A 144,179-nucleotide genomic window follows, 5' to 3' on the forward strand; every position below is an offset into this window, starting at 1 on the left:
TAGCCTGGATTCTGGGGACAGAGGTAGCTCTGCCGTGACCCGGAGGAGGGACACAGGAGCTGAGTGCTGAAGGCAGAGGCGTGGCTGGAGTGGCCGGCAAGGCCATGCAGAGACAGGGCCCTGCACACACACAGCCTGGGGCCCGAGGCCCCACAGTTAACAGCTGTCTCCTCTTTCCTTTAAAAAGCCACGGGGAGCTTCTTAACAGGAGGCCCTGAGGAGTCTGCTCTTTTTTTTTTTTTAATGTTTTATTTATTTCTGAGAGAGAGAGAGGCAGCGTGAGCAGGGGAGGGTCAGAGAGAGAGGGAGACACAGAATCAGAAGCAGGTTCCAAGCTCTGAGCTGTCAGCACAGAGCCTGATGCGGGGCTCGAACCCACCAACTGTGAGATGATTATGACTTGAGCTGAAGTCGGACGCTCAACTGACTGAGCCACCCAGGCGCCCCAGGAGTCTGCTCTTAAAGTGCACGCAGGAGGTTTATAAAAGCACAAGACTCTGAGAGCGAGGTCTGGAAGATGCATGTCTGGAGGACAGGGACAGTCTCAGGTCCATTTGCTCGGAATGTGCTGAGCAAGGGCTGTGGCGTTCCCTGCACTGTGCCAGGCACTGGGGACATAAACCCAACTAGCTTCTTTCCTGCAGTGTCCATTTCCGTGGGGAAGAAGGGTGGTAAACAGAAACGTAAGGTAGAGTGCTTAAAAGGTGCTATGGAGAAGACAGCAGGGGAGGGAATGGCGGGTAGGGGTGTTGTTTAGAAGCCTCACTCAGAAGGTGGAGGACATGGTAGGGAACAGTGTTCCAGCGGCAGCGGGAACAGCCAGGGTGAAGACGCTCACACGGGAGCATTCCTGGAGGGCAAGAGGAGCAGCCGGGAGGCCCGAGGGAACCGAGGGAGTCAGGGGGACCAGGTCAGGTGGGGCCTGAGGGCCCCAGTAAGGACTTTGGACTTGGCCTGAATGAGCTGGGGGCCCCTCAGGGTTCTGAGCCCGGGGTTGGGGGGATGCTCAGGGAACGGGTGTCTGCCCCGGTTTGGCGCAGTTCCTTCTAGCCCCAGGGAAGGCTGTGGGGAACGGGGGGGGGGCGGGAGCAGGGAGACCACCTGCAGACAAGCGGAACCCCCACTGTGACTGTCCAGCTTCGGGGTGTGGAGCGCACCAGAATCTGAGGGAGGAGCCCGGATGTGCGGGGAGTGGGGAGGGCCGTGGTGGTTCATGGGCGGAAGGCGTTGCTGACTGGATGGGGGAAGGCGAAGGGTGCGTAGGGCTGGGGACACGAGGAGCTTGGCGTTGGCGTGGCGGACCCGTGCTCTGCAGGCCCGGTCCCTGGTGTTCGCTTTTGTCCCTGGGCCCCGGGCAGGTCGCCGTGGCCTGCGAGGAGGGCCGGGTGCTGACGGGCTGCAGCACCCTCCCGCACCCCAGGGGACCTACAAGGTGGACAGCACCCTTGTGGTGAGGAGCCAGGAGTCGGTGCAGGAGGCCGGGCTGGTGAGGAAGCCGGTACTTTGGGGGGGTGGGCAGGCGCCCCAGTGACCTCCTTGTCCAGGCCTGTACACGGGGAAGGGGTCGGGGCCCGGAGCTGTGGTCCCAGGCCTCGGCTGAGCTTTGAGACGGTTTCTCCTTCCCCCTCCCTCCTCAGCCTGGGCCCCAGGGGGCACCTCTATTTTCCTGGGTGGGGGGAACGTGGGCTCCCTGCCCAGGAGAACACGACCCCCCACCCCCAGCCTGAATTGCCTTGTGCTGAAAGGAAGGCTGCGTGAGGAGGTCACAGGTGCTGACCGGCCACTATTTATGCTGTGCTCAGCTTCCTGCCCCGCCCCCACCCCGGACGCCAACACAGGTGGGCAGAAGGAGCCCGAGGGCTCCATGAAGGAGGCAATCATCCTCCCACAGGTGTGCAGGGGGGCACGTGAGGGCTGGAGGGGGCAGAGAGTGTGAAGCAGGGAGATGGCTTCTCCCCTGCCGGCTTCGGAGACGCCTTAGGCTCCCTGATGAACAGAGGATCAGTTTCCCACTAGGCACTGACAGGGTGACGCTTCCCTAGGTCTGGCCACTCTTTCCTAATGGCAAGGAGCTTCTCCACTCACAGTCTCACACGGTTTCTGAACAGCCCCGGGACAAAGGCAGGGTCTGTTCTACCCATTGGATAGATGAGGACGTTGAGGCCACAATGAGCCCATGGGTCAGGCTGCCAGGATACCTTGTTTCAGGTCCTCACTTCTTCGGGAGAGGGTTCTCTACCAGTTTGGTCATCTCATGGGCACCCCCAATCCCACCATTCGGGCTCACCTGGAGACTGCTTCTGTTGACAGTAGACCCAGGTCTCATACCCACCACTGGCAACAGTGCCAGAGACCCGGCCAGAGGCGGGAGACGGTCCCAGGTGTTTGGTGTTTGAGGGGCCACCTGGCCTTTGCTTCTCCCAGGAGCCCCTCTTCCTGCCCGGGGTGGTGGTGGCTGTGCACCCAGCGGGGCCTGGAGGAGGCACCCCCCACAGCGCTGGCTTTGCGGTTTGCAGAGGTGGCTGCGGGGCCCACGCCCCACCTCACCCAGCCCTCTCTCATACCCTGCATGGGCCACACAGCCACCCACACTTCAGGGAGGAAGAAACTGGAGACGGGGGGCGGGGGCTGGATGCTTGCACAGCCAGGAAGTGAGGTGGGGGCCAGACATAAACCAGATCTGGCTGTAAAGCCAGGCCTCTCTTTACTGCACAGGTTGGGCACCCCATCTTTATAGTAACCTTGTGGGGATCCCAAGCACACAGAGAGCTGGTGAATGGTGCCAGCAGGTTCTCCTTGATGNAGCCGTTCCCTCTACTGCCTTTTTACACCAAGCTTTTCTAGACCTCTGTTTCTGTTTTATAACTTGGAAGATATTTATTCTGGGGTTTATGGCATTTTTATTATATGGTGACTTTTGAAATAAAAACAGCTTTGTCATGACTCTTGTCTGAGTTTGACTTTCCAGGTGATGCCTTTAAAATCTGTGGAATGATGGAGCTGGCTATGAGCACATATGCCTGTCATAGAATAAAATCTGTGTCTTCCCAGAGTCCCCTAGGCAGTCGCCCCGCCCCACCCTTGGTAACTGGTACCTCTGTGGCATTCTCCATGCTCTCCCCTCCACGTCCACTGCCACGTGCTGGCTCCCTGTCTCCGCAGTTCCAGGCACAGAGTGTTTATGGAATAAGAGGAATGCCTGGTGCTTCCGTAACGAGCCCGTACTATGTCCGTGATCACTTTTCACGACTGGAAATCATGAACCGTCTCAGAACCTTCTAGTTTGCCAAGTATAGCGACCTCCCTCAACATGAGGCCTCCTAGCCTCTGTGAGGTTGGTAGGCGCAGCTGGCTTAAGCAAGGCCTGCCTCTAAGCAGCCCATATCATAGATGATGGGGAATCATCCTCCCAGACTGTATTTACTGACCATTTTGCACCACGGAAAGTGTTCGATACTGCCAGACGTGAAGAGCCTGCACCCAGGAAGGAATGGTGTCTCTCTCTCCCATGGGGACCTCGCCCTACCATCCAGAGTGGGGGGGGGGCCTCCCCGCCTTCGCCCGAGGGGGCGCGGAGCCAGGGGGCCGTTCGGTAGACCTCCACGCGGTGGCCGCTCCAGGACCGAGAAGAGGGCATCTCGGGTCTTGTGTGTGTTGGCAGGTGACCGGTGATCCCTGTGTGTGGGAAGGAAGGGGTGTGCCCACAGAAGGGCAAGGGGTAGAGCAGCGAACATCCCGGGGCGGGAGGGGGCCATGTGTGCACACACAGGACATCAGGAGTGAGGCAGAGACACCCGGGGTCTGGCAAGAAGCCCACCTTGACCAGGGTCGTGACTTATGCTGGGACCGCTTGGGGGACCTAAAAGCTACAGGGAGACATCTGTAGGCCATCGGCCTGGTTGGCAAATGAATCCTAAAACGATCAGGTTATCCAGAGGAAAGAACCGCAAAAGGCTCAGGAGACCCATTGCCCCTCATCATTAAAGGGGGGCCTTCTTCACATCATCAGCGTAAAGTCCCCCATGCAACCCCAGGCCACAGAACCAGGGCCACCCCCTCCCCACACTATGCGGAAAAAGGTTGGCCAGACTCCAACTCTACATTTTTGAAAAATTTATTTTATACCCTTAGAAGCTAAGAACTCTGCCACACTTGAACCAGATTTAGGATTCAGATTCTTCCCTAAGTTTATCTACTTCCTTTTGAAATTTTATAAACAAGATTTTGTACACAAGAGGTAGCAGAGGAAAATTCCAGTCTGCTTGTTCCAAGCTCAGAAGGTAACTGCACACACCTCAGTGTCAGCAGAGGGAGGGCGGGGGGCGGGGGGGCGGAGTCCGAGGACGGGATGCTCTGGGTCCTACAATTTCTTCTAGGTGCCAGTGACCACGTGAGGACTCCTGGAGAGGTCGCGGGCGAGACGCCTGCGGGGCTGCTCGCGGCTGTCCTTCCGGGGCGTCTCCAAGGGGTGCGGCGGGCACACTTCGGGGGGCCTCCCAAAGGGGAGCTTCTTGAGAACGCTCAGCATCGAGCCAGTTGTGCCATTCCTATTCGATGTGCAGACCATTTTGAAAGATTTATAAAAACATCTTCGTCCAAAAAATTGGCAGTAAAAATGACAACTCTTCCAAGGTAAGCCTGTCGTAATTGTCACTTTGTTGTACGTTAAAAAAAAAAAAGTCATCAGCAGGTTTGCAGACTGTAGCCGTTGGAAATCGAGTGGTTCCTGGCAAAGAGGAAGGGTGCTCACTGCAGCAATGACGCGGACAAACTGAGTGGTGTGTGGGACACACAACGGTGACGGCGATCCTGACGAAGCCTTCCGGTGAGGACAGCAGGTCCTGGGGGTGGCGGGGGTGTTGTTTCCATAGGAAATAAGGGACTAGAAGTGGCAATTTCACTCCTGAATTTGGGCTCCTGAGAGTGCAGTGGCCAGCGATGATATCCCAACACACATCATCACTGGCATTTCAAGGTCACGTCCTACACAGTCGTCGTGTGCAGATGGGGGCGGACAGAAGGCTTGAGGGAGGGTTCGGGAAGACAGTGGGACAGGGAGGCATGCGTATTCTCAGAATCGATTTCAAAACATCACATCTGAAGCCCCAAGGACAGCAAAGCCACAGAAAATCTGCCAACTGCTTCTGGCCCACTCTCTGAGGGCGCAGTTCTTCTCTTAACGCGGCCTCCGTCTGCGCAGCGCCCTTGACCATGGTCACCGTGAGGCTGCGGTGGGCTGTAGACACGGGTACCGACTGCAGCCGGGCCACACAGGCCCCTCAGCGTTCAGCAGCGAAGGGGCCAGGCGCTGAGGTGCATGGCAGCAAAGAGCCATCCTGTGCATGTCCATACAACTTGAAAGCCACCAAAAAGGCACTTTGGGGCTGGCCATGCCTCTTGGACTTGGCAAATCTAACCCGCAGGGGCGACCTGGCACTTCCTAAGCTTCCCTAGTTCTGTGCGTGGGGAGGTGAAAACAAGGCAGAGCACGTCGCTGAAGGTAAAACGTAACTCAAGGTATAAAACGCACAAAATCTATGAAGTATGTTGGCATATCCCCTCCTCCCCTCTGGGATCCAAATCTGAAAGGAGTGAATGGGGCTGCACTTGGGAAACACCAACGAAATGTTGTTCCATGACTTTATGGTCATTTCTGGGAAGGGAAATCTCATCTCTCTCTTCTCAGTGTCCATTAGTCATGTCGCAGAGAAACAAAACCTCAAATTCCTGCTCCGCATTAAAATTACTGCAGTGTTTTCTCAACTCAGACATTTAACTTCACATACAACTGGTGCCAGAGGGTTTCAGCAACTATGTTTTAAGCAAAAGCCAATGATTGCAGATCACATGATTTAAGACTGCAGTTTATTCAATATGTCTCCAAGCATTAGAAAGATGCTTTTGTAAAGTCAAACTCAGTAAGATTATAACTTAAAGTGCTTTTTATTTCGTGGTTTTCAAAATTTGGGGAAAAATTCCACAACCTCTTTCGTGATTGATATCAAAGAATGCACCCTGTACTTCTGAAGAACCCATTTTTTTAAATTGCTCTTTGCACCCTCAATTGTATCAGAAAAATACCTTAAAGAGCATAATTCATTTCCCAATTTTTGATCCTGGTAATATTTCATCACGGTCCAGCTTCACGCCCAGGGCTCTGATCCTGACCCGTCTGAGACTCTATACAAACAGGGAGACATATTAAATACAAAGGTCTGTGTAAACGGAGTTCTTCAACTACTATTTTACAGTGGAAAGAATCCTATCACCTACCTTTACATCATTTTCAATCTGATATTCCTATTCAATGTTACTGCAAGATTAAAAATTTGCCCCCGCATAGCTAAAGGCAGCTTGCTTTTTTTTTTTAAATATAAAATCCAAAGGGACTTGTCTTGTAGCACAAAGAGAACGCAATGGCCTGACCCTCACTCGCTCCTGTGTGTTTGTGGAACGAGAATGTCTGCCACCGGCTTGATTTCCCAGAATTTCCACAGGACCATGAACCCACATTTGGACTGTGCCCCAGGAAAGCTGGTCCGGAGGAAGGCCTCCTCCCACTGCCAAACAGCTCCCGAACCTTCTCCAGGGGCCAAGGGTGCCTTCTTTAAAAACACGTGCTCCTCTGGGATCACGGCAGGCTCTCCCAGTCCGAGCTTTGGGCTCGTCTAAGGGGCTCAAGGGTGAGAATCTGATTTCGGAAGGGCGATGAGCACCCCATCCTGGAGCTGGGACTCCTCACCGCGCGCCACGCATGGTGTGCCTCTAGGGGTCGACATCATCGAGGTCGCTTCTCAACTCGCCAATCATCATGGGTGACTCTGACCCCTTTGAAAAAGAGAAGGAAGTTAGAGCCAAGTTTCTCCATGCTGATGAAATTATTCATGTTCTGTAGTTTAAACGGGTCTGCATTTAACGACTTCTGTGTTTACCAAAGGGTAATAAAAACCAAACTGCAACACCCTGTGCTTGACGGTTCCTGATTGTGCAAAACTCAATGCTATGCTCTCATGTGGTCACCGGCCACCCAGTGCTGGCCTCAGGTCACCGTGTTCCTATACAACACGGCAGACCACGCTTGGGGAAGCCACGTGAGCCCCTCTGTGCCCAGGCCTGCGACGCACTGCCTGCCGGACAGCAAGAAGGTTCCGGCTCCTTCCTGAACCCTGCCTCTGTCACCTGCGATGCGGCCTTTGGCCCACAGGTGAACAGAGTTCTGAATGTCTGCTGTGTCCTGGGACGGTGGGGGCGGGGCAGGGAGCAGGCAGGGAGTCTCTGCAAAGTGAGTGGGGGAGGCCCCAGGCAAAAGGAAAAAGGGGATCAGATCAACTCCAAGAAACACAGGCCTCCAGAACTCAGAAGAGGGGAGAGAGGTAGGCAGGGGCCAAGTCAGGCAGGGTTGTGCTGAGGATTCTGGCTTTTATCCTAACAGCAATGGAGAGCCATCGAGGGAAGCAAGAGCGAGGTAGGGACACTCTCAGAGACCGAGGACACTCAGGTCCTTATGAGGACGGAACAGACACACGGAGAGGTTCAAGAGGGCAGCCTTGCAGGATCGGTGGGCAGACTGCAGCGTGCAAGGGATTGTCCGGGAAGACACCGGGACACAGGGCGCTGCTTGTGATAAGGACGCCAAGGATGCCAGCCCTGGGCGCAAGTGTCAGGCATGTCGGCTGCCAGGGGTCCTTGAGGGAAGGAGCTGGATGGCCCCGTCTGGCACCCAGGAGAATCATGGCCGCGGAGACAGAGAGAGGACAGGTGGAGGGGTTGGGGGAAAGCCAGGGGGGCGAGGCGCCGTGCCAGCCCCGGGGCGGGCGGGCGGGCAGCCGGCGAGGTCCCATGCTGCGGAGGGCTGCACTGCGGCCAGGCCTGACAGGGGAGGCCACCCGTCACCCTGCCTGCTGAGCCAGCCAAGGGGTCAGCCTGGAAAGTCCCAGGAGGAGCGAGAGAAGAAACCAGGTTCTGACGGTTCTGGGAGAAGGGGTGAGGGGGAAGAGGGAAGAAGACGGCTGTTTTTAAAGCACAGGTGAGATGAGAACAGAGTGTGTGGGAGCACTGCGGGAGGGACGTGCAGCGGAGGGGGTCCCAGTGGCTGTGGGACCACGTGTGGGTCGCACGCTCCTGGGGCCTGTAAGCCCCGCGGCCGCTCCTACAGCGTTCGTCCTCTGTGCAAGCAGAGCAGGTGATGAGGTCGACTGCTGGGTCACACCTTGTCACCCTGCTGAGCCTCCGCGTCCCTTCTGTGAGGTCAGGGTAATAGGGACCTCACCAGGTTGTCGCGAGGACGCGGAAGACTAAAACACATGGCACGCACGACATCAACAAGCTTCGCTGAGTGAGGCCTCTGTGCCCAGCGCTGCGATGGGACCAGGGAGGGGACCCCAGGGAGGGGACCGCCCTTGCACAGGGTCATACAGGCTGCGAGAGGCCACAACGCCATCAGCACCTTCCCACCGGCTTCACTGGGGAGTGCGCCAGAAATATTTCTTTCCTTTTCCTACCACAGCAATTGGTACTGAAAGTGTTTTGTTTTTTTTTTTAAAGTAAACTTATAATTACTCTGACTGCCTTGACAAGTAGGTGTTTCGATGGCCCTTCCTTTCAAGGGTCTGTGNTGCGGTGAGCCAGCTGGGACGAAGGCGGCTGCGGCCCGGCTGCATGAGGGGCCACCCTGGAGGCGGTCACCCCACCAGTGGGCCTGCGGTCCTGTCCCCTGCAACGCTGTTCCGCCCTGGGATCAGCAGGTGTGGGGGTAGGGGCTCCTTTGTTCTCGAGTATGGAAATTCTTTCTGGAAAGCCTCAGAGCGGAGCTGCCCTTTCCCAGGGGCCGTGGGCCGCGGCCGTACCTGCTGTAAATGCCGCTCCCCGTTCTCGTTTGCGGGGCTGCTCTCCGAGCCGTTGCTGCTCCCGGACTGCTCCTTCTCGTTCAGCAGGGCCGTGGCGTAGGCCAGCGTGTCCTGTGACAGATGTCAGCGCGAGAGTGGGGTCAGGGTGTGCGGCGCCGCGACACGGGGCCGTGCGCTTGGCCTCCAGGCACTGCCCCCGCAGCAGCTGCCAGGACCCGCCCCTGCGGCACCGAATCCGCCAGTGCATGACAAGCTGTGTCTTCACGGAAACTCACTCCTGTCCTTGCTCACTCCCAGCCGCGCCTCTCATCTCGCTGAGGCTGCGGTGTCTGACACGCTGAAAACCCGGCCTATGGGTTCCAGGCCACACAAAGCCACACCTCACCTGAGCTGAAATCGTCCGCTGGAAGGTTTTTCCAGTTGATGTTTCGTTAGACACGTTACTCTGTGGTGTCCAATAATGTTCTGACATCTGAGACGGAAAGTCAAAGATGACGTGAGACACAGATAAACCCACGATGGTCCGCCATGTCCCCCATGAGACATGTGAATATAAACCTCAGCAGAGCACACAGACCACCCCAATCTAACACACCAGGAGGCGCTTTCTCGGAGGGTCTCATGTCCACTCGCAAGAGCTCAGGGAGGCACTATGTGTCACAGAATCACCCCTGCTCTCCGACCCGTACAGTTAAGATGCCGTATTAAGTAAGACATGAACTTCATGTGTAATGACAGGTACCGGCTGTACTGGAAAACGTTTGGAGTTTGGCCGTAACTCTAAGGCCAGTCTCCCCATAAAGAGGTTTCTCTTGGTAAGATGCGCTGTTACTGATTCCTATGTGATAGCCAGGAAAGTTCAAAGGGCAATTACCTTCTTCTGTAGCCACTGGACAGCCCAGCTCCAGTGGTGCGAGTTCTCCTTGAAGTACTCCTTAGCGGCAGGACACCTGGTGATTGGGGAACGGTATCAGCCAAGGGCTTCCTTTCAGGTATACTTGTTTAATCCCCTTTGATTCTGAGACACAAACGCTACTTTCACTAACGTTCCGTTGTCATTATATTCAGGTTTTTACTTGCTTTTGATTCGGATACATTCATGTGTTTAAACTTCAAAAGGCAAAAGAAGGTAAACACATAGCGAAAGGTCTCTGATCTATGACTAGTTCATCTACTCTGTTCTATAAAATTCAAAGACGGAAACTAAAAAACGAACAAAAAATGCCACAACACACTGTACATTTAATTATAGAAATGATTCTTTAAAGAATCAAAACTAGTCTTTACATTTTTGTGATGTGAATGATATTCTGGGAAAAACAACTTAAAGTATGGTCTAGAGGCTCCCCCCCACCTGCAGTTTTATTTGTCCATTTAGAAAGCTGCCCTTCACATTTGAAGACTGTACTGACGGCGATCCTGTGGGTATGGCTTGGAGGTTCTGTGAGGGCCACGGGAGCGTGTATGAAGACACTGCTATCTGGACGAGGTACCTGCCGGCATCAGACATACATGTGGCCCCAGCACTATCCGGAAATGCCGCTTAGGCAAATACCTATTACATCATGCTGCCAGTAGCAAGCCTAACTAACGAACCCACACCTGTGATGGGGTGACCTCTCTCCACAAGGCCATATGGCCAGGAAAATGCACGTTCACCCATTATTTCACCAGAGCTCTCATTTAATCTGTGCAGGACACGCAAATGCAGCATGAAACCGGGAGATTTCTCATCCTTATTCAGGTATAAATCCAAGGACGGCAGTGCCCATGCTTAAGAATCAATAAACATCTGGAGCACAATAAATGAAGACCCAGCGGCGGCGGTATAGTGTGCTCAGTAACCCTGGTTATCATACAGTCACTCTGGCTTTCTGTTGGCCCACGTCCCACATGGGGAGCTGAAGCAGCACACCCCTAAGGTCCCTTCTACCACTGACAACCTTGGTTTTCCAGGTGTCTATCGACTGCTATGTGGACAAAACGTGGCAGAGCTGCACGATAGAGTATTACTGGGCCTTAAAAAAGGAAGGGGACTCTGGCACAGGCTGCAACATGGACAGACCTTAGCACAGCACACTACGTGCAGTCAGCCAGTCACAACGAGGGCCGACACTGCAGGACCCCCCTACACAAGGCACCCAGAGTGGTCAGATTCAGAGAGAAAGCAGAATGGGGGCTGCTGGGGGGAGAACGGAGGTTACTGCTTAGTTGGTACGGAGTTTCTGTTCGGGAAGATTACAAAGTTCTGGAGATGAGTGGTAGCAACGGCTACATGACAGTGTGAACCCACTTAATGCCACGGATTTGTACACCTAAAGATGGTTAAAATGATACATTTTATTTTGTGTGTATCCTACCACAACTAAACAATAAGAGAAAAGACACTTTGCCGCGAAGCCCATCGGCCTGGCTCAAGCCCTAGTCTGGATGCAGGCACACCACCTAATCACCCATGACACGGGGCTAGCAGTATCTCACCTCACGGAGTTGTAATGAGAGTAAGGCCAAGCACTCGGCACTGTGCCTGGGTTCCTAAGTGTAAACACCTAGAATATGCTTCTGTCTCTTGAGAGGCTGTTTTGAAAGAGGGGATCTAGAACCTGACGGAGACGGCAGTGACCTTACATCACTGCAAGCTAGCTCACGCCAAAGTGCAGGGACTCTTGTTAACATCCCCAAATCTGCCCTGATTCCTGCCTTCCCTGCATGAGGCCTGCTGGTTCAGCTTTTTCTTGGATTCCAGAAGATGTGCTGCTCTTCTGACATCCCCTCACCTCCCCTCGAGAGCATGTGAGTCGGTTTCGGAACGATCCCGGCAAGCATGCCGAGTCAGGCTCTCTAGGGACTAAAGCGAGGGAGCGGTTTTTTCTGGCCACATACAACTTGTCACTGAAAACACCGTCTCCTCCCTGCATTTTGAGTCGATACTTACTTTTGAGCAAGAGTTACAAGAAATTTGACACACTGGTAGCAGCGACTGCTGTCCACATGGTTACTGTGGTGCATCAGAGCTGTGGGGAGAGAACAGGAAATTGTGACACGGAAGCAGGGCACTGAAGGTGGGTCCCCACACCACCACCTTTTGTTCTGACCATTTGCAGCCCAATGGTCTGATCAGCAGACGGGGAGTGGACTATCAGCTTGGGGTGCGACTCAACAGGACTCCCCATCCACTGATGGGCAGAGACACCACTTTAAAGAGTATTGAAGAAACCTATGTGGCGGTGCAGGGGTGACTTTTAGAAGAGGCAGAAGGAACTAAATCTCATACTGATGACTCACTTACAGATCTCCAAGCTTTGCTACACGGCAGGCTCCTGACAGAAGAGTGGTTACAAGCCTTTCATTTGATACATAGAAATATATGTCAGTTCGGTTCCATGTGCACCTCCCCCTCTGCACCTCGGGGACGCAAACGCAAGTAGCACTTGGTCCCTGCTCTTGAGGAGCGCATGGCCTGGCAGTTCCGGAGAGCCCGGGTGCCGCTCGGTGGCCCTGAACATCACAGCTACACAACGTTTTAGCTTACATTTCTCTTCTGCAACAAAAGGCCTTAAATTTCTTGCTACAGAGCAAAATCTAAGAGGACTCAGATTCACTGGAAATACAGGTGGATGGTGGATATTGAAGAGGACTAGTTTTAACCACACTTTTTCTAAGAAACAGCTCATTAAAGCCACTTGAGCCTTCTGAAAGAACTCTTATGAGTGGGTTAAGAGACCTGGGTGCATCCACACCACAGGTAAAAAACACTATTTCATGAGCAGACAACACCCTGAGCTGCAGGTTGTAGTTTCTCCCTCCCAGATGGCTGCAGAGTGGCATGAAAGACTTCTGGCATCAGAGAGTAGCCTTCAGCTTGTTGAGAAAAGTCACAGCATCCCTGACTGATCTGACTGGAGAACAGGACCCAAAGCTGCACCTTGCTGACTAAGGAGGGAGGCGGTGCCGGGTGATGGGATGCTCTGGCCTCATGTCTGCTGACGGGACGCAGAGCCCACGGCCCCACCAGGCTTCTCCGGGGCCGTGGCTGGCCCGTGGTGCCGGGGCAGACCCATTGGGGAGGGGGCCAGCCGCAACAACAGGCGCTCTGCCGCCCAGCTGCACACATTTCTCAGCAAGGCCAGGCTACTTACCTAATAATCCATTTTCCGTCTCAAACACGAATTTGACTCGCTCCACCTGTATGGGATCTTCGATGACCTGTGACCGGAAGGAGACAAAGGCCAGTAAAGGAAAGAGGGTACTTGTGCCATGGCATCACTGGTGACTTTTAAAAAGAATTCTGTTCATGAGGTTAATTTAGTTCCTAACTTAACAAAACCCAATACAAACAATGTGCCACTGACATGTATTGACAGTTCTTCAGTTTTACTTTATTTATTTAGGTACAATCTACTCCCCCTGTGGGGCTCAAACTCATGAGACCTCAAGGCACATGCTCTCCTGAATGAGTCAGCCAGGCGCCCCTTAAATTCTAAACAAAAGCTGAAAAACATCAGTAAGAGCTGCAGATCCATTCACCTCCTATGTGTTCTCACCAACCGCATGCACAGCTGTCTGCAGTAACTGAGTGGGCTGAGGGCGCGTACTGCAGGTCGCAGGGACAAGAGGCTTAGTGTCAGAACTGCTTACCAAAACCACGCGAAGCTTTGCTATGCTACAGGCCCTCCACGCTGCATGGAGGTTTAGGCCGAGCACACAGGGCCGGGTGTGTGTCCCGCTCGTGCCCGCACTGAATTACGCGCAGGGCAGTGAGCTAGGTGGCTTGTTCCTGAGCAGACCGACAGTATACTGCCCTACTCCTGAGAGGCGATGCTCTGCATGTTGTAACAGTGCTAGGGCTAAAAGGGAGGGAGAGGAGCAGAGACAGGCTTTTTATAAACGGCGTCCACATGTCTTTCCGTCGTGAGTAATGCTTCCTTGGTGGCCGCCCTGTGCGAGGCCTATGTGAAGTCTTAGGGACCTAGCGGGACCCTGGACTCCGTCTGCTCAGTGGGTGCGGGGCTAGCTAGGCTCCCGCCGGCTCACACCAGCCACCAAGGTCTACGGGCTCCTGCTCCTTGCCGCCTCCCCACCTCTCTGCAGCGCGGACCTTGTTATTTCACACTTGGGGGGCTGCCACCCATGCCCGTGCGGTCCTCTGGTTCCAACCCTGCTTCCTTCTTCAGGCAGTCCTTCCAAACGAGGGTCAGGGGGGCCTTTGTAAGCTCTGTCAGGTCACATCGCTCCTGTTAAAGCCTTCCCATGGCGCCAACGGTGACGGCAGGGGTGGCAAAGTGAAATGTCTACATGGCCACGACAACAGGAAACGGCCCAAGTGGGCTAGAAACGGCAGTAAGGAGCAGTGAGGACGGCGGGGCACTGGACAGCACGTGCCTCCTCAGAGCGGGGCGGGCTGCTAACTGCTCTAGGTGACTGACGCACGCAGAGAATGGGGCCAGAGGGCCACACGACCTGGCTTCTCAAGACAGGCCAGAACCCAGGGATGATGAGACAAAACAGCTGTGGGTCAAATGCAATAGGTGTCCAGGCAGAACCTGGCCACCAGCGTGCAAGCACGGGCCGACGGGACAAAGCCCACACACACCGGTTCCCGCAGCCTTTCATGATTCGGTCTGGGCTTTCCCGGCCCCCTGCCCTACTCCGTTCCCTGCGCTCCTGCTGATGCCACTTTCTTACAGTCCCCGCAAACAACCTCTGGTGGAGAGTGCGGGCTCTGGGCCGGTCGCTTGGCTCAAATCCTGACTCTGTCCCTTCCATTCAAGGGTGGCCTTGGGCAAATCTCTCCATGTCACTAAGCTGCAGTGTCTCCTAATAATGTACTTCACTGCTTAGAGCTCAGTTCTCCCCTGCATCCGGAATTGGAATGCATCCTACAGTGGATTATGTTCCAGTGGCTCGTAAGCAGGAGTTTCAGTAGCATGTGGACAATCAACGGGGTCTCAGACGTGAATGAACTGCAGAGCAGCAATTTACCTGACGGTTTTCCTGAGGTTTGAAGGAGACAGTATCTGTGCTTGGCACAGCCCCCCGCCCACCACTTCCATGCTCTCTGCACTGTCAACTAGGCGGGCTCCCCCACTCCACTGTGAGTTCCCACGAGGTAGTTTTCTTACCACTCACCTGCCAGTCAGTAATGACAAAAACATGACTGCCGTAAAGAGGACTCACTAAGTGCAGACCGAACGAGTCAAAACGATACAAGGACATGCGACTTCTGTTTACAAACACATGCGGACTAGAACCTTTTTGTTTTTTAATTTTTAGAAAAAGAGTGTGAGTAGAGGAGCAGGGCAGACAGAAAGAGAGAGAGAGAGAGAGAGAGAAGAAAAGGGAGAGCAGATTCCAGTTCAACAGAGCCTGACACGGGGCTCAATCTCAGAACTGTGGAGATCAGGACCTGAGCTGAAATCAAGAGTTGGGTGTACAATCGACAGAGCCACCCAGGTGCCCTGACTAGTGACCCTGACAAACACCACAGGAGAGCCTGAATGTTTTTCACTTACCAGTATCTCATGGAGGAGCTGGAACGTATTCTTTAACTCATGGGGTGGAGCTGTTTCTAGTTGGTTCTGAAATATTTTTTAAAAGCACAAAAATTCCAGTGAGTCTTCAGTGGAAAGCTCATCAGAGTGGCAAGCAACAGGCCTGGACGCAAGCTCTATCTATTCCACCCCTACCTGCTTGGCGCTGGGTAAGCTGTTCTCCTGGGCTAAGTGTGGGACTAAAGCAGTCTCTATGGACTGTACCACTCAAGACTGGGATACTTCGCTATGAAACAAGGAAGGAGAGAGGAAGAAAGGCAGAAAGGAGAAGAGACTTTTCAGTGAACAGGCCCAAATTCTGTTTCTATTTCATATACACGTCCTTTTGTGTTTTCCAGAACATATGCTCTGGGGTAAGGACAGCTTATGAAATAGAAACCTCACCAAGACACACTAAGTGAAGGGATCAAGGTTCCTAAAACTCACACCCTGCGGGGCACCTTGCCAGCCTCGTGCATGTGGACTGTGGGGAAGGACACTGGGTTACAACACTGCCCTTCCAGGTGCCAGGTCTGGAGCTAAGGAAGGGCTCCGCGTGTCACGCCTCGCTGAAATTTCACTCTGTTAAGTCCAGTCATACTTCCCTCCTACTTAACGGAGGAGGAAACTGCCTGAGGTCGCATAATCAGTAAAGAGTAAGAAGAGGAATTCAATCACCTCTGCTACAGGTCTCCACAGAAAAGGCTCAGGGCAAACACATTTGAGTACGAGACCGAGCACATAATGCACTGATCACCTGCTACTTTTTAACATTACAGGTGTCACCATTACTGCAAGAAGGTAAAAAGGGGGGCGAGGCAGAGATTCTGTGCGCAGAAACCAATATATATGGTAAAAATTCAAAGAAAGAGGCCTCAAAGGACACGGAGAAGGTGACAGGACTGCTCCCTGGAGTGGGGTGGAGAGAGGACGAGGCTGCTTGGACTCTGGCCTTATCTACAGGTTTTGATTTTTCACAAAGAAAATGCAGGCATGCAATATCCAGACAATTAAAAAATTAAAGATTAAAAACTAATAAAAATATGTGCTGGGTTAAAGGTTTTTCTAGTAACACCTAGAAAGGCAGTAAACAATACGGCTAAGAGCACAGCCCTGGAGTCAGACTGCGACGTTCAAATTCCCACTGTCCCACTTATTAGCTATGGGACACCGGGCAAGTTACTTACTCTGTGCCTCAGTTTCCTCAACTGTAAAATGGTAGTAATAGTAGTATTTATATCATAGGACCACTTGAGAATTAAATATGTAATTTTATAATATGCCTGGGACAGCGTTTGGTGCCCAGTTCAGTGCAACATACGTAAGAGTAATTACAATATTGATCAGAGCTTCCTAATGTATTATGTCACTATTTCAGAAGGTAAGAAAAACCTGCTTTTGATTTTTAAAATGTTGCCTGATGAAAAGGACCTGAAATTGGAACCCATCTTACACAATAATGGTCATCACAGCCTATGATTAACTATGAAGTATATTCTAAGTCCTTAACAACTGAGCCCAATGGAAACGCGCATCACTAGGAAGGGAATGGCTCAGGAAACGAAGGCACATGAGAGGATGAATATCCTCAAAGGTAACTTCATGAGATGGGAAAATACTTACTATGTCAAGTGAAAAAAACCACAAAATCCTAAAGACAGTAAAATTCCAATTATGGTAAAAAAAAAAAAATAGGCACAGAAAAGGGAAACCTAAGAGAATGTTCGTGGTGATTATCAATGAATGGGAAGACTCTGAGTTCTTTTTATTCTTTCTTTTGAAGAAAATGAGCCTAGAGTATTTAATGCTTAGAAGAAGTAACTAAGGTTATTAGAAGCAGCGCATGTGCTGGGAGCAAAGGCCCCTCTCCCTGCAGGTTGGGCGGCAGCCGCCAGCTCTGGCCGGGCCTTACGGGGGCCCTACCTTAACAAGGTGCAGCATGGTGAAGGAGAAGTGCTCGTTACAGAAGCAGCAGTATACCACCATCTCGATGAGCGCCAGGAGCGAGCCCGTCAGCTCTCGCAAAGCAAACATCACCTGGCGGGAGGGTATAAAAGGAGTACACTTTCTTAGGGCCCAGTTAACTGTCGAGATGTTGTTTCTGACTTTAGCTGAAAGGTACTCAGGGTTAAGATCTTCAACATCACCTCGAAATAGGCCTTCTTAACTGCGAGAGGCCTAAGTCCGTCTGAAAAAACATCTGCAAATGTGCGCCTTTCCCCGCCGGGAGTCATGTTCACCAGATTTTCAAACACAAAGGCCCCAAATGCATCGCCACCCCCAGCACTAAATTCGAAGAGTCACTGACAGATCCATAAATTAAACAGCGTTAAGCTGAGAAACAAGAGATACAGGGCACAGCACTGCTGACGTGACTAAACCACCAGGGTGGTGTACGGCTCACAGGTTTATGCATGTACGTCAAGTTTTGGAAGAGGGACCAGCAGACTAAATTCTCAGGCGTAGGCAGCCCTGGGTGGAAGGGGAAGGACGTGGGCTGCAGATGGGCCACACTGCGCGTGACGAGATGGGGGGCTGTGAGTAACCCACTTCCCCACTCCTGAGGTGTACCCAGAATGTGAGCTCCGGAGCTGGATGGAGTATGCCAGGACCAGAGACACACACAGAAGACTGGGGACAAAATCCCCCACTAATAACTGAGTAACTGATTGCTGAGAAGCACTGTTCCCGTTCTCCTGACACCTGGAGGGGACATTAGCTGGGCTGTACCCGGGGGGCCAATCCTCGCTTCTAGGAAGGACTGATAAAAATTCTCTTCAGCAGAGCATGTCTTTCTGACATAAACCCATGAAGAAACATTAATCTGAAAGAATCAACGTGCAAAATATCACAAAGGGTGTCTCTCCACAAACAGAAAATAATGAAAATAAAAAGAAAATGGTTCCAGAAGATCAAGTACTTACCTCTAACAGGTAAGGCTTCCCTTCAGATAAGAACAACAAGGCTTCTACTTCCTCATGGAGGGGCAGCAGCGGGCTGGACGGGGCGATGCTAATCGGTGGCCGTTGTTTAAATACACCAGGAGCTTTAGGGGACCAAGAAAAGCAAACCCACTTCACTTGATGTTATTTCATGAGACCATCTACGAGGTGAAGCGGTTCTCCTGAGGTTCACACGGGTGGCTGCTCGGTGCTTACTGCCTGCTCCCTCAGTCTAGCGGGGAAGCCGGGCGTGCAGACAGGAGAAAGAAAATGTTTACCTATTTCTCACAGTGTGTGCCCAAGTTGCCAGGGTGACTACTTAGATCTCCAGACTCCTAGCGATCCCACCCGAGACAATCTTTCAAAGAAGTAAAAATATAAATAGACGAAACAAAATGCTCAAATGCCTCTTGATGAGACACTGGACAAGACCCTTGTGGCTCAAACGAGTGCCCTCAAGTAACAGCCCACGCCACCTATGCTAAGCAGAACTGACCCGCCTGGAAGGGGTGAGTTGCCCCAGGCGCTAGAAAATAAGGACTCACGCTCTGATGTCCTTTTACAAACCTGTTTGAGCTCACAAATTAGGCAGGCTTGTCTTTTCAGGTGCATGAGTCAGAGGAAAGGAAACAAATCACCCTGCAACCATCTGAGGACTCCCCGGTGGTCCTCCAGGGAGTCAGGAAGCATTTCCAGATTGGAGAGATGCCCAGGGACTTCTACCAGATCTCCCCAGTCAGATGACAGGGATGCCGACTACACCTGCTGCCAGTCACAGGCTCGCGCTCACATACCCTCCCCGCACCCCTTCCCAGCGAGGCTCGCGCAAGCGCCAAGGGCCTGTCTGTGCTCTGGTTCTCCTTCCATGGAAGGGGCGAAGGGGCCCGGCCCTCCCAGGCTTGCTGAGGGGGTCACACACACCCCCAGAGCACACAGCACAGCACACAGAAAACACCGAATACTTCTCAGCTGTCCTGTTGTGTTACTATCGTCACTGCTGTTGGTGCCGTCCTGACAAGGTCTGGGAACAGTATGAAAAGGTGGTGCACACACAGGTTAGGGTACCGGATAAACACAGAGTGACCGGTGTCTCAGCTGCACTAAATGCGGACTGAGCTACTGGTTCCGGGGGACAGAACGGGAAGTACCAGCTACCTCTTATATCCAAACACACGTCCATGACATAACTTACATCTGATTCCTCTTCAGTTTTACAAAGTACTTTTAACATTTTATCTCATTAATCCTCATTACACCTGGGGAGCTATGCTTTTTATATTTCCACTTTGTATCGAGGACTGAAAATGTCGGGTGGCTTGGTCAAGTTCACACAGCTAGGAGACTCCAACCCACACTTGGCTATTTTCCCTACGAGATTAACTGTGCCAATTATGGTAATGGATACAATGAATGAATTCTGAATTGGCCTCTAACCCTAGAGTATTTTTTTAAAATACTTGTACACCCCTCCCCGCCAAATAAATGACTGACTTTCTCTTGTGACAAACTACTAAAGTGAAATTTAACATGCATTAAAACAAACAAAAAAATGAAGTATTCCTCAAATATCAAATAGCCAAACGAGAATAATATTCACTTAATTGCTAAGATTATTAGTCTCTGTGCATTACTGACAAATTCACTCTCTTCTTTCTTCTGCCGCATTAAAGATATACTAAAGCTCACCAACGTTCCTTTGGGAAGAGACATCTGAATGTAAAACAAGTAATGCCACTGTATTGTGAAGATTCCCAAATTCTCGTGCTTGTGCCGAACTCCACCGACGTATCTGGCGACAGTGAAAATAGACTGAGCATTAGTGTTCTGGTTAGAAATACTATGATAAAGAAGGGAAAGGATAGGCTGGTTCATGATATTTTGAGCCACAGTTCTTTCTTAGTGTCTGGTAGAAGAGATCAAAGTATAAGAAAAGTTGTGGGTTTTAAGCTAGCCTAAGAGTTTTTCTTGCTTATTGACCTACTGTGTTCTGAAACAGTTCCATTTATGTACTGAAGTCAGGTGCAGAACGCTGCTCACGTGCTGGTGATTTTCCTCTCTCTCTCAGGACGATGGGGAAAACCCGGGAGGCCGGAGAGCGGGAGCCTGGCCCTCTACTGCCAGTCACTGGGCTTGGTGGACGCCGGCAAGCTCTTTATCATGACAGCGCCTGACCTCTTTGTGGAATGGCAGAGATAACATACCTGCCCACTACGTGGTTGCGAGGACCAAATGAAACATTACAAGTGGAAATGTTCTCCTGGAGGGGCGGTGAGGATGGGGAGGGGGACGGACTAAATAGACAAGGGGCATTAAGGAAGACACCTGTGGGGAGGAGCACTGGGGATTATACACGGGGGACGAATTACTGGACTCTACTCCTGAAAGCATTATGTGCTAACTAACTGGGGTGTAAATTAAGAAAAAAAAATACGGAAATTAAAACCAGGAAACAAAACGTTTCCAATGTTGTATGTGCTCCATAAGGCAAAACAATATGAATTACATAGCACTAGGAACAAAATTGAATCTTATTTAAATTACAGTCAGGATCAATCAATCACCGGTGTCGATGGAGTCTGCTAGCAAAGTACAAGACCCTGTAAATTCCAGCCCGCGGATCCCGCTAAGGCGGCAGCGTTTGTTTGTACTGCTGGAGAGGGCAATGGGTGGCACAGCAGGAGGCAGATGAGGCGGGGCCCACATGTCTGTGTCCTCACGGAGAAGGACGCGTGCCTGTGCGACGCGCCACACAGCAGGGAAGGCAGAGCGGGGTCGGAACCCTGGAACCCTGGCTCCACAGTGCGTTAGCTGCGACCTCACGTGATTCACTGAGCTTCTCTGAGCTCTGATTCTTGCTTGACAGTGGGAGGAAAATGCTTATTTTACTGACCTGTAGCAGAGGTGTGGTGTGTAAAGTAAGCAGTGTGCTGGCACGGAACAGACACTCCTTAAACAGTGTCTATCACCAGTGCACACTCACCCTGTTCAGCTAAGTCCATCAAACAGAGAAATACAGTAATGGGAAAAACACACCAATACAGACACCCCACACAGGAGAGTCCTCTTTCTTAAATGTTTTTTTAATGTTTATTCATTTTTGAGAGACAGGTTGTGAGTGGGGGAGGGGCAGAGGGGGGGAGACACAAAATCTGAAACAGGCTTCAGGCTCTGAGCTGTCAGCACAGAGCCCAACGTGGGGCTCGAACTCATGAACCGTGAGATCATGACCCAGGCCAGAGTCAGACACTTAACCCGACTGAGCCCCTCAGGCGCCCTAGGGGAGTCTTCTTTTGCTATATTCAGCCCGATTTATCACAGCTTCCCTTTCATTGTCTGTGAGCATTATACCCACAGTATCACTCAGTGCATCACCGTTCAACTTCCCATTTGAACTTGGCCCTCGTGACCAGCACCACACTTACAACTCCCACTGGAATGGCCTTGCTCACAGTCCTGGGGGCAAGCGGAAGTCCCAATGCCACTATTTCCTAAAGGCCCCCGAGCCCCCTGCCCCCCGAGCCCATATCTCCTCCTAGCACACTTGTGACTGATACTCTACTTAGTCATGTCCAGGAGTTATCATCAGGCTAAGTTCTGAGGAGGCCGTAAAACAATGGAACTCCAAAGAATGTTAAAGGTTATGTAGTACTAGTATCTGACTCTTACGAAATGAAATATATTCATCACCTACAAAGAGAGACAACGTGGCGACAAAACCACAGCCATCGCACTGGGCCCTCAAGTAGATGGCGTTACCTGATTGTTTTGCCGGTTGGCCCCGAGGAGAAAGCTGGTCATGTGTCGCAGAGCTGAATGCCTCAGAAGAAGATCCCCAGCCCGAATACCTTGCTGTCACAAGATACCGAGAATGACAAGTTATAGGTCTATCCAGATAGAAATTTATATTAAAAACACAGTTAAATGAGAAGTTTTAAGGGGTCAATTTTGTTTGTTTTTGTTTTGCTTTTTACCATTTATTTTTGAGAAAGAAAGAGACAGATGCGAGCAGGGGAGGGGCAAAGAGAGACAGAGACACAGAATCTGAGGCAGGCTCCAGGCTCTGAGCTGTCAGCAATGAGTATGACATGGGGCTCGAACTCACAAACCGTGAGATCGTGACCTGAGCCGAGGTCCAACGCTTAACCAACTGAGCCACCCAGGCACCCCCAGGGTTCAGTAAGTTTTTGAATGCTATGATTTGCACACAGAAAGTACTGGTTAAAAATGTAGTTTAAAAGACTCTTGGGTTTCGACAACCTCATGCTGCTTCACCATGGCTGCCAGACGTGCAAGGAGGCTCTAGTCTTCAACCAAACTCCCCTACTATCAATGAGTAACTGTATCTACCTGTATCAGAATTCAGGCAAGTAACAGAATCCACAAATAAAGATTTTTAAGAAGAAACATTCGTAAAACCTTATCTTTGGATCCAATATTGACCAGTTTAAGGTTTTCCCATGTATAAAAAATTCCTTTAGACTAGAAATCTGCTATATAAAGAAAAGTTATTAGGAAAAAAAAAATCACTTACCTTTTGTACAAAAGTGTTGAACAGGAAAAAGTACTGAGCACAGTTTTTACAGTTTTCTGGGACATCCTTATCCAACAGAGCAAGTAGTACCTCCAGTAACTGATGAAGGCTTTTTAACTGGTTGAGGAAAGACGAAATCACGTAAAGAAAAAGAATATAAGCCAGACATTTGTAATGGGGTTAATCTGAAGGAAATCACCGCAAGAACAAAAGGAATGTCTGATTGATACATTCCAGTCTCAGATTCAGATGGATATATGCTTTGAGCAAAAACAGATCATCACTTTTTATCCTCCAGGGAAGGATTGGTACTGTAGAAACAATGAAGAGGAAAGCCTAGTCCTGTTCTCTAGGCTTCAGATTCAAGGGCGGGACTCATTGGCCTAATGGTCACATTTGTTACAGGGCCAATTTCTCTCTGTCTCTTAAAAAAAAAAGTGGGGGGAGCTTAGAGGAAACATCTCTGAATCCCCCCCTCCACTATGCTACTTCTTCACATAATCACAGATGCAAAGAATAAAAAACACAGACACAGGCATAGGGGCCGGAAATCAAGCCAATGGAGCAAAATGGGGAGCAACAGCCTGACAGAATGACAACGGTGATACCAACTCAACTGTGAACTTACTTGAAAGCCCGCGGACGCCTCATGGAAAGCTTTGAAAAACATTTTATTTGTTTAGAAACCATTTTGGTTATCACATCGCTTCTTCTTTCCCTCCCACCCCAACTGTTTTTGGACAAGTCCCTAGAAATTCATCTGTGACTGGAGAATTAAGACCAGCTTACTACGTCTGTTAGCTCATCTCCCCTCAAGACCGGTGCTCACGGGCTTCTGAAGTAGTCCCGCCCGGCCTGTCGCACTCGTCGTAAATACAGCAGAACCTACCATCCACATAGCACTTTGTTTTCAAAGTACTTTACGATACGAGGTGGGTGGCCGAGGCACCATTTCCATCATGGGGGGCGGAAAACAGATATAAAATAGGTCAGCTGGATGGCAAACCGACCTCACGGAGGCAATGGCTTCCATGCTTATGCCCTCCACCACTGCCTTCCCTTCCTACCACCTGCAGTCCTGCCTCTAGGGGCTGGTGGACTACTTACTAGGCCATGGCCTGACCCCATCTGGAGGGAGACTGCATGAATTCTGCTCTGGTCCTCTGTTTGGGTCGGTACACGGGAGGAAGGAGGACAGCAAGAAGGACAGATGTTAAGTATCTGAGAAAAGCCCCACGGGGGTACTTCAAGAGCAGTGGTATCCAAACTGTCCGTGGCGGCTCCCAATGACTGATTTTATCTATTCTGCATCCAGGTAAGGTGAGAAAAACGGTCCTGCTGTTTAAACTGACTGAAAACCAGTGCCTTAGAGTAGACCTTAGCTTCCCTGCAATTCCTGGAATTGAGCTATGGTCTTCTTCTAGATCCTCCCTAAAGGGCCTATTTGACCTTCTTGTTCACTCTTGCTGAGCAAAGCTCCTTAGGTTGCCTGGTCTAATGGTGAACTCTGGGTCAGGCAATGTTGAAGGAACTAAATGCCTGGGTACCAAGTACTGTACCTGGATTAGCATCTTTCTTCAAGGACTTGTGGGGTGCCTGGGTGGCTCAGTCGGTTAAGCGTCCGACTTTGGCATGGGTCATGATCTCATGGTTTGTGGGTTCGAGCTCCACGTTGGGCTCTGTGCTGACAGTGAGGAGCCTGTTTGGGTTTCTCTCTCTCCCCCTGTCTCTCTGCCCCTTCCCCACTTGCGCTCTCTCTCTCTCAAAATAAATAAACTTAAAACAATTTTTTATAATAAAAAAAAAACACGAAAGGACTTGCTCAAGGTGGAAGAGTAAAGCCAACGTCTGAATCTGAAGCAGCAACTCCTAAAATCTGCATTCCGTTCACTGAGACACACTGCCTCCAGCCAATGTCTACAAGGAGCCAATCAGATCTGAAACCAACATTTTTCAAAGTTTTCCATGTAGTGTCAGCTGTTTGAAATAGCAAACTTGAGAAGAAGGGCTCTATTTGCTAGGGCTTAATAACAGACTGAATAATAATCAGACTTACAGTATATGTCATTTATTTCCCTAAAACTTAAAATTTAGGGGGATATTTGAAATTTGAGGATAGTCATAAATACCCCGGTTTGTTTTAGCATGTGTGGAACTGTAAACCCGAAAATATGTGGCAGAAAAGAGAATCAGGAAGAAGAAATCCAGGAGAACAGGAACAAAGGTTAGGAGCAATGGAGGCTCCACTGAAGAAGCCAACCTGGCTGCTGCTCGGTCCTGGATGGGCGGAACAGTTTGGCCTGGCTGCCAGCCACAGGTTTGGATCGTGGAAACAGCGTGTTAGGGAAGAGACAAAGCCAAATGCAGCTCAGGATGTCTGTGTGCCTAGACTAGAGTCTCTGGACTCGGGTTAGTCTCAGCTCAGCGCAACTGAACACACAGTCTTGGGAGAAGACTCTGAGAAAGGAGCGCTCTAGAGAGAAAAGCCTGAAGCAGACCAGAGAAGACCCAAATCCTGAGGCTGTCCTGACTTCTGGGGTGCAAGGAGGTGAGGACAGCACACCTTCTACCCTGGCATTTATCAGAATGGCAGTCTGCGGGAGCTGCATTCTCTGCAAGAGCCGCATTCTCCGCAGCAGAATTACCAGACTCCAACCCTGGGCGCTCTCTCTCGCCATGGGCAATGTAAGACACTTGGTAAAAACAGAACATAGACGTCACATTTAAGAAACGAGACCGACCTTATCCTGATAAAACAAGGCACTGTCTAGGGTTTTCTCCAGAACGGTGGCCACGGCAACGCGTACTTCTCGCACACTGCACTCCAGCAAGAAAATCCTAGAACATACAGGGAAAAGGTGCGTGCTGAGAAGGCAGAAGAACTCCTGTAACCCAACCTTCCCAACACCAGGCCCACCGACTGTCCAAGAAACAAAATCTCTCCAAGCTCTTGGGTCAAGGCTCCCGAGAGCTTTGGGACACCATCTCAGGCTGCTGTGCAGGGGAAGAAGGCCAAACAGGAAAAGCAGACCCCTGGGCGCTGAAGGTAGGATTTCCCCCCTCTTCCCCACTTCTCCTGAAACGAGTATTTGTAATAAATGTTACAGCATAATGAGATACATGGACATAAAGAAATATGAAAGCAAAAGACCTAAAATTTTATAAATTCTGTCGGCTCCAGAATTCTCCCAGGGGTACCCCTTGAATTTCTCAGAGTAAGACACCGAAGTTCAGAATCAACACGGCCCCTTCTACTCCACCTGTGCACCACGATTTCTATCTTTTTCCTCCCCCCTCCTCCCCTCCCCTCCTCTCCTCTTCCCAAGCCTTGTTACCTAACTCCCCAAACCAGAGGTGGGGCTTCCCTTCCTTTCTCCTTTGTGACAGGGACGACGGTGATGACCGCCTCCATGGTCTCCGCACTGCTGGGGTGCATCAGCTACCGCAGAGCCCTGCAAGCGCATGATCTAATTCAATCCCTTCCATGCGCAGAGTGGGGGTGCAGCAGCCTCAGAGGCAGAGGTGGCGTGGGCAGGGGCCCTGCTCTTGGGGCTAAGGAGGGCGGGATGCCGGACAGCGTGCTTCTCCGGCCACGCTTTGTGCTCTGCTTCAAACACTCGCTTCCGTGGGACAACCCCTTCTGTAATCGGCAGAGTGGAAACCCATCTATCTTTTCTAATACTTCTTTTTTTTTTTTTTTTTTTTTTTTTTTTTTTTTTTAGGAGGGACAGTAATAACATATGTTTGTATACTGGCTNAGACTCTGAAATAGGCTCCAGGCTCTGAACTGGCTGTCAGCACAGAGCCCGACGCGGGGCTCGAACCCACGAACCGCGAGATCATGACCTAAGTGAAAGTCAGACGCTTAACCCCTCAGGCGCCCCTCTTTTCTAATACTTCTTAACAGGAAGTCTGCATGATTCCATAGGGAAGGTTTAAATACAGCCCAATGCCGACGACCATGCCCTCCAGGTGACAGCAGAAGGCCGCTCTGGTTCCTGTGTGAGTGCAGCATTGGCACTTCCTTCCTCCCCTTTCAGGGGTACATGGAGAACCCTGCCTTCTCCCCAGAGGGAGACCAGAGTGGAGCTTTCCGAGCTCACTCTGCTGCTCATCCCCGGAATTGCTGAGCTATGAGCTAGCTAATTAGCACCAGACTGAAAAGGCTGTATTCAAAATGCATGGAGACTTTAAGAGGCAGCCACAAGGTGACAAGTGGGCCTGTAACATTCAGCTCCAGAGGCTTCATCAGAATCGGGTACGAGTCTTCTGGAAAGCCCGTCCCCAGGGGCCGCTCCACATTTCCTATCACAGACGCCGGGAGGCACTATGAGAACGCGGACAAATCCGCAACGTGGGGACTTCTATGGGGCAAATGGCCAGGGTGCCCCTCAAAAAAGTGGCAGGACTAAAAGGGAGGTGGTGGGGAAAGGAGCAATTGTAGATTAAGAGTCCTGACAGACAGGGGCGCCTGGGTGGCTTAGTCGGTTAAGCGTCCGGCTTTCACTTGGGTCATGNAGAATGAACTTTTTTGAGATGCCTGGGTAAATCTGAATATGGACTGGATTTAGGATGACATAAGAGAAGTACGTTAGAGTGGTCATGGTAAAGTGCTTACTTTTTTAAAAAAACTACCTTTTAGAAAAATTTATAGTGAAATTACACGATGTCTGAGACTTACTTTAAAATACTTGAGGAAAAAAAGCAGGCCTGTGAGAGAGAGGTGGGCAACAGGGTGGGCACAGTGCTGGGAACCGGGCCCGGAAAGTGGTACAGAGCAGGGCTCTCATTCTGGCTACTCTATGTTTAAATGCTTCCACAGCAAATACTTTTTTAAAGATGTAAAATACTCTTTCTTCATTTAGCAGTTTTGAGGTTAATTTTTGATACAGATCAATTTCCAAGCAGTGCTTAGTACAACTTCAGATTTTTATAATTATGGTTACATTTAACCATTGCCAAAAAAAAAAAAAAAAAAAAAAAAAAAACACACAACTACCAAGGCCACTTTCCGCTTGNAAAGGCACTACACTGAATAGTTCTGACCTAAGAGCAGCAGCGCCTTCACACAGACAGCTATTTTAGTGTAACAATGGTAACCTACGTGATCTTAAAAACAGAATTATAAAATTATAAAATCAGCAACCGACAGTGACAAATTGACAGTGATAAAGAGACAAAAATATAATAAACTCTCTCAGGAAGAATTCAGGTTAGGTAATTCATTGGGGTTCTTAACCAGGAGGAGCACTAAGAAACCAAACATACTCCCAGAGTCACCAAGTTCTTCTGGAAATATCTCAAAGCAAGCCTGGTTGGATATAAGGGAACACACTAAAATATTTGCCATGTTCCTTCCAAATACACGATGATTCTAGGACAGTTAACTTGTTACTATTGGGAAGAGGCTTGGAGTTGCACTGGAAAAACGGGGAAAGCTTATCTCAAGGCAAACCCCAAAGGGCCAGGCACATACGAATGGTTACTTGCTCTATTTGTGTGTTACGTGCACGTGTGCACACATGTACGCACACACCCACAAACATCGGAGTGCTTACTACGTTCCAGGCTCTGTGTACAGCAGGGAACCAAACAGGCTTAGCTTCTGCCCTCAAGAAGCCAGAGTTTAGTGAGGAGACAGGCAAAACAGCAGAGCAGACCAACTGTGCAGACTGGCTTTAGACAGGCTCATCAGGATGGGATGGCTTCTCTGACATCTGAAGGATAAGATGCAGGACTGGATGGGGGAATGTTCCAGATAGAAGCAATAAAGGTGCAAGGGTCTTTAGGCAGGAAGAGAAAGCTTAGCGTGTTGAAGGAATCAATAAGCCAGTGTGAGGAAACTGAAACAAGACCGTTTTCAAGGCTTTGTGGGTTACGTAAAGGCTGTGGATTTTATGAATCTGACAGGAACCCACCAAAGAATTTTCAAGCAGAGAAGTAATGTAGATCCATTTTATTAAAAAAAAACAAAAAAAACCCCACGTCTGTTGCTGTTTGATGTAGATTAGAGAAAGAAGTAGAGATATCAAGTAAGCAAATGAGTGCCTGGAGCTCAGACCTAGAGATGAAAAGAATATGGGCTCAAGAGTCTCAATCAGCTAACAAGCCACCAGACTATAAGCTCCCTATGAAAGGGGCTTGTATTTCCAAATTCTCTGTTGTCTGTTTGAGAGATATCACAGCATATCTGCATGCTGACAGAAGTACTCTGTAGAAAATTCTAGAAGGTAAAGATGCAGGAATGAGAGCTGATAAAGGGTTTGCTCATGGAGAGATTCATTTTGAGACGAGAAGGCCACGTCCCCCAGAGTGCCAGGAGGAAAGGTGAGAACAGGCTCTGATGTGCTGGGGACAGAGGCCTGCTCATCTGTGACTCGTATTTTCTCAGTGAATTCCAAGGCAAAGTCCTTAGCTGGAGGTGGGGTGTGCTAGCCTGGCAGGCGTGAAGGGTGAGGAGATGAAGGGGGGGGCACTGGGGACGAAGGGCACTGAGATCACAGAGCCCCTGCATGAGTACTGCACTCCCCAAGGACAAGAGAAACGGGCCCAAGGATGGCTGGGAGTACAGTGTAAACTTCCACAGTGACTGGAGCATCTAGACTTTTCACCAGAAAAAGCAGATTATTTTTTATCCTGAGCCATGGCAAGAGGTCAGGCCATGCCTGCCTGGGAGCACGTGGCTACGTGCACACACACTCTCCTTGCGCTCATGGAATGCTTGTCGGAGTCTAGTCCAACAGAGAGGGTTTTACGAAAGAACGATTTCAGAGTGACGTGAAAAGTCTCCTCATGCTTCTAGGGAAAAAAGTTCCAAACGGACTCTGATCGGAAAAGCAATTTCAAGTAGAAATAAAAATAGTCACAAGAAATTGCAGCTCTAAATCACTGAAAGAGACACAGATTTCTTCTAATTAATTAAAAGATCTTGGCACTTACTTTATTAATTCTCGTCCTTCAGAGCTAATGAAATATTCAACAAGCCACTGACAAGCATCAAAACTTTTGGAAAGTAATGCTTCAATAGTGGCGATCCATTCTTCAGTGTCAACCCTGCAAAAGAGCAAAGGCCGAGATGTAAGGAGTCCGACCCCCATACAGCACCCTGTGGAGCATCACTCTGGTTTTAGTTACCCGATTTGTGGGGAGGTGGGAGAGAGCGTACGTTGAATACCCAATGACCGCTGACTAACATGGCTCCACGCACCCCAGAAGCCAGCGCTTTGCATTTTTTGGTGTTTGTGGTATGATCTGTCCATCCCCTGCCCTTCCCTTCCCCCTCACAAAATATGTGAAGAAGCTTAAGTCTTAGGCCTTAACTTTTATCTTTTGCACCTTCCTCAAGCGATTTTAATCGGGAAAAACGTCTGACCTGTAGCATTGTTTTGCTTAACTAACTGACACTCGTAAAACGTCTGCCTTCAGAACAGGTCACTACATCAACATTCTTATATTTCACTCACTGATACAGCCTTTAGTATCCAGCTTTACAGAAGAAAACATTTGGGCAGACAACGAGGTATCATGTCTCAACTGCCCATGACCTCACAGAACACCCCTCTACTCTCTCAAGTCCCCAAATGGTGAATACAAACAAAATGGAAACGGTCTCCAATGTACCCACAGCTCAAGCAAACCTCACAAATAAAAGTAACGAAATTCCTTAGTCCTATGCCAGACATTAAAAGGAACGTATTATTCCTTCATTTTCAATAGAAAAATAAAGATGAGTATCATTTAATTTATCTTTATTACACATGAAAATAAAGTTGCCATTTTATTTGTTTCTTCTCAACTGTTTCTTGATTGCAGAATCTGTCTGCAAACCTCCCCTTACTTGGAGAAGTGCATGGGGCCGGCAGGAGAGACCAGACTGAGAACAGCACTGGGCTTCTGACTGTAACTGCCTTCCTTACCCAGTCCCTCCCTGCTCAGGTACCTCCTCCAGTCAGTGGGCAGTGACTCCTCGCCTCCCACCCATTTACTCCCAGACAAATCTTCACCCAGCACCTATCAAGGGTCCGGCACCTTCCAGGTGCTGACGATAAAAACCAACAGTGGACCACATGCTGCACAAGTCTAGCGTGTCTCCATATGTGCTGCCCCCTGTTCAAAAACCCTCCATGATCTCCCACTGAACAAAGTCTCATCCCCTCTGTGGCACTCAGGACACTTGATGGGCTCCTCCAAAGCCCACATCTGACCTCACTTCCAGTGAGCCCTTAGGTGTCTGAGCAAAAACACTAGTCATTCACAGTTCTTCAGGCAAGTCTTATTATTAACTCAGGTTTTCCCCTTTCACTTAGATTATTCTCTGTTTGTTTTTGCCTTTCAAAATTCTCTGAGAATATCAATGTCTTTAACACCTACCCAATCCCCATATTTGGATATGATTTTGTCCACTTCCCATAGACGTACAGCATTTATGCCTTGCTTCTTCTGATTTATCCTTCCTATGAGACTAGAAATCCCTTAAAGATAGGAACCTGAACATATTTAGGTAGGTGCCTTCACAATGCTTTGAATTTATAAATTCAATTTTAATCAAATTAATCAGTGCCTTTTGCCACAACAGACTATCAAAACATATCGTTTCTTACCTGAGTTTTTTCTTTGTCCGTAGGTAAGTTTGAAAAAGGAACTGAATTGCAAGCTGTAAGCTCACCTTTGCCATGCAAGGATAATACGGATGCTTTAATTTAGTCTGAGAGAGAGTGAAAAAACAGTGTTTTTCAAAGGTGTTTTATAGATTATTACATGTAATGAATTGAATAATGACTTATAACAAGTTAAACACGAATAAGAAAACGCTAGCCAGCTTATTATAGAAAATGTTCCATTTAAATTTTTAAAAAGGTTAAGAAAAGACACCCTCTTCAGTTTTTAATGAAGCCTTCTCAAAATAGAGCTTTTAGACCATAGGATGTTAAGCAATGTCAACAAAGAAAGTTTTTCCCTTACTGGCGAATTATAATCATGGTACTCAAGAAAAAAAAGTACTTGGAAGTTCATCTTGAGTCTGAAAATGTATGATGACAGATTAGGACAAATTAATCTCCACAAAGCCCAATATTCACTGCCCTCACCTCGTGGCTATTCTTAGATATTCCTTATAAAGTTGAAAAGCACTTTAAAAAGCCAGTATGTGGAAACCCACACCCATTCACAATCTGCGTATTTATATGTTTGGAGCACTGACTGTATCTTCATATTACCCAGTAAGTGACATTAGGTGTGGGAATGTTCTGGGCATCTAATCTGAATGCTAACAGCCGAGGGTGAGGAGGAGTCACTGAACGCTTGAGCGGACAGATTTCACTCTGCTTTCTTAGTCCCTGACTAACAAGCCAACTAGTACTTACAGCATTCAGTGACGCTAAAGACAAAACAAAACTGAAATAATCACTACTGTACACATCTCTATTCTTCATAAACTTGAGGTTTTCATCTCTCACCATCTACAAAAGAAAATCAGTAATTATTTTTAAGAAACGGGAAAATATTCAGCACGTGGAAGGTATTTTTAATGATACATTAGGTAGAAAGGGTTTTATATTAGGTTAGAAAAGGTTCGCAAAAACCCTTCTCTAGAGCTTTGAAATTTTAACCAGGGAGAGAGGAAAATCTTCCTTTCAAATATAAGAAGCTGTAAGAAGGCGAATTATTATTCATCAAACCAAATTCTTTTGGGAAACTTAGGAAAGCCATTACATGAAGGACAAGTGACTTCAAACCAGGTTATTTTGGGTTGGAAGGAACAAAGAGAGCTTTCCCAAGTACAACCAACTTCACGCTTTCCTTGTTCAGATGGCTTAAATCTCTCTTAATGAAACACTCCAGAGTTTTCTTAAATTCTCTGGTTGTAGCTACTCAGCTTTTGATGACTTAGTGTATAAAGCCTGGACTGGGTAGTTGGACAGTTCTCAATTTAAATCCTGGTTCTGTGAACTGGCAGGTCATTCTCTCCTCCTCCCCCTTTTTAAAGTTTATTTTTTTATTTTGGGGAGTGCACAGTTGTGTGAGTGGGGACAGGGGAAGAGAAAGAGGAAGAGAGAGAATCCCAAGAAGACCCCATGCTGCCAGTGCAGAGCCCAACACAGGGCTCAATCTCACGAACCCGAACTGTAAGATCATGACCTGAGCCGAAATCAACAGTCAGATGCTCAACTGACTGAGCCACCCAGGTGCCTCACACTTTTCTGAGCTCAGTTTTTTCATCTGAAAAATGGGAATAAAACCCACTACTTCACAAAGGTTTTCTAGAATTAAGGATTTGTTTAAAGCATGTGGCACAGAGTAGATATTCAATAATTGACGGTCATCACTGTCATACTCCTTTTACCCAAAGATACGAACCCTCACTTACTTTCCTCTCCAGAAAGTTAGTTCCAACAGTGTTTGTTTTTCCTGGCCACTCCCTCTCACTTGTGTATCTGTGGCAACCCCAGTCACAGAGCAGGCCCGTGACAGTGCTGGCCACCTTGAGTCTGCGGCTACCTCTATGACCTGGTATGAAACACTCGTGAGACGAGGTGGGCTGCATGAGGCACTCGGTCCAACCAAGTCCATAAGGAGCCCGCCAGGAGTACTTGTGGACCTACTGGGTGGATTTTGACTTCTATCTGATTTTTCTCCCTTAGAATTTACATGGTTCTTACCTGGTATATTCGAGCAGGCATTTTCTCCACAAATAGCCCTTTTTTCTCGCCTTTTTTAACCAGCTTGGTTAGAATAGAGAGCCGGTCATTGTTAGGCCTATGGGGTCGAGGAGAGGACTGAGGTGAAATTTCCGGTGAGGATGGCGCTGACCTAAGGACAGAATCAGAAAACCGTCTGTGTAAAGTGGTTGCTGTTTTAGCAGTTACCGCAAGCTGACACACTTATGTACACAGGGTACGAGACTTAATCATAAACTGCAAACTTTTCCCCACCCAATATATTAAAAGGCAAATTCATAAACAACAAAAACTTAAAAAAAACCATGGTACTGACAAAGTGATACACTTTGGATACAAAGTGTATCCGATAAAAGCTGAGATTGGAAAAAAAAAATCTCAATTCTAGAATGAAATAATTTACATGCGTGTTCTTTAAAAAAAAATATTTTGAATATTTATTTATTTTTGAAAGTGGAGGGCAGAGAGAGAGGGGGACAGAGGATCTGAAGCAGGCTCTGTGCTGACAGCAGAGAGCCTGACACAGGATTCAAACTCACAAACCATGAGATCACGATCTGAGCCAAAGTTGGATGCTCAACTGACTGAGCCACCCAGGTGCCCCTACATGCATGTTCTAAATACAAAATAACTTCTGCCAAGGAAATAATAAACAGGTGGCCATAAGAAAAGGGGTAAAGAGATTTACTCATTTTCTTTTTAGAATTTCTCTCTTGCTTGTTTACCAAATTACCTTTAAATCCCCAACAGCATACTCATGATTACAATGATCACCTACTGAAATCACACAGCAAATTACGCGGAAGAGAAACTCACAGAGAGAGATCCTCAGCTTCCTGCCGTACCACACTGACTCGACTTTTCTTTGGTAAAACTGGGGAGTTCTGATCAGAGACCCTTTGGTAGAAGAGCATATAGGCATTCCAGTATCTTCGGCGTACATCTGTATACGGGTTTGCTTTACAACCAGACACGAAGAAAGAAGTCTTTGTAAATAAGTTTAAAAGGGTGTCTTATCTTGACAATCTGAAATAAAGGCCCACGAATCCAGCACGTGTTTACAAAAATTAAACGCAAGTGTAAGTAAAATGCGTGTCCTGTACCATCCTGCTTGGAAGGTGATTTGGAAGAGCTGGGAGGAAGGTGTACAGCAATGTGGTGAAGGGGACAGACATTCCTAGGCAAGTCTGGATTTAATCAAAAGGCAAGGAACATTTAAAAAGTTCTGTGGCACAGGATGGGATTATAATTGGCCTTGGCCATTTCTGCATAGAACAGCTCAATCTAGGTAAGTTTTGGCAACAGCACTATATTTAACCATTAAAGGTTACTATTTTACCAGATGCAGGACTACCATGGTACGGTATCAAAATCTGACACAGAGGTAGAATATTTTTTAATTTTAATTTTTAATTGAAGTATAGTTGACATACTAGCTTTAGGTATCCAACATAGTGTTTTGACAATTATATACGTTACGAAATGCTCACCAAGACAAGTGCAGTCACCATCTGTTGCCACACAGCTTTACTACGATATTATTGTCTCTGTTTCCTATGCTTACTTTCCATCCTTGTGACTTACTTATGCAGGTAGAAAATTTTAAATGCCCCTGATATATTGCAAAATCAGGTTTCAGAAATGCCAAGATGTCTACAAAATGTTTTTTCCCCAAATGGCAAATTCTGATTGGATTCTGTGATGTCCTTTTCCTCATACTTTTTTCTTTGGCNGTTTGGGCGGGGGGGGGGGGGGGGGGGGGGCTGTGGAGGGAAAGACTGCCATGCTGCATAATAAATGTGGTTACAGAAACACAGTGTGTTAGAGAGGTCTTCTCTAATTCATCGTGCCTCTCTGTAAGTGAAAAGGAAATGTGAGAGTTTGAGCAGACAACTACTTCTTCTGAAACAATTTTTAAGGTTGAAATTCTGTGTTCATTAGTTTTTCTCTGATATTCATTTCTTCCTCTTCCTCCATCACCTGCTGCTGCTGCACTGGAATTATTTTAAAAAACGTTCTGTAAGCAGCTTGAATGTTTTTACTCTGCCTACCAAGGAATTTGTGGATCTAAACAGCGGGAACAGGGGATCATACAGTGGTATGTAAAAAGAATAAAATTACATTTTTACGTAAAGAATATGACCTCCAATTTGATAGAAAACTGTAAGTTAAAAAAAAAAAAACTAATGTGAAACATCCACTTGTAAATACTTACTTTGATCATAAACTTTTGGTCTGTATTCTCCTCCAAAGCATTCATACTCCAGGGTCTCATCATTTAGGTCAAATTCTTCTATGACTGTGTCGTTAAACTTGTACCACTTTCCTTTTCCACACCCCCTGGAGCCCACAGGGAAACACATGTTATAAGATGAAAACCCAACATGCCCCTCCCCCGCCTTTGTCTCTATGTATTGTCTACAAATCGAGCAGATAACTACCATTTGAAAATATCCAAGAAAAACCCTTAAGTTTCTAAAACAACTTTTCAAACCAAAGAGATAAAAACTGTTACTAAGTTTTAAAAATCCAATATGAAATATGACGAAAGGAGCAATGTAAAAGCTTCTTTGCACTACACTCATAAGCATGGCTGATAATATAGGGCAGGGAGAGGAGAGGAGAGGCATAGGAGGGCAGAGGGAGTGGAGGAGAGATACACCAGGGCAGGGAAGTGGAGGAGGAACAGAAGAGAGGGGGAGTAGAGGAGAGACAGGAGGCCAGGGGGAGCAGGGGAAGGACATAAGAGAGCAGGGGGAGTGGAGGAGGGACAGAGGAGGGCAGGAGGAGAAGGGGAAGGACACAAGAGGGCAGGGGGAGTGGAGGAGGGACNGGCTGGCGTGAGTCCTTACCGTCGGTCTTTAATGAAGGAATAGTAGTGACCCGCATGTGCCTGCCCGCTGTGGACAATGACTCCGACAAGTTCATAGTTTTCAGTGAGGGCGACTTTTTTTCGTGGGGATCCTCCACCTCCCTGGTCCATACTTCGCCCGTTTTCACCAACTTCCGAAGACGAATCTTGGCGAGCCATTCCTGAGACTGTGTAAGGCTCCATGTTTAGCATCCAGGGAAACTATTTAAAAGCAGAAGGACCACAGTCGTGTTGATGAGTAACATACACAGCAATATCCAGTCACGTCAGACTCAAGTAAGAGGGATGTTCTCCTGGTTCTGGCCGGGCCTCCCTCCCCACGGTCCCGACACGGGGGCTGTGTGCAGATCTGCCCGTCTATGGGCAGCGCGGCTTAAGACAAGCACGCTGACGCCACAGCCTTTCACAGTGGAGATGAAAGTTAAACATGTAAAAAGTAAACAGCGGGGGGAAAAAAGTGAGGGAATGGTGGTAAGAAAGTTCAGGGGAAAAAAAAAGTTACCCTTATCTGTTCATCGTATTTAATGGAGCGTCCACTTTCCCAGTCAAATCCAAATCTCATCAGGTGAATTACCAAGACACTAGGTAAAGACTTAATGCAGGTCCTTTTCACAGTTATTCTCTAAAGAAAAGCAAAACCCAATTATCTCCAGGGAAGAAAGAAAACATCAAAGTCATACAAAGGTCATAGATTCTCACAGGCCTTTCCCGCCCACGTGAAAACAGATAATGACACAATTCAATGGAAGCAACAATAGGAGCTTAATATTGTTCTTACGTAAAACATAAAGACAAACTAAATGAGTAACAAATTAAGCTTGTTTTTCAAAAAAGGCAAGTGTAATACCTTTTCTTTACACTTTTCACAGTAATATGCGTTACTGCCCTCTAAAACTTCTCCTCTAACAAACTGGTCCAAAGAAATTTCCAAGCTCTGACAAGACGTAACTCCAAGATTGAGAGCCATGAAAGCTTCCTCCCGCTCATATCTGATTAGCAAGCCACAGAAAAAACAGAATCAATAATGAAATTTACAGATCTTGAAACTACCGCAATAGCAGAGACTGAACACAGGTCTACATTCACGGTCAGTGAAATTAACACATGCCACCCCTCATCCTTTTAAAAGTACACTGCCAAATAAAAATACCCGTTTTTGACAATCCAGAATTATAAAGTTATGAATTTCAACAAAGAAATTTTAGAAATGGAAACCAAAGAAACTTAATTCAATAAACATTTATAGGTCCACTGAGAGAGAGAGAGAGAGAGAGATCTGCAAGTCTCTCAACAAATGCAAAATTCATAACATAGTAGAAGTATTATTTAAAAAGGATGACGACTGGAGCATCCAGGTGGCTCAGTTAAGTGCCTGACTCCTGATTTCAGCTCAGGTCATGATCTCATGATTTGTGGGATCGAACCCCACACTGGGCTCTGTACTGGCAGCATGGAGCCTGGTTGGGGTTCTCTTTGTTCCTCCCCCACTCACACATGCACTCTTCTCTCTCTCTCTTTCAAAATAAACTTTAAAAAATACTGTTAGAAAATTAAAAAATAAAAACAGAAAGGACAAATATCATGTATATTATGACTGTAGTAGCCAATTAGCAATTTCCAGGTTTTCACCTGAATACTGAATCCTTTTCCTACTATAAAAATATTTCCTCCAAGTTTGATTTCTGGACCAGGATAACCCTGAGAATATGTATTTTCCTGTTTGAGGATTTGTGACTTCCTATGGAAATTCACATATTTACAAATGAAATTTCAGGTATTCTTAAAGCTTTGCCTTAAATACATGAGTAGGAAAGCTGCTTGCATGATGATTTACTTAATACTAAGCATGGTGATGCTCACGAGCCCAAATGTTATAGAACTTGGCTGAGTAAAAATATATCAGGAAACTGTTACAGGAGCTTATGGAATAAAAGTACTATTAAAACAGGTAATAGCTGAGCCTCCTGGGTGCCTCAGTCAGTTAATCATCTGACTCTTAGTTTGGGTTCAGGTCATGAGTCAAGAGTCCCCACAAGGAGATCAGTACTGACAAGCACAGAACCTACATGGGATTTTCTCTTCCTCTCTTTCTGCCCCTCCCCAGTTCTCTCTCTCTCTCTCCCCCTCAAAATAAACAAACATTAAGAAGATAACAGCTTAGACTTTCATATATTGTCATTTTAGTCAAGTAAAATATGGATGAAAATTAATGAATAAAGTACCAACAATTAAGAGAAACAAAATAAAAGTGATGGTGATCATTTTTTTGATGTCAGTGGTAACTTCACTAACCTGTGAGGACAGTCTTTACAGATCTTCTGATCAGAATAGATGCCCTGGAAAGTATTCTTAAAAATCTGGTCTCTCCCCATTTTCTGTTGGAATAAAAACTAAGAATTTTAGTTGATGCCCCTAGAATTTCTAGGTCACTCATATAGAATTTTAGCCCTAAGTTAAAGCACAGATTTCAACTTAACAGCTAAAATTAAATGAGTCATGATGGTAGTTTAAGCTGGGAACGAAAGGCAAGTCTACAACCCACTGGCCCCACTGGCTATGAGAATAGCGTGAAGAGCCGGCAAAGGAAGAGGAGAGGGGCCAGTCACAGCTGGTGACAGGAACAGCTTGTCATCTTCGTGACGGTTCCAATTGCTTCTCCCCATGCCACAAAGACCAAGTTAGAAACTACTCTCCTCAATCTTTTCTTTCTTGTGGATAAAATGCTATCAATTCCTAAGTTATTTGAAAAGGACATGCCTGACTTGTGCCTACGCAGGAGAAGAGGGACAGATACTGGCAATGACGGAGGGCACCCTAGATCCAGAAGGCAGCCACCCTTAGGAGGTTTGTCACACGTTACACTGGGTGGGGGCAGGAAGCTTGGGGTTCGAACATCACCACAGACAACTTTTTAACCTGGCCCCGCTGGCCGAGTCGGAGTGCCGCGCACAGGACCAAAAGGTCCCTGGCGAGGACAGCACTCTGGAGGCTGGGCGCCCCCAGTGCACCCCCAGGAAGAGCGGTTACTGTGGAGTACAGATTAAGAAGGACATACTTATTCATCAAGCGTTGGATGAATTAAGAAGAAGAAAAGTCCGAAATCCTGCTGATGTTCTGTTTGGATGTTCAAGCCCAGAGGAAACGAATTACCGCTGTGGTGGTACGGCTGACCAGGTTGCCGTCTGTAGGTCTCCTAGTGCCCCCCAATCCCGCCACTCTGCTCTCGTGCTACAGTCTGGGGGAGGCAGGGGAAGTGAAGCGTTCTCTACCTTGAGATACTCGTCCATCTGGTCAATAAGACTAGTGAAGAATTCATATGCATCCTGCTGCTCTCTCACATAAAGTTCTTTGTTCCACATCTTGAAAATCTATGCAGATAGGAATTAAATATACTGTTCAAGGAAAAGAAGCAAGAGTGCTTAAATGCTTCTAAAACCAAGCTCACCATTAGGACATTAGACACTTGTACTGAAGTGAGAGGAGCGTGGTTCAGCTATCTGTGCTTTTGCCTGGCTCCTGTGTAACCCAAACAAGTCTGGGAGACCATACCGGCTGGGACCTGAGGCCACAGAACGTGGAGTTTCTGTCTTAGAACTATCCAAACTACAGGGGAAATACAAGGTACTCCTCCTGTGAAACACAGTAAAGCATGTGAAACACAGTAAAGCAATGTTAAAAACGATGTTCTTTACCTCTTGCACTGCTGGAGGGAATCTAAACTGGTGCAGCTACTCTGGAGAACAGTATGGAGACTCCTCAAAAAATTAAAAATAGAGCTACCCTATAACCCAGGAATTGCACTACTAGGTATATGCCCAAAAGATCCAAAAATACAGATTCAAAGGGGCATACATATCCCAATGTTCATAGCAGCATTATTAATGATAGCCAAATTATGGCAAGAGCCCATTACATATATATGTGTGTGTGTATATATATATATATATATATATGTACATACATACACATACACCTCTTTATTACTCAGCCATCAAAAAGAATGAAATCTCACCATTTGCAAGGATGTGGATGAAGCTAGAATGTACTATGCTAAGCAAAATAAGTTAATCAGAGAAAGACAAATAGCATATAATTTCACTCTTAGGTAAAATTTAAGAGGGCCGCCTGGGTGGCTCAGTTGGTTAAGCAGCCAGCTGACTCTTAATTTTGGCTCAGGTCATGATCTCGCAGTTTGTGAGATGGAGGCTCTGCATGGAAGGTGGAGCCGACTTAAGATTCTCTCCCTCTCTCTCTCTCTGCCCCTCCCTGCTCATGTTCTCTTTTTCTCTCTCTCAAAAAAAGAAAAAAAACAAATACAATTTGAGAAACAAAACAGATGAACATACGGGAAGGGGGTGCGGAGAGGAGAGAGGGAAACAAACCACATGAGACTCTTAGAGAACAAACTGGGCGTTGATAGAGGGAGGTGGATGGGGGATATGCTAGATGGGTGATGGGTATTAAGGAGGGTACTTGGTGGGATGAGCACTGGGTGCTGAATGTAAGTGACGAGTTACTGAATTCTACTTCTGAAACCAAAATTGCACTGTATGCTCACTAGCTAAAATTTAAATTAAAGAAAAAATAGAGTAAAAAAAATTATTTAGAGCATTAATTTGAACAAATATCCAAAGAATTAAAATAAGAATCATGAGAAATATTCAAATTGTTAAGACTGGCAAATCCCTAGAAATTATAAATGACTCTTCTTAATCATTGAAATGAAATATCAATCTTACAAAGAATGGTATAGCCCGTTCTTCTATAGGTTCCTGGCAATGGGATTGGTTTGGAGTTAATAAAGATAGAAACAGTTATTACCAGATCTAAATATCTGAAGTGACTAGGTGAAATACCTTCCAGAAGTTCTCAGGTACATAATACTGCAGCTTGCTTTCCATTAGATGCCCGAAGAGAGACTGCACCTGGTAGAATACGCTGTCGTCTGGATTGTCCGTGTCATCATCTACTGAAAGTAACGACTAGAAAGAAACGCAACATACTGAGCTAGAAGTAGTTCACTGCTGCCCAGAAAACGTGGACATACACACACGTACGGCCCACTTTGCTTTTACAGTGCTATGTGTGTCTGGGTGCGGCTACAACTCTCAGTACGTTTAGCCTTCATACTTCCTAGTTGGTGGAATCCTGAACAAATAATTTCTTTGAGCCTGTTTGATTATGTAAAACTGGAATGAGGAATATCACTTATCTCTATGAGGAATACCAGTTATCTCTGAGAGAAAAACATGACAGGATACACACAGATATTCTCAACACTACGGACTGCGATATCACAAGCTTTTAGTATATGCTGACCCTTGAGCATGGGTTTGAGCCGTGTGGGTTCACTTATGCTTGGATTTTTTGATACGGTACAGTATTATAAATATATTTTCTCTTCTCTGGCTTACTCTACTGTATGAAAAGAACATGTAATACATATTGCACTGTATTACATATACATACATAGAACATACAAAATCTGTGTTAACTGCCCAATCAACAGTAAAATATTAGTAGTTAATATCAGCAGGGAGTCAAAAGTTACATGGGGAAGTTTTGCATGAGGGGGGTGGTCAGCACTTCTGACCCCTGTATGTTGTTCAAGGGTCAACTAAACTATTGTAAAACACTGACGACAGACCCTAAATTTTTCTAAAATCATAAAAACATTAGTAATTTTATGGAACAGAATTTGACAATAACTTAGTTCAAAAACCCCATGTGGTCAAGTCGAAGCTGTCAAGAAGGCAGGATACTCCCTCGCAGATGTATAAAAACATGTGACTGTGAACAAGTGTTCAGATGTACAGAGGTTTCAGAAGGGACTAAAGGATCCCTAGTCATGTCTAGATTTAGCAAACCCAAAATGCAACACATAAGCTATATTTTTGACTGCATGGCGGTGGTCAGCGTTCCTAACCCCTATATGAATATGGGACTGTTTCTGGGCACTGTACTTTTTACCTATCATACCAAACATGAAAGAAGAAGGCAATCACCTCAGGGAGACCAGGCTGCATATACAGCTGCTGGAAGACCGCGTTCATGTAGCACGTAGCGCCGCCGTTCCTCAGCCCCACAAACCCTGAACTGGACCTGCTATCCACGGGCGGAAGGTACTAGAAGAGGGAGGAGTACAAACAGCAGAGAGAGAATCAGTGTTATTTGTCACCAGCCCACTTCCACCATGGCTATCTGAGATGCCTGAGAGGGAAAGGAGATATACCCACAGATTTATCCACCCAGTGGGGTATGAATCATGCCAACAAAGCCTGTGTTCTCGATGTACCTCTGCAGATGCTAGTACTACTACTGCCTCAGTGTTCCTTTTCCGTTCATAAAGCACCTAACATGTTATGTTTGTCCATCTAGGAGTCATGCATTCTGTCACTTGAATATCATTCAAGAAATATTTATTAAGAACCTACTATGTGCCAGCACTGTGCCAGGGTTAACAGCTCGAGGAGCTCACAGCCTAGTAGGATACAGAGACAGAAGTCACGGAAACAGACCTGCTTACAAACTGAAGGAGCACCCCGCAAAAAGGAATAGGGTTCTATGCAGTGTTTCTTCTGGAGAATCCTGACCAGTCTGGATGGTCAAGGAAGCCTCATTATGCCTTCCTTTCCTTTCTAAGAAAGTATCATTCTTCTACCGAGCAACAGCTAATAAGCATATGATTAAATGAACAGGTAAATACTCTAGCATTTCACTTAAAGATGTTTTTTCCTAACACAGATCCCATTATAATGCTTTTCTGGTTAGAAACAATCTAGAAAAGGCCTCCTGGATAAAGCTGAACATGGCACTTCTCAAAGCAGAAAAGGATAGTGTAATGACACACGTTGAAATGCTATGTCAGCAGAATCTTGGTTCTAACGTCATGCCCAGAATCACCTGATCTGCATGCATCACGCACCTATATCCATATTATAACCCACAAAAACCTGTAGGTCTTTTAGACCTCAAGGAGTTGCTAAATAGTATATATTTTCCACTTACATTTGACATACACTTAGAGCAGAGTGATTTCTAAGATCTAATCAACACGGCAATTTATTTGGAGTCCAGAGCACAGATTTTTAAAAAGTTACAAAACAAAAACTCGTTCACAAGAGTGCTAAAAAAATAAGTATTTATAAGAGACAAATGCATTCTTCGTTATGCTGACATAATTGATGACAAGAAAAAAGTAACATTTCCATTTAAATCTATCATATAAATAACGTTAAACCAGAGCGTACGTTATAAACTAAATGTTTTGATACCAAAACAGTTTCCAATTTACATGCTGATGTTTCATTTTGCAAGTGCTATTTTCTCTCTCTAGAACACCTTCCTTCCCTGCCCAACCTGTGTGCTGCATCGGACTCAGCTCAGGTGTCTGAAGGGACAAGCCTGACTCTACGACGTCCATGGAGAAGGCAAAAGTGTCCTCCGGTTCCTGGGCTGGTGCTCGAGTGCGCCTGTGCTGCGCTCCCCTCCTGCAGTTCCCGATGTATCCTAAGCTGCCATATGGCTCCACAGCTTTGCCCATGTCCTTCCCATTGCTGGAGTCCCCTTCCAGCCAGCTTGTGAGGCACCAGAGTTCTTTTTCCAACTTCATCCTTTCTAAGACGCCTTCTGAGATACTGCCCTCTGGTGGTGAAGTGTTCCTCCATTAGTAGAGCATCCAGGACCAGACCTGTATCTTGTAATTTATCACATTATACTGAAATGATCTGCCTGTGGGTCTGCCTCTTCCACTATCCACTGACATTTTTTAAAATTTATTTTTTAATGTTTTATTTATTTCTGAGAAACAGAGAGAGACAGTGTGAGCAGGGGAGGGTCAGAGAGAGAGGGAGATACAGAATCTGAAGCAGGCTCCAGGCTCTGAGCTGGCTGTCAGCACAGAGCCCAACGTGGGGCTCGAATCCACGAACCGTGACATCATGACCTGAACCAAAGTCAGACGCTTAACAGACTGAGCCACCCAGGCGCCCCTACACTGACATTCTTGAGGGCTGGAATCCTACCCGCATTTCTGAGCTCCAAAAGTTGGACACACCTATTAGTGCATAGTAAACTCCATAAATCTTGGTTAAATTTAAATAAAGGTAGACTGTACTGTGACAGAGCCCATGTCTAAGCCTGTGTCTCCGGGGCCTGGGCCTGACACTGTGCCATGCAGTTATTCAAAACACACGCTGAAATGCTACTTCTTCTTTTTTTTTTTTTTTAATTTTTAATGTTTTACTGAAATGCTACTTCTTACTGAGAATGTTTATCAACGGACTTGAAAATGTCTTCTCTTTAAATAGCAGAAAGGGTACTGATGAGTAACAGAGTATTATGATGGTAAAAGAGTAATTTAGTAGAATATAGTTGGTTAGAGTATGTGAACAAGATAAGCAAAAAGATAACACTGACTTTCTTTGTGATTAGGATAATGCAAACATAGACTTTCAAGTTATACATTTAACTGATCACCCTAAAAAAAAGTTAGGTGTATCAAGGTCTAGGGAACTTACATCAAACTCCTTGGTGAGAGCAGGGTCCGGTTGATGATGCATAGACAGCAGTTCTTTTGTGATGATCTGAAGATTTGCAGGCGAGCTATCGGCCAGCATCACAAGCACCTCGTAAGCTGCCAGTCGGCTGTTCACTGTGCTACACCTAAAAACAAAAGATGCAAGTCAGTTCCAACAGTGAATGATCGACTTAAGTTGGTCATTAAACTAAATCAACATTTGAAATGAAAGTATCAGAGCCGCAATTCCTCAGAGTGAATGGGGTCTGATGTAGAGCTCCAGGAATCCAGCAGGAAGGGTGTACTTAAAGGAAGAGGCCACGATACAGGAGGAATGATTTTGGTTAAGGGCCACATGCCTTCTTGGCCTGATAAAGTGGCGAAATACCTCACTTTTGAGTCCAGAGTATTTTTATCTAAGGTCTGGATCAGCAAAAATGGAGGATAAACAGTCTGAACATGTCACCAAAGAAACCATGAAAATAACGGTCTCTCAAAATAGGTGGCAAGTACGGTTTTTGTAGATATTATCCTGAAATCCAAATATCTAAATGGCAGAAAAAGAAAGCTGTATAAATCAGAATAGATGCCCATAAATGTTTTTTATATGTGCCTGGCACTAATCAACTTCATCTTGCTGAGTCAATGGAGACAGAAATAAGTGGTTTGCCAAATTAGTTTGTTTAAAACGACAATAAAAGGTAACTAGCAGACAGTCTGCAGCAAACCAAAGGCTTCTGACGGCGCTCACCTTTAGAAGAAATCACTTTGGGGGTGGACAGTAATTTCTCACTGTCACCTATGCCAACCTTACGTTACTGAGGAGATCACAGGTTAGGAAGGATACACAGAAAAGAGGACCTTGAGCCTCCGAGAGAAACCTGTATGGAGTGCAGTGTGGGAGACGTGCTCATGAGGGGCTGTAGGGCTCGAAGACCAGCACTGCGTCAGGCCCTGAGGACAATGGCCAGCAGCTGGCACTGTCCTTCACTTCTTACTTGGACTTTTGGGTCACAAAGGACAGGTAATGAACGAACAGGAGGTACCATACACACAGGCTCTGCATTATGGAATTCTTTCGTGGGTGTTACTAAGAATAAATGTTACTTGTGAAAACACTTCTGTGTATTTTAAAGCTCTTTCTGGCATCAGGGTTCAGGTGGGAAACAGCTGGCAGTCACTGTGGCAGGTGAGCATGACTCAGTACACAGGGAGGCATGACACAAAACACTGCCTTTTCTAATGAAGACACCGTGTCTGATCGAAAACCCAACTCCTTGCTGATGGAGGTATTACTTTTAATACATGTAAGAAGGATTCATGAATAAAAATCTCAATAAAACTGCTACAGATTTATTTTCTCCACTCACTGAAAACTGAAATACACATGTATTTCTACTACTTTAATAAAAGACTCCCACAGAGCCAGTGCCAGATCTTCCAGAACAAGACTGGGGCGGGGGTGAGGCGGGAGCCACAGCCTGGGAGGCAGCCCAAGGGTTCTATGAAGGCTGACTGCCCGAAACAGATTTCGCTAATAAGCAAAGCCATGTTGAGAAGTACTCCTACGTGGTAAGGTATCGCTTGAGATTCCAGGAAATATTGCTTCTTACGTCTTGCCCATTTCAATAACCACTGAAATTATAGGGGAGTTTTTCCCGTTGGTTACATACCACATCCCCAGTGTCTTCAGCATTATTCAGTTAGATCTGGTTTTCAGAACAAAGGGAGTTGGGTTCGGGACAGGCAAGATGGCAGCAGGGAGCCGCCTCCTCCCATCTTCCAAGAGCACCAAGCAGGTCAGCATGACAAAAAGACCTTGCAAATTTCAACCCATAAACACCGAGGCAGTGCTTGATTCTCAAATTACCACAATAAATCACTAGCAGTTTTAATGATCAGGGCACAGGCAAGACCCAGCAAATCACAAGGTTCATGCACTAAAAGCACCTATACTTTACTCCTAGGAGAAACTCGAGATTCGGAGCCTGCTTAACTTTGGATTTGATGCTTACTGACCAAATTAAGCACATTACTTACTACTTATTCTTGCTATTTGATGATAATAATGCCACCAGCACACTTGCCCCGCACTTACTACGTGCCAGGCAGGCTTTATCCTCAGCCCCTTTACATGCAGCTCTTCATATAACAGTGGATAATAGCTTATAACCACACACACTCACGAGATGGAAGACAAACTCCAAATTAAGAAACGCTTTTTGGACTAAAGTTTCGAATTAGAATTTTTACCAAAACTGAACACAACGTGCATTTTCCATACTTTGGATGAAAGTCCTGTTGACTGATGGCGGCACTGCCAGCTGGAGAATGACTATTTAAAATAATTCTAGAAGCTCGGAAAAGGAAGTCATCTAACAATGGTTTAATGAGTGATGAACCTGGAATAGAGCATAATATTCATGTTGAGGATGAACACATTTTAATTCAAAGATTCTGTCTTTGTACTTTCATATCAGAGCAGCAAAGGCACCCAACGCCACCCAATGGCAGGGCGTTCAATGCGATTCGATGCTTATTTTTTGAGCACTTATAACACATGACAAAGCTCTGAGAGGCAGAGGGGTGGGGGCGGGTGGGAGAGTCAGGGGACAGGGAACAAAGAGAGACAGGGAGGGTACCTTCCTTTATGAGCTGACAATGGCGTGAAAGAAGTAGTGCTTTCACTTTGGAAACACAAATGCCAAGAACACGAGGCAGAGTGGTCTGAGTGGACAATTCATTCTTACTCTGGGCAGAGGGGAGTCCACAGGAGGGCTTCTGAAACTTTTAAAATCTTGCCTTCCTTAGGTAAAGTGATGTGCCCTTCTGATCCTGGGTTAGAATCACTCTTTTCTATGTATCCCCAGTAGCCAAGAAGATTTTTATAGGGCTCACTTTGTGCGATAATTAATGTTTTGACTTGTTTTCTGAATACACCTTCTAATGCTGAATATGCCCTTATGAATTATACATGTACCCCACACAGCAGGGGGTAGTAGTTAGGGGCCGGCCTCCCAGATGAGAAAACTCTTAAAAGAGGTAAAATCTATAATAGGTAATATTTCATAAAGTACATAACAGCAAGAAGAGAAAACCCTACTTTGAGCTGTAAGTTTTACTTGGTATGAAAAAGTTACGTGAACCAACTGTTTTGAACGCTATCAACTTCTCTATAGGGTTTAATGACACGGGCAGAATACACCTTAAGTCTGTTAGCCACTGAAGTTCCAGACAATCTCATATTACCTGGAGGGTCAATTTTTTACAGAGCACCGAGCACTGATCCCGTTTTCCTAATTATGAGCACTACCACAGCAAGAACGGAGAAGCGAGGTACTCTGTCACAGGTAAGATGAAGCAGTAATTACCCAGCATTTCCTTCTCTGACCCGCAGAGTGAGAGAAGGGTTTTAATGAGCCGCAGGTGTCCTGCTAGTAAGATATTGTCTGCTTCACTCGTCTCGCATTCAGCCGTGCGATTAGGTTCAAAGTTATCCAGCCAAGTAATCTCATCTTCGAGCATGGTAGCTGGGCTGATTCTTAACTGCTCCATTTCTGACGCTAAGAAGGAAAAAACAAAAACACAAGTCCATTTCAAAGAAAAGAGGATTTCCCTTCATGGAGTCCAAATCCTAAATTAAGGCAGGCCAAGTCGAGTCCCAAGCTTGCACTGTGCTGATCTGAGAAGGCAGCACTGAGGCAGCCCTGCAGCCTCCCTCCTTCCCCACCTCTGTCTCAGTCCTAAGCCAGACACATATCGGGGGCCCCTCTGTGCACATCACAGGGCCATATGCTGGGGACAGAAGATGAAGGGGCTAATCTTGCTCCGAAGAATCTCCTGGTCCGGGGGTGTCAGCAGGTGTCCCCCAGAAGCACACCTGTCTAGAGAAGGCAGGGGTGGAGGGTGTGAGGAGAGCCATCTAGGCTCCCCCAGCATCACCTAGGCCAAGGGGGTCCCGCAAAGGAGGCGGAGGTCCGCAGCACAGCAGCAGGACGCAGGTTTCCAAGCAGTGCGCCCAAGCCCGCGAACCACCCTGCTCCTCTGTGGTAAGGCATCTCCCGTCCTTCTAGGCAAGGATGCAAGCAAGGTTCCATCCTGGAAGTCGGGCCTGCTGGAAGGAGAGGGACCGTGCTCTCCTTCCACTGCACGACAGCCGCCAGTGGTAGGGTCCCACACCACCACGTCAAAAGGAATACGTTAGGGTCAGTCAGAGCGGAACCAGGACTGGATAGGAGTCCACTTATTTACAAAAGCAGGCCAGCACCCACACTGCAGGGTGCCAGGCATGAAGTGCCTAGCACCGGCACCGGCATACACAACATACTCCCCACGCGGCAAACACTGCTGGTTTCCAGACACACTCCCACCCTGCCCTCAACCTCCCAGTAAGGAATGCCGGATCCCTCCTCAGTCACTCGACGACACACGAAGGCCTACGGTAACAACTTGCTCATGCCTTCTGCTGCCGTACGCATAACGCACGCAGCCAACTCCTGACGCCAGCCCTCCGGGAGCAGAGCAGAACGCCCACCCTCACCAGGTCCGACCCGCACAGCAAGCCTTGCCAGAGGCCTGGCAGAAAAGCGTGGCATTCAGCCCGGCTGTGTGACGGACCTGTCACCCATCCGCTCCTCTGGATGACACGTACACCAGGTCTGATCCCCACATCGAGATATACACTGACACGACACTATCTCAGGCTCCAACACTACCGTTTCCCTGTACTGCTCAGAGCACTGTGCCCCCGCTTTTGAGAGGCACTTGGGAAACCAATTCAGGAATTTCCCGAGGCGAACAAGTTACTACGTCCTCGTGTGTCCGGTACACGAGGACCTCTGCAGATTTAAGTGCCGGCACAAAGATGTTTCATTTGAGAAGCCACTCTGTTTTCTTCCTTTTTTACCTCTGCCCCCCTGCCCCCTCCCCCCGCAGGCAACCTCACAACCAAATTCCGACTGGGTGGAGGTTTACAGCCAGCATCCACGCAAGGTAGTTCTGTTTAACGGCCTGGCACCAACCGTCTTCTCCAGTTAGTATTTCCAATGAGTACTTTTGTTCATCTTGATTTTTATTTTACTTATTTCTTGGAAGATGAGGCAAATCTTTTATGTAAAGAGTGGAAAATAAACTAACAGACTCTTGATTTGAACTAAAATTTACACGGCACTCCAACATACGTTCACATTTTTTAAAAGTACAGATGATCAAAATCCAAATGCTCTAATGCTAAAACTTCTAACATTTCAATCACCAAACACAAAATAATTAACTGACTTCTATCACCTCATTTCTATTATCCAGAGAATCCCTCCTTCCTTCAATCATCAACCTTTAAAATGGTCCGAATTCACCACACTAGAGAGACCCTTCCTAACAGTTCTGTGTCAGTGTAATTAAAACATGTGTCTTTGCCAATTTTTAACAGTTAGGTACGTAACAGGAGAAGAGAGGGCTGGTACATGGGTTTGCATGCTATTTTCAAGAAAATAAAATTCGACTTCAAACAGTAATTATAATCTCATTTATATCTAAGACACATTAAGTCAGATTTAGAAACGTCCATTTGGCTTTCTTTTCTACTCATCCCTCTCCCCTCCCCCTACCTGAATCGAAGTCAGACATTTACTTACTTGTCAGATCATCTAATAATTGGCACCTTAGATCAAAATACTCCATACACTGAGATAACAGTCTAAAAAACAGATAAGATTTCAAGTATTAAAAAATGTCAGATTTTGAAATAAAAAGCATCTTCCTTGTATGAAAGGGAATTTTCCTAAGCATGAAATAACTGCTTTTACATTAATTCAACTTCAATATCTTAGCAAAAAACACGCTCATACTTTGCTGATACAGATACACTATACAAATTATAGTGTAGAAAGAGGGAACGTACTTAGTCTCACACTTTGTAATAATATACAAACTGCATACAAAATGCACAGATTACACTCATTCATTTAAACAGCAACCAATACTGACTAGGCACCTACTATGTGCTTGCAACTGTTTAAGGGCTGATGAAGAAGAAAAGAGACAGAGAGCAAATTAAAAAGTACTTATGTCAAAAGGTGATACTAAGAAGAAAAACCGAGTGGAGTATAAAAAAAAATAGAGATAGGTAAATTCTTTTATCTAGGATGGTCAGTGACGCTTTTCCGCAATTATCTCAGTGAAGAAAACAGGTTGTAAAGTCAGGTGACCCTGGTTCAAATCCTGGCTTCACCACGTACAGTTGGGCGTCTAGGGATAATCTGTTTGGTTTCTAATTTCTAACGTGCTTGTTAGAGTGTTAGAAACACAAATACACACACACACACACACACACACACACACACACACGGCTCAAGAATGCACTAAGGATGAGAAGAGATAATGAACCAAGAATTGTAATTATTAAAGAGACAATAAAACTGTCAAACTCATTTGTCCATTGTGAGGACTACAGGATAAATACATGCAACGAACTTGGCATGCTGCACGGCACATAGACCACAGAAATAGCTGTTCTCGTCACCAGTGTTAAAGAAAATATGCACCAAACATGGGGATTAGAGTAAGTTGTGAAACACCATTTCAAATTGTAAAAACATGTAACTAAAGATTCAGTTTTATGTGAAGTTAAATGCTCTACATCCAAGAGATTCTTTGAGAATGTATGTTAAAAACTCATCCACTGCTTTCTTTCCTGAGTTTTGAGAAATTTCTTATCAAATCAAACTCTTAAATTTAAGTCATATTAAATAATCTGAGTCTTAACAAAAAGTACAAGTGCAATAGCTTACTTCTTAAAAAATGCCTTACACAGAAGTACAATGATCTGTTTGCAGATGACACGATCCTACATGTGGGAAACCCCAGAGTCCACACAAAAAGATTCAGAGGTAATCAGTGAACGCAGCAAGATACAAAATCAGGACACGAAAATCAGTTCTGCTTCCATACACCAACAAGGAAGAATACGAAAAGAAAACAATTCCACTTACAAAGGCGTCAATAACAGTAAAGTACTTAGACATCCATTTAAGAAAGGAAATGAAAGGCCCATACGGCGAACAGGACAAACGGCGCTGGAAGACTGGGACGATGCCACAGCAGCGAGGCCACGTGGCACTGGCATGAGGACACACACAGATCAGTGGAAGAGGAATGAAGAGCCAATCAGTCAGCAAGCCAGCTGTCAAAACCATTCAATGGAGGAAAAGGTGCTGTGACAACTGGATTATCCAGATGGAAAAGAATGAAGTCGGACACCTTACATAACACACAGAATTCAGCTCGAATGGGTCAAACAGGTTAGGTGTAAGAGTGAAAACTAAAAACCTTAGAAGAAAACCTAGAGGGAAAACTTTGTGACAGTGGATTTGACAAAGATTTCTTGAATACGAGAAAAGGCACAGGCAACGAAAGAAAGAACAGATAAAGGAAGTAGTTTTCACAGTTAGAAATGACACCCTACCACATGCGATGACACGGATGAACCTTGGGAACAGGAGAATGAAGGAAGGGGAGTGAACGGGGAGTTACTGCTCAGTGGGTCTGGGGCGATGAGAAAGTTCTGGGAATGGACAGTGGGGACAAGTTGCACAACAATGTGTGTGGACTTAATGTCACTGAATTATAGACCTAAAAATCAGTAAAATGATCAATTGTACGTATATTTTGCTGCTGTAAAAAAAAAATTCTAGCAAATCTAAAAATTATTAAAAAAAACAACTCACCTATGCTTGTTTTGGAAGAGTCTCTTCATGTCCTTTGCCCATTTTTCAATTTAGCTCAATTTTGGTCATTTGTTAGTGATTTCTAACAGCTTATTTTATCTTACATTATGAAAATTAGCTTCTTGTCTGTCATGTTACAAATCTATTCAGCCAGTCTGTCAACTGACTTTCGGATGTATGGTATTAGTTTCCCACACAGAGTATATTAGTTTTTATGGAGTCAAGTTTATCAGTCTTTCATTTAGTGGATTTCTTAATGGGGAAAGGGTTTAGTTTAGAGGATGAGGAAAAAGTTCTAGAAGTGGGTGGTGGAGACGGTTCACAATAACGAGAATATACTTAATGCTACTGAACTATATGCTTCCCAAGACCAAGTTTGGATCCAAACTTAGGGGTCTGGGTACTTATCCACACTTAGGGGTTTGGAGTAGCTCTAACATTCCTTCCCTTGCAGGCTCTAATTTGTACAGCAGATGCACAAGTCAAGTGGACACCCATTTCACACATCTCAGTGGCACCTCATGAGCCCCATGGCAAGGGTCCTCTGGTGAAGCTCAGCTGGAGAAAGTGGAGTCACCTCCCATTCTGGCCTGGGCAGCCCTGCACACAGGCTGGCCCACTGAGGGACAGGGGGGCAGGCAGAAGGGACTCACTCAAGCCGCCCTATCGGCCTGGACCACAGCTTCCCTCTGTGCCCAGGCTCGTGTAAAACCAAGGAAGGAAGCCAGAAAGATGCCTCAGCTTCCTCTGGACATGGAGTCAGGAAGTATGCTAATCAGAGAGAGGGGTGTATGCAAGGACACGAGCCATCTGACCTTCATAAAGTGATCGGGCCCCAAAAATTTCAGCCTCTCACGGACCAGTTCTAGAAAGAAAGCTCCTCTTTCTCTTGGGGGTAGTAGACCAGCTGGCGTGGAGGTGAGAAGTGACTGAAAGCCTGGTATTGTTTCTTCTGACTCTCCTGTCCTGAATGGGGATAGTAAGAACTGAAATGCCCTTTCTCGGGGTACCAAACAGTACAAGAGGAAAGGAGAAATCTTTTGTCATCTCGGTAATGCACTGTGGACTTCAGGGGGAAGCATGCAAATCGTTATTCTCTTTCTGTGTGACGGGAGCTTTTTCATCTTGATTACATACCTCTGATTCACTCCTCTCATTATACTAGTTGGGGACCAGAGAGGTAGCTGGGCTGTGAGAATCACACCCAGGAGAAACTGGTTTGGCTTCTGGACATCTGGATGAGCTGAAGTATCTGTCTGACTAAGAGTGTACAGCTGATCACAGGCAGCGCGGCGAATCTGAAATTACAGCATTAGCAGCAAAGGACGTATGTCAATTGACATTTAGAGACTGCTTAAAAAAGGATCTTCTTCCAAGGTCCACAATCGGAGGGATACTATAAGGGTATGAACATTTTAATCACTAATGGTGAAGTTTACACTGAATTAACTAGGGCGGATTAATAACATGTGCAGCGTGAGAATGGATTTCCCAAATTCTTCTCCTCTCCACTTCTAATCAATAGTTTTATAATTTAATAAAAATGAAAACAAGAAAAACTCTTCAAGTGTTTCCAAGGGAATTTTCAAGGTCACATAAGAACATCAAAATCATAAAATCTAGTGAAAGTTCATGGCTTGCAGCTGGTCTATCATGATGTCGACCAGCATGGTGACACTGAACGCCAGCTGAGGACACTCAACTCGGCTGGTCGGCTTTATTACAAACACACATGACTTAGCCTCAGCGCTAGTCTCTGAAATTCCAGGGGAGTGTGGAATAGAACAGAGGGCAGAGAGTCCAAATGCTTACTCTGCTCTCGGAGTGGTCCATGCCCCTTCTGGAGGACCCCCTGAGGGACTAAATGCCATCCCTCTGGACTCCACGCAGTGTCACAGGTCTCCCAAGGCCCCTCGGTAGAGCAGGACCAAAGGCATTCTTTATGTAATGTAAACATCCTTACCTCAGCACTTGGTGATCCAAGCAGAATATCGATGATAAAATCGGCAACACAGGGCAAGTTATAGAAAGATGCTAATGGTAATAAGAATAAAGAGAATCAGGGGTGCGAAATAAGTCAGGAAATGCATTTTCAAGATTTCAATAATTTTGAATAATTTAAGCTTAACTATAAAAGAATTTCATCTCTTTTACTTGGAATCGAACTCAGGAGTCCTGTAACTCCACATCTGAGTTTCTCCTCCGATAGCCTCTTGGTCATGTCTGTACCTGCACACTTTAGCGCAGGGTCTCGTACACAACAGTCATAAATATATCTTGCCTTGATAAGCTATCAAAACCTCTAACTATAAAATGGACCCTACGATAAAATTACAAATTATTAAAAAGCTTAATGAGAAGTTGTAGTTCTTTCATTTCAATTAGAAAATATCATTAAAATAACTATAGGAAAACTGACCTGTGATAGTGGTATTTGTTCAGAAGGATTTCATAATGACTTACACTTCTTGTATCTGTCTTCAAAAGCATTCTTGTTCAAATTAACAACTTTGGACACTAATTACCGTTCCATAAATGTCTAACATTTTCTAGATTTACCCTGAGTATCTTAGGAGGTTGGATAGTCTACTAAACGCGTAGTGCTCGGTTCTACAGAACAGGCTGTCTGAACCAGTAACAGCAGGGAAGAATAGGACCCCTACAGGTTGGTAAAATTTTTAAAAGTGGAACTGCTAAGACTTCATCGCTGAATAAATATTTATTGAGGGCCTACTACACACTGGGCAGTGTCTGGGTGGGAGAGATTCAGTAGGGAACAAAACGGACAAAAGTCTGATAGTCCAGTTGGGGAGGGCATGATGACAATAAACATGATTAAGAAAATAAATAATATTCTGTGCTATAAAATAGTAAGTGATAGAGAAGAAATAAGGGAAGGGGGTTAGGTAGTGCTGGGATGAGGGGAGGGGTGTGGCTTCTTTAAATAGGTGGTCAGAGAACATGTCACCAAGAACGTGAGGTTACACACACTTGGGGGAAATGAGAAGAGAGAGCCACGTGAGAAAGATGCAGGAAGAACGCAGCAGGGTGAGCAAACAGCTGGTGCCAGGGTCCTGAAGCAGGAATGTGCCTGGAGTGCTGGGGAACAGCCAGGATGCCAGGGTGGCCGAAGCACAGGGAGTGGGGGGAGAGCAGTAGACAGTGATGGCACAGAGTCATCAAAGGGTGGACTCTGTCAGCCTTGAAGGCCTTAGTAAAGATCTGGCTTTTACTCAGTGTGAACGGAGAAGCCGCTGCCAGGTATTCAACAGAGGAATGATTCAATGTGACTTACAGGGTGGAAGGTCCGCCCTGGGTACTGTGTGGGGAATAAACTGCAGGGGTAGAAGCTAGGAGATCTGTGCAGGTGCTACTGCTACAATCCAAGTACGGGGTGATCCTGGGTCAGAGGGTTGTGACGGTGGCCGTGGTACCAGAGGGTAGGATCTAGACATGGCTGGAAGGAGGATGTGCTGACAGATTGGAAGTGGGTGTGAAAGAGGAATCAAGGACAACTGCCAGGTTTCTGGCCACAGCAACTAGAAGCGTGACACCACCATGAATTAGGCTGGGAAACGTGTGTGAGCATTTTGGCTGTGGAACCGCCAGGACTGGGAAGTCTACATGAGGGCCCAGTGGAGGGGCTGGGGCAGTGGTCCGGGCCAGAGTTCCCAGTTTAGACGCGATCTGCATCTAGAGGGAATTCTGGGCTGGGTGGAGGCTGACACGGTGGGGAGAAGAGGCACAGACAGAGAGGACAGTGCAGCGAGGGCCGAGCCCTGCGGCGTTCTGATGTTAGAGCATGATCAGCCCTGGTCTGCCAAAGCCCACAGAGGAAGATAAAAGGGCAAATCTGAAGTTTCATAACTTTGACTACTAGAGTCATCATTGTTTTAGAGACTGATGTGTAACTAGTTCTATGGTTCATGGGCTACAAATGTGGGTTGTCTTGATTCCTCAACTAGATGGTAAGCTCCTGGGGGGCAGACATACTGCCCTTCTAATAGCTACTGTAAAACCCTGCTTGCAGAAGGTGCTCAATAAATACTTATTCAGGATTTAACTACTCTAAGCACTATTCTTACTTGTTTCCCCCCTTTTCCATTTCTGTCGGTATGACCTGGTCTATGAAGGCCTTGCCCTACAAGCATGAATGGTGACCGCCTCCTGCGTACCCAGCTGCTGGCTCCGAAGCTGCAGGCACGTGACAAGAAGAGAGAGCGCCTCCCCGGCGATCAGTGAGTCTTTGGTGGACACAGACTGTTGTCGCACGCAGATGCCTGCGTGCAAGGCCGCCGGGTCCCCTTCGCTCCCAGAGCTGCAATTGCTTCCTGGGAACAGGCAAGCAGGAGGTTACTGTGGATCCCCAGGGCCCTCACGGTCTAACATCCTTTTAACGCGCTCCAGGATCCTCAGGGGGAATTAGAGGGCAAAGAAAGACTTTCTGACATTGTGGTCTAGGAAACAGGAGACACCTAATCGCTTTATTTGACCCTGACTGCTTTACAAATCATTCGGAGGTACTCAAAATGCACTCACGAGGCAAAACTAATTTGAGGTGACAGAAGGGAGAACGGTGCAGTTTGGAAGGCATGAGAGACTCTTGCTGGGATGTTAGAAACGTTCCTCATCTTCATCTAGTGGGTGATCCATATGGAAAAATCCTAAAAGCGTGTACATTTAACATTTCTGCACGTCCCTGTGAGAATATCGTACGTTTTTAAAACTTTTTTTAATACTGAGGTGTGTATACACACACACACACACATTGAAAAGGAAAATCAAATGAAGCTGAGAAAGGAAACTATTTATAAAAGTGTAGCAGAAAACAGCCAAATCAAGAAAATGACTTTTCCAGTAGGAATTATAGAGGAATTTTTATCAGAGCCGCCATTATTAGCCTCATGGCACCTTTACGACCCTCGTCGGGCTCTCTGCTTGATCTGGTTTCCCCACTTCCTCTGTGCTTAGCAACAATTGTTTTCTTAGAGGAAGTTACAGCGTATGTTCAGCAACGTGTACAAATCTTAAGTGCACAGCATCATGGGTTTTTACTCGTGTTCAAAAGCAAGAGAAAAGGCTTTCTTCTTGTGACCCTGAACAAGACTGTGCATAGGTGCCTCTGACAGCTTATTTCCTGCCCAACGATCTCATCACTCTACCCTTTTAAATCAGTACCTGAGCTGCTGAGTCTGTTTCGAATTCCGGCAGGAAACAGAGAATTGCTTTCTTTAATTGGTTGGCTACTCCCAACGAGATCCAGTCGTCCTGCAGCTGCGGCCCAGGACAACCTCATGAAACAAGCCACAGTAGATGTGAAGTCACCTACTTCCATTGTCTGAAGAAGTATGGAAAGAGTTATGAGAAAAGGTCGTACTTGAACATGTTCATTCTACTGGCCTCCATAACCTTCTCACTGGTCTCAGTCTCGTGAGACTTGTTTTCCTCCAAGATCATCCAGGACAGCCTTTTTCGTGCTTCCGTACTGTTCAAGGACTATGAGTATCTCTCTGCTACCTGTCGCACAGAGACTGATCTCCACACTCAGGCTTTCAGACACCCGCCACTGTCCTCTTCCACACACTGTACGAACGCTTTGTGAACGACCTCGTGGCCTTCCCTACAGGCTCTGTCCTGTCTCTCTAGTTTTGCTCACACCTGCCCTCGTGCGGAAACAATTCTCCGCGCTTCTCTATCTGTGACCTCTCCTATCTTTGAGGCCTGGCACCCATGCCGCCTCCCACGTAAAGTCATCCATGCCAGCCGTGGTTGAAGGCGATCACTCCTCTTCTGCCCCTGTAGCGCTCCTGCAACCCTTGATAGTTCCTGCCTTGGACCACAGTCATTTCTGCACGAGTGGTCCCTTTCTTGCTCCCTGGAAGGCCACGTTCCTGTCACTAACTTTACCCGTGACCAGTGCCATCAGGGAGGAAAGACTTCACATTTGTTGACCGCACAGATCACTTACTTGTATTGCAACTCGTGCAGCAGGGATGATCTCCTCGACCCTAATGGAAGACCGGTCGGACACGGACAGCTGCCGGTACGATGACTTCTCTGGGGTTCCACACAGGGACATCTGCCTGCTCGTCTGCCGGCTAACATTGCGGAACGGGCGAGAAGAAAGCGCTTCTATGCCGTCTTTGGTGAGGTCTTCGTCTAACAAGGTGGGCATTGTTTGCCCAACAAGTAAGAATCTTCAAAGGAAACAGAAGGCTACATTTATTCGAGGTCATTTCATAACTCTTCACAACGACAGGACATGGGAAGAGACGTGAAGCGAGGCATCACTCCCTCGGGAGGCTAACAGGGCATGTCTGCATACCTGGCAAGCTGTAGGCAGATGGAATAGACTCCCTGCCTTGTTTCGTAGTCTACTTCCGAGGGGATGGAGTCTCTCTGCATGACGTTTACGACCAAACTGAAACAAAAAGGGCAGAATGCTAAATAATAAAGGCTTCTATTTCTTTCAGAGGAAATTTTCTCTAATTAATTGAACTGCTCATGTAAATGTTACCAACTACTTAAAACTTCTACAAGGTTCTTCCATACACACGGACCATACATATCTCTAGTAAATGATCTCGCGTGGTACCTCCAGCCCTCCTGGCCCACTCAGCATTAGACTCCTTGCTTTGCCAAAAGATAAAGTGTTTGGACAGTCTCCTCCTCACTAACTGGTGTGAGTTCACTGATTAAGCATTACCTTATCACTAGAACTATCAATTAAAAGACATACCTGGAACTGGTGGGCTCGATAAAGCTAGTTTTTCACATCCTCTCCAGTCTCTGTTACTACAAAAGCTTCCTAACTGTGCTTCCTGCCTCTACTCTTGACTCTCCACCCCCAAAATCTACTCTCAAAAGATCAGAGTGATCCTTTTTTAAAACATAAGTGAGACTGTGGCACTGCTTTGCACAAAACCCTCCCCTGGCTTCTTGTTTCCCGCATAGAGGAGCGTCTTCATGGTAACCCAGGAGATTCTGCAGAAGCTGCCCTCTGCTAAGTCTACAACCGTGGGCCTCCCTATCGTGCTTCCTGCGCGCTACCCCAACCACGCAGGTTGGGCTCCAAAGGCTCCAGGTCTATTCCTCGCAGGGGCCCACACAGACTGCACTTCGGGGCGGCTCTCTCCCAGGATCTCCAAGTCTCGTTTCTTCACCTCCTTCAGGTGTTTGTAAAACGTCACCTCATCAGCGACACGTTCCCTGATCGCCCTACTGAAAATCACAATGCTGTCCATCCCCTCTTCCTTGTCTTATTTCTGTCTACAGCTCTTCTTGCCTCCTGACAGACACTTTTACCTTTATTTCTTTATTGTTTATCTCCCCCCTCTAGGCGGTAAGCTTCACAAGGATGTGGAGTTTGTCTAATTCATTCACCGCTCTGTTCTCGGTGCTCGTAACAATGCCTGACATGTAGATTAACTGACGCACAAAACTAAGCCAGCTGTAAAATGCCTTTATTCCAGAGCTCTATAATTGGAATGAGTAATCAGAAATGAGCGTTCACTGAAAACAGCTCTGCAATTTTGCAAACAAACAAAGCTCCTTGCGGTAGGCCTTCTACATGCCCGGGCGTTCTTTCTGCCCCGTTACCCTGGCCTAAGGTCCCGGCCCGGCCTTGCCCCCGAAGGCCTCCCACAGGAGCTCCTGCAATGGTCCTCCGGCCTTCACGGCTTCCTCGCCCAAGGAGATGGCGGGCCCGCTTCTTTCCAGAGCAGGAGAACTTGGCCCCATGGGTAATCCCTTTTCCTTTGGTCTTTCTTCTGTTTAGTCAGCCTGCAAAGGCAACCGAAGCTTCCCCAAGGTAAAAGCAAACTTTTCCCTCAGTGGTTCTTCCCTTCCAGTCACGGTCACCCCTCCTCTGCTCACCGTTAGGCAGCGGCCTGCAGTCGGACTCTACCTCCTGCCCTCACACTCACCACTGAACTTCATGCCCTAATGCTGCTCCCACTGCTGCCTCCCCCAGGTATCCAAAGCTGCTCTCCACTCCCCTCGAGGGCACTGCGACCAAAGCGCGCACTTCCATTGACCCACCCACGTTCATCTCTCTTGACGTCCCGCGCCCTCTCTCTCTCCTTCCACGCTTATCTCCACACCGACTAAATGTTCACCATTTGTCACTGTCCCAGGCTAGGAATCACAGGCCACTTGTAAGTTTCCTCCTGTACTTCTGGTCGTAAGGCTCGCCTATGTTACCCTACGCGTGTCAGCTACCACCGCCCTCCATTTACAACCTGCTGCTCCTCTCTGGGCCACTGCCACAGTCCTGCGGGGCTCTCCCTGCCTCCACCTCTCCCGCTTCTATTTATTCATCACCTGCACTGCGGCCAAAGCGACTGTTCCAGGCAATCCCTGGCTCTGAAACTGGTTTTCCCACGGTCGATAAGCTGATGTTGACATTGCTCAGGGTGGCCCTGCTTTACACACATCTCTCCTTCAGCCTCTTCCCAGGCGACCTTGGTTCCCAGCGCAGGCCACGCTCCCTGGCGCCGGTGGGCACCCCGTCGTCTCCGGCTTAGCGTGCCCTCCCTCCCGAGCCCCCAGGGGACTACGGCTCACTGCTCAGTTCCCAGCTCAAAGGCGACTTTCTGTGAGGCACTTCCCAATCTTATTAACCCACGAAAACGGAACCATTTAAGCACTGTCTCCCGTAATCTCTGCCTCCACCCCCAAGCACTTTTTATTAGCCTGTTTGGGGACCTACGATAACTGTTACTCTTTGTTAAACCATGAACCACCCCCAAGGGCAGGAATGAGATCGAAGTTATCTTTGCACCCCTGGCACTAACGCCTGGTACAACACGTGTTCCCAGAATCAAATTCACCTGGCGTGAAGCAGCTGTGGGAACCGGCAGAAACAGACCGGCCTCCTCTCCTTCAGGAATTTCCTCCACCACCGGAGGGAGGGGGACGTGCTTCTGCCAGCTCTCTGTGGAACCAGCAGTCACAGAATGAATTTAGGTGTTCCGAGGACTGGAACCTCATTCCTGCTTCTTATACGTCTCCGGATGCCTCACATAATAATGGTGGGGAGAAGCAAGGCCTGGCAGGAGAAACCCTCTACAATGACCACATTCACTGTGTGCGACTCGGGTCACAGCACGGTGACACTAACCTCAACCCTCCTGCTTTGAGGAAGTTCTCACAGAAGGACTTCGCACAGTTTCTTGCCATGTCATCATCAGCTGTTGGCATGAGTTTGGAGCTTAGAACCTTGAAAAAAGACAAGCACAATGAATCATCGCGACATTTCCAGCAGAAACTACTCCTTCACTAAGGAAAAGAATTAGATAACCGGAGTCGCTCTAAGTTCTGCGGGCTGCTGCTTCCCCCGAGACATATAAGAGGCTGATGTGTCGCAAGTGAAATATTCACGTTTTCCACGTTCTATTCAGTTAGCAAGAGAGATCTGTTTTGTTGAAGAAAGCTGGTGTGTTCTTTTCAGAAAACCAGCAAATGTGGATGTCTCAGGCTCTCAGGCTCTCAGATAAGAACAGGGGCACCTGGGTGGCTCAGTGTCCAACTTCGACTCAGGTCACGATCTCACAGCTCATGAGTTCGAGCCCCACATTGGCTCTGTGCTGAATGCAGAGCCGGGAGCCTACTTTGGATTCTGTGTCTCCCTCTGTCTCTACCCCTCCCCCACGCACACTGTGTCTCTCAAAATAAATATTAAAAAGAATTTTTAAAAAGACGAGAGCAGTCTGGGGGAGTACATTCTCAGCCTGTGTTTAATGTACAGTTATGGCATGAAATAGAATATCTAAAGCTTAAAAAAAAAAGATGAGAGCAGACAACACTTTGTGATATGCTCGATGTTTTAGAAAAAGTATATAAAGTCTGATAAAATAGTCCATTCATTAAAGATGCTAGATGAGGGGTGCCTGGGTGGCTCAGTCAGTTAAACGTCCATCTCTAGATTTCGGCTCAGGTCATGATCTCACCGTTCGTGGGACTGACCCTGAGTTGGGCTCTGCACTGGCAGGCATTGGGCCTGCTTGGTATTCTCTCTCCCCCTGTCTGCCCCTCCCCCACTCACAGGGGTGCGCATGCTATCAAAATAAATATTTAAAAAAACCTGCTAGATCAGCTCTCTGATAATGATTCCGAAACTCCTACTTACTGAGCACCTACAACAAAAGAAGTTAGTTGAGGCTCTGGGCATGCATTCTCTCTTAATGTCACCCTGCGGGGTGTATGTATTTTACTTTACAGGTAAAGTCAAGTCTGAGACCCAAAAGGCTAAGTGACCTCAAACTCCCTCCCACATCTATGCCCCTTTTATGACACTGACACATGTACCTAAAGAAGAGCTTAACTGAAAATTCTGGCATGGCAGATATTATTTCTAATAAATAATCATACTATAGCATGAGACTTAGTAAACAACTGCTTATGTTATGAGTTAAAAATTAAAAAAAAACACCACTGCCTCAGTTTCCCCAAGGCCTTAAAAAATTTCTTTTAACATTTATTCATTTTTGAGAGACAGAGTGTAAAGGGGGAAGGGACAGAGGGAGGGAGACACAGAATCTGTAGCGGACTCTAGGCTCCGAGCTGTCGGCACAGAGCCCGATGTGGGGCTCAAGCTCATGGACCGTGAGTTCATGACCTGAGCTGAAGCCACCCAGGCACGCCCACCCCCCNATGAATCCAGGGGTCATATGTGTGTAGATTTTAGTGTGGGATTTCTCTTTTACAGATGCTGTCTTCTGAACGTGCTCTCTGGGCAAAGGCTCTGCAGCCTCTGATGACGAGTCTTGCAAGGGAGAAGGGGAGCCCTGTGTTTTTCTAATCCTTCCTGTGAGCTGACAGCCATGTGCATGGACTCCTCATGCTCAACGGACGGCAGTGCAGTCAAGGAGGAAGAGCTCTTCAAAGGAATGGGTATTTGGAACATCTGCTTTGAAGCTACCTAGTAGGCAAACCCAAGTAAGACTGAAATGCAAGGAAATTAACCTTTTAGGAGTCAGTTAAAAAAAAAAAAGTCCTTTTGAAAGCATTAGGTTTTCTAAATGTTTTGCGACAAAGCAAAAGACAAGCTATCGGAGGATGTCTCTGAACCTGTGCTGGAGGAATTTTACTCCCACGGTCCTTAGGCAGTAAGATGCTGCAATCCAGGGAGCTGGTGACAAGCCAGACCCCTTGTTACGCCATTCTGTTTTCCTAGGTGCTCTCAAATGTGGGTGTTAAGGTTTATACCTTCGCTTTTCTGAGACAGTCACTCAAAGGCAAATGACAAATCTGGCAGGTGTTGCAAGATTTATATGCTTAAACTGGCCAAAAATTTCTGGGCAATTTTCTGCCTTGGAATATTAAACATATTTTTAAACGTCCACATTAAACACAGACACACTTTCTTTTAAAAACATTTGTTAAATACTGTCTCCTTTTGAACCCCACACATTTTTTTACAAGAATGACTACTTGAAGGCCGATATGAAATAGCAGAGCTGGAACACACGGGCAACAAGTGATGGAGAGAAATGAATGAATACAATTACACACTCCAAATTAGACTGTCCAACGAAATAAAACTTGGGACAAAGCAGAATCATTCAGAGCTTTATTCTCTCCAGACCGAAAGCGGCAAGAGGGTCTAAGCCCTCGCCCTCCAGGAACGGGACTGTTTCCACCTGCCTGCTCTCCTAGCGCTTCACTTTCGAGGCTCAGAGGACACAGCCCCCCCATGTGCCTCACTCAAGACTTTGGAGCAAACACCTTGCCTTTTCAGCTGTCACCCATTAGCTACCACAATGGCTTGCAGACATTAAACCATTAATACATGTTTCCTGAACTGAATCTACTAGTTTACAGTCGCTCTGGGGAAAGGAGGGTGGAAAAATTTTCTTTTGATTAAATTCTTCCCAACTTCCTTTTTTAAAACCTTGAAATAATAAGTTATTTCCTGACCACCTCCTCGTTGCTTCATTTAGGACAACAAACTCCAATTGTTTCTTAAAATTCAGGATGCATTTAGTAACAACAAGACTGAGGGTAACAAGTGACATGAGACAGATTTCCTCAATTTCCAGAGGAAGGTGATGGCACAGTTTAAAACACATAGTTTCTCATTATTTATACAGATGCTGTTTTGTGAGTATAACGATACACATAGGTATAAAGTGAAAAAAGCCGGAGCATCTTCCAAAGGCAAAAAAAACAAAAACAAAAACAACAACAAAATGTTTCAATTTGTATTGTTTTTTACTGTGTATTGAAAACTAATTTTTTCACAGATCATCTAATAAATATAGAAACCTATTTATTGATCTCTGATATCCAAATGCACGAATCTGCAAACAAAAACGAATCTGTCCAAATGAAATGAAAAGAAATGAGGCTTCTTACTTCTAAGTTGTAAAGCACTCGGAAGGTGGACATTCCCGGAGCAAAGGATCGAAACAGACTTTCCAGGATTGAGCTGGCGCTTGGCTGGTGCTGCTGCTTTGAGGACAGGGAGGGAGACTTGGAGGACTGAGAACTCGTTTCAGACAGTAAGGTTTTCTAAGTTTTTCAGCAAGAAAACCAAGAAAATACGTGTTAGAAGTACAAATTGGAGAGAAACACATCTTAGCGCATATTCTAACATTCTTTTCCTCAGTATTATAATTGCAACAAAAAAATTTTTCTATAAATCAACCTCAAAGACACATCGCTTTCTAATTATTAACAAGACATCAAATTCCATCACACAAACTGTACATGCTCAACAGCGTTCCAACCCCATACAAATGCATCTGAGAATGTCTTCCAGGCAACACTTCCGTGTTTTTAACATCTGCACGACTAAATGCTGATAATTAAATTAGAAAACTGTAGAAATGGTTGTTTTGAAAACGTTTTTAGCCAGTACCAGTGATATGTTTTATAATTATGTGAGTTTTCTTTTCCCTACAGATAATACCTAAGCCATGTAGAAGACTATGAGCTGATCTAAACCTTCTGCCACTGCTAACGGGAATTCATACCTTCTAATGGCTTTGTTCCACATGAAATTACTGAGAACATAGTTAAACACTATTACAGGTAAAATACAATTTCAATATATAATAAAATTCTTGAGGAACAATGTTCTGGAAATTAAGATCAACTTTAAATATCAACTGTGGAAAAATATTAAATGATAATATAATTATGCAAGCAACTCAAACACACGCAACAGTCACTTCAGAGAGGCATCGTGAAAGAAGAAAAATGTCTCCGCTGATTCAGAACTAGAGTCTCATCCTGGACGAGACACTTCATCTCTCCGGGCTTCTGTTTCTTAATACAGAACTCAAGGCTCTTCCGGTCCTAAAATTTGACATCATTACTGACCTTAGAGCTCTTAAAAGTCAACATGAAGTTCTGATTTTCATTTACAGCAAAGGTATTTTTCTAGCGCTGTTGTGGGAGACATGGTATCATACGGCCTTAAGGTGATTTCAGGTTGTAATTTTACTGAATAGTGACACCAAATTTCCACGCCAGCTAGGTAACTGTCCAAGACGCTTATACCTTTCTTCCTAAAGAATCAAGTTGATCCAGGGCTTCCTGAATGGCTGGGTCAGTGGGTATCAACAGTAGAAGCTTTCGTACTCGCAGAGTTATCCTGAAATTTTTCAAACAGAAGTTTTTTCACATAAGCCAGTTTCAGTAACAAAAGTCATCTGTTTCTGACAAATGCAAAGTAAAAGTATACTTGGTTCCCTAACTTTAATCACTTTCTCTTTTCCAAGCTTCCTCAGTGTTTCTATTTACCTTGGCTCCTCCAGGTTGGCAAGCTGGTAAAGCATGTCAAACACATTACATACCAGCGCCATCACAACACCAGGGAGGGACTTCTCCTAAGGGGAAAAAGCAAAACATAAATACAAATTGATGGAAGAATGTTCTCTTCTTCTGATCCAATGCACCAACAATAAAATCACTAATTCTGAAAGAGTGGCCACTACAGAGCCTCCAGGGCGCAGTGTGCTTACCTGCAGTGCAGAGCGACACCCGGGACAGACTGGCGGGACCCCTACCTTCTAGGGTGCCTCCTACCAGGGCTCTCTCCTACCTGCCTGCTGCGGAGGGGCTAAGGCACCACCGGGCAGGCAGTGGAGGACAGGTCAAATGATAGGCAGGTATAATTAACAGAATGGAGAGCAGACGCCATTAAAAGCTGATCGTAGCTCACCAGGAGCAAATAAGGCAATGAAAGATTTAAGAGCAAAATTATAGTAGTATAAATGTATCAACACACACAACACACAGAAGAGATTTAGTGATTAAAAGTACTATTTTCTGGTTCTAAAGATAAGGAACTAGACAGTGCTATAGAAAGTCATCATACAAAGGAACATTTTTAATGAATTCAGCATAACCATGAGATAATTTGAAAATGTTAAGCCTGAAGATGTTATGTACAGGCATATTTCAGGTACTACAGGTTCCGTTCCAGACCACAGCAAGAAAGCATGTGAATTTGTGATTCCCAGTGTATACACATTTATACTTTACGAAGTGTATAATAGTATTGAACCTAAAAAACAATGTATGATGTCTTAATTATACTTTATTGCTAAAAAATGCTAACCATCATGTGAGCTCTCAGTGAGTTGTAATCTCTTTGCCAGTGGAGGGTCCTGCCTGGATGTCGATGGCTGCTGACGGTGAGGGTGGCAGCTGTGCAGGCCGGTGTCTGCAGCGATTTCTTAAAATAAGACATCAAGCTGGCTGCATTTATGGACTCCTCCTTTGACGAACAATTTCTCTGTAGCATGCAATGCTACCTGATGCATTTTACCAACAAAACTTTCAAAATTGGAGTCAATCCCGGGACAGCTGGGTGGCTCGGTTGGTTAGGCATCCAACTCTTGGTTTTGGCTCAGGTCATGATCTCAACGGTTCGTGAGGCTGAGTGCCGCATCCGGCTCTGCGCTGACAGTGCTGAGCCGGCTTGGGATTCTGTCTCCCCACCTCTCTCTCTCTCTCTCTCAAAAATAAACAAACATTAAAAAAAACTGGAGTCCATCCTCTCAAATCCTGCTGCTGCTTTATCAACTAAGCCTATATGATATTCTGAATCCTTGGCTATCCTTTCAAAAAGCTTCACAACATCTTCACCAGGAGTAGATTCCATTTCAAGAAACCACTTTGCTCATCCATAAGACACAACTCTTCATCTGTTCGGGTTTTATCATCAGATTGTAGCCATTCAGCCCTACCTTCAGGCTCCACTTCTGATTCCAGTTCTCTTGCCCTTTCCACCCCACCTGCGGTTACTTCCTCCACTCAAGTCTTGAACTCCTCAAAGTCATCCATGAGGGTCGGAATCCACTTTTTCCAAACTCCCGTGAATGTTATTTTGACCTCTTCCCAAGAAACAAGTATTCTTAATGGCATCTTAACGGTGAAGCCTTTCCAGAAGTTTTTCAATTTACTTTGCCCAGACCCACCAAAGGAATCACTATGCACAGCAGCTACAGCCTCCGGACTTCAGACTGGAACGTGGAAATGAGTGACTCCTTGATCCACGGTCTGCAGAATGGAGCTGTGCTAGCAGGCATGAACATGACATTCATCTCGCTATCCATCTCCATCAGAGCTCTTGGGTCCCAGGAACACTGTCAGGGAGCAGTACTACTTTGAAGAGAGTCTTCAAAGCACTCACAACTTGGCTAAGTGTTTGGTGCAAGAGACCTGAGCTGCAGGTCTCAAGAGTGGGTTCAGCAAACTATGTTGTAAATAGATACGCTATCGTCCAGGCTTTGTTGTTCAGTTTATAAAGCACAGGCAGAGTAAATTTAGTATAATTCCTAAGGGCCCTAGGATTCTCAGAGTGGGAAAGGAGCATGGGCTTCAACTTAGAGTCACCAGCTGCATGAGTCCCTGACAAGAGAGTCAGCCCGTCCTCTGGAGCTTTGAAGCCAGGCACTAACTCCTCCTCTCTTGCTATGAAAGTCCTAGATGGCATCTTCTTCCAGTACAAGGTCCTTCACCCATACTGGAAACCTGTTGTTTAGTGTGGCCACCTTCATGACCTCTCCGCACCAGATCTCCTGGAGAACTAGCTGCTGCGTCTACATCAGCACTTGCTGCCCCACCTTGTAATTCCATGTTATGGAGACGGCTTTCTTCTTTACACCTCACGAACCCACCTCTACTGGCTTCAAACTTCTCCTGCAGCTTCCTCAGGTCTCTCAGGCTCCACAAGAACTGAGGAGAGTTAGAGCCTTGCTCTGGATCAGGCTTTGGCTTAAGAGGATGTCGGGGCTGGTCTGATCTTCCATTCAGACCCTCACACTTTCTCCATATCAGCAACATGGCTGTTTCATTTTCTTACCTTTGTGAGCTCACTGGAGTAGGGCTTTTAATTTCCTTCAAGAACTTTCCCTTTGCACTCACAACTTGGCTAAGTGTTTGGTGCAAGAGGCCTAGCTTTTGGCCTGCCTCAGCTTTCAACATGCCTTCTTCACTAAGCTGAGTCATTTCTAGCTCTTGATCTAAAGGGAGAGACGTGCAATTCCCCTCTCACCTGCACGCTCAGGGGCCACAGGAGGGTTATTAAGTGGCCTGATTTCAATACTGCTGTTGTCTCAGGGAACAGGGAGGCCCGAGGAGAGGGAGAGAGACAGGGAACAGCTGGTTGTGGAGCAGTTGGAACACAAGCAACATTTATTAAGTTTGCTGTCTTCTGTGGGCACAGTTCGTGGTGCCCCCACCTAATTACAGCGGTAACATCACAGATCACTGAACACAGGCCATCACAATGAATATAACACTAATGAAAAAGTTTAAAATACTGTGAGAATTATCAAAATGTGACACTGAGACACAAAGTCAGCAAATGCCGTTGGAAAAATGGCACCAGCAGACTTGCTTGGCACAGAGCTGCCACAAACCTTCAATTTGTAAAAAGCCCAGAATCTGCAAAGTACAACAAAGTGAAAATATGTTTATACATGGTTTCTGTTGTTAGGTAACTGTCATAATGCTACTCTTGAATGCATCTCCCTTAAGTTTTTACTATTACAGAAGTACAGTTACTTACACAACAAACACATTATACTAATACTAACCCTGAGGAGTTGAGATCAATAGCAGAATCATGCTATATTAAAAAAACATAATACACAAAGACCTTATAATTGGAATTAAGGCAATATTTATAGATATGAAAAACCCTCACTTGCTATTAGAATACCTTTACGTAAGGTCTGGTGTGATCTTCCTTTCTAGACTATGAAAGCGAAGAAGCAAAACTAGTCTCCTCAGTTTATATGACGCAGAGAGGGTACAAAGTAAATGGGCTGATTTCATGAAATCACTCAACAAATACTGACTGTGTACCTTTTCTGTTCTAGACACTGTCTTAGGTGCTGGGGATACAACAGTGAGCAAAGCAGGTGGAAGTCTGCGCTCATAGTTTATATTTCACTGGGGAGAGGAAGATTACGGAAGATAAAACGTACAGTCCGTGAAAGAAAAAGTAAGTCGGGACGGGAAAGCAGCAGCGCAGGGATGGAGCTAATGATGTAAACAGGACTGCCACTGGGAAGGCAACACTCAAGTGAGAGCCGAAGACCAGGAGAGAGGGCCACCTGCGTACCGGGGAAGAACGTTCCAGACACAAGGAAGAGCAAGTGCACAGACCCTACTGAGCCTGAAGACCAGCATGGAGGCCAGTGCAGCTGGAGGGGTGGGAGCGGAGTGGGGTCCAGGGAAGGGACATCAGAGAGGTTCCCCCAAGGTCTGTGAGGCTGGCCCTCTGGGGCCCGGTAGACTCTGGCTCCTGCTCTGAGTAAGAGGAAGCCCCAGGAACCTGCAAGCTGGTGGCACAGCATGACTGCTGTTTAAAAGGACCCTGGGCTGCCGGGCACTGTACAGAGAAGGCCCGGGCGGGTCTAAGGCCAGAGCCATGGGAGCAGGTGGGTACCGCTGGAACACCAGCGTAGGGTGTGGCGGTGGCCCGGACCAGTGTGGAGGCCGTGGAGGCACATAAGCATGGCTAGATTTTAGGTGTACTTTAAAGGCGGAGTCAAGAATTTGCTGCAACACTCTGCAGGCTTTCCCCTTCCTCTCTGCTCTTCTGCTGTCTCCCCAGCTGGGTCCTCTCCACCCTCGATCTCTATACAAGAAGGTCCCTGGCTCTGTCTATGCTCATTCCCTCAGGAACCTCACCAGTCAGGACGTGTCTGAGAGAAGCGGGCCTGGTCACCCACCCATGGGCTGAAGCTTCCTAAATTCTGACGGGTCAGCTGACTCCGGCACCCCGTACCTGCTCCATGGCATACGACGAGCTGAAGGCCCCACTGCCACTGCTGCTGGAGCTGGTAGAGGAGTCGGCGGAGCTCCCGGATGGGGTCCCACTGCCCGAAGTCTTCACCGTGAGCATCTGCTCGTCAGAAAAGCCCAGCTGGTGGAGGAGCTTTTGATCTTTATTCACTGTCAGCTGTGAAAAGTGGTTTCTTCATTACTGGGAGGAAGAGGAAGGTGTTGGCATCAGGCAGAAGGGTCACAAAGCGTTGGCGTAAACCTACCAGACTGTCGTTTGTGAATATCTGTATGTTGTCCACAGGCGAGCACACCTGTTTGGCAATCTTCCACCGCACACTCCCTATGGTTTCATTGCTGTGAGCCTGGGCGACAAAATCAAACACTGTTGTGAGTCATTTGTTTGCTTGTTCATTTTGACAGCTGTCGGAGAGCACGGACTGTGGAACAGGCACCGTTCCAGAGGCTGGGGATACGGCAGAGAACCCACACACGAGACTCCCCACCCTGTAAGGCTTCCCTTCCCTCCTGCAGTAATTCAATGTCTCCTCTCCCGCGGTGTTCCCCCCCCCCCATCTCCTGGGAATCAAATCTCAGGTCCTGCTGCTGCTGTCTCCACCCTTTCCTGTTCTCTCCGCGCTCCCCTCACACCAGCCCCCTTGCCTATCACCCAGGGAGCCACGCAAGTCCCATGTCAGGGCCTTAGTACCTGCTGCTCTCTTTGCTTGGAATGCTCTTCCCCAGAAACTAGTTATCACTTCATTCCATCTTTGTTCAAATGTCACCACCTTGGAGAGAACTTCCCAGCCCATCTATTTATGACATGTCACACTATGTGTTGCTCTCTACCAAATTATTCACCTTTCTTCTTATTCTTTAGAACACTCACCACCACCTAACGGTAGGGTACACTTATTCGTGTGCCTGTCTATACCCATCAGTTCCCTTTCACTGCAGGCCTTTCGTCTGTTTACTGAACAGCTTGCAGACTGGTTGCTCATGGAGCTATCCCACTCTGTGGTGCTCTCATGAAAGTAACAGGGCAGTATGAAAGCGGCTACGGGGCTTGACGTAAACCTACCTCTACGGTGAAGGTATCTTTGGTAGACTCATACGTAACATTGAGAGTTAAAAGATGTCCATGAAATGAGGCGCCATGAGGTAGAATAGTTCGTGGAACAGAGTAAAAATCCTTGAAAAACGCAGAAGTCAGATGCACAGCGTCACGGTTAAACGTCTCAAAAATACACGCCTAACATGAGCTAATGACAGGATGATAAAGCTGCTTTACAAAGAACAGAGGCTTACCTCTATAGTGATCACATAGCGTTCTGCCAAAAGCAGCAATCTCTCGATTATTACAAGTTTAGTGGATCTGAGGATGAAAAAAACTTTTTTGAGCATATATGAAATGAAATGTGGACTTGAACGTATTTGAAATAAATCGCACGAGTCCAGTCGGCTTCACCAAAACCACACAGTTGGCATGGACTGGCCAAAGGCTGACTTCTGCAAAGACTGAACTTGCCCTTCACCCAGTGGGGAGGTCGCCCGGCCAGCTCGCAGCTGTAGTGCACTGACGGGTCAGGGAGGACAAGCCCGCCCCCTCCACGTTTCCTTTCCTGTCCTGTCCTCTCCTCTCTTTTTAAACGGTTTTCCATAAACAGAGGACCTGGGCCTCCAGACCTGTGTGTCCGTCAATCCACCAAGAATGAACAGTGAGTTTGAGTCTCCTAATCTTACAACTAAAATATGCCACATAATTCTGTAAACACATGGAATGTGACAAAGTTCTGAATTGCCTAAAACCAGTACGTGTAACACAACTAACTTGCTGTTCTAAACAGTCAAAGAATAAGGAAGAAGGAAGGACAAACAACTGTTCATCTCGTTTAAATGAACATTCCATAGAGTTAAAGCACACAAGTGTGGGGCACCTGGGTGGCTCAGTCAGTCAAGCGTCTGACTTTCACTCAGGTCATGATCTCCCGGTCTGTGAGTTCAAGCCCTGCGTTGGGCTCTGCTTAGGATTCTGTGTCTCCCTCTCTCTGCTCCTCCCCCATTCACACTCTATCTCTCTCTGAAAAATAAACAAACATTAAAAAATTTAAGAAATGGAGGGTCTGAAAAGCCATCAGGCAAAGAATAGATAATTGGCCGTTCCCTGCTACTCCCTCCCATGGATCCTGAGATGTACCCTCACCAGTTTCATCTGTTTTCAGAGAGATGACTGTCCGCTGTCTGTTTCTCATCTCGGGCACTGGCCACGCGCTAGAGGCCAGGCATGCAGATATATATAGGCCACAATCTCCTCCGCTCACACTCTGTCTCTCTCTCTCTCAAAAATTAATAAACATTAAAAAAAAAGAAAAAGCCCCACAAGTGTAAGAATTATTATCCTATGGGTTTTCAAAGTACTTGAGAAATCAACACTCACCAGGAGACAACCATCTCCAGGAGAGACAACACACAGCAAGGTGAAGTGTGGAGTTCCAGCACCCCCTGAACATGAGACCTGAGGTCCCTTCTGGTCAGACTTAGGGAATGTTACTTCTTACTTGAATTAAGAGGACTCTTAACATTCAGCTTATATACTCACAGCTCCTATTTGATTTTAAAGAACATATTACATGTGCTAACATCAAGAGATGAAAATTCAAATGTCCTTAATTTTAACATGTGCTCTTCCAGAGAAGAAAATCTAAGCATTTCAAATAGGTATCTTTCTAAATCTGAGAAGAGGTACTACCACTTTCTAACAATTGGTCTGGATTGCTGATTAGCAGTATTGGAAATTCTACTTTAAAAAGAGTTTGTTAAACACATTTTAATGTAAAATGTTTAACATTTTAATGCTATTAAATGCATTATAACAGAGCTCTAAATTCTTTCAGGCTAATGGGCAAGAACTAGAATTTGATATTCAGATGGGAAATTTTTAGAAAATATCTAAGTGCTATAATAAGTGAATTATTGAGTGAACTATCTTAATTATGCCTCACGATGAATTAAATCACAGACAGCATTGCATTGCAGACTACTGTAGAGATGAGAGATTAACCCCCGGCTCCCCGCCAACCCCCGTCACCAAAGGTGGAAGTATAGTCACCGTAAAGTTCTCTCAAAACCAGTGAAATAAGAACTTATAATGTCCTGGTTCAAATGCAACTTTGAAATTAGACACTCCTATGAACAGTGCTTAGAGTCTATAATGAGAAGAGTTAAAAACTATCCTGTGGCTCTGCTCTGATATCAGTCCAATATGAAATGAAATGAGTGAGAATAAAAAGCACCTAGTAAAAAGAGAGAAAAATAACACGTTTATTTAAAGATGCTGCAGTTTGGAAATCCCAATCCAACAGTTCAAAATTGCATTTCTATTCTGGTTGTCAGATAAATGAATCATTAAGGACCTTGGTCATAAAGATGGACCACATCTTACAAACATGTAACTAAGTACTCTCTATACGCATTCTTTTTTTAAAAAATTTATTTATTTTGAGAGAGAGAGAGAGAGAGGGTGTGTGTGGGAGCAGAGGAGGGACACAGAGAGAAGGAGAGAGAATCCCAAGCTGCCCTGTGCAGAGCCTGACACGGGGCTCAAACCCACAAACCATGAGATCATGACCTGAGCTGAAACCAGGAGTGGGACACTTGACCAACTAAGCCCCCCAGGTGTTTAACAGCATTCTTAATGAAAGTTTACTTAATACATATTCTTAATGAAAGTCTATTTAATAGCATTCTTAATGAAAGTCTACTTAAGATATACTCCCAACAATGTGGGAACACAAAGTTCATGTCAGTGACCTATAATCACTTTCTGCCTTTTAAACTGGGTTTGTTTTGGGTAAGATTTTATTTTTAAATAATCTCTATACCCAATGTGGGGCTTGAACTTATAACCCCGAGATCAAGAGTTGCATGCACTACTGAATGAGCCAGCCAGGTGCCCTGCTTTCTGGCATTTAAAAAAAAAGGTCCAAGAGGGCTGAGTTTCACTGGAGCCTCTCTCATATTAGTATCACTACACAGTCCTCAATTCATTAGAAAAAAAGATGAAGAATGTGAGCAAGGATGTTCCTTTGAGTCCTACTCTAAAAGAAGGCTTTACGGGGCTCACTCCTGGGTGGCTCAGTTGGTTAAACATCTGAATTCGACACAGGTCATCATCTCCTGTTCTGTGGGTTCGAGCCCTATGTTGGGCTCTGTGCTGACAGCTGGCTCAGAGCCTGGAGCCTGTTTCAGATTCTGCATCTCCCTCTCTCTCTGACCCTTCTCCAGTCACACTCAGTCTCTCTCTCTCTCTCAAAAGTAAGTAAACATTTAAAAAATAAATAAATAAAAATAAAGGAAGGCTTTAAAAAGAAAAAGAACTGTAAAAAAAAATAAATAACATAGACACATACATAAAGTCATTCCGACTGGGGAGAGACAATATGTGCACCCGTGACTTAGCAGCAGCAGGGGAGGCCTCGTTCTGAACACAGGTTTCTCGGGCACCACAGACTGGGGGCTGCTTACTCAGAATAGAAGTCTCAGAAGCCCTCACAGGAGCATTTGAATTATGCTTCCGTCTAATGTTTCTGAATGCTCAACTATGTTCCTCACTGTATCAAAGAAGTAGAGCAAATACTGAACTCGGGTTTCACTGTTAATATTTGAAAACCCTAAATAGAGCAATCTGATAAAAGACTTAGGTTCAAAGTTTGAATGCAAATATTTAAGGATAAAGTTCTTGTTAAAGTCATTTTGAAAAATAATTTTAAGGAAATAATATTTTAACTATGTTATTATAATGCACAATTTTAATTAATCATCATCTTCCATCTCGTTTTGCTTATGCTCTTCGTGCACTGGATCTGTGCCCAAGGAGGCAAGTTATGTCTGAGTAAGTGCACACTGCAAACTTGAAAAATCCTCTTCATACAATGAGTACGTCTTCAGACTGTTTTAAAGAGTAGCTTACTCCTATTTACAGAGTCAAAGCAAAAGAATTCAAATTTTAAAAAAGTAACAAAATGACAAAAGTTATCCACTAGGCACAGGGTTGGGGCAGAGCACTACTTGGTGCTGGTGACAAGGACCTGTAGATCTTCAGAAAAGAAAAATACAGATTTGGGATGCAGGATGGGGATACACAATCTCTCAGGATAGGACTATCGGCCAAAATTATGATACAAAGCGAGGAAATTGACAATTGAGACACCCCCCAAAAAAGAAGTCGGTTATCTTCCCAAACTGACAAGTGTGTTTATGCACTGTGTGAGTGTGTGCTGTAACTTCTGCACACTTACCTATACGGAGACTGAACGGATGTTGCTACGGTTGGCATTGCAGTTGCCGTAAGCATTTTTGTGGCTCTGGTCACTGCGTGCGTTAGAGTGGGGCCTCCGAGTGCTGAGCTGGCCGCCTGTGAAACACGGAAGCATCACTGTGTATCAGGGCTCCTCGAACCTCGGCCCTACTGCTCTCTTGGGCTAGATGGACACTTTTCGCTGTAGAGGGCTGTCCTGGGCTTTGCAGAGCGTTTAGCACCATTTCTGATCTCTGGTCACTACCCACCTACCAGCACCACAAAGGTCTCCAGACACTGCCAAACGCTCTCTGGGAGGCACCATAACCCCTGGCCAAGGCCTACTGTTCCACATGTTAATACTTAGACGGTACCTCTTTTATTTGAGGGACTTCAAATTTTTTTTTTACGATGACAGATTTGGGTGAAATCATGACTATGGAAACCCTGTACAGATTCAAGCACCTATTGATCATCAGAAGGTTTAACTTCTTGACATTTGGGGGCAGCAGCATTATGTTTCTGGAATACTCTTCATTAGGTATAAAACTTAAACACAACTTAAGAGCAGAGATGACTGTTTAATGCCTTAATCATCAAGCCGGAGATAAGGCCCCGGAAATACATGTGAGACAGTATCATACAGCAGGCTTCTAAGGGACGAAGACAACCCAAACCACCTCCTACTGAGGGTCCTGCTATGGCCCCGAACAGCATTTAAGATATAGTCTCAGCTGAAACATGGGCAAGGGTGGGAAAAACAAGTTCTTGCATAAAATTCCTGGGCAGAAAAAGAAAAAGGGGAGAAGAATCTACTAGAGACGTGGAATGCAGAGAAGGCCTGTTTTCTGAAGACAGTTCCCATACCCCAAAAGAGGGGTGGGCAGAGTGCAGAGCGGAGGTGGTGCAAAGAGAAGCATAGCTTTCCTCTGAGGGATGTCTCTACTGGGGGAACCTGGCAGATGTCTGTTCCCCACGTCACAATGCCACACTGCTGACACATTCTTCCACAGAACCCAGCCACAAACATCAACATGACACATGATCTCAAATAGAAAATTCTAAAAGGAAAAACACCAAAGCATTTATTTCAAAAACAGGTTCAGTGAAACTTGCCACTCACTTCTAATCTCGTGTAGCAATCAGCAATAAATTTCTTATGTAACGATACAGAATCCTAAAAGTAAGAGGTATATGGAAATTAAAATTAGTCCGGCATTTAATTGCAATCGTTATTAAGGACAAAACATCAAAATAAAAGAGCCAATTTTCAGGCATGCTAAAGGTCAGAACTTATCAATAGGAAACATGTAATTTCTGTTTTGTGCGTAAGTACCTTCTTTCCTCTGATACTCACCTTCTTCAATCTAGGATTTAGATTGATGTAACTATAGTTTATAATTAACTGAATAGCTTCATTAGCAATCTCTTCATCAGGTGATTCCATGGCTATTTTCCAAATGAAATCCATTCCTATCAACTCCAGCTTTTCTACATACTGTTCAAAAGAAAAAAATTACATAGCACACCAAGGTCACAAAATTACAGACAATTATTTTCTGTTACTGCATTAAGTCTACATCTTTCAGTTTCATGTGAATTAAGGCGGCAAAAACCAAGCTACATATGAGAACACTATTGTACTGATTTGAAACTTTAAAACAAAAACAACTAACCACAGAAACTCTGGGCTATGTCCATGGCAACCAGGAGAGATATGAAGAGTTTTCTCCAGATATTCCTAAAACCAAGCTGGAAATCTACCCAGGCAGGCTACAGAAGTTGAAAGAGCACAGGAATAAGGTAGCACCATCTTTAGGAGCTTTTCTTCAAAAGGAAACAGAGCCAGCTAGTGGGGTTAATAATCCTGAGGCTCAGGAGGCTCTCCCCAAAGCTCAGTTCAAATGGCAGGATCCAGGGCTTACGCTTACAAGATCTTGTAAAAATCTCACCACCCACGAAACCAGGTCTTGAATCAAAGGAGTTATGTCTTGAAAGAGACCATGATTTGCTGCCTTTGTTTTTTAAGGTGCACATGTAGATATCAACATAAGCTGTATACATTCCGCAGGTCCTCGCATCCTCCTGCTTCACTGCCTGGTCCTAAAATTTTCTCCCCACGCCCCTGCCACTATGATGAACTGAAGATTCATCTTCAGAATGAAAGATGTTGTCATTTTTGTAGGAACACATCCATTACTGGGTCTGAGGAGCTGGAAGCCTCAGTAAAACTGTCCCTGGCCTGCATCTGCCTAGCCACAAGAGGCTGCTGGCCGCCCCAGTCAGCAAGAAGCACGGATGGATGAGAAGGCAACATTGTTCTCCCAGGCAGTTGGTGAGGGGTCGCTGTGCTAGAAAGGGGGCCTCCATTACGCTCTAAGGGAAGCTCTGTCTTCAGTGCAGAAGATACAGTTGAGGAGATGCCCGTTCTTTAAAAAAGGTCACGTTTTCACTCAATTACAATACCTTTTTTGCCATGTTTTACTAGACTATCCATATTATCCATATTTATCCATATTATCCATATTATCCATATTTACTAGACTATCCATTTCCGAAGAAAGTACTTACCAACTGAGCGCCTTGTCGTTTCAATCGATGATCACAAAGATTCACATTTTCAAAAAAAGTCTTAAATAAGTTAAACCCTGAAATGACAGAAGTTCAGATAAATTCATGGACTCTAAGTAACACAGATAACCAATGAAAAGACTCAAAGTATTTCAAGAGCCCAAACTGTAAAACCCTTCGGACAAAACTGAGGCACTGGGTGGCTCAGTCGGTTAAGCATCCGACTTCAGCTCAGGTCATGATCTCACAGTTCCTGAGTTTGAGCCCCATGTCGAGCTCTGTGCTGACAGTTCAGAGCCTGGAGCCTATTTCAGATTCTGTGTCTCCCTCTCTCTCTGCCGCTCCCCCACTTGTGCTCTGTCTCTCTCTGCCTCAAAAATAAAAAAATAAATTAGAAGGAACTTAACGGAGGACCACGGGGGAGAAGAAGGGGGGAAATAGTGGGGGAGAGGCAAACCNAGAACAAACTGAGGGCTGATGGGGGCTGAGGGGAGGGGAAGGGAGGTGATGGAGGGCACTTGTGGGGATGAGCACTGGGTGTTATATGGAAACCAACTTAACAATAAACTATTTAAAAATAAATAAATAAATAAATAAATAATAAAAACTCTTGGGACAAAACAGACATAAACCTTCAAGACTTCATATTAGGCAACAGCTTATCAGATGTGGTACCAAAAGCACGAGCAGCCAAAGAAAAAAATAGGTAAATTGGACCTCATCAAACTTAGGAGCTCTTATGCTTCAAAGGACTCTAAGAGATGGAAAAGACCACCCAGTTAATGGGACAAAATACTTGAAAATGTCTGTCTGATGAAGAGTTACTACGCAGAATATATAAAGAACTCTCACAACTCAACAATAAAAAGACCAATAACCCAATTCATGATGGGCAAAAGGTCTGAGAGACATTTCTCCAAAGAGTATATACAGTCAACAAACACATGAATAGAAGCTCAATATCATGAATCATCAGGGAAATGCACACCAAAACCATGAGGTAACACTTCACACACACCAAGATGGCTGGAATAAAGATGACAGACAGTAACAAGGATTGGTGAACATGTGAAGAAACTGAAACCCTCAGATGTTGCTGGTAGGATTATAAAATAGTACAGCCACTTTGCAAAAACGGTTTGGCAGTTCTTCAAAATGTTAATCATATGATTCAATTCCACTCCTAGGCATATACCCAAGTGAAAGGAAAGCTCATGTCCACACAAAAACTTGTACATGAATGCTTACAGTGGTGTCACTGGTAATAGCCAAAAAGTGGTAACAATTCAGTACCCAGCACTGATGAATGGATAAATAAAATGTGGTATATCCATACAATGAAATACTATTCAGCCACAAAACAGAATGAAGTACTGATACGTGCTACCATCTGACCATCTGAACGATAAGGCCATATAATTTAACATTAATCATAAGATACTATTCACACGAAAAGGAATTTAATCTGTATATTTAAACACAGGTATATACAGACAGGTCTTTCTATGCATCAAGCAAAGTCCAGAAGGATCTTCCAGACTGTTTAATTGCTTCTGAGAAGGGGGCTTCGAGGGAAAGGAAAGAATAAAATTTTTTTTTTTTTAATTTTCTTAATGTTTTATTTATTTCTAGGAGAGAGAGAGAGAGACAGCGTGAGCAGGGGAGGGTCAGAGAGAGAGGTCAGAGAGAGTCACAGACTGAAACAGGCTCCAGGCTCTGAGCTGGCAGTCAGCACAAAGCCCGACGCGGGGCTCGAACCCACAAACAGCAAGATCATGACCTAAGCGAAAGTCGGACGCTTAACCGACTTAGCCACCCAGGCGCCCCAAGAATAAAATTTTTTAAAGAACTGCAAAAAAAAGGCAAAGTTTTTTTTCCTACCATTCATTGTGATTTCATAGGACTCCAATTTAAGAATTTTCTCCTTGAAAAGCTGCTGCTGAACGTCACTCTCAAGATCATGTTGGCCTTTTGTAAACCATTCAAAACACATCTGTGGATTAAGACAGATATTGCCCTCTAACTAAAATTCGTTTCAGACAAATACATATTCCAAAGTGGGAGGCGGAAGATAAGTTATGTTCAATGCTTCAAAAATTTATATTACCATGGGCAATGGAAACACCTGGAAGGCTGGAGCCAAATAAAGCAGCTCCTAGCAGTCTCTCCCTCCGATAAAGAAAATATATACTCCTACTGTTCAATGGGGTTTACACCTGGGCTTGTCCACGAACGCTTATTAACAAGCCCTGCTGTGTGCCAGCCGCTGTGCTGGGCACGGGCATTTATGTAGTCCCTTCAACAATCCTAGGAGGTAGTTATCACTCTGGAAGAGGAAATGAGCAAACAAGTCATTGTTAGAATGGGTCAAGTCAGGTGTTCTGCTCCTGGTTTAAGCTATTTTCAGCTGCTTAATTATAGCCGGAAAAAACCTGTCTGGGCACTCATTCTTCTTTGTGTTTCTGACATGCAACATCACTGCAGGTGATGCAAAGTTTTTGGTTGGTAACTTGAAATCAGTTCCATGAGAGGGGGAAGAGTTAGAAGATATACGGAGAATTCTTCGGCTGTGCTCGTTCAGGTGAATTTGGTTTTGTCCAGAATGGTATAAAAATGACCGAAGAACTCACACATTTATGTCATAGGTACATATTAAATAACCCAGCACTTACAGTTCCTGGTCTATTAGTATAAATGTAGGCTTAGCAGATTAAGAAGCATTTAGCACTGAAGTTGTGAGACCCACAAAAAAGGTAAAATATCTAAGTCCCACTTCTGCCTTCTTTTATCCACACTCCCATCTTCTTACCTCTCTATCCAATTCACAAACATCCTGGCCAGTGACGAGACATTCCCAGATCTCCTTGGCACGATTCCAACCCAGATACAGAGTAGCTTCTTGCAAGAAAAACGCTAGAAATTTTAGATGGGCCTCTAAATACTGCAAAAAGAAGTTATGCTAATTAGTTAACTCTAGGCATTCCTACCCAAAAGAAAATTACAAAAACTTTTTTAAATTAAAAAAAGAATTCTACCTAAGGCTTTCTCATACGATTTAGGGTAAAATAAGAGTGAGCCGTCTATTTATAAGTTAAGGGCACAACACGGTGGAAGCTACTTCAAGTCTATTACAAATTCTAGTGGAGTGAGGATGGCAGGGAAATACCATGTTAGTAACCTCACACGGAAATACCACTAACACCAGGAAGTTAAGATTTTGTCTCATTTTTAAACACAATATTACTAATCAACTGATTTAAAAAACAAAAGCAATCCTCCACAGCACAGACAATTATCATGTCCTATGAAAGACAAAGGAAAGACAGCTATCTTTATCACTTTGTCACAGGCAGGTCTAGGGTGATTTGCTGAACGACTCACCCACAAGTAACACTTTCCTAAACTTTATGTTTAAAATGATGGTAGTCAGGGAATAAAGCTGTCCCATCCCTACAAAGCAACCTCATGCGACCTCTGTAGAGTGACACCTGACCAGGGTCACTTTCCTAGTTCGAGCGCACAAGGCCAAATGGGTGCTGTGAAGCACGACACGAAAGCACAGCGCCGGATACCTCCCGGTAAGTGTATCGGCCGTCCACAAGGGTTGAGCCAGTCAAGCCTCCGGGTCCAGCCACAGCAGCTGCAAGTCGATGACAAGCTATCAGACTTCCTGTTACCAATTTCACGATCTCAAAATTTTTCTTCAAGTCTTGAATAATGCTCTTGGCAAAAACAACAAAAAGAAAAATGGCATGAGCACCAGCAGTCATTTTGGGAGTTGAACAGAAGCTTCCACTTTATCACGTAGTCCTAGTGAGGGTGAATCTAAGGATGTAAATCTAAGGATTCCGTCACTTCCATTACCTACACAAAAGCAAATAAAATCATCCACATGCGCATTTACTAGGGAGCTAATAAACTTCTCTGCTAAGTTGTTGCTTCTACAGGCATTCTTTTTTTTTTTAAAGATGAATTGCAAAAAAGAATCTTTTCGCTTCTTGTGTACTTTTCCAGATCTTTCCTCCCAAGTCTCGTACACGGAGGAAGCCCCAGGTCCTTTAAACAACCTAATCTTCCTGAGATCAGGGTCTTTACATCTTTTCAAACACATTTCTAAAATACCATTCAAACTTTTAAAAACGGGTGGAATTATTTCAATAAATTAAGGAAATGAAGGGTGTAGCAAAAGAAAAGCTCTTGTAGAAAGGAAAGCAAAATGATGTTGATACTCAAGATGATTAAAGAATATAAATGAACTGGTTTAATCATCATAAAAATGTGGAACAGTGACTTTAAAGCTGAGCAATCTTACTTCGGTTCTGTTATAAGAAAAGTGTAAGTAACTGGAATTGTATGCTGATCAAATACAGCTACTGTCTTACCTTGTCTTGCTTTTGATAGGTCTGTTTTATAAACGAGCGAGTAATCTCGTGGAGCTGACGCAAAGCTGGAACTACCCACACAAACTGGGGATTGTTAAGTTGAGATGACTAGAGTTAAAAAGAAGTTACATTAGTTACATCTAGAAATGAATGGCAGGCAAAATTTATTAGCTATAAAAACTTCCCAAGTCAAATCGGTTTTATGGCTACACATTCTGTAATTTTTCTGTTCACACTACTCATTTACAGCTCATCTCCATGCACTCATAATTCATCTTCAACTTCTTATCCCGCATGCAATTTCCTAAGGCCAAGAACTGCAAACACGGGTGGATGTGGAATGACAGTCAATGTACAGGGCACATCAGCAAAACACAGACAACAAGGAATTAGCAACTTCAGAGGACAGATTAAGTAGCACAGGCTGCCAGGACATGGTGACATAATGAAAATAAACTGATGGGCCAAGTTTAATGTGGATAATTCTGAACTGGCTGGTGAGTGAAATGGTATAAAAATATGATTTTCTATAATTATATAACTAAGATACCCATCATATGATCAAGATACCAAGAGTGGTGTAAATATTAAAGAAAATACTCATGATCTGCTTGTATCTCCTAGTTAAAACAATTTTACAAGAGAGAATTAAATTTTTATTAATTATTACAGCCGCTTTACATCTATACTTTATATTTGTCAAAAACCCTTTCAAATGCTATTTCTGAAACTGGTACAGGATGATCTAGATCTTCATAGTACATATCTGAAAAGTCTGATGTTTGTGAAGTAATCTTTAAAAAGAGAACTGCTCTTTAATATAGAACATCTTTCAAATGAAGAGATTTGCAAAATTTGGAAGACTGTCCATTTAACACTATTAATCAAATGATTGATGAACTGTCTAAAAAACTGAGTACAAATTTTAAGTCCTTAGCCTTTATTTTAAAGGCTGAATTTTGCTTTTGTTTTTAAAGCCTTCTTGTTTCTTCAAGTCTTTCTGAAAGATGAAGACCTTTGTGGGGCAGAAAATCCTTCTGTGAGATACACTTTCTGTGTCTGGCAGAAAAACAGCATACCACTGAATTTATAAACGAGAACGAGCTACTGCCAAAAACAAGACTGGTTTTCTTGGAGATAGGCCAATCAGCAAATACCGTACTTCCTGGATTCTAAGATAGAGGTTTTACAAATGTCAGCATTTCTGAAATTGACACTTCTTATAATTTTGTCAACAGTAACTTAGCAGCCACTAGGTGGGGAGTAGGTTTTGACACAGCTGTCCTTACCTGAGTACGTGCACCCTTAGCTGTATAGGAAAGGTATCTGTTCATCTACCTGTCATTTCAGCTGTGACTTCATAGATGTAGCACCGAACAAGGATGGCTTTTTAACTTAAATTTAGATCACGGATTTGTTAAACTGTCAGAGAGACGGCACTACGATGTAACATGACTAGCCTATTGTATCTGTCAACTCAGAAGCAAACAATACTGCCCGTGGTCTCGGTCTAAAACATCTCTCAAAGCCAGGAGAGTTTGGTGTGACAGCCTCACACCCTGTGAAGGGCCGTGTCACCCAACGCTGAATGTCTCTGTCTAGAGGTTGCACACGAAATTGAAGAGAAGCTGTCTTCTCTTGTAGTATACACAACTTGACTCAGTTAAGGAAAAAAAGCAGCCTGAATGTTACCAAAAAAGGACAAGGACACAAACTTCCATCTTCTTTCCCATGCCTCAAAAGTGTACAGTCGTTCTTGCAGAGGTCAAAGTCACTACCACAGATGAAAAGCACTGTGCCAGTGAAGCCGTACATACGGGTCAAAGAGAGGCTTAGATTCGCACTCTGAGTGTGAATTTAAACAAATGAATGGTAAAATGAAAACGTAGCTTCCTTTTCTCTTCTTTGCAAACTTATTAAATCTGCGATGCAGGTTATAATCGTTGGCATCTTAGAATCAGAGAGAGAAGGTATATATTAAAGGCCGACTATTTGCAAGACTACCTGCATATCTCTGCTAAAATGTAACAATTGCAAAGCGACAAAGGATAAAACCCTAAGGCTTAAATCCAAACTGATACCTACCAAAAGGATTATAAACGCGAGGCTATAAATATGAACCCTTTAGCAAATACTCGGACTTATTGAAAAGCATCATTATGACAAACTAGTCAATTATGGTTAGAATATTTTTATTTAACACAGAAAATCATCCTTTTAAAGTAGCTCACTATCCAATAAAATTCAGGAAATCATCTAAGATTGGAATTTAAAAAGTATTTCTGATATTTCTAGAGTTTAGCAAACAGGAAAGGGGTTATTTATTCCATCATATCCGTGACACTATGTCGCTCGGTTAAAAGAAAAGTTTAAATTCTCTTTCTCCGCTTACCAGAGGGGCAAGAGACGATGGCGAACAATTAAAATGAGCATATTTGATAACGCCTGGTAATGGAGCTGAGGTTTAGAAGTAGGGGGTCACAGTACGTCCAAATTAGACTCTCAGTGTTAGATGGAGCCTTTGAGGTCCACTGGTGTAGCCTGCAAACCTACGCCCAAATCCTCACTTCAGCTCAATGACTGGTCTCCACGAGCTTCCGGGGATGAGGCGGCAGGCATTCTATGGCAGACTTCTCCCGGGAAGGTCACTGCGCTCTCATACTGAAACAGGCCTCCCGCGACTTCGTAGGACACATAAAAAGTCAGTGGGATCAAACTCCTCTACCACAACCCAAGTCTCTGAAGAACACTTTCCTATTCCTTCTTGAATTCTCTTCTCCACGCTGAACATCCCCACTTTCTCCCATCTTCCTTTTCCAGACCTAGCCACTTGCCTAGATCCAAAGTACCAAGTTTTGCAGGGGAGGGCGTTTTTTAATAAAGTATCTCATCCTGTGCTAACCACATCACTGGGAGGCTCCACTGAGGACATCTTGCTACTTGTGCTTTGAATTACACGCTTTGGCAAGTGGAGGCCACTCCATTTTGGGTAAGTAACGGTTTAGTGCCCTCACAGGGTGAAGGGGAGGAATACGAGGAAGGGGCAGGCATCTACCTAGAAGCTGCCAGGCACTGTGCTTGGGGGAAGGGGAGGCCCTAAGAATGACTTAGGGAATACGCAAACACTGCTACTTGAGTAAAAATGACTTTTTTGGTTTAGTAATTTTTTTTTTTTTTTTGGATGAGTACATTTAAACTTTTTAATTGAAGGAAAAAAAGAAGTGAAATAAGAGGGAGAGGGTTGGGGGTAAACAGTGGAAGGTAAATAAAGGAAGCAAAGGAAAGAGGACCAAGGGCGCCAAGGGTATCCTGGCAGAATCCACAGAAATAAAGTTAAGAAATAAAGGTCAGAACTTCCGAACGCAACAGTGGAATCCGGGGACTTTAAAAGTGTCAAAAGCAGAGGGAAGGGGAATCAGCTGGGGGAGCAGAGGTAGCTGAGGGTGGGAGGGAGTAAGAGGTGGGTGAGCTTGTCTTACCCTTTGCTTAGTTTCTGTGCAGCCTGGCAGGGAGACATAATCCCCAGTCAGCCCACCTTGCTGCCTGGCAGGAAAGGGCATAGCATAGAAAAACACCTTTAGTGGCAGTGTAGAAGTCACCCCCCTGCCTGGAGTCCTGTCCAGGGGGTGCTACTCTTCCCACTGCCCCCCTCAGCCATGTGTGCTTTCAGAGCATCTCTGCGAGAGCACTTAGTCCACTGAGAAGGGCCAGGTAGTTGCAAGGTGTTATTATTTGGAATGAAATCACGGTATGCCGGAATTCCTTTCACTGGGAGCGGTGGGAAATAAGAAAGGAAGGCGGACTCCTTTCCAGTCTCACAAAACGATTCCCAAAATCGCCATGGGACTTGTGCTTTGTTACGAAACAGCAGGCACGAATGAAGTCGCGGCAGAGAGGAGCAATGAACAAAGAGGCAGTGATGCCACGGCTAGAAGAGCTAAGTCATGCTGGGCCACAGCGCGGGAGGGGCGGACGGCAGGAGGGGGTGCTGGTTTCAAAAGCCATTTCCCTGGAGGGAGGAAAGAGTCCCTTCAGCTGGGACCCTCAGATTTCTCAAGAAACGGGTCTGCCGCTGAGAAGACAAGACTGTCTACAGATAAGCTCTCCGTCTTGCTGTGACTACTGAGGGGCCCAAACTCCTAACGTAACTCCGGATGAGGTGCAAAGACAGAGGCTGCAGTAAAGTATCTGAATCGCTGAGCTGAGAAAACTGGAAAAATTCACGCTGGATCTGAGAGTGAGAGCAGTGTTGTTGAATTAAAGGAATAATTCCTTCAAACCTGAGCATCCTCCGCTCCAGTTTGTGAGTGACTTTTTGACCATCTAAGGCTAGGTCACAGGTAGAAAGTTCACCTGATCACATTTCAGCATCACCAGCCTGAAACACAAAGTTCGTACGTGTCCCCAACTAAACTTTATGACCACAGGTAACTTGAGAAAAGCCCAATGAATCACCATGGCCTCTTAACAAGCGCTAAGAGTCTCTGAATATAGCAGTGAACATCAGCAGTATTCAAGATCCTTTAAAGAAATACTTATTCACGAAAGCCAAGAAAAATGTTTAAGCAATGAAATTACTAAGCCACATTCACCAAACCTTTTTTTATGTTACAATAAAATGAAACCCCTCCCATTAGGAGGCTCTCCATTTGGTCTGGGCAACCCAGGGGCCCCAGCTGGAGGAGGGCACTGCTCCAGGGGGTGGGGTGGGAGGTGGGGGGCTGCTGCAATAGGAGAAGTCGCTCCAACAAGCGGCGCCACGATCAGCCCTTCGGAGCACAGACTGGCTGTCTAAGCGCTGCAGGGACCGGAGAGCTATGGTCACCACTGCTGACTCTGCTAAATGTGCTTTCAAAGGGCGGCCCCCAGGTCCCCAGTGGCCCGGGGGCCAGAGCCCTGCGGGGGAGGCTCCCACAGCAGCAGCCCCAACCCCTAGTACTGGACCCCAGCAGCAGGACTCACTAAGGAATCACCTCACGAACACCCCTGAACCAGGCACCAGAGAAACAACTGTGCGCCAGCACTGAATCAATCTCCTTCTCTTCTCTTTCTTCCTCTACAACATTCCTCCACTTCTCCCTCGTGGCAGAAATATGGGCATGGTATTTATGCAGAATCCACTCAACTTATTAAAACAGTGCATACTTTGTATTTAATTTTAAAAAGAAAACACAAAGTTAAAGGTCTTATAATTGTATGAACATGATGAAACTACTCTGTGAATGGGACCTTGGATTTGTGAAGAGACAGCGGTTTCTGAGCATTACCCAAGGAAACACCAGAACACTTACTGAAAGAAATTATTACACTGGTATACCTTTTAAGCAGTTCCATCTGAAAATGCTTACCTTGAATCCATCCTTCTTGTTTTTTTCCAGACCTGACCATTCTCCAGGCTGAAATGAATTGTAAGAGAGAGATAAGTGACTTGGTAAAAGCAGTACCTGTAATTTCCCAATCTCCCGATCTTGGACCCTAAGGTAAGTTTCCAGGGAACACACTGAGTTTACCTAAGGAGCTAAGAAAACTATTTGGCTCCAGCTACTCAGATAATACTACTGCTGCTCTGACAACAAAACTAGGTCAAAGAGGACACCAACCCTTTTAATATCTTCGATGCATTTAATGATGTAGCTCCTCTTGATTGCTTCCTTCACCGCGTACGCGTCACTCAGGATGGTCAGGTGCTCCTCCAGTGCTTGCTGAATAAGGCTACTGGGCAGGGTCGGAAGATGCGCCAGTTCCCAAAGCACATCTAACACCTACAACGACACCATACAAAGTGAGCCCCCCCGCCCACACACGGACGACTGCGTAAAGGACTTGAGGCTAGAAAGATTAGTTCGGTTCTCCTGCCTTTCCAGAAGTGGTCTCAAAGCGAGCTTCCCGGCCTATTCGTCCAATCAGACTCAACAGCTTCTGTCTCACTCTGTCGCTTTCAGTCTCCCAGCTCTGTAGGGTGGGAAAGACAAGACAATCCAATGTCATCAAACTGGCAAACAGGCAGGGACTTTACACTTGAGCTAAAGACGGTTACTAAAGAAGGGAGAGTATGTTTAAACGTTGCCAGTTTAGAGCAGGGAGCTTCATTTAGAAAAACTTAAGCAGCTAGCACTTTGACTGGACACATACCTTCTGAATGAGAACAAACAAATGATTAAGCTGATCTGAATTAAATTTGACAGCTGCTGCAGCAATAATAGTATGGATGTTCTCGATCACGGTAGAGGATTGTCCCGACTGGAAAAGGAAACATTGGGGGCATGTTAAGTCCTTGAACTAGGGAAAAACCTCAGACCTCCTATCCACCCCAATCCCTGGTCCCCACATCCCCACCATCTCCCACAACTGACAGAAGTGAAAGCAAAACAGTAATAAGGGTAAACGGATTCTAGTTTCATCAGCATCCACTTGCATGATAATACTGGCAACAATGAGGGAAGCAACCATTGTTAATGACCATCAGTTTGCCTTGGTTAAATTCCTAGCAGCCTTAAATCTTTAAGAAGATGAGAATCAAGTTCTCAACCTGAACTTCAAGGGGGGAGGGGGTGCAAAACATTTTCAACTGGTGAATAAAGATTCAAATTGATTACAGGACTTTACATTCACTTCCAGCACTTTAGAAATGATCTTAAAGGCCTCAGCTAAGGGGACTCTCTACCTCAGTTTCTATTTTGCTCATAGATACTTTGTAACTTCGATTAATAGTTATTTATCCCTTGGGCAGTCAGTCTCTGCTTCAGAGATGTAGGCCCTGTGGCTGTCCTTAAAGTAGAATTTCACTTTATGACCTCAAACAGGAGTCCATCATGCCTCACTGCTCACCATGTCGAGGGCTTGAAAGGCAGGGACTTTTTTAGATTCAATTCCACAAGAATTTATTCAATTCCACAAGAATTTGCCCACTATCTACCATATACAAGCATTCACCGAATGTAGTCGGGATATACATTATATCCACCATGGTCTCTAATCTTCAGCCTTATGTGGGTTCACAACTTACTCACAACATTCTGTGAGAGGATTCAACTAGGGCAGAAATGGGAAGTAAGATCTGTAGGAGCCGGGACGGTTTTCTGTCAGTCCTGCACCTAACGTTCTAGAGTCTGCTCTCTGCCGTCAGGCTGGGAGACTGCAAATCGCGTTTCCTCTAGTAGCTATGCTCCTGCGAGGTCCTGCCTGTGAGAGGCACTGCTGGGCGATGAGAAGGCAGGGGACGAAAGCAGCGCTGCACTGCGCTCAGGGAGTGGATCAGGTGCCAGCCCTGGTGCGGCACGGGGTTCCAGAAGCCCTGCTGGGGGTGCCGGCTCCTGGCTCTTGGACAATCCCGGCATCTGCAGGGAAAAGCACCTCCAAAAGCAGACTCTGCTCCCTGCGCATCCTCTGCCCTCACCCCACTCTGTACCTCCGGCACTCCTACTTCTCTCTTTGGCTCTCCCGCCCTAGCAACACCTTTGTCAACAGAGACACCTAGCACGGCTTCTGTTTCCTGACCAGGCTCTGACTGATACGGGGTCAAAGCGGGTATAGTCGAGGCGAGCTCAGGGCCTATTTCTAGCTTGGCAGCTAGGTGAAGGCTGTTGCCATTACTGAAAAAGACCGGAAAAGGACTAGGTGCTGACGTCATGAATCTGAGATGCCCACAAGGTGGCATGCATGAAGGCCCAAGTTATATACACATTTAGGTGCACTGCATGGGAGGGCCAAGAAGAGGTGTGGATTAGGGGTGGCATTCTGAGAGTCAGCAGCATCCAAAAGCTGTCAAAGCCACAGGAGTGGAGGAAACTGCCTAATGGAAGAGTATACACTGAGAAAAGGGCTAAGGACTAAGGCTTGAAAGAAACTAGGATTTACAAAGTAGAAGAGACTAAGTTAGTAAAGGAGGCTTAAAGAGGATGCCAGAAAAGTGGAAGGAAAACGAGTCAATGGATTATTAACAGAGTGAAGGAAAAAGAGAATGAAGAGTGTGGCCTATCCCATCACAGCTGCTGAGAGCCCTGGTAAGCCGAGGTCTGTTAACTCAGTGTTACTCTCATCCTCATTTAATAGACTGAAAAGGAAACACTTACCCATGAACATGGATAAGCAAACACAGTGAAAAGAGCAGGAGACTGACACACAGAAAGACATACAGTTCCTAGTGCTGCTCTAACTGCTGCGTGGCCTGTGGTAAGGCTCGTCACTGTTTTAAACCTCAGAAATGAGAAGACTAGGCTAGCTGGGTAGTTTTACATCTTCTGAGCAGTGCAATCCTTTTTCATATCTACAATCTTAACAGAAGCCCTGAACTGCAAGACAGATTTGAGGAGAGCTGCTTGGATGAAAGCAAGATAGAAGACCCATTCCCCTGCTCGTTCACCACCCTCCTCCCTCTCCTTCTGACGGAAATGTCAGAAAAAGGCAAAAATAATTCTGACCAACTTACCTGTATCTTCCAAATTTTAGTAAGCTCATCTAGAGACAATTTGCTGCCCAAGAGTTCAATAATCCCCTTTATACGATCACAGTACTGTGCTTGGTCTATGTTGCCTAAGAAAGAAAACCCGAGAGGCAGGCAGGTTCAGTGAACGCTGACTTTCTAAGTATGATTCTATTAGTTCAAAGCAGTATTAACTTGCTACCAGATTTAAAGGCTAATACAGTCAAAACATTTTCATACCTTTCTTTAATATAAAGTGATACTTACAACTATGTGTTAAGAAATAGGTATATATTTTTAGAAAGCAACTTACCTTCCAACGCAATAGATAGAACTGAGTTTTCAACCAGCCAATCTAACAATCTGTCTGTATCTATAGCATTCTTCACAGATTTGGATAAAGTGCTATCTTCTATTAGTTTGGTTACCTAAAAAGACAGGATTATTGTGACAGAATCTAGTGCAAGTATACATAGTCAAAATCTTCATATATATGTATACATATCCTGTGATTTTTATAGTGTTACAATGTGGTCTGATAATTAGCCAAAATGAATCAAAGGCCAATTACTGCAATAAGTTAACAGACTACTTATCCCTGGTATCTCTTTAAAAAGAACATGCAGCCAAGCCTGGCACTCTCTGGGCAATTTCACAAAAACACTTAAGTATTTCCAAGTATTTCAGAGAATGAATTTTGAATGTGACACACGTAGAAAGATCACAATAACAACGATAAACACAGATACAATTTTATATATAATCAGTTATCTCTTTTTTGTATGATTGCAAGAAATTATTCTTCTCCATTTCCCAACATTCCGATATTAATGACCACAAGTTTTGGCAGAACTTAAAGTGTCTATGCTTTAAGTCTTCTAGAAACAAATACAAAATTTACTTCTTTGAGGGAATTCATCTTCGCGCTGAAATGTGGCGATTTCAGCATGCGCAGTAGGATGTCTAATCGAAGGTCATCCACCACGGTCACCAAATCGGGCTGGAAGCGCATGCAGAGTAACTTGATGGCAGACAGGAGCTCAGGGATGCTAACCAATCTCTTTCATTAAAAGCACACACAAACAAAAAAGGAGCATGAAAACATTCGGATCCCAGTTCACACAAGGAATACAGGACATTCTCAACAGCAATGGCTGAGTGCTATCAGATACTCCATATGGTCAATTAACTAGTTTGCTTCTAAAAGGAAGTTAGCACGCAGGTGAACAAAGGGAAGGATCCTGTGAGAATTTCAAGGTCAATAAAATAACTACTGTTAAACTTAAATGCTAAAATTCCTTTAAGCAACTTTGGGTAAGCTGGTAGCACTGAATTATTTAAAAGCTTCTTCAATGCTATACCTATCATAAAACCATCTGAATCAACACGTTAGTAAAATTCTGAATGGTATCACTTACTGAGAACCCTATATTCACTCTACTGACTTCATGCCAACCTGGGGCTTCAGAATCCTGATGCTTCACAAAAAGCATTTTTTGGTTAGAAAACGTCACATGAATTTGATGTGAGTGGTACGTGACCAGAATCCAAAGAGCAGTGGTGTGTGAACCCTGCCCCAAGTCTTGGCTGTGTTCCGTGGACTATCAGGCAGCGGGGCCCTCCTGGCTGGAGACAGGACTCACCTTGTCTTTGAGGTCCTTTTCCTCCACACTCCGCACATCCTGGATCGCAGTAAGGATGACGGGGTCGAGCATTGGCTACAGAAAAGATGTGCTGAGGTTAATAAAGACTCTGGATTCTGCCCCGGAACTACAGAGCAGACACGTCCTCATTCACATTTCGCAAAGGACAGAATGCACTGGAAGGATCTCAATTCTAGTATCAGAGCCCCAGAGCTAGCTACTACTACCAGCCCAAGTAGGTCTTTACCCGACTCCATGCCCCAGCTCCTTTAATACCACAGGGGGGCAATCCCTGTCTTCACTATCTTTTTTTTTTTTTTTAATGTTTTATTTATTTCTAGGAGAGAGAGAGAGACAGCGNGTCTTCACTATCTTATAAAGAGCAACCAAAGACATATAAACTAACTGTTAAAACATGAAGCATGTGTAGGTATTACTTTTGTAACAAAGTAAATATCTTATGTTTGATTTTAACAACTCCACAGACCACACAGCAAAAAAATGCCGTGACACGCACTATTTTCATGTGCTGATAGAAACGAAGCCTAGGGTGAAGACCCCCTCTACACACTGCTCCAGAATGGTAGCACAATCGGGTAACTAACTCTAAATATCACGTGAGGAATAGGAAAATATTAGCTAGGTCTAAATGCTCACTTCCAACTAAGTAAAATAATGATCTAAAACTCAGCTGGTAACAAGAGAAGATGGACAATATCTGGCTGTCAAAGCCACGAAGACATTAGCAGTGAATTAAAATGACACCAGGCGATTATCCAACTAGAATGTCGTCCTTTCCATTTGCGCCCACTGTTCAGTGAAGACTGGGGACCGTCAGGGTTAAGAGGCCAGCGCTGCTGCTCTGCTCAGGAGCACTGCCCCGCTTACTTCTCACTGCAGTGCGAAGAGCACGATCACCATTTTATAGACAAGAAGGACAAGGCACAGTGATACAAATGTCTTCCAAAGTATGTAAGTGGCAAGAGGTATAGACAATTGTTATACCTAAAACATTATATATTGTTATATATAAGTATGTATTTTATATATATTTTTATATATATAAAATGCTTATTTATATAAAACTTAGAATTTAAAAAATATTTTTTTTGTTTACTAATTTTTTTGAGAGAGAGAAACAGAATGTGAGGGAGGGGCAGAGAGAGAGGGAGACACAGAATCTGAAGCAGGCTCCAGGCTCTGAGCTGTCAGCACAGAGTCCGATGTGAGGCTCGAATCCACAAACTGAGATCATGACCTGACTCGAAGTTGGACATTTAACTGACTGAGCCACCCAGGTACTCTTAAAACTTAGAATTTCTAAAGAATTTAATATTAATTAGGAGCTAGAATATTTATGCTCAATCACTTTCCATAAGGCAATGCATGGGTAAAGAGCATTCAGAAATCCAATCCTAGTTCTGATGATTAAAAAGTCAATAATTAAATTATTAACATTTATTATTAAATTATTAAAAAGTAAAATCATTTTGCCTCTTATATCTTAGCGTTTCAACTACAAAACTAATGATTATATGTTTAACAAGGTGAAAGAACACGCAATGTTTCTAAAGAACTTAACATCCACAATGAAGAAATACATAAATAGCCATCTGATTTCATGTAAAAATCTTGCAGGATTACTTTAACATTTAAAGAAAGCATTTAACACTTGGAAATGGTAGAACTCTCCAGAACCTACCAAAAAAAAAATCCTATCTCCCTTGTTAAAATGGCCCTCAGTAAATGAGATATTAGCAAGAAGGAGCCATGCATACAAACACACTGCTCCCAAGGGACTCTCTGTTTGCAAAGCCATTTACAGCGATTAAAAAAAAAAATCTCTGTGAAAGTTATGGGTGTCACAGACCTATTTACAGAGAAAAAAATGAAGGTATTTCAAAGCAACACTTCATTCAGTAAAACTTGTTAACGGAGATGGAATGGAAACAACAAAGTACGATAGGCCTCAAGCACTATGAAACCGACTGCCCAGTTCTGACTGTTTTGTGGCCGGCTGACTTACAACTCGCAGGGCAGGAGGTCACACAAGATGTGGCATCATTCAGCAGTGACTTAGCTATAGCAAGGGTGCCCAGCGGGTTGCTCGACAGTCATCTAACTGACTACATAATGCCACCGAGTCCTTACACAATCCTGTGAAGGGGGTTGGGATATATGCTGTCTATTTTACAGATAAGGAATCATACATAAATTATATTTGATAAGTAATAACGCTGAAAAGGTAAATAATCCTCTTAAAATATTAGAGGTCTCCCCTACTTTAAATTATTACCCATTTTTTAGTTATTTTCTGATAGTATTTTTACTTAGAAAAACAGCTACAGGGAATGAGGCACCATTCTGAACAACCTATAAGAAGGTAATAACTACGTCCGTATGTGTTAGGTCACCTCCTAAAGCAAATGTGGAGTGTCCCCTCTTACCTGCACCACCGAGGAATTGAGGTACTCCGCACATACCCCCAAGGGCTGCACCAGTGCTGAGACTGCCTGCAAACAAGGACAGTGACGGTCAGACATTGACGGGACAGGGTGTTTTCCTTTCGGCATTAAACAAGTCCCTTTCAGAGACAATCTGAAATGGTGACTCGATGGAGTCATGAAGGAAGGAGCGGACAAACCACACCCCTGCTTAGGAAGAACTGATAACAAGATATCGATCCATTTAAACTGTTATAGAATTTAATATACTTCAAATTAGAATAATGCCAATAAAATTTCTTCAGAGGACTGGATGAAAGACTTTTAATATTTATATTGTAGAATACGAAAAAGTTTTATTTGAAAAAGGAGAGAATAATTGGGGGAGGAGTGAAATGTGCTGTCAACAAAAAGCACCGAAGACTTCCGAGAAGAAAATCGGACCACTTTCCTGAACACGTCATGGAGGGCGCAGGTAAACAGGGAGATGCCGTGTTCCTGAACGGAAGAAACCTGTACTGTAATCCTCCATACAGAGACCGAAACATTTAACACAATTCCAAACACAAGCTCCACGGGATTTTCCGCAGGACAACCTGGCGCGCTGACGATATTCAATGAGCAGAAATAAGAGAAGGATCAAGGAAATCTGAGAGAAGAATGATGTGGGGCGGACTGGGACTACCAGGAACGAAGCCGTGCTCCAACAGTACAGAAATGGGTGAAGGGCAAACGAACAACTGGAACGGAAGCCCAGGAACACACCCGCATGCGTGTGGGTCTCTGACATGTGACCGAGCCAATGCATCCGAACAGCAGAGAAATCAGGGATCAGTCATTAGAGGATCTTACAACAATCCATTACCCATTTGGAAGAAAATTAAACTGGATCGTTATCTCACGCAATATATAAAAATAAATTCTAAATGAATTCAAGAACTCTGTTTAAAAACTAAAACTGTAGAAGTATAAAATAAAACAAGTATTTTTATAACTTTGAGATGTGAGAACATTCCATAAGCAAGTTAGAAAACTCTTAAGCCATTAAAAAAAATGTGGAATTTTTATAAAGTGTATTTTTATAAAATGTGGGAGCTCCTGTATAGCAAAAGACATTATCAATAAAAATAAAAAGAGAAGCAAAAGACTGGGAGAAAAAAGTTACAAATACATAAGATAGACATGGCTTTGATATGCTGAACAAAAAAAAATTCCTGAAAATTAAATAAGAAAACCCCAAAGAAGCCTAAATAACTATGTCAATTTATAGAAATGTAAACAGCCAATAATCACATGATGAAACGTTCAAATTCACAGGAAATGAGAGTATTACAAATTAAATAACAAAACACTATTTTTGTCCTTTATAATGAAAAACATTAAAGATGGAAAATATTCAGTGCTAACAAGAGAAATAGGAAACGAGTTTACGGGAGTACAGACTGGCACAAGCTTTTGGGAAAGAGATTTAATACTACGAATTATATTAAAAGTCACATTTTCTAGGAATTTGGTAGCATATGCACATAAAGACAAATTTACATATTTACATGGTGCCCATGAATAAATGATGGCATCACAGTAAATGAGTTGCAGGAACACATTAAAGCCATTAATAACAATGACAATACTGACCTGGGAAGATGTCCATGATATAATGTTAAGTGAAAATATGCTACTAGGTATAGCTTGATTACAATTCAGTCTTAAAGAAGAGAAAGCAGGAAAAGACGTGCATAGGTATATTTCACATACATTTAGGAAAAAGTCAGAAATGCTATGAAATAAATGGGTAGTCATTACCTAGGAGGTAGGTAAAAGTGTGGGGCGACTGGGGGGGTGGAAGACAGGCAACTTCCATTCCTTACTTTGTACAGGTATTTTTAACTGATCAATTGTTTTTTCAGTGCTTTTCCAATTCAAAAATATGTAAATATAAATGTAAATGTAAAGTGAGTGTGTCTACTTGTACTCAGTGGCCTAAATTTATTCTAGGATATAGTCACCTTAACTGGTCAGGAAGCAGGCAGGCATTTATTGTGAAATTTTAATATTTGCTTGGTAAAATCAGAGTCTCAATCTTTGGAATCTCTTTCTCCTATGCCTGAATTTCATTATCATCTCAAACACAGCTAAGCAATATGATTCTCTATCAACTGCAGCAAACAACATGGTTGTTCTGAAAACTGATCTGACCTAAGGGAAAAATCTTGGAAGAATCTTTAACTTCAAGATAATGAGGGTAAGCCCAGGTTCCTATATATCCACCTTTAAGCCAATTTTCTTCCAAGTGGGGTAGAAACTTGGACTGCTCTGGATTTTTTTTTAAATACATTAACTCTGTCAGAAATTAGTATTTTAACATTTTTTTAAAATGAAGCAATTTCTTTTTAAGTTTATTTATTTTGAGAGAGAGAGCAAGAGAAAGAGAGAGAGTGCGCAAACATGTAAATGGTAGGGAGAGGAAGAAAGAGAGGAATCCCATGCAGGCTCTGCACTGTTTGCGTGTAATGTGACGCATGGCTCGAACCCACGAATGGGGAGATCATGACCTGAGCCAAAATCAAGAGTTGCACGATTAACTGACTGAGCCACCCAGGCTCCCCGAAGCTAATTTCGGATATGGCCAATGACCTATACAGGCAGTTCTTGAGAAGTAAGTAAATTGATAAAACCCTGTATCTGAGAAGGTTTTTTGTTTTAACAGTTTTGCTTCTTAAATTATTACCCATTATTTTCCAGAGCAGCAGTCACTTCTAACATGTTTGCTCCATTCAGTGGAGATCAAAATGACGGCCAAACAGCCTAGTTAACATTCAGGGAAGTGAGAAGACACTCCCTGGTCAGTGTCGGCAGAAGTGTTATGAACTGGCTGACACTTGCTCTTTCAGGATAAACAGTGGGTGGCAAGAAAGGGTCAGTTTATTACCAAGCATTCAATCAGTCTCTCCTAGACGTTACTTCCCTCGCCTAGAGGTGGACCAAGCGAGAGAGCTGATTCGTCAAGGTTCCAAAGGAGTAACCGCTGCTCTGAGCACAATCCTACCTCACTTAGGGGCAACAAGTGACTACCACATCAGCTTCTGTTCTCATCACATCACAGTAGCCAGCACAGTGTTTTACACATGGCCAAGTGCATAATGAGCAGTTCAGTGAATAATTAATCAACCAGAAAACAGAATAAATGCTCTGACTTACAAACAGGTTAGTGCTCTGTGAAAAACAAAAGATTCAGTTATTCCCCTTACTATAAGGTTAAATGTTTTTGAGAGAATGAAGTCCCGTATAAAAAGAGAATGTACTGCACCGGAGGGAGAATTCTAAGCTTCTGTGACAGCCCTTTGTTATCTGAGTCCTGTAAGACCAAAAAACTTACTAACAACCTTAAAATGAAATATTTTATTGTGCCTGGCACTAGTGAAGACCTTCTGATGTAACGGAGTCAGAACACTGTAGGTACACATATGCTTGCCACACACAGCAACTGTCCTTAAAAAGCAAGATAATTTCACTTAACCAGCACAAATTAAGAGGCAAATGCCAAAGGCAAAAGGAAATGAGGAAAAAAAAAAAAAAAAAAAAAAGCAAACCCCCTTCACTGAAATTTGGTTATGATTAGGAGCAAACACCTCTTTATCAGAGCCACTGAAGCTCCTCTTGCAGAGATAACTTACACTGTAACGTTTCACTCACTGTGCCCAGACCTTGTCCCCTGGGTGACACACCAGCCCGAATAAAGTGACCTTCCGCTGTGGGCACACCAAGCAGTTTAACTTACCCCAAGTTCTATATCTTCTGAATGAAGCTTGGCTTGGATTGCTGCAAATCCACCTAATTCTCCAAACTGAGAAGAAAAAGGGCACAAATTAATTTTAAAATCCTGTATGTTAATAATTTAAGCAAGAAACAAGGCTACCATTCTGCTCTATTGACATGCTCTACAATACTGATCTTGAGAAAGTCATCACGAAGATAATCCTACTCTTCCTGTGACATGCTGTTGGGGATGCGCTGAATTCGGACGCTGATGCTCATCTGTATAAACAGCACGTATAAAAAAGAGGGGGAACTGAGGGGCACCTGGGCGGCTCAGTCAGTTAAGCATCTGACTTCAGCTTAGGTCATGATCTCACAGTACATGAGTTCAAACCCAGCATCCGGCTCTGTGCTCACAGCACAGAGCCTGGAGCCTGCTCTGGATTCTGTGTCTCCCTCTCTCTCTGCCCCTCCCCCGCTCCCCCTCTGTCTCTCTCGCGCGCGCTCAAAAATAAATAACCAAAAAAAAAAAGAGGAACTGAAAAAAATTCTTATTGTTCTCTCTAGTTGTCATTTACCTAAAATATCACACTCTAAGCAAACTCATGAAAAGAAAGAAAACACGACTATATTAATAAAAGTTGTATACCTTATTTACCAAATCCACAACCCATCCGTGAGGCTCCTATGAGAAAAGAAAATAGAAGTTGAGGTGGCAATATGAGAAGTTCCCCAGGAACCCATAGATTTCTTTTCACCTAAGTGAAGAGTTGGAGAAGAAAATATTAAGATTTGAAAAATATTTCAAAAGGCTTTTCTATGTGTTTCTTAACATGAGGCTCTGACATCATTATATAACTTTCGGAGTCTGAATGTCAGTACTTGGATGCCACTGCCACAGCACGGAGCCTGCTTGCATTGCTGGGTAGCTGACACCAGTTGTTTAAGCTCTCCAAGGTACAGGATAACTTGAGGCAAATTCTCTAAGACAATTACATTTTAGAAATTAAGAATTATTACCAAAGAGGAGCAAATGAGGAATAAAGAGGTTAAATTTTAGCCTCCGCTGTCCTACTAACTGGTGCCCTGGAGCAAGTGCTTTCTTTTCTCTTTTCTTCCTTCCTTCCCTTTTCTAAACATTCACTGCTGAGAAATTACTCTGGGGGCTGAGTGATATTCAGGGAACAACGACTATGAAGAGATGCAGTACCTACTCTCATGGAGCTCATACTGTAGCAGCTTCAACAAAAACAGTCCCACAAAAGGAAAAACCACACAAAGTTCCTCAAATGAGAGAGACAGGAGCCTACTCTGCTCAGAGTGGTGGTCATGGAAGCCCTCTCTAAAGAGGTGGTCTTCAAGCTGGATCCTACAGGAGGAGACAGATTCAGCCACTCCAACAGTCCAGGCAGAAGGCTGAAACGGCAAAGGTCCTGTGTGGGGAAGGCGGCGAAGAGGGACTGGGGGACCCCCCCTAGCGTGGACACAGTGAGTCGGGGGAGCGGCACAGGTGGAGACCAGACGGACCATGCAGAAACTTGTAGGCGATGACTGGAAGGAAAGCAACGAAAGTGCTCAAGCCAGAAAGCGATGCATTTTATGTTTTAAGACGACCAGTCTTGCAGCTCTGTGGAGAATGGAATGGGCCGGAAGAACAAGAGTGAAGGGAGTGACAGCAGTTGGAAGACTAGACTAGAGCAGTAACTAGATTAGACGTGATGGTGCTGGGGAAGGGAGAGCAACAGTGGAGCCAGAGAGAAGGCGACCATAGACACCTTTGAGGCTAATTCAAAGGACGTGTTCTTGGTTGCATATGGGTCCTAAGAAAAGGGATAAATCGGGGCCGACTCCTACGCTTTTGGCTTGAGCACCTATGTAGATGGCAATGTGGTTTACAGAGGGGGAGAAGGCAGGCTGGAGAGACAGGAGGAAGTTCCATTTCAAGCACCCTAATTTGGAGACATCTGTGTGGCGACCAAGAGGAGACAGCTGGCTCATCAAGTCTGGTGGGCTCAGGGGACAGGTTTGGGCCACAGGGATACAAACTGAAGGGCCAGCAGACAAAGAACTGCATTTACCTCCAGGAGAATGGAAGACAGCTCTTAGGGAAAGAATAATGAACAAAGAGAGAGAGCGGCTCTGGACCACAGCTGGATAGAGAGGAAGGGATTAAGAAAGGCAAAGTGACTGATGGGCTAGGCAGAGAAGCAAGAGACTGCCAGACCAACGGATTTCGGGGAGGGACAAACTGACAGTGGCCACTAATGTGGATGGCGTTAAGAGATGCTTCCTTCGGCTCTGGAAACTTAGGTGTTGGTCCCTCACGGAGTGGTTTTGGTGGAGTGGCAGCAAAAGAAGGCAGACTGGCACACTCTGAAGAGTGGATGGAGACTTTTGTCTAGCTACCCTAAACACCTCTGACTGAAGAGAACCAACACCGCTGGATAAAAACATTAAAAAACATCTTATAAAACATACAGCAGAGTTGGCACAAAGTGCCCAGAAGGTAAAAAACAAAGAGAAAGCAGAAATCGTGTGAGGTAAGCAGGCTCTGAGGCCAGCCTTCGCTGTGCGGGCATCCGTGGAACCCTGGGGAACTGTCATCTCCGTTTTCACAGTCCTAGGTGCCTGAGAAACAGGCTCCAAAGCCAGGGTAGGGGCTGGGAGACAAAGAGGGGGTAGGCACATAAAACTGGGGCTCCAAGGGCTGCAGCCTCAGTGTAAGGTGAACCGAGAGAACTTACCTGCCATTCCCAGGGAAGCCTGCCTACCCGGACCCTGGTACTGGGAGGAGGGGAGAAAAAAGATGCTCTAAGAACCTGTAGCCACCGAACTGCCCGCACGTGGCTTCACGTCTCAAATTCACACTGATTTTATGGTCTGAAATACCTTAAGCCAAGGATTTATTCTAAAGTGGCCCCAGGCTATAGTGTCTGCAGACACCTGGAAGAAGAAGTAAATCCTCCTTGGGGGAAGGAACTTTCCTTCAACCCAGGCCTCAAACCATCCTCGCAGATTAAATTCCAAGAAACAGGACTTCACAGGAAAACAAACACAAACAAGTATAAATTTTTTTTTCTGCATATACACATACAGACACACAACAAGTTAAAGTTAGCCAAAGCCAGCTGAATCAGACCTCTGGATATGAGACCCAAGACACAAACACACAGGAGAACGGAAATACAGGTTCAGAACCCAAGATAGCCAAAAATGACAAAACAAAGTCAATGAGAACCAAGTCGAATTCATATAAAGTAATGGAATTGCAGACTTTGAATGAACAGGTTAGACAGCATAAATGGCACAAGCGGAAACAAAATCAGTGAACTAGAGCACAGAGCTGAGAAAAACTGATCACACCCTGACACTGCACGAGGACACAGAAAGATGGGAAATAAGGCAGGGGTTAAGGGACACGGAGGACTGAAGAGAAAGTTTAACAGTCGGAGCTCCGAAGAAGAGAGACTGACTAATGGAGGAGAGGCAATATCTAAAAAAGATAGTGACTGAGAATTTTCCAGGACTGATACAGCTATCAATCCTTAGATTCAGAAGCCCAGTGATTGTGACGCAAAATAAAATGAATACCACCGTTAGTTGCAGGAGAGTCAAACTGCCAAACATCAAAGAGAAAGAGGAGATCTCCAAAAGCAGCCACGGAGAAGAGATGATTTCTCACAAAGGAACAACAGTAAGATCAAACGCCAACTTCTCAACAGCAATAATCAAAGCCAGAAGACACTGACAGGGTATCTCTGATATTCTGAAAGTATAACAGTCTATCTAGAATTTAAAACCCAGGGAAAATATTCTTTAAGGCATGGCGAATAAAGTTAAGTTCAGGCCATCAAAAACAAAGACATAATCACCAATGGACCCTTACTAAAGGACCTACTTGAAGATGTACTCCAGGTAGAAGAAAAATTATCCCAATCAAGAGATACAGAAGGAACAGTACACAAAGAGAGAATACGTAAATGGGGCTAAGTCAAAACACTGCATAAAGTAACAATGACACCTAGTTGGGTGTAGAGCAAGACAGGAGGAGACTAAGATGCTGCGCGCTGCAGGGACTAAGTCAGTCAGGTGGGGAGTGAGCACACGGAACATTCCAAGGTCTAGGTGCTACGCAGAGGAACATGAAGATACTAATGAAATTTTGGTTTTGTTTCATTAAGTTAAAGTTCTAGGGTAACCAGTAAAATAACTGGGAAAGGAGGACGTGGAATCTTCTCTGGGAGGGGTATCGAGGAGACGGACAGCCATGCTGAAGCCAGACAGGGATGTGGGATCAAAGGCAGAATTTTTAAAAATGTGAAATACCATGGGGCACCAGGGAAGCCTCAGTTGGTTAAGCATCCGACTATTGATTTTGGCTCCGATCATGATCCCAGGGTCCTGAGATCGAGTCCTGCACTGGGCTCCATGCTGAACATGGGTGGATTCTGCTTGGGATTCTCTCTCTCTGCCCTTCTCCTTCCCCTGCATGTGCTCTCTCTCTCTCTCTCTCTCTCTCTCTCCCCCCACCCCCTCTCTGTCACACACACACACACACACACACACACAAAGTGTGCATTCCTCAACTTAAAAAAAAAAAAAAAAGATGGGAAACACTGGAACACACTGTATCCGACGGGAGTGATCCAACAGAGAGGAAAGACTGAGGATGCCAAACAAAGGCTAGAAGGCCGGAGGAGGAAGATGCTTTGGAAGGCAAGATGAAAGGGGATGAGCAAGGGCCTCTGCAGGAAAGAAACTCCCTTGCAGGAACGGGAGGACAGGAACACACTGGACCTTTCTGGGCCCCAGATGTCACGTATGTTACGTTGTGGGAAGAGAATGACCTTTTGCTGGACACTTGCCACTGTGGAGCACCGTGCTTAGTGTTTTGTATACACTTGCCATTTAATCTTCACCACAAAACTGAGGACGAGGTTGTTGTATTTGCGAGGTAAGACTGTACATAGCTGAAGAAGGCAGACTAGAAGGCTAGATTACGTGGGTCCTTCCTATGACTGGATTTGCAGACCTGGGCAGGGACTCAATGTCTGTGTGCCTCAGTTTCTAGTCCATGCGATGGGATTAAAAGCAGGACCTAACTCAGAGAGTTGTCGGGGAGTATGCCCGGCTGTCATCCCCTCCTCTCTGGGGGCTGCCTGGCTCTGCGAGACGCCACTGACCACCCTCCTGCAGGCCATACTGTTACAGCCGCACCTCCTGTTTACAGTACTGTAATTTGTTGTTGTCCTGTCTCCTCCACTAGCCGGAAGCTAGGACCCGGGGCTTATCACTCTTTACAGGACTGCTGAGTTAAACCTCTGCTTCCACTAAAGCAACGGACAAGTTTTCTATCTACTAAATTTACTGTTTTCCACTCTTTCTCGAAAGCCAAAGAGAGTTTGATCAACAGACTGTTTAAATTATGTACTCCTTGTGGGTATAAGGTTATTGGCACATTGTAGGCCTTTATAAAATAAAGATACTGGTTCTGGGCTTGAAAGAAAACAAAAGCTTTAATGCTTATGGAGCTTAAAAGAAAATGATACATGAAACTAACTATCAGATGACTTTTTCGAGGCATCATTAGTCATTTCAAATGATTTCAAATGCTCTGGCCTCTCAAACATTTCTAAGAAACTGGGACACCCATTAAATTGGGGTTCTGACAATTCAATAAATAGGGCACTGATGTCGGGCAGTCATTCCCCATTTCACTAAACATCATTTTGAACCTATAAAATTCTTTATGATGTTAGTTAACAACTATGGAAAAATATGCAATATCTGAAAAAAAGTTAAGCAATTTTATGAGCCATATGGAATATCTGTCATTTTTCACAGACTGTTTTAATCTTTCCATGTAAATTTTTATAGCACAGAAAATCTTTTTCAATATATTTCTCTATAAAACAACGAAACCAGACTACAGTTACCTTTTGGAAAGTAGACACAGGTGAAACAGCAAACATATTTCCCTCCCCAAACACTTCTGTCCAATTCCTTTGAGATGTTTTCATTCTGTTTTTAAAATGGTATTCATTATCGGGATTGAAAGCCTAGATTCAAAGAGAACAGAGAAGCATTATTATTACGTATTTCTATAGCAACAAATATTAGCAGTAGAAAAGAAGAAAAACATAGCCTTAGGCTCCTCCATTAATGGGATCTTTCAAACATCCCCCCCAGCGCATATTCCTTAGCCAGTGCAGAGGAGCAATGACTGAAGCAGGGCTCTCCTATCCCAGTCAGGGCTTGCTGGGAGGGAGACCAGGATGCAGGCCAGGTGAGCCCTCTCCCCTCCCCCCTGGGGCCCTAAAGCTGCCGCAGGTACAGCTGGGCAGCCTGGCAGTGAAGGCTCCTTCTTCACACAACTACTGTGACCAGTCAGGGAAAAAGGCCAGAAACCAAACCGCAGGAACACCCCATGTGAAAGCATTTACGATGTGAATAATCAGGAAGACATGAGGGAAAGCTATGTAATCATTCTAAGAGCTGAAAAAGCTATTAAAATTAGAAAGGTATTTCGTTAAAACTGAAAGCGCAGAATGAATGGCTGCTCTGTGTTTAAAATGAAAACCAAGGTCCCTAACAGCTAAATTAAGATCTTAAACGATTTTATTATCACTCATCATTAATTACAAGTCAAAGGACAGACAGTAGGTATTTTAAATAAAATCAAAACACAAAGTACTTCATTTTAGAGATACCGTACCATCGTAAGCACACCCAGGAGACCTGTGGGAATCGGATCCTGTTTAATTCTCTCTGCAACCAGTTCTATTAATAGCATCAACATGTTGTAGATTCCTTCATGAATTTCAGTACCCCACTTGTGAACAGCACTCGATGTCAGGAGCTACAAAAACAAAGGGCACTTTAGAGTCTAACTTGAGAAGAAAAAGTCTATTGTTTATCAGTTCAATCTTGAATAATCAAGAGATTATTACCATAATATTACTTTCATGCAGATGTCCTGCTTTAAAGAAAGGCCTGTAACCCGTTTCCTCCTTGCTCATTTATGTCAGAGTCAACCTAGAGTTCTGTTTTTGCATGTTAATTTCCTTACATTGAAGCAGTTCGTTGAAAAGAAAATGGCAATTGTTTCTCTACTTTTCATTATTACTTGGGGGAGGTCAAGTGGTGTAGAGCAAGTAAGAACATGAGACCAAATCCTGGAGCTACTACTGTTTTCTAGTTATCTGGTGTTGGACAAATTTACCAGAGTTCCCAGAGGCTCCATTCTTATTTGGGTGAAGAGGCATATTCTTGCCCACTTCACACAGATGTGATCAGTATCAACAGATAAAACAAATCTGGAAGTATTTTATAAATAGTACAGCACTGTCATTAATATATCATGGCCACCACTATTAACCGATATTCCTGGAATCTAAGAAATGGATGCTATATTTCATGGTTTGAACACACACATTCTCGTCACATTTTTTATATGTCAGAAACAGGACTGCATCTTTCCACCTGTTGACCAGATGGCAGCAAGGTTCTGAATGTGAAAACAATTTTAGAACTATTCTACCACATTATTTTGCTTATGTTTTCCTTTTTGATATGTATCAAAGTCATACTCAGTTTTAAAAAATGGCTAAGCCAATCTTAAACAGCTCTAAGGGATAAGGCACCATAACGCTGTCTACTCTGCCGCTGTTTCTCTTAAATATAAAAACATAAAATAGACAACAATGGTGCATCTTAGATTCATTAACAAGGCGGGGAAAAGGTGCACAGATGAAACTAAAATAATCATCAGTGGATTTCTCCACGCCTCAGGCTCTAGTCCTTGGGGAAATCTAATGCAGGAATAACTTGCCAGAACGGGGAATGAAAAATCAAAGGGTTTCACTTAATAAAATAATGGCAAATTGGTATGCTGGCTTCATGTTTTCCTAAGATTTCCCTTTAGAGGGAAAATACTATGCAATAAATTTCCATCTTCGTCACATTGAGAACCCCTTAACCAGAGCAGGCTGAAAGAGCCCAAACTTCTTTAGCCATACAGAAAAACCTCAGTTCCAGATTTTCTAAATACCAATGAACTGCACTATTTGCTCAAAGGAGCAATAATCATAAGACAGACTTTATATCAACCAATGAGTTACTATTTTTTTTTGCAAATATTTTCTCCCTCTCTATACATGCATCCTATACTTAAATAATAAAGCAAAATGAGGCAGGGAGTAGCACTCAAGACGTTTCATAGGACTACAGAATAAAATGCAACACCCCTCCTTCTGCTGCCATCTCATTGTTCAGTTCTTAATCTGAAAAGGGAATTCAACCTGCCTTGCAGAAGAGCTGGAGGAAAGATGGGCAGCCCTTTGTGGGGAAGCTGTACTCAAGGTTTAAATATAACTACGTGTTATGGCCGGACCGAGATTTCCTTCCCTGCTTGAACACACAGTAAGGAACACAGGCCAGCCTGAAGGTAACAGATGAAGAAGATGACAACAGGGTCCCTTTTGTGCACCTTATTCATACAACTGCTGATTACTCATACCCTTCCTGCTAATTAAACATTTGAGGCAGCTTATAAGAGAAGCCCATGGAAGAGGGTAGAGGGATAGTCATCAGACCAGGAAACACAGCTAAAGGAAGCAACAGCAATTATATAAAAGACTACTGAGTTTTTTGGTAACCAAATCAAAGGCATACAGAACCCTGTAGCTCCTTTGATTTAAAAAAAAAAAAAAAGTATGCTTTATTGATGGGGACACTAACTTTTTTTTACATTTTTTCTTTAACATTTATTTTTTGTTTTTTTTTGTTTTTTTTAATATTTTTATTTATTTCTAGGAGAGAGAGAGACAGCGTGAGCAGGGGAGGGTCAGAGAGAGAGGGAGACACAGACTCTGAAATAGGCTCCAGGCTCTGAGCTGGCAGTCAGCACAGAGCCCGACGCGGGGCTCGAACCCACCAACTGTGAGATCATGACCTAAGCGAAAGTCGGACGCTTAACCGACTAAGCCACCCAGGCGCCCCCTTTAACATTTATGTTTGAAAGACAGAGCATGAGTGGGGGAGGGCTAGAGAGAGAGAGGGAAACACAGAATCCGAAGCAGGCTCCAGGCTCTGAGCTGTCAGCAGAGCCCGATGTCAGGCTCGAACTCACGAACCGTGAGATCATGACCTGAGCCGAGGTCGGACGCTTAACCAACCAAGCCCCCCAGACGCCCCTTTTTTAAAAAGCTCTAAACTGTAAAAAGATTTTGACATGTACATTTTTACATAAACGCTGAACAACAGAACGTAGGTACGGTACCTCTGTGCTCATAGTGTTATGAGAACAAACAACCTAGCAACTGACCGCTGGACCATGCATTACACTACTACCAACAGCTGAGGGCATAATAGAAAACCACTCTCCCAGAGCGTCTCTGCACACAGAGTAATATGCTCCAGATACGGAACGGGCCAGCGACCCGTGCTGACACAGGGCTCTCTGGATCTGCAGATCATCAACCTATAGGTCCCCGCCTTACACTGATAAATCTTGTTCCACGACTCTGAATAAAATTGCGTTTTCTTTCTCTGCAAATTTATACATACAGAGCAATGTGTTGCAGTATGTCATACTGTAGAAATTCCGCTATTTTTAAAGAAATTACTATCTTCTTAACAGAATTCACAAAAGTTTAAAATAATTTTAAACGATAAATTGGTGGATGGATTCATCCAAAATGAACATAAGCCTTGATTCCATATAATCCCTGCCCAAATGACAATTTTAAAAGATTTTGTACTTTTTCCCCAAGATGCAGCTGTTTTTGTTCCTAAAATTAATTTTGGTATTTTTTTAGGCCTCGAATCAAGGGAGATTCTATCAAGATGTAGATGGGAGTGATAGTTTACAAATGAACAGTTTATTTTACGGGGTTTTAAGATAAATACAATCTTTGCCCATCTGTAGTTCTAGGGACTTCCTTGCATATGAGACAAAAATGGATGTCAAAACCCAGAAGGACAAGACAGCAGGAGACTCATTTATTCATTCAACAAAGATTTACTGCGCTCGTTCCCAGAAGAGGCAGGTGCTGGCTACGTACTGGGGAAACGACAGTGTCTGTGACACTGTCCCTGCCCTTCTGGGGATTTAGGACTCCTGTCCCGAAAAGGGAATCATGCTGAGTTAGAACTGCTTTCAGGAACACAAGTCCTGTGATCGCCTATTCTCCCTGTGACGAAAAATTGCTTTCTAAGCAATGTGACCCGCACGGGAGGGAGCACAGTGCTCTGGCTCTGACACAAACACTGTCACACGCATGCCATTGGCCATGAAACACACTCAATCCAGGCAAACTGTCTATAGTTTAATATGCCTGCTGCTTCTGCCTCAGTACAACAATCAGACTAAATGGCTTGTGTTTGGATAAATAAGTAGTATCTTTCAAATGCCACAAGCATGCCACTTCCAAGTATAAGTCAGTCTTCACCTCTTCTTTGGCAATTAAAGAGAAGGAAGTAAATGTGATAGTGCAAGTAGTTAAATATAAAAGTAAATCCGTCGTTAAGTCTCAAAGTTATTGTGACCTTGTTCATACTAGGGGATTCCTCACTTGAACAAGACCCATAAACTTGTCTCACGCAAGAAACTGAAACAAAAAGCCTGTTCAATTCTCGGCCCCACCCGAAAACCGGACTCGCGCATTTTTTCTTACCTTTTTAAATGCTTCAGGCATACACCTATCCATAAATCTTTTACAATTCTCATCAGACTCGGAAAGACCTTGGCGAAATAAATGAAACAATATGCCTTACTAAGATTTCGGGCAGTTTGCAGAAATCATATATATCATTCCAAATTCATACTCATGGAACTAGTTATTTATAGAAAACTTCTTAAGGAATTATTAAAAGCAGAATACATATATATATTCTTGGAATAGGCCGAGAAAACAATCACAGTATTAACGTATTTGTTAATAGCACAATATATTAATATGTATCAATTCCTATGCATTTGTCAATAGTATAATGAGTACTAATTAGAAGCAAAATGGCTGAACTTATGTTTCCATTGTCAGAGTAACTTCAAATGATCTGATTAAATAGTTAATAAAACACCCACAGCAGCTTCTTACTAGCCATTACTCTTTTCCTAAACAACTCTATATAAAAACAAAAATATTCTCAATAGATACCCCCATCACTCTCCTTCCCTAAACAAACTGAGGAGCTGTGTGTTATGAGATGCACAGAACTGTGCCTGGTGCACAGTCAGTGATGAGTGAACGACTCCACTATAAAATTATCCTCTGGAATACATTAAAAAAACACACAACATTTAATAATGTAGTTTGCTTATCACTGGGAACACTGTTGGACACATTTTCTTTTTTTCAGACCCACCACGTAGCACAGTACCCCCATCCTAACAGGAGCGCAATAAATGCTGCTGAGAAGCCAGTCAGAATGTGCCCTGAGAGGCCACGAGGGTTAAATCTGATCCCAGTCAAAATATTTCCTTTTGATGTGCCTCATATTTAATCATGGTGGTAAATTAAACCATGTATACTTTTAATGAGCAAAAGAAAATCACACAACAGTGGACCCATTTATCTTCTAACTGAACTGAATATGAAAATTAAACGATTTTTTTTCAATACAGAGTCTAGAAGCTTCTTTACATTGCCACCTGTTTTCCAACCCAGAGATATCTCATTACTCGGAGTTTAATATTTATAAAGTACTTACGATGGTGCCAAACGTTTAATATGCACCAAACGTTTGCTAAGTAAGTACTTTTTTCTTGAAGAACAAAAAGCCACTGAATTGAAGCTTAAAATGCTCCATGCTTTTGGGGAAAAGGTTCCTTTCAATTTCTATAAAGCTTCTCACTTCTATTTTAAAGGCTCTCATGCCCTATGGGAGCTAGAAGAAAACAGGGGGTCCAATTCAAAGCTTGTATCCCATGGGGGCTAGGCCGAGGCCAGGGGAGTCAGCGATCAGAGGCCGCACAGGCTGGGCAGGGACAAGAGCGGGGATGAAAGCCAGGCCCCCTCCCAGACCACCCACCCGCCCCCTCCTCCGGGGCGGGGCGCGGCGCGGCAGCTTACCGAGCCTTGCCAGGTAGGTGGACGCCAACAGGCACTTGCCCAGCGATTCCTCCCGCTTGTAGGGGATGGACCAGTGATCCGTGAGAACGCGGCTCTCCAGCTCATACAGATTCGTGGTGGGGAACTCGATCCCTTCCCCGGAGCAGTTCCCGTTTTCGTCATTCTTCTGACAGACAGGGATGGCGGCAAAAGGACACACAAACGCATCAGTGACTGCTTGCAAACACGTGTACGTGGAGCACAGGGTAGACGTACCCGCAGAGGTGGGGCGCTCTCGATTCGGAGTGCGGATGCCCCCGCGGCCCCCTCTCAGTGCCGTCTTCAGGACCAGCGGGGGCCGCCCCCCCTCCCCCCACGGTGACATCCCGCTCCCCGCTCTCGCAGGGCTCCCCTCACCTTTCTTCGAAAAGGACCCAGTACAGAGAACTCTGACGCTCTCAATCTCTCATGACGAAACAGCCAACTACCTTCACCTACAGCCGTCCTTCCTCTCCCGCTGTCAGAGTTCTCCGTACTGCGTACTGCCGTCTCCTTCTCCTCACGCCGAGTGACCCCCGACCCCGCACCAGTATGGCTTCCCTCATTCTCCCACGGCGGCAGCGGCCCAGGCCATTACTGGACGCTACGTCGTTAAGTGCAGTGAGCAGCTTCGGTCCTCCTCTTCCTCCCCCTCCTTCCAGGCAGTACCTGCCCCTCAGCTCCGGGGGGTCTGGCCGTTGTGTCCGGTCTCTCCTCCACCCCCCCGCTTCCTGGCCACCAAATCCTGGAGCTTCTCAAACCTCGGTGCTAGGCTCTCCCCTCCCCTCTCGGTGTCCTCCATGCTAGTGAAGAGCACCACAGCCAGAACCAGGGGCTCATTCTTAAAACCCTGTGCTCCCACCCCCCTCCAAGACCCGGTGATAAGACCTCCTAAACTTCTCTCCAATCCATCTCCTTCCGTCTACCTCCACGGAGACGCCACTATTCCTGAATTCACCCACCCACCTTCTTCAACCCATGTAAACTGTACACCCTTAACTCTTTCAGAAAAGCCTTTCCAGAACCTCTAAACCGTGACTGATTTTTGTTTTAAGTTTATTTACTTTGAGAGAGAGACAGAGGGACAGAGAGTCCCAAGCAGGCTCCGCGCTGTCAGCACGGAGCCCGACGTCAGGCTCAAACTCACGAGCCAGGAGATCACGACCTGAAACCAAGAGTTGGACTAACCGACTAAGCCACCCAGGTGCCCCACATTTGGGACTGATTTTATGTTTGCCACCGCCCCCCCCCACCGACCAAGGTCCATGAAGACACGGACCTGGTCTGGTTCTGACCACTTCTGTACCTGTATCTCCAGAACCCAGTGCCTAACAGAGTACGTGTTTAATATATATAAGTGGAAAAATACTTCATGCAAAAAAAGTTTCAGTTACCAGTAGGGGACCTGCCAGACCTTCCATCAATTCTGACCACAGTAATTTGTTATAAAGCAAACTGGGCCCCTCCTCCAAACTGCCTCATACCCACTCCAGTTTCTTTAAAACCTAAATATTTTCACAACTCACTCTATAATCATTCCATTAAAAAATTACCTTTAGCCTCAGTAAAGGAAAAGACCATAAATATAAAGCAGAAGTGATAAAAATACACAGAAGAAAGCAGCTTTCAATCCCATATGAGGGCTAAAGGAATGGGACATGTCATTTTTTTTTTTTTAGGCTCTTGGTTAAACTGGGAAGAAAATAAGGCAAAAACCAAAAAGGTGATAAAAAAACTATAAATGAAGTAGGCAACAATGTAAACTGGGGGTGAAGGGTGGGGGTGGACTAAGTAGGTCTGCAATCATAATGGGAAAAACTCAGTTCTTAAAATATAACACTTTTCAGAAATATATATAATGAATACGTTTTGTGAATAAAACAGTTTTACTTAAAAGAACCTGAGGACACTCTAAGAGTAAAGATTTTAGTATACTTTCAAAATGGTATACTTGCTAAATGCTTCCATGCGTTAACCTAGGATCAAAGCAGAATTAAGGCATAAAAAGATAAAATTCAACTAGATGGCAGGTTATGTCATTACTACGAAATATCTATCATTAATTTCTACAGGAGCTAATAGATCAAACCATATATGAAATCATCAAATACACTTAGCAGTTACTAAACGAAGAGCTTCCAAACAGGACTACTGCCTTCCTAAGGATCACAAGAGAGCTGTGTTCTCTCCCTGCTCTCTGCCACATGAGGACACACAGAAGTCAGCAGCCTGTGATGCGCAAGAGGGCCCTCACCAGAACTCAACTATAAGGGTGCTCTGATCTTGGACTTCCAGCTGCCAGAACAGTGAGAAATGAGTTCCTGTTGCTCATAAGCCAAAAACAACCAACTGAAAAAGCTAAGAGCTTCCTTCAGGGCTAGGGGTGCAAGGTCTTTAACATCATCAGTAATGAGACAACTATCACGTGCAGACTGAAGTGATGGACTGTAAAAGCACCACTTCTGTGGTATTCCTGCCAAAAATGTGGAACCTGAATCCAGCCATGAGGAAACCCAAAATGAGGAACACTCCAGAAAATAACTAGCCTGTATTCTTCAAAAATGCCAATGTCATGAAAGACTGAGGCTGACGAGACTGACATAATAACTCAATGCAGGACGGGCTTTGTTTGTTTTACTTTATTTCTCAGCTTCAAAGATGTTAGTATTGGGTCAATGTTAACGTCCTCATTTTGGTAACGTACTAAGGTTAAAAAAGGGGATATCTTCATTTTTAGGAAATATACACTTAAGTATTTAAGGATGAAGGGGCATCATGTCCATAATTTATTCTTATATAGTTCAGGAAAAGTAGTAACAATACACACATTTATATACACATGATATTATACACATACATACAGAGAGAATGATAAAAAGAATGTGATAAAATGTTAACATTTGAAGAACCTGAATAAAGATTATAAAAAATTTCAGATTTATGGTAAAGTTGTAATGTACTTTTTGCAACCTTGCTGTAAATCTGGAATTATTTCAAAATTAAAAACAACTTAGTTAGATAAATGTATAAAAGGCAAAGGATTCTAGAGCCATACAGAATCTAAGAAAATTCAGTATTTTACACAGGAAGAATCAAATGAATCTAGAAAGATGGGGGTGCACCTATAGTGGTTAAAAAAAAAAGCTACATTATACTTAGTAAACTCTACTTAAGAACTCCATTCCAGTTGGTAACATAAATAATTTAGCTTCTAAATACTTTTATGTTTTTGTCTTAAATTACTAAATAGGTATACATGTTCTTAGTAGAAAATACTGAAAATATGAATAGCAAAAAATAAAACCCACCATTTATTCCAGCACTTAAAAATTAATCACACTGACAGTTTAATAACTATTTTTCCAGTAAAAGCTATTTCTCTACAGATTTTATTTTCCTAAAAATGCACAAATGTGGAACTAACCTTGCTCTCACCACCTCCAAGGGCCCCCATCATCTCGCTCATATAAAGACAGTATTAATGAAGTATTTCTTCTCCTATCTGATTTAAAAGACTGATGTACTAAGCAATAATTATAAAACTGGTAACAGAGCAAAAACTACTAAAATTAAATTGATACTGGGGCACCTGGATGGCTCAGTCGGTTAAGCATCCGACTTCAGCTCAGGTCATGATCTCACAGTTCATGGGTTCAAGCCCCACATCGGGTTCTGTGCTGACAGCTAGCTCAGAGCCTGGAGCCCGTCTTCGGATTCTGTGTCTCCCTCTCTCTCTGGCCCTCCCCTGCTCATGCTATCTCTATCTCTCTCTCTCTCTCTCAAAAATAAATAAAAAACATTAAAAAATAAAAATAAAAATGAAATTAAATTGATACTAATCTGAACTATACTGCTACAAATTCAGATGTTAATTATAATCCATAAAACCACCACTAAGAAAATAACCTAAAAATATATATAGTGAAAGAAAAAAACAAGGGAATTAAAATGGTATACTCAAAAATATCTACTTAATACAAAAGACAGGAATTATGGAGGACTGAGGAACAAAACAGCATAACCCATAGAAAACAAACTGCAAAATGTTAGATGTAAATTTTGCCTTATCAATTAAATTATAATTGTCAGTAATATGTTAAACATAAATGGACAAAACACTCCAATGAAAATTGTACAGATTTGCAGAATGGATTTTAAAAAATGATCCAACTATATGCTGTCTACAACAGACACGCTTTAGATTCAAAGACACAAAGAGGGTGAAATACAAGAATGGAAAGATATATCATGTACACATAACAGGAGCTGGAGTGGCTACACAGGCATCAGATTAGAAGGTAAGAAAAACATACTACCAAAGATAAAAAGTGGCATTTCATAATGATAAAAAAAAGGTTAATATAGGAGGAAGATAAAATAAAAGGATGAAAAGAGACATACCATGAAAACAATAACGAAAAGATAGCTGGAGTGGTTACACTAATATCAGAAAAAAAAATAGATGTTGTGTGAAAATTTGTACCAGAGACAAGGTTTTTTTGTTTTTTGTTTTTTTTAATAATAAGGGGTTAATCCACCAGGAAAACCTAACAATTATAAAAATGTAAATATTTAACAAGACACTCAAATAAAGAAGGGGAAAAGTGACAGAATTTAAGAGAAATACATATTCAATAAGAATAGCTGGAGACTTCAATACCTCACTTTCAGCAATAGATAGAACAAGATAAAAAATCAACAAGGATATAGAAGAGTTGAATACTACTACAAACTAACTAAATCTAAAAGACATTTACAAAACTCTTTAGGATAGAGCATGTTAGGTCCTAAAACAAGCCTCAATAAATTTGAAAGGCTTAGAATAACACAAAGTATGTTTTCTGACCACAATGGAACGAAATTAGAAAGCAACAGCAGAAGGAAATTTGGGAAATTCAAAAACATGTGAAAATTAAACAACACACTTCTAAATAACTTATCAATCAAAAAAAAAAAAAAAACCAACAACAGAAATTAGAAAGTGCTTGAGTTGAATGAAAATAAAAATAAAGCAAAGCCTATAATGCACTGACTGGAGGGAAATTTCTTTTTAAAGGGGAAAGATCTCAAACCAATAGCCTAACTATGAACCTTAGAAACTAGAAAAAGAGCAAACTAAACCTAAGGAAGCAGAAGAAAGGAAACAATAAGGATCAGAGTGGGAATAAATGAAAGAATAGGAAAAACAACAGAGACAATAAACAAAACCAAGTTAGTTCCTTGAAAAAAATCAACAAAAAGGAGAAATTTTTAGCTAGACTGACCAAAAAAGCAAGAGAGAAGACTCAAATTACTCACATCAGGAATGAAAAAAGATTATCAACACTGACCTTCTGGAAATAAAAATGATTATAAGGAATACTACTGATGATTATATGCCAACAAATTAGATAATCTAGATGAAAGGGATAACATTCCTAGGACATAAACCACCAAAACTGACTCAAGAAGAAACAAAATCTGAATGGACCTATACCAAGTAAATGGAAAGGTTTGTAATCAAAAGCTTCCCACAAAAGAAAAGCTGAAGGCCAGATGCTAGTACTGATGAGTTGTACCAAATGCTTAAAGAAGAATTAACATGAATCCTTCACACTCTTCTCCAACTCGGAAGGAAGGAAGGAAGGAAGGAAGGAAGGAAGGAAGGAAGGAAGGAAAGGAGGGAACACTTAACAACTTATTTTAGGAGGCCAGTATTACCCTGATATTAAAACCAGACGAAGATACCTCACATCAATGGATGCTTGATGAATAAGTGGATAAAGCAAACATGGTACATACACACAATGATATATCCAGTCTTTAAAAGGAAGGAAATTCTGATTCATGCTACAATAGGCATGAACCCTGAAGACATCAGTGCTAAGTGAAATAGCCAACACAAAAGGGCAAATATTATGTTTCCATGTTTATAAGGTAACTAGAGTAGTCACATTCACAGAGACAGAAAATAGAATGGTGACTGCCAAGGGATGGGGGCAAGGGACAATAAGAAGTTACCGTTTAATGAGTATATATATATTTTCAATTTGGGAAGATGAAAAAATTCTGGAGATGGATGGCATAAAGGTTGTAAAACAATGAAATGTACTTATGCTGCAGGACTATACTTGAAAATGGTTAAAGTGTATATTTTATGTGAAGCACACTTCACCACAATTTTTTAAAAAAGGACAAAGATACCACCAGAAAAAAAAAAAACTGTGGATAGACCAATATCTCTACGAATTTGGATACAAAAATCCTCCATTAATCAACCAACAAACCAAGTCCGGGAGTATATAAAAAAGACTATACAGAAGCATGACTTATCCCTGGCATGCAAGGTTGGCTTAGCATACAAAAACCAATCAAAAGAATACACTACACAATAAAATAAAAGACAAAAAACACATGATAATCTCAAAAGATCCAGAAAAAATACTCACGAAATCGTGATTAAAAAAAAAAAACTTCAACAAAGAAAAGGGAATTTCCTCAACCTGATATGAGGCATCTATAAAAAAATCTATAGTTAACATCATATTTAATTGTGAAAGACTAAATTCTTTTCTCTAAAATCAGGAAAAAAAGGATATCTTGTAATCAAGTATCTGGCCAGAGCACTTAGGCAAAGTAAGAAATAAGAGGCATCTGTTCATGTTGAAAAGGATGAAGTAAAACTATTTACATCTGGTGATGGCACAATCTTATATACAGAAAATTCTAAGGAATTTTCACCCCAAAAAACCCCACTAGAACTAATCAATGAGTTCAGCAAGGTTGCAGCTGCAACCCAAATTTTCACCCCACCCCAAAAAACCCTACTAGAACTAATCAATGAGTTCAGCAAGGTTGCAGTTGCAGAATACACTATTAAACAGTAAAATTCAATTGCAATTCTATACACTAATAATGAACGTACTAAAATAAAATGAATAAAAGTCCATTTACAGTAACATCAAAAAGAATAAAATACTTAGGAAGTACAAGACTCATACACTGAAAACAAAAACATTATGCAAAGGAATTAAAGGAGACCTAAGTAAATGGACACATGTTCATGGATTGGAACTGAATATTGTTAAGATGGCAATTCCACCAAATGAGTCCCTAGATTCAGCACAGCATCAAAATTCCAGCTGACTTCTTTGCAAAATTGACCATCTGACTCTAAAACTCACACAGAAATGGGGGGAAAAATGTGAACCACCAAAATAATCTTGAAAACAAAACGAAAAAGTTTGAGGATCTAGACTTTTCACTTTTAGAAGGTACTACAAAGCTACAGTAATCAAGGTGATGTGGTTCTGGCATAAAGATAAACATACAGATCAAATGGAGCTGAAGTGAGATTTTACGAATAAAACCCATATATTTTGGTCAAATGATTTTCAACAAGGGTGACAATGCAATTTAGTTAATCTTTGACTAAGGCATAAAAGCAATTCAATTCAATGGTTAGCCTTTTCCACAAAGGGTGCGGAGTCAAATGAATATACCTAAGCAAAAGAATGAAACTGGACCCCTACCTCATACCACATACATATACAAATTAACTCAAAATGTAACACAGGAATCAATCTACATGACACTTATTTCTTAGGACGCCAAAAACACAATCTCAAAAGAAAAAATATATAAATGTTGAATATTGAACTTCATCAAATTAAAAACTTTCATGCATCAAAGGACATCATTAGAAAAGTAAAAAGATAATATTTGCAAATTTCATACCTGACAACAGACTTTGATCTAAAAAAGAGCTCTTACAACTAAAGAACAAAAAGACAAACAGCTCAATAAAAAACGGGCAAATGAGGGGCGCCTGGGTGGCTAGGTCAGGTAGGCATCTGACTCTTGATATGGGCTCAGGTCATGATCTCCCAGTGGTGATATCTGGTGACAGGGAGCCCCCTCCACCACGTTGAGGGCTCCATGCTGAGTGTAGAGCTTGCTTGTGATTCTCTCCAAACCACCCCCCCACCCCGTGTCCCTCCTTCACTGGTGTGCTCTCTCTTTTTCAAAATAAATAAACTTTCTTTAATTAAAAAAATGGGCAAACAATGTGAACAGGCATTTCTCCAAAGACATACGAGTGGCACTGGCCATTAGCACATGAGAAGAAGCTCAGTATCACTGTTCTTAGGGATATGCAAATCTAATCCCAAAGATGCCACCTCCACATGCATTAGAATGAGTAAAAATAAAGAGAAACATAAGTATGGTGAGGATGTGGGTAAACAAAACCCTCATCCATTGCTGGCAAGATTATAAAACGGTGCAGCCACTTTGCAAGGCAGTCTGGCAGTTCCTCGAAGGTTAGTAAGCTACCACAGGACACAGCAATCGTCCTCATCAATATAGTTACGAGACATAGCCTAGAGAAAGGAACCTTTGTCCACAGAAAAACAGGCACATGAATGTGCACGGTAGCATTGGTAATAGTTGAAAAGTAGTAAAAACCCAAATGTTATCAAAACTGATGAATGAATACGGTATATCCGTACAATGGAGTAACATGGATAACCCTCAAAAACACTAGTGTAAATAAAAGCCAGGCATGAAAGGCCATATATTATATGACTCTGTTTCTATAAATGTCTAGAACAGGCAAATCCACAGACATAGAAAGTAGATTAGTGGTTGCCAGAGGATGGGAAGAGGGAGCAAAGGACAGTGGCTGTTAATGGATATAAGGTTTCTTTTGGGGAGGATTAAAATATTCTAAAATTAAAGAGGAAGATGGTTGCATAACTCTGTGAATGCATACTTTAAAACGGCGAACTTTATGGTATGTGAATTGTATCTCAAAGTGCTTTTTTTAATTTTTTTAAATGTTTTATTTATTTCTGAGAGAGAGAGAGACAGCGTGAGCAGGGGAGAGTCAGAGAGAGAGGGAGACACAGAATCTGAAGCAGGCTCCAGGCTCTGAGCTGTTAGCACAGAGCCCAATGTGGGGCTTGAACCCACGAACCAAGAGATCATGACTTGAGCCAAAGTCGGATGCTTAACCGACTGAGCCACCCAGACGCCCCTCAAAGCAGTTCTTTTAAGAAGCTGATTAACCAAAATGAACTCAATGATTAGAGTCACGTAACATGAGTATACAAATGTATCTAAGAATGTCAAAACACAGGGTAGTACCTAATGATCTATAATAAAAAATAATACATATGCCCATATGAGTTTTAAAACTGCAATTTTAAAAATAATATATTTGAGATCTAACAGTCAAAAAAAATCTCACGTTGCATCCTTAGCAGTTAACATTCTTGATCTTCAAAGAAACGAGAGCAGACATAGTGTACACTAGGGTTAATGAGAGATACAGAGTAGCGTCACGTTTTCAGGAGGCTGCTGCCACCACAAAGAGACAGGGAATCACACGAGAGGAGGAAATGGTGACATGAACCCAAATTCAGGTTGGCTTAATATTTTGAGTCATTGCTTTGAGCAGAGCCTGTCCTTGGCAAAAATTACCTATTGAGCAAGAGAACACATGCAAAAGCAGCTCTGAATTGTCCTATTGCAAAAGAGCTCCCAACAGAAATAAGGTATCGGGCTTTTAAGAAGACCTAAGGAATGTAATATGCTATTTTCTCACTAGATGCCAAATCCAAACGATACCCAGGTAACCACTAATGATTACTGGTTCTAAATCAAAAGCTTGCTATGTTCCAGCCAAGGTGCTCGGCATTGGAGAGAGATAAAGACACAATTCAGCCAAGGTGCTCGGCACTGGAGAGAGATAAAGACACAATTCTTGTCTTTAGAGAGCAAGATAATATGAATGTAGAGAAGGGACAGGGCGGGCGGGGGGGGGGGGGGGGGNTGCCTGCATTTGTAGTGGGAATGAGTGTGCACACAGCTGAACAAGTTTAAGGGAAACAGTAATCCATCCAGGCAGAAGGTTACAGAGAGTTATTATTTCCAAACTAGTATTATTTTTCAAGCACATTAATAAAACCTCAGTATTCAGCCTTCTGAGGCAATGTCTTTACTTACTATGATATTCCATCAATTTCATTTAAAATTTAAAGATAATTAATCTTAAAAAATATTTTATAATATTTATGTAAATTCAGCATTTGTTAGAGATGCACTATTTTGTCACTAAGGCAACAGAGAAATGAGCTTGCAAACAATTCTCGAATGTCACTTTTAACCTGAAAACACAATGAATCTTGTGTGTTTAATCATCTAAGGAAAATAAATAAGTTAATGTCATTAAATTAGGGTTTCTGAATGGGCCAGTTTAAGAGTACAGTCAAAACAATTAATATTGTTGGATATAATATAGGCTATTTCCTAAATAATGTTACTTATGCCCATAAATACAGATAAAAATATAAGCAAAGCCTCTGTAACTCCCGTAATACTTCGCAGTGCTATGAACATACTAGGAATTCAAACAGTGGCGACTGTAATTTCATCTATTGGCAAACTGTTCGGAATCAGACTTACTATTACTATTTACCTACTTTAAAATGGCAACTTAATACTTAGTACTAAGTATTTCCAACTGAGGGAGTTGGAAGTAAAGTTTTTCATGGAACTGACAGATGCTGTCAGGTGTATAGTGTAAATCTACCTCCACAGTTTAGCAAAGATCTTTAGACTGAGCAAGCAGGTTATTCGATAAAAGTATTTTTCTTTTATATTTACAGTTAGATATGTTAAAATACGTCAGTGCCCATATTCAGAAACTTGCCTGTTTGAAAAGTGCAGCTAAGCCAATGTAAATACAGGCAAAACCTTACCTAGTGGCTGAGTATACAAAACAATATAATTAGCTCTTCCAAATGAGCTTTAAAATATCACTGCATAAGGCTGTAAGTTAATCATAGTTTAATATTCATTTAGAAAACTGTCTTTGAATTTTAAAAAAAGCCTTGAACTCAACAAGGATGTATTATTACAATTTTAGCCTTCTTTGATCAAAGAAACAAAACCTACTCAAGAGGCACAGCCTGTCAATTTGCAGATAAATTCGTATCTGCCCAGTGACTCAACAAATACAGATAAGATTATTCAACTTAGAGGAGCCTGGCAATGTTGCATCAAGTTTCTTTTAGTAAAAATTCAATTACTGAGCTATTTTGTTAGCCAACAATTGTACTCAGAAGAGCATCCACATTTCCGATGAATGTACAGAAAAATGAAGAGGCCTAATTGATTTCTCTGATGATTTAAGAAATAAATCTATTATCTACAATAAACATCTCACATCCTGTATGTCAAGTACTTAAGGAAAAGGGTGAAAACATGAACGCTTGATTCCAAGTCACGAATTTATAACATTCACTAAATCTTGAGATTGTCAGTCTTATTTACTAAATATTTTCAAAGTAATCCAGAGACAGTGATATACAGATGTGATATCTTTTCTGTTATTTTGGACTAGAGAAAATGATTCCTGAAACACTGGCTGCTTCCTGGAAGAAGAGAGACAACGGACGAGGCAGTCCCCTGAGTTACTAATGCACTGTGTCTCAGCCTGTCTGCAAATTGTTTTTCTTGGAATTCAATGTCATTGTGTTATAAGCAGCAGAGAATTTTCCAACTTTTCTAAAAGCTGACATTTCTTGTGGCCCTACTTTCATAACTCTTAGTGGTTATTCATGTATTTGGATGATTACAGAAGCAAGGGTTTCCATGAGAAGTGGTCTTGATTAGTTGAACCTTGAACACCACAGGCATGAGCTGTGTGAGTCGACTCACACACAGATTTCTTTGATAAATACAGTAAATACTATCAATGCGTATTCCTTATGATCAGAAATAAAATTTTCTTCTCCCTAGCTTACTTAACTGTAAGAATATAATATATAACACAGAGCATGCCAAATATGCGTTGATCAACTGAGTTCTAGTAAATGCTTCTGGTCAATGACAGGCTATGAGTAGTGCAGTTTCAGGGCAGTCAAAACTTAGATGTGGATTTTCATCAGCGCAGATGCTGTTTCTCAACCTTGTTTTCATTATCACTCCTTCAAGGAGGTTTTTCAAAACGTTTCCCCCAATCATCCCATCTCTTTTATTAAATACTAAAGAATAAGACTGTTTCGGGTAGGGTTGAGATCCGGAAAAAAACACACTATAATACCTAAGGGTTTTTTTCACCCCTCAAGAGCCAATTTTTGTCCCTTCTGGAGCACTACTGGCCCTCTGGGGGTGGCACAGTCCATTGGTTTTCAATATCACGTCTAAGCTCCATTGGCCCTCACATGTCAGCTCCGGCATAGACACCTTCCCCAGACCCCAGGCACTAACCAATTTCCTTTTCTGACCCCTCCTCGAGGATATTTAATAAGCATCTTCAACTAATAAGGTCCCCAAACCAACCCTGGATCCTTCCCACTGGATCAGGTCATCTGCCTGGTCAGAACCCTCAAGGCTTGCCTTCCCATAGAAAGGCATCATCAGCGCTGCCTCTGGCCCGGGGAGGACGTGACGTGCCCTCTGCCCCACCTCTGACTTGTCTCCTGCTCCTCCCTCTGTGCTAAGTCCCAGCCACCCGGGCCCCTGGGCTGCAACACGGACCCTCTTATTGGGCCATGCAGTCCGTGGCCACCTCCGTGCTGGGACAGCAGAGCTGACACGCTGCAACCGGGGCTGTGCGGCCTGCAAGCCCGGAGATATTTACCGTCCGGCCCTTTCCAGAGTAAGTCTGCCGAGCTCTGCCTTGGGAGCGCTTTCCTCTATTAGACGACCATTCGACCATTCGGTGTGCCTCCTCACTGAAGCTTCTCAGTGAAGCTTTCCATAAACAACCTATTTAAAAAAAGCCCCGCCGGCCCCAGCCCCAGCGCAGCAGGCTCGCCCCGCCACCTCCCTGCTTTTTCTCTATAGCACTTCTCGGCAGTTCTACTGCTGCCTGCCTCCCTGAACTAGGACAGCAGCTCCATGGGGCCAGAGCTTTTGTTCCGTCCGTTACATTAGGTCCCACAGACCCCTGGTCTGGAGCAGGTGCTCAATACGTTTTGGGGACTGGATCAACGTCGAGCACCAAATGAATTCAATCCTTATGAAACAAAAGAGAAGGTGAAGGGATTCTAGGAACAGAGAGGCTCTGCCACCAAAGGCAGAGTGTGGCGTAATGAAAGTGCTTTCCTCTGTTTCCAGAACACCAGATATTGAGGTGTATTAAGCTTCATCTACGTGCAGGTGTGGCACCCCAATTAGATTGTGCTGTTCCATGACAGGGGCTACGTCCTGTCTCCATTCTACTTCCAGTGTCTAAACTTTTACCCGATACCCGATCCCTTCTATACCCCCAGAAAAATCCCAGAGCCTCTGTCTAAATATGTCCAGTGACCAGGAGCTTCTAACATTTTGAGGATGCTTGTTCCTTTTTCACACAGATAAAAGTCCAACTGAAATCTCTCTTCGTGGAACTCTGGCTAATAGCTGCTTGACCACAGTCAGACGGGATATATTACCTTTGTGAACCTTCATTTCCTCACTGGTGGAAAGGAGACTCCCACTTGTTTGCTTTTAATACAAAGGGTTTTGGGGAGTGCTCAAGAAGATAGATAATGTATGTGAAAATGCTCTATAAACTCCAACATCATGTAAACAGAAGGGAAGTGCTATTATGATGATCCAAACTGCTCTTAAAAGATTATTCTGCAGAAAGTTTTATTATAGGAACAAAACTCCACTGAGAGCACTTTGATGTTTCTCTTTTTGACAGATACTCCATGCTCCTTCCAGCAACATGTTCTAATCCATCTTAATCCTTATAGCCAGAGAATAATTCACTAGGCTTAATCAAAAGGTTCAGAGTGAAGAAATGAGGGGGGGGGGAGGGCAAAGGGAAACAAGTAAGGCACCGTGTTTTTCATGTGTGGACAGAAGACAGAACGGACAGTCAAGAAATGAGTTTAAGTCCTGTAGTTAGCTGTGTGATTTCAGACCAGGGCATCTTAACCTTGGCCTTATTGACAGTTTGGGCCGGATAGTTCTTTGTTGAGGCGGGGGGCTGTCCTGTGCACCATGGGAGGTTTAAGCCACATCCCTGGCCTCTCTCCATGAGGTGCAAGAAGCACCCCTCTAGTTTTGACACCCAAAACTGTCTGCAGGCACTGCCTAATGTCTCCTGGGGCAAAATCACCCCGGCTGAGAACCACTTTCTCACACAAGACTTGGTATCGTCATACTTCGTCTCATCTGTAAAATGATAATGTTCACCTATGGATCCAATTCCTTTCGGAAGCTCTAAAAATGCTAACGTTCTGTAAAGGTCAGAATAAAGATGACTGAAAGTGCAGTCATACTAAGGAGGAAAAATTTATGCCATGGAAGCAGTTAATATTTTTGTTTAGTTTTCCTTACTGCCTAACAGGTAATGATAAAACTTCCTTGCATATTTTTCAATTATAAAATCTTTAAAAAATATAATAAGAGAATTGGTATGTTTTAAAAAATGTCAGTATCGGGGCGCCTGGGTGGCTCAGTCAGTTAAGCGTCCGACCTCAGCTCAGGTCATGATCTCGCGGTTAGTGGGTTTGAGCCCCGTGTCGGGCTCTTTGCTGACAGCTCAGAGCCTGGAGCCTGTTTCAGATTCTGTGTCTCCCTCTCTCCCTGCCCCTCCCCAACTCACGTAAGCATGCACATTCTCTCTCTCTCAAAAATAAACATTAAAAAAAATTTTTTTAAGAAAAAATGCAAGTATTAAAAGACTAAAAAGATATAAAAACTATTCTAGAATCACTAAATGCAATGCATATTCTTTGGTTCAGTCCTGGATTATTTTTAAAATGCCTATATAGGCTATTTTCGGTAGAAGCGGGGGGGGAGGGGGGTGTCTAAATATGAATTAAATGATGGAGAATATTAACATATCATTGTTAAATTCCTTTGCTGAGATAATGGTATTATGCCTCTGTGGAAGACTGTCTTTGTCCTTAGGAGACTCACACTGAAGTATTTAGAAGTCAAGTGTCATGACGTTTACAATTTATTTTCAAAAGGTTCAGGAAAAAAATGTGTGTGTGAGCACGCGCAAAAAATGTATGTGTGCGCGCGCGCGTGTGTGTGTGTGTGTGTGCCTTTACAGAGAGAGAGAAGAGAGAAAGCAAATGTGACAAAATGTTTGCAAATGTTGACTCAAAGTGAAGGGTACACAAGTGTTCGCTGTACTACTGTTTCAACTCTTCCGCAGGGCAGAAACTGTTCAAGATGAAACCTCGGGGAAAATACAGCTAGCATACAAATCAAATTACATCCGCACTGGATCTGTAGTTGACCGCAGAGCACACACCTTTTCTAATACTTAATATTAAGTACTCTTACTCAATACTCCCCACTCTGGCAAATCTCCTGGGAGAGCTGGCGGCTCTGTGGGGGACAAGCTATTCTGAAAAAGTGACCCAACTGACTCTGACCTGGCACTGGCCATCCCTACCCACCATCGAAAACCACCGCAACAGGTTGTAAATGCTTTAAAATCAAGAACTGTGTTTTAGCAATCCGAGAAGAGACTAGAGCCAAAGCATTCATTAAATAATTGTTCAGTGTTAAACAAATGGTTCCCATACTACTGTATCTTTCCTCCTCCTCATTCCTCTCTACACATCTTTTTTTTTTTTTTTTTAACATTGGGGTGAGAAAAGAGGGGAAAAAATGAACATCCCAATAGCTTTACTTCAAAATAAACCCACTTAGATTAACAGAAACATCATTAATGACTGTTATAGTGATAAATGAAACAAATAAAAGAATCTGAAACAAAAACTAACATAAAAATCAGTTTCCTGTTTGAATTCTACTGTAGCATGTTTTCTGTTTCTTCTCCAGAAATGACCATCTCTGCAAGTCACCTTCTCCCTACTGAAGCAGAGCTCAATGAAGCCATGCAACAAAACCATATGAGAACAGACTAGCAAACCATCCTACCTAAGGCTAAAAAAAGGGGTGTTTCTTCTAGCAGCCATCACATTTCTTCCTGGGTGCAGTATTTTTCTATGCAAGCTAAAGAAAAATTTACAAAGAACAGGGAGTGGTACTGCATACCAAGGTTGAAATTTAATGTGTTATTAGGCACCAAAATGGTGCCTGTTTTAACGATGCTGGCAACAGCTCAACAAAGTTCCTTCCCACGAGCTGTAAAACAGGGTAAATCCCACAACAGAAATGTGCTACACGACTCCCAAAATGTTTATGTTGCCTTCAAGCTATGGAGTAGGGTCTTTTAGGCAAGATTAGCTTTCGGAGGCTATCTGATACCTGGGGATGAAGGAAAATGTGTTCCAGAATGGTGATGCAAGCTACCTATTTTCCAGATCAGATTTTTTTCATTTAATTTAGCACCTTCTATGTCAAGTGTTACCCTGAGCTCTACAGGAAACACAGAAGATCACACCTTGTCCTGAGAAGACTCACAATTCAGTCTGCATGACGAGTAAGTGAGTAATTCCAACGCGAAAGACAAATGCTGTGGTGGGGGAATGTAAGAGTCTCTATTCAAAGTCAAGGAGGGACTTTTAACTAGGAAAAACAGAAGCATGAATGGGAGGAAAAATAATGGAAGGTATCACACCCGACCAGAAAACCAGTAGCAAACCTGATCGACAGTACATGCGGTACGTTAGCGTTTGGGGTACCTCAGGACTGGCTGGACTGAAATAAGGAGGGCGTTCACTACTCTCTGTCAACCACAAGCCTGAGTGAAATCTACTTGGCAGGGAAAGGATGAAGTGCAGAGGTCAGGCTATGGGCCACTCCCAAAGTCCGATACTACAACAGAAGGGGAACGAGGGAGAAGAAGGCCAGGTCAGGGAGGAGGAAAAGCACACACATGGCTTTCCTAAAAAAACCCAGCATATTTAAAGGCTGATTTTTTTCAAGTTATTCTCTAAGAGTTAATCAATCTACACTTTTATTTCTGTATTCATTAAAATACTTAATCTAAGGCACATATTATGTTTTTAGCATACTGATATCTTTCCAGGGTATCATTCAAAATGTTTATTTTCAAAACCTACAAGTGTATAACACATTCTACCTTATATTTATTTAGTTTTTTCATTTTTTAAAGTTTATTTTTAAGAGAGAGAGACAGAGTGTGTGCGGACAAGGGGTAGAGAGAAAGGGAGACACAGAATCCGAAGCAGGCTCCAGGCTCCGAGCTCTCAGTACAGAGCATGACATAGGGCTCAAACCCACGAACCGTGAGATCATGACCTAACCGACTGAGCCACCAGGCGCCCCCATCCTAATTAATATTAATAATAAACACTGCATCTGATACACAGAAAAAAAACATTAAGGAAGAGACACACATTTTAAAAAGACAAATTAGGGGCGCCTGGGTGGCTCAGTCGGTTAAGCGTCCGACATCAGCTCAGGTCGTGATCTCGCAGTTCATGGGTTCCAGCCTGCATTGGGCTCTGTGCTGACAGCTCAGAGCCTGAAGCCTGTTTCAGATTCTGTGTCTCCCTTTCTCCCTGACCCTCCCCTGCTCACGTGGTCTCTCTCTCTCTCTCTCTAATAAAAAGCATTTAAAAAAAGAGACAAATTAGGCGGTATACTATTTTAAGAGCTTTGCATACTGATTGTTGAGCTTATTTTTAAGTACCCAAGGCACCTGTGCAACTGTGGGTGAACTGAGATCACTAACCCTGGTCAGCTATACAGGGATGCCAAGTAGACAGACAGACACACACCTTCACTAGTACTTAACCTTCCCTTCTTCAACCCTTACTACCTTTTAGAAACATCAATAACTGCGGGCATTAAAAAACGCTGAATGAGAAAGCAAGATAAATACTTGGAGGGGGGGAAAATGAGTCAAATGTCAACTTTGCCCACTTAATGCAAACTAGTATCTAACAAAGGAAATGGTGGTGAGTAAAATACAGTTTATGAGGAAGGATCTATTAAAGCTGACCTACAGCCAAAGACTTCCTCAATGTCAGAAAGACAGTGTGGTAAAGAATATGAAATACACCTTGAGAGAGGCAAAGGCGAGACTCCCTTCCCGACTTTGCTAATGATCCAGGGTCAAGGTCCTCATCCCTAAACTGACAAGATAACGCTACAAGATCCCCATGGTCCCTTCTAGCTCGGAACAAATCTTCCATTTTAATCCCTAAATTTACAACTTTCAGTTTTTATTTTCTTGGAATCAGGAGAGAGGAAAACAAGAAATGGTCTCAGTTCTACAATTTTTTCTGTTTTATAAAGTGTATCCTGCTAAGTATTCTTGATATTCCCCACCCATATAATAATCACTGTGAACTGGGTGAATCGCTGGTACTTCTGCATTGATTCCTCATCTTTGATCCCCTGTAACAAACGCCTGGAATTCCTCTACCACGGACATGTTTTATACTCAACCATAAAAACCTCAACGTAATGAATAGCCAACAGGACCTGCTTGTTACTCTCTGCAGATGTCAGTGCCTCTATACATGTAACACGAACCAATTGTTTCTATGGTACAAACTGTATATACACACACGCGCGCGCGCGCACACACACACACACACACAGGTCTGGCATAATTCCAACACTGATAGTACCAACTGCTCAAGAGATAAATGACGTTTTCTCAAAAAAAAATATGATGTGGAAATGATGAAATATAGGATGATCTAGGCTACTGTAACTCCCTAAAACACTTCAAATGAAGCAGATATGAGGAAAAGTAAATCTTACAAAATGAAAATTACTAATATTTTTAAAGTATTTTAGGAAAGACAGTCCACTCCAACATAAAAATGACCACAAAACCCAAAACACTAATAATAAACTAAGGATTTTTTATGTTACTAATCCCAGACCAGTTTTCCTTTACAGTGACTGCTCCTAAGTCTTTCGAAAATCAACAACATTGCTCTAGCTTTAAAACAGCCTCTTTTGTATCATCAACAACCATAAGGGGTGCTTAGCCTGAAATCAGACCAGTTTCTGGAGTAATTTCTCATTTCTGGTAAAAACACATACATTCATGATTTTAGGACAAAAAGTAACAGCACTTGATGGAAATAATTAGCACCATTCTTAGAAGCGGTACTAGTTGAGAGAAACATCAACTACGAATATTAAACATCCAACGAGTAAATAAATACAAGTTCTGTACATTCCATGGCGCTAAAGAAGTATCACTTGAGAAAAAACACCACTTGGTTTCCTGGCAATGGATACCACTATATATCAAATTACATCACAAAAACTTCTTGAGGCACTATTTAAACGCTGTTGATAGATATAAGCTCTTTCATACTCAACCCCCAATTCTTCCAAAGGACTCTACTTGCTGAATTAGAACATCATGATTTATTCCACATAGAGCACAAGAAATCTACCAGACTTCAAACTATAAGAGAGGACACTATGTGTGACTAGCTCACCACGACACTCCCCACACTCAGCTCGGTGCCGAGCACACAATCACTGCTCCATGGACACCTACTGGACGAAGAGCTGTTTTGTTAACTGGGCTATTTATTTACTGTTCTGTCGCTCTACCATTTCTAGTTGAGGGTCTGTTTTGATCACTAGAATTTGAACGGTACCATTATTTCACACATATTTAGAGTTCTTATTCCGAGAACTCTTTAATTATCTTCCATTTAATAAGAATACCGGGAACAGCCATTCCACCCGTTTACAACTGTGCAAAAAGACAGTGAGAGAGCACTGTACATTAACGTATATATGAGGGATGGAAAAAGTCAAGGGAGTGGAATGCTGCTCGGAAACAATGGATGAGACTGGGTCTGGAGCCTATGAAGAGCCCAACGATCACGAGTAAACCCACTTTAGGTCACAGGAAACAGGTGACAAGGGAAGGCCGTGTGGGCCAGACGTGCGTCTCTACGCCATACCTTTGGCAAAAGCAGAACAAACAAAACCCCCTCTGCTCTAAAGACAGCTGGTTTCACAACAGAGTCACAGACCTTGGAGGGTCTTTAAAAGCTGGCAGGTAATCCAAAGGACAGTTAAAACACACTGGAGCCATCCAAAAGAATATCCTAAAACCAATTAACAAGGCAAAAATGCTCTAAGATACTCAAGGGCAGGGGAGAGAATGAAAAGAAAAAATAAAAAAAAACCCAGTAAACAGAAACTCTATTAAAGCTTAACCTCTGACTCAAATTTGAAAAGTCCTGCTGAATCACATCTTCCAAGCCATGATTTTCTTAGAACTAAAAATTATTGGAAACTAGCTAATAAGTAGATAACCAAATATGAATTCTGGGTTAAAAGAAAACTGTCCCCAGTGATAGGCTAGGAAATAGTAATCTTTTTTCCCCTATATTTTAGTTAGATAAAACATGAATTAAACAATAGCACAGTTTGAAAACAATTCTGGAGTCTAGGCAAAATTTTCCTAAGACTCACAAAATACTTTGGTCTTTTTTTCTTTTAAAGCTATTTCCATTTTAATAAACACCATAGTTTGCTCTTTTTAAATAACGTTTATATACTTTTTTAAAGCTCATTAAAAATTCTTTTTTGAAAAGTTTATTTATTTTGAGAGAGAGGAGAGGGGGAGGGACAGAGAGAGGGAGAGAGAGAATCTCAAGAACCATGAGATCGTGACTTGAGCTGAAATCAAGTAGATGCTTAACTGACTGAGCCACCGAGGTGCTCCTAAAAAATTTTAATTGAGAAAAATAGAATCACCTGTGTCCCATCACCCCAAAGTAACAGTATTAATACCTCAGCACCAGCTTACTTTAAACATTAAGTGTGTATATTTACATATGCTGTTTTCAGAGAGGCCTCATCGCTTTTCATTTCTCAAAGAGGTCAATGAATGAATGAAAAAAACTAACCCCAGATCTAATCCAAGACCTCTATTTTATAGGTAAGAAAATGGAGACTGAGTGGGGGGCAAACTGACTTGCCCAGTGATAGACTTAGCAGGCAACAGAACCCTGAACAAAACGGACCATCTCCCAAGCCTCAGGTTCAATACTCTTTCCAATAGCATCTGACTTTTTACTTCATTTAAAATTTTCTTTCCATCCATTCATTCAGCTGTGTCTCTACCCAAACAAATATTATGAGCTGGGGCACCAGAGACACAGAGATAAAGAGAGTCCTGTTCCTCAAGCCTAGTGGAAAAACAGATACATGTAAGGTAAACATAACTTTTTTAACTAAAATATGGTCACCACCTTACTTTCACCTTAAAGAGATATAGGGCCTGGAGCTAACAAGACCGAATTGGTGTTAGCCAGGCAGCTGGAGACAGGAGATTAGCAGATAGAGCGGGCCAAGAGACAGCGCTTGAACTGCAAGGGAGAACACAAAAGTGAAGTCAGGAGATAAGAACAGATGGATAAGGATGGAGACCTTGAAAGAAAAGAAGTTTGCAGTTGGATTTTACCTAGAGAAGATGAGGAAGCTACAAACATTTTTGAGCAAGGTGATCCTGGGATTAAAATTTGCATTTTGGAGAGATCATTCTGGTAAAGGTGAAAGGCAGAGAGAAAAGTTAAGAAAGGAATATGAACAGAGTCAGAGCAGTAACAGTGGGGATAGACAGAAGAGGCAGGAGAGAGATTTTGGTTAGAATTAACAGGCTATTCAAAAAGAAAAGGAAAGGAAAAGGAAAAGGAAAAGGGAAAGGAAAGGAAAGGAAAGGAAAGGAAAGGAAAGGAAAGGAAAGGAAAGAAAGGAAAAGAGAAAAGAGTCTCAGAATAAGTTAAACAGTTGCTAGATGATGCTGCCATTTGCAGTGCAGAATACCTTCATATTTTCTAGGATCTGTAATACTTTTTAAATTGTTACCAAAATGCTTCACTATAGATTTCCAACTACAGGTTTCAGAAGGCAATTCAGTTTTCCAGCAAAATTGACAGTATAGAGGTGAGAAATGAAAAGAGGGAAGAAGAAAAAAAACAAAACTGCCAACCTGTTTATGAAAAGCTGGATTCTTAAAAGCACACAAAGCAGAAACTGAAAAGTCTTGGCAACAGAATGTCTAACCAATAAGTCTTTCTGAAAAAGATTTTAATTTCAGAAACCATTCTGGAAACCTATGATAAAAAATGCACTGGGGCACCTGGGTGGCTCAGCTGGTTAAGTGACCAACTTGGGCTCAGGTCATGAGCTCACTGCTAGTGAGTTCGAGCCCCACGTTGGGCTCTGTGCAGACAGCTCAGAGCCTGAAGTCGGCTTCAGATTCTGTGTCTCCCTCTCTCTGCCCCTCCTCCACTTGTACTCAGTCTCTCTCTCTCTCTCTCTCTCTCTCTCTCTCACACACACACACACACAAATAAACATTAAAAAAAATTTTTTTTAAAGAAAACAACATGTTTTTTACTAAGTTTTTTTTTAATAAAACATTTCTAACACAAATGCCTTAAACTTAAGTGAAAGCATATCAAATAGTGTCAACTGAATTTCATAGCACAAATAACCGGCTGTGATACCACAGAAAAGCAAACTGGGGGCTGGAACAAGGAAGCTCCTCTTCAGAAGTGAGAAGACTTGAGTGGGCATCTAAGAGGTTATTTATCTGTTAATCTCTATCTGTAAGACGAAAATGCAATCTTCCACACAGTCCTAGGAAAAGATTCCGCAGACCTCTGCATCACGGCTAAAGCATTTCAATTTCTGGAAAGACCACCAGACTAAAATTTCGACTCCATTGTGTTAGCTCTTCTCTTCAGAACAAACAAAAATAAACCAAATGTACAGTTAGAAGTTCCATTAACCAGCTTAAAGTTAACAGCTAAAACAAGTAGCTTCCACTTCCTTTACACACACACACACACACACACACACACACACACACACACACACACACAGTGTAAACCACTACTGGTGGAAGCCAGGTTTCCCACTGTTGGACAGAGAAGTGAACTCACAAACATACCATAAACACAAAAGAGGCTGCGAAACACTTGGCCAAAATCTCACCATAGAGATTATCACCAGGAAACAATAAATAATGCCTCCTACTGCTAACATGCTAATTAACAAATAATTTTCATAAATCGTGATTTAAAAAAATGTTCCAATACGAAGCAATAAAAATTCCTATGATAATAATGAGAATGAGAATGACCAGCTTAAAAAAGAAACTAAAACTCCCTAGGAGGAAGGTGAGAGGAAACTTTTATTCTTTTGAAAACCAAGCCCAACGTTCTTAGCAGGGCCTTGGTGGTCCGGAGTCGTTCCACTGAAGTGCCCAAGTGTCTGACTTTCCCAGGCACCCGAAGCTTCCCTCCTCATGCACCCAGCTTTCTTCTCCTTTCCTTCTGGTTCAAAAGCAACACCTTGCTCAACTGTACTCCACATTCCTGACCCATTTTTTTTGAGTTTATTTATTTTGAGAGCAAGAGTGCATGGGGCAGGGGTGGAGGGAAAGAGAGAGTGGGAGAGAGAGAGACAGAAAGAGAGAATACCAAGCAGGCCCTGTGTCCAGCGCGGAGCCCGAAGTGGGCTCAATCTCACAACCCTGGGATCATGACCTGAGCCGAAATCAAGAGTCAGACACTCGGGGCGCCTGGGTGGCTCAGTCAGTTAAGCGTCTGACTTCGGCTCAGGTTGTGATCTCACGGTTTGTGGGTTCGAGCCCCATGTCGGGCTCTGTGCTGACAGCCAGCTCTGAGGCTGGAGCCTGTCTTCGGATTCTGTTATCTCCCTCTCTCTCTGACCCTACCCTGCTCATGCTGTCTCTATCTCTCTCTCAAAAACAAACAAACATTAAAAAAAAGAGTCAGACACTCAACTGACTGAGCCACCCAGGCACCCCTTCCTGACCCTTCTACTTCTTTTTTTAAATGTTTATTTATTTAGAAACAAAAAGAGAGTACACGTGTGCTTGAGCATGTGCAAGCAGGGGAGGGGCAGAGAGAAAGAGAGAATCCCACACAGGCCCTGCGCTTAACCAACTGAGCCACCGAGCTGCCCCACCGACCCTTCTTAACGGCATACTGGATTCTTTTCTTGATGGCAACATCACTGAGACCTGCCGTCTTCTGGAGTCATGAAGCACACAAGGCTGTTTTATATGGCCCTGTACACACTGGTCGGCCTGCTTTGGTTGGGTCCACTTTTCAGCTTTACCTGTCCCCTCCTTTCCCCCTGAACTGCTGTTGCTTCTCACTACTGTCAAATATGGTTGCCTCTAAATGCCCATCACCTCGCGTTGGGGCTGCTACAAACCCCTTCTAATTTAACCCCTGCTAGGACATGGAATAATAACATTCATTTGAACTATAAAAAAAGCCAAAACAATAAATGAGTGAAACGCATGTAGTGAATGCACTCAATGTGTGGGCATGTTTTGTAATGGCTCAATTTTATGTATTTATGTGTTTACTTAGTTCTCTCTGGTGTTCACATGTGAAAATTTCCTGGAAAACTGAACTCCAGGGGCGCCTGGGTGGCTTAGTCGGTTAAGCGTCCGACTTTCGCTTAGGTCATGATCTCGCGGTTCGTGGGTTCGAGCCCCGCGTCGGGCTCTGTGCTGACTGCCAGCTCAGAGCCTGGAGTCTGTTTCAGTCTGTGACTCCCTCTCTCTCTGACCCTCCCCTGCTCACGCTCTCTCTCTCTCTCCCCTAGAAATAAATAAAACATTAAAAATAAAATTTGTAAAAAAAAGAAAACTGAACTCCAGATATAAAAAGTATTATTTGACTGAATCTTTCTAAATACAGTAGTTATTAGAAGTGAAAATTTTTCATCTTCATACTCTGATTCAAATAAAATCAATGTTACATGATACTTGGGTAGTAAGTATAGAAGTATGTAGTACACGGATGTCTGCTACTTAAGGGGTATTAAAGTTGAAATCCTGGCTTCAAATTGTTAAAACTAAAACATCTACTTTTCTAATACTGCGGCTGGTTTCGAATTTTAAGCTAACAGCATTATTATACTGTATAAAACTGTCACTACCTACTACGATTTCTCTAGAACTACACTCCCCAACACACAAAAGGTACTTCCTTCATGCCAAATTACACTCATTCTATCAGCATATGGCCAGGTAATTATAAGGAGACAAGCCAACTGTTAGATGAACTCAAAGACCTAATTCCCAAAGGAGATTCATATATTAGATTATACAGAAATTCTTATTTCAAAAATTAGGCTATGCTAATTAACCTTGCAGATTCCCTATTTTTATGTCATTACTTTCAACTGATTTTTTGGAATTAGTGTACTTCTTACTTTCAAACCTGTACATGGATACTTCTTTTTCCTTTTTTTTTTTAATTTACTAAATTATAGTAAGTCGTGATTTGTAAGGTCATATATTCAAATCACTAATTAACTAAAATTTACTTATTTGATATTTACCACACACTGAAATGTACTAGGATTGTTATATTTGAGGAATATGAATTTTAAAATAAATAATATAAACACTAATGATACTAAAATTTTAATTCATCTGGCACTATCACATACTATCAAAGGAAAGAAGAGAGACAGAAATGAGGTAAGTTAAAGAACTACAAATTAATGTGATGTAGATATACTGAAATAGGACCAACTTTGGGGCTTTAATTTAAAAAAAAAGAAAAGAAAGAAATCTTGCAAATGCTTTTCACAAAATACCTCCAGGAGCTAGGTCCACATTCAAAAATGAACAAAACAAGAGTTCCCAATATTTGTCAGATCACAGTACTAAACGTCACTTCTGGGAATATTATCACAGAACCAGACGGCAAAGAAAGGTATTCCTAGCTGTTAATTGATTATCTCCATGCAAAAAAAAAAAAAAAAGGATTCCATTTTCAGTGTTTTCTAAAATATAAGACCATAATGAATAAGATGCATTTCGCAACTGTTAAATTGTACAAAATGCCCACAATAGCACCTCATTTACTTCTACTGATCCCAGGGACCAGATCAAGGATCACGCTGCTTCTAAGGCAGATTCTCCCAGCTCTGCAAAGGACAGAACCCGGGGGCACCCCCTGAGCAGTGGCCAGCTGGGTAAGAAACAGGAAAAAATTCCGAGTGGGGGGTAATAAACATCTGGGTAAGTTATTTAGGGCAGCTGTGAGATTTCATTTTCCTAAATAACAGAACAAGCTCTGATCTGCCTTGGGCAGGTTTTGAAGTAATGCTGTTCACATTCAAAACAGGGTAGGCTTCTCCAAGCCCCTTCCAGACACTGAGCCGATGAATTACATTTATCCAACAATACCAGAAGCGACCAAACACAACTTGTGCTAAGCAATACCTTTACTTAACTGGAAGATGCGGCAAAGGTGGCTTTCTGAAGAGTTTAACGTGTTCTGCTACATATCTGGGTGGGTCTTTTTTCCCCCGTTAGATATCTGGGTGGTTTTTATCTGCATTTTCTTGCTTCTTCTGAACCAGAACTTGACTGCTTTTATTTTCCAAAATTTAATTTCTAAACCAAATCCTAATTACAGCATGACTAAACTGATTTCCCTAACTAACTACATGACCTTGGGAAGTCGCGTCTTGTAAAATGAGAGGTTTGCACTGAGAGCCACTAGAAGGTAACCTTCACGTTCACTAGTCAACTCCCACCCCCAGGGGACAATGAAGACACTGCATGTTTACTGCCTGTCGCCAAACTACACATACAAATGTAGTCTTCTTTTCTTTTCTAACACTTCTATTTTCATCTGTTTATCCCCAAACGTTCTGAAGAGGACACTAAAACTGAAATTTCCTATGTACCAAAAATAACTGTACAGAATTTAAAATAAGGTACTCATTTTTTTAAGAAATGGAACAGGTAGGTTATACAAGAGCTGACAAACTTCACCCAGTTTGTTGCACTTCCCCGGTCTTCCTCCCCATTAAGCCTCTGTGGCAGCCTGACCCACCTTCATCTGAAAGGAAGGTAGTGGGAGTGAGAAAGTGCATGGGCCATGCAGTGAGAAGGCCCGAGTTCTAGATCCACTGCTTCCATGCACTGGCTCTGTGGGCACGAGCCACTTCCCCTTTGGGCCCTGCCAGACTGTTTGCTTAAACAAAAGAGCTGGACAAATTCCTAATTTCCAAAGTCTTCCACTTTAAAGTTCCACGAACCTTTCATTCCATCCATTACTCTCCTCCTAATGCCTTGGTTCAGCGCTTGCCGCATCTTTCCTAGACTAGTTCACCAGCCTCAAAACGGTCTCTTTCCCCCCTCTTTATTTTTCCTTCTTATCCTAAAATGAATCCGATCCTAAAACCATGAGCAGAGCAGGGTAAACCAGCACACGGTCTTTGAAGCCCTAAGAGCACCAGGTTCAAATCCAGACTGCCATGAACAAATCGTCTCTCTCAAACAACAGGGATATTACCGACTTCACTGAGGACTAACACAACATATGAAGCGCCTAATACAGTGCCCGACATGCTGGAGATGGTCAACACCAGCACCTCTCCCAGGCAGGGTCAGAAGCCTCAGTTTCCTACTCTCTCCAGCAAGGATGACCCACCAGCTAGCTACACAGGTGGCGGGCAGAAGATCTATAAAACTCCAGGGAGAAACTGGGTTGACCGTTGTCACCAGGCTCCTGTGTAAAGAAGCTCATATTTCTGGGTAAAGTGGCCTCAGCCCCGAGCCCCTCCTGAACTCTCCAGATCAAATGGTACACCCTCCCCAGGCCAAAAAGCCACATATCAAGAGGAAATGAAAACGTGACACAATTCTTCAAAGAGATAAAGATTCTCTGGATTTTACCTGAAATCAAACTCCCCAGCCTGTCATTCATGTGACAAGATGCCAGTTGCATTTCTTTGCACTGAAATCTCTAGATGGTACGGCCAAGGCTGAAGTACCAGCAAGATCGTTTAATCTGATTTCGCAAGCATAGGCAATTAAAAGGTGTGACAAAAGAAACAAAGAATAAGATTTCTCACAAAATGAGGATACAGCGAACTTCAGAGTTAGACAAATACCTGCAGAAAAAGCAGTGACTTTCTTCTTGGTTTCAAAACTGGGTCAAAACTGGAAGGGGCAAGTAGAGGACTGATAGGGGCAAGCAAGAGAAGCTCATTTCTTAAAGTGACCCGAGGACAGTCATTTAATTCTGTGGGATCGTTTTCCCAAGTCAGGAATAATAACAATCTTTACTTTCACACACTAGTCAATCACAGAACCAAGTTACAGGCTAAAGGAGGGCGACCAATCAAGTGTGTGGAAGCCTGGCAACCTAAGAAATCTTGGGAAGAAACCGTTTTTTCTGAAGCGGCACCTTCTCCCCAAGTGACTTCAGCCCATGCAACTGCTGCAGGAGCATGTAACGAATAGGATATAGCATAATTTGAGAAAAACGCTTTCGGAAGGCTTAGCTTCATTAAGAACTATGCAAATTCAAATCTCTAATTCAAAAGGACTAGCCCACTAATCTGAGATCTGTGAGATCTGTGCACTTCGGGGATCGGGCCAAGCCGCTCTCTACCTGACTCCGGAAACGCACTATTCGATGAATCTGACCAAAATTCTTGACGTGAGCTGCCATTTTCCTGCAGAGCAATTATTTCACAAGCACTGGCGCTTCCGGTTGATCCCTTCTAAAAAACTGCAGTTAAAGTCCGTTTTCTTCCCCATGGTCTTTGCTCACACCCCAAACTAAACAGGCCTGATTTTCCCCACCCAGACTTGAGATCTGTGACCAGAGCCATTCGCCTAGATGGCCCTTTCTGGTTAACAGATGCCTCCAACCCTCCATTTCTGTCCCACTGTGCCCCCTATCCCTCTGCACAGCACCCTCAGTATGACTGCGATCTCTTTTCCCTTCTACTTTCCCCTCATTTCTGACCTTGCCTGTGACCAGTACTTCCCTTACCGAGACCTGGTCCCGGCTTCATCCTTCAACTCCAGGCCTCTTACCTCTAACCTCCTCAGTCCAATTCCCACCTGGCCTTATTCACGTCGGTCCCCCCAGCCCAGACTTTATTGCACCGCCCCCTCCCCCACCTTCTACCAATTCCTCTCATCCCTGGTCCCTACCAGTTTCTCTTCATTTTCAGACCCTGTCCAATCTCCTCTCTTCCTGGCGCTTGGGCTAAAACCCAAACCCCATTCCTAACCCCAGCAGTCCTCTGACCCGCCCATCCCACTTTCTCTGACTCTGAACCTGGTGCCTCCCCTACTCCCTCACTGAAAGCCGGGGCCATGAGATCGCCGGCCCCAGCCTCGCCTACTAGTACCCCATTTCTGACCCCTAACACACGCGCCCTCCCCATCACACACTCCAGGCTACCGCGTCGATCCTCCCGCATCGCAGATGCACGCCTTGGACCCTCCTTCCCATCCCCGACCGGCCGGTCCTGCGGCGTGNTCCAGCAACAGGTTCCCGCGGGAGCGGGACGGGCGGAGGCGAAGCGCAGCCCTCTGCGCGGAACGTCCCCGGAGTCCCTGAGAGCCGTCGGTCCGGCCCAGCCCTGACGGCGGTTCCCTCGCACCCCGAAGCTGCTTAGGGCCCCCGCTGGCCTCCTCTCCCGGCGTGGCTNNNCCGGCCTGAGACGCGCGCCGCAGTCCCAAAAGAAATGCACCCCAAACCACGGAAATTCGCCCGCCGCGCTGCCTGCAATACACTCCAACACCCACCTCAATTCATGCCTACACCGGGCACAGCGGTCCACCGGGGCCGAAAATCACCCCCACGCAACGCGACCCAAATCCCTCCGGCTCGCACTGAAATCACCCCAACCCGGCTGAAATTGATTCCCAGCCCTCGCTGAAGGTTCCTTGCAGCCACTTGCCCCCCGACCAAACGTTAGCCGAATTCCACCAGACTCTTAGACTGAGGTCCCCTGGGCGTCTGAAACGTATTTTTACGTCCTGAACTCAATTCCAGCGCTCGTCAACGAACACCTTCGAAAAACCCGGAGTGCATCGCACGGCGAGTCACAGGCTCATTCGAACTCCTTGGACCTCTGCTCCTCTCCTGATGCTGACCCACCTACCCACACTACTGCATCTCTTGGCTCAGGATTCTGTTTCTGCATTTTGAAGGAGAACCCCACCCGCTCGGTTTCTGCCCTTTACGGGAGGACCCCACTGCTGTTCATTCCTCTTCCCTTTGAGGCCTGTTTACTTTGCTTTCTCTTTCCACCTTGAGCATTAGCATCCAGGGGCTGCGTCTTTGGTTTCCTTGACTTCACTATCCAAGCTCCAAACCCTGACTCTTGCTCCCCCCACCCCCACCCCCGTCAATTTCCTTTAATACATGCTTCTAGGTTCTTTCCCCACCATCTCCAAAGATCCATCATGATGCCTGCCCTTTCTTTATCTCACTACATATTTGTTAACTCAGTTTACCTCCGAAGGCGCTCACCCTTGTGAGCTTCCTTCTTCCAGAACCCAGAAGTCCACCAACTAACCTTTCTCATCCCATCAGACCCCTCCTTGTGACAACGCAGCACTCACTAAAATCTCCACCTATCCCAAATCTTAAATTCCTGTCGGGACCCAGAAAATTCTCTGCTCTCTGGTAGCATCTTTCCCCCTGGACCACAGAACCCTTGCCTAGTACTCGCTCCCTGTATTTATAAACACCAACATTTTGATTTCCAGGGTGAATTTATCACTGTTGTTTACATCTGAATGAAGTGACTACAGTTGTTGTCTTGATTAAAGGCTGTGTTAGGGAACAATGACTAGGCCTTCGCAAAGGAAGCAAAGTCAATTTGTGAATGAAAATAAAACAAATCCTTCTTACATTTTTGAACAGTAACCAAAAAAAAGAACCTGCTAAGGAAGAATGCCTAGAAACGAATCAGGTTCCAGGGCATATATTGAAATAAAATTTTACGAAGTGGCAGAAACTTCCAAGTACTTCAATGGTGCTTAAATATTTATCTGTGGGATACAAGGACCAAAAGTAACGTAAATGAAGCCAAGTAGCCTATCATAGAGTACGTGCCAAGATATTTTGCTTATTCAACAAATAAGTGTGCTATTTATCAGGCACCAGGTACTGTTCTTGCCACCGGTGATGCGGCGCTAAACAAAGCTGACAAAATTTGATGATGGAAAGGCGATGGCATTCAATGTTGCCCTGTGTCTGTAGAGTTAATTCAGTGACCAAATGAAGAAATGCATTACGTAGGGTGTGGTGGGGGGGTGGTAAGTAACACGTAAAGGAAAAATATGGGTTGCCACTGAAATTTGAGACCGCACCCAAGAGGTACTGAGACTGCGCCGGCCAATTCAGATGGCACATAAAAAGACTTATCAACAGTGGTAGGTTTATAAAACACGACAGAGGAAGCTGTGCCTAGCTGAGAAGAGGAAGCAGAGAAGGAAGCAGAGAAAAACAAAGTCTGTGATAAAAACTGGAAAGGAGCCACCAAAGGCTACAAAAAACAAGGAAGGCCATTTTTGAACCGGATCCTGGAGTGGCTGAAAAGCCAGTGTGTCATTTGAGGATGCGAGTAGTTATAATCACACTTTTTTGGCATATAAGAAAGCAAGTGAGGCTTTAAACCCTACTGAATCGGGATAGCAGTGGAGGGGCCTCTGGTGTGAATATTCATGCTTTCACTCACATTTTAGTTTTTATTGCAGTAAAATCCTGAAAATGTTAAAAGGGCTAAAAATAAATAACATTCAGTTTGCATGTATCCTTCTCTAGAATATTCTAGAAGAAAAAAAATCGGTCTTAAAGACAGGTATGATGGACTATCTTGAAGACAAAATATGAGGGTTTTCTAATACTAAAAAGTAACTTTAAAAATATTTAGTGAGTGTCTACTTTGAACTAGGCCGAGGACTAGATAGACACCCCTAGGTGCCTAGACAGCAAGACTAGAGGAAAACAAAGACTAGAGAACAAGACACAGTTCCTACCCTCTTATTTATTTATTTATAAGGTGTTTTTTTTTAAACATTTATTTAGTTTTGAGAGACAGAGAGAGACAGAGCATGAGCAGGGGAGAGGCAGAGAGAGACGGAGACACAGAATCTAAAGCAGTCTCCAGGCTCTGAACTGTCAGCACAGAACCTGACACGGGGCTCAAACCCACAAACCTTGAGATCATGACCTGAGCTGAAGTTGGACGCTTAACCAACTGAGCCACCCAGGCATCCTAGCTCCTGTGCTTTTGGAACTTACTATCTTTAAAGGGAGACAGACGATAAAGGGGTAATCATAAAGTGTGATAGGTGCTTTGATAGGGAAACTCAAGATGTAAGGGGCAAATTTCTTGCCTTCTCTGGGGGTAAAATTACCAAATGTAGGAAATCTGGAAAGTTTTCCAGAGGGTATTTAAACTATGCCAGGAAGTAGGAAAGCCAGGAAAATGAATATGAGATGAAAAGAGAGAGATCCAAAGACTACAATAGTATGTGCAAAGGCCCTGGAGTAAGAGGAAAGCAACGGAGAAGAATTAAAAGCCAGTGGAATACGGCTGGAGTTCTAGAGAGGTAATAGTGAGAAGGGATTCTGGGAATGTGGCCAAACACCAGATCTGAGAGGGCTACTTAAACCTGATAAGGAGTTTGCACTTTATTTTGAGGGAATGGGAAGCCACTGAAATATTTATGTGGAGGAGGGAGGTGCTGTTATTTAAATTTTGGGGAGAGTGCTGTGTGAAGGATGATCTAAAAGGGAGGAAGGGTAGAGGTGGAGAATTGAATTAATTGATTAACTTGGTTGCTGATGGCAACCGGCAAACCCATTAAAGCGAAAAGCAGTGCCAAATGACGGGCTCGCTGCTCTGTACTTCCTTTCTCTTTGCGATTTGGCCCTTGAAGTTCTCCCTTGGAAACTTTCAGTGCCTTCAAACAGATACTCTATTCTTCCC

The 144,179-nt window shown here is 44.1% G+C and overlaps 1 protein-coding gene across 1 annotated transcript; it reads right to left on the bottom strand.

The window, feature by feature from the left end:
* Positions 1 to 4,098: 4,098 nt before the first annotated feature.
* USP24 (ubiquitin specific peptidase 24) lies at positions 4,099 to 111,840 on the bottom strand. Its single transcript, XM_077779788.1, has 67 exons — positions 111,477 to 111,840; positions 110,079 to 110,146; positions 106,118 to 106,261; positions 105,339 to 105,461; positions 100,052 to 100,087; positions 99,425 to 99,490; positions 95,650 to 95,715; positions 93,203 to 93,277; positions 92,461 to 92,619; positions 91,873 to 91,987; positions 91,566 to 91,669; positions 89,270 to 89,377; positions 88,994 to 89,089; positions 88,738 to 88,899; positions 88,486 to 88,533; positions 83,138 to 83,245; positions 82,328 to 82,477; positions 81,565 to 81,696; positions 80,637 to 80,748; positions 78,756 to 78,832; positions 77,542 to 77,682; positions 77,308 to 77,361; positions 76,186 to 76,301; positions 72,197 to 72,263; positions 71,970 to 72,080; positions 71,155 to 71,253; positions 70,893 to 71,066; positions 66,389 to 66,474; positions 66,146 to 66,239; positions 64,997 to 65,152; positions 61,761 to 61,858; positions 58,965 to 59,060; positions 58,608 to 58,836; positions 57,818 to 57,977; positions 56,815 to 56,970; positions 54,603 to 54,673; positions 53,777 to 53,937; positions 50,549 to 50,610; positions 48,287 to 48,478; positions 47,200 to 47,317; positions 44,917 to 45,061; positions 42,403 to 42,522; positions 41,254 to 41,379; positions 39,667 to 39,765; positions 38,690 to 38,772; positions 37,245 to 37,386; positions 36,900 to 37,019; positions 36,378 to 36,598; positions 35,741 to 35,865; positions 34,342 to 34,483; positions 33,508 to 33,658; positions 32,212 to 32,307; positions 31,450 to 31,553; positions 29,789 to 29,902; positions 25,591 to 25,687; positions 22,850 to 22,966; positions 22,075 to 22,167; positions 20,005 to 20,107; positions 18,301 to 18,422; positions 17,300 to 17,413; positions 15,359 to 15,424; positions 12,986 to 13,052; positions 11,782 to 11,860; positions 9,721 to 9,796; positions 9,232 to 9,318; positions 8,847 to 8,957; positions 4,099 to 6,828 (listed from the first exon to the last, which is right to left on the bottom strand). Exons 1-67 carry the CDS (start codon positions 111,838 to 111,840, stop codon positions 6,766 to 6,768), a joined length of 7,737 nt encoding a protein of 2,578 aa, XP_077635914.1. The 3' UTR covers positions 4,099 to 6,765.
* Positions 111,841 to 144,179: the final 32,339 nt, after the last annotated feature.

Source organism: Crocuta crocuta, unplaced genomic scaffold, assembly GCF_008692635.1.
Source record: "Crocuta crocuta isolate KB4526 unplaced genomic scaffold, BGI_CrCroc_1.0 scaffold168, whole genome shotgun sequence".
Classification (NCBI taxonomy): Eukaryota; Metazoa; Chordata; class Mammalia; order Carnivora; family Hyaenidae; genus Crocuta; species Crocuta crocuta.

What these genes read in the sequence shown, in the direction of transcription:
- USP24 (XM_077779788.1), bottom strand. Translation starts at nt 111,840, where the DNA reads ATGTCACCGTGGGGGGAGGGGGGGCGGCCCCCGCTGGTCCTGAAGACG. An exon ending in AAAAGGACCTCAAAGACAAG is followed by an intron (nt 92,620 to 93,202) that starts GTGAGTCCTGTC and finishes TTTTAATGAAAG; the next exon opens with AGATTGGTTAGCATCCCTGA. An exon ending in AGCGGACGATTTCAGCTCAG is followed by an intron (nt 8,958 to 9,231) that starts GTGAGGTGTGGC and finishes CATCTGTCACAG; the next exon opens with GACACGCTGGCCTACGCCAC.